We start from the raw sequence: 144,179 nt of genomic DNA, 5'->3' as shown, positions 1-144,179 counted from the left end.
GTGGAGAGTCTGCATCGACTTCCGGGACTTGAACAAGGCATGCCCGAAGGACTTCTACCCCCTGCCTCGGATCGATCAACTGGTGGACTCCACGGCCGGGTGCGAGTTGATATGCATGCTGGATGCATACCAAGGCTACCATCAAGTGCCGCTCGCCCGAGAAGACCAGGAGAAGGTCAGCTTCGTCACGGCGGACGACACCTACTACTACAATGTGATATCGTTCGGACTGAAGAATGCAGGAGCCACCTACCAGCGTCTGATGAACAAGGTCTTCAGGGAGCAGATCGGACGCAACTTGGAAGTGTATGTGGATGACATACTTATCAAGTCCTTTCGGGCGGCCGATCTCTATGCTGATATGGAGGAGACCTTCCAAACATTAAGAAGATACGGAGTTAAGCTTAATCCTCAGAAGTGTCTGTTCGGAGCAAAAGGCAGGCGCTTCCTGGGTTACATCGTGACCGAGCGGGGCATAGAGGCGAACCCCAGCAAGATAAAGGCATTGCAAGATATGCCGCCTCCCAGAAATCTTCGAGAGGTACAGCGTCTCACCGGTCGGATAACGGCGCTGTCAAGGTTTATCTCTAAGACCGCCGACCGGAGCCTGCCGTTCTTCAAGATTCTGCGTAAAGCTACCAAGTTTCAATAGGACGAGGAGTGCGATCGGGCATTCGAGGAACTGAAGACTTACCTGAATTCCTTACCCGTGTTGGCGAAGCCAGCCGTAGGTGAGCCACTCCGCATTTATTTATCTTCAACTGAGCATGCTATGGGCTCAGCATTAGTAAGGTCGAGCGGCGAAGAACAGTCGGTGTACTTTTTAAGCCATATCTTAAAGGATACTGAGTCTCGCTACACCGGTCTCGAAAAGTTGGCATTCGCCTTGGTCCTTGCCGCTCGGAGGTTGCGCCCTTACTTTTTAGCGCACACCATTATTGTGATGACGAACAGCCCGTTGGGAAGGGTACTCCTGAACCCTAAAGCATCCGGACGGCTCATCAAGTGGACGACGGAGCTTAGCAAATTCGACATCCAATATCAACCCCGCTCGACGATCAAGGTACAGTCCTTGGCAGATTTCGTGACTGAGGTACAAAAGCCCGAGCCCGAAGCTACATGGAAAATATATGTGGACGGATCGTCCACTCGGCTCGGAAGCGGAATTGGGATCCTGCTACTTTCACCTCAGGGAGAGCGGATGCATTTGTCTGTCCGGCTGGACTATCGAGCAACAAATAATGAGGCAGAGTACGAAGCCCTCATAGCCAGACTGCAGGCCGCACGGCATGTTGGAGCTAGCCGGGTGGTGATCCACTCGGATTCCCAGCTAGCCACTTAACAACTCATGGGCACCTTTGAGATAAACAATGCAAGACTTAGGTTGTACGCGAAGGCCTTTGAAAAACTCAAGACCAGCTTCACCGAGGTGGTGGTCCAGAAGATACCCCGAGCAGAGAACCAGGCGGCAGATGAATTAGCCAAGCTCGATATCGTCGGTCGTCATCTAGCAACCAATCGAGCAAGTATCCTTGGTAGTGCATGTGGACCGGATGGAAGACCTCACATTCCCAAGCGATTGGAGAATAGCCATCATGGAGTTTCTGCGCTCAGGTGCCACACCGTCCGATCGGGAGGAAGCCCAGCTACTGAGGAGGAGAGCCGGCCGGTTCACGCTCATCGGAGATCAACTTTATAAAAAAGCGTTCTCCCGACCTTTGCTGAAGTGTGTCAGTTCAGAAGACGCCGAGTACATTCTCCAGGAGGTGCACCAAGGATTTTGCGGAGGTCATCCGGGCGGCTGGTCCTTGGCTAGGAAGATCCTGCTGGCCGGATACTTCTGGCCAACTCTACACGAGGACGCCGCTCGGACCGTCGCAACATGTCTTTCTTGTCAGAAGTACCACAGTTTCTCTCATAAGCCGACGGAGGAAATGAAAGCGTACACAGTGTCCTGCCCGTTCGACCAGTGGGGCATGGACATCGTAGGACCCTTCCCTATGGCGACCGGACAACGGAAGTTCCTATTGGTGGCAGTCAATTACTTCTCCAAGTGGGTGGAGGCTGAGCCATTGGCCAAGATAACCGAGCAGATGGTTAAGAAATTCATCTGGCAACACATCATCTGTCGGTTCGGCATCCCGCGTCGGCTCGTATCGAACAACGGGCGACAGTTCGTCGGAAAGCATCTCGAGAAATGGTGCAAGGGATATGGCATTGAGCAGCACTTCACATCTGTGGCGTATCCCCAAAGTAATGGTCAAGCCGAAGTAGCCAACCGGGAGATCCTCCGAATTCTTCGGGCTCGGCTCGACCACATGGGAGGAAGCTGGGTAGACGAGCTGCCGGGAGTTTTATGGGCCATCCGCACAACCCCTAAGGAGGGAACGGGAGTAACACCGTTCCACCTGGTGTATGGAGGCGAGGCGGTCTTCCCAGTCGAAGTCGGCGTAGAGTCCATCCGGATCCAGAACTACGATGAGGCAAATTCTGAGCGGAGGCAACTAGAATTGGACTTGATCGACGAGGAGCGAGCCAAAGCGTCCGTCCGGCTGATGACCTACAGGCAAAGAATGAAGCAGAACTACAATCACTGTGTGATTCCTCGAGCATTCCAGGTGGGAGACTTGGTCTGGAAGAAAGTGAAGCCGGTCGGGGACGTAGGCAAGCTGGAGGCTCCCTGGGCAGGACCCTTCAAAGTCGTCGAGAAGCTCCGATCAGGAGCCTACTACTTGGAGGATGAGGATGGACGGCGGTTGGAGAGACCATGGAGTGCAAACCATCTCCAGCCCTATCAGGTCGGATGAAAGGTGCGCCGGTGTAATATATTTCATGAATATTCCGTTCGACTGTATCCTTTAGTGGCAGGAATGAAAGCTATAAGAACAAAGCAAAGTCATGAGCATTGTGCACTAAGCGGGTAGCTGCATGATGGTGTGACCAAGAGCCCGTCCTGTTTGGCCGATGCGCGAGGACCCCGTGCCGTTCGGCCTGGTGAATATTATCCGAGTCACAAGCTCGATGCATGAGGACCCCGTGCCGTTCGGCCGGGTGTATATTATCCGAGCCACATGCTCGATGTCAAGCACCCCGTGCTGTTCGGCCGAGCGTATATTATCCGAGCCACATGCTCGATGTTGAAGACCCAGTGTCGTTCGGCCGGGCGTATATTATCCGAGCCACATGCTCGATGTCCAAGACCCTGTGTCGTTCGGCCGGGCGTATATTATCCGAGCCACATGCTCGATGGCAAAGACCCCATGTCATTCGGACGGGTGTATATTATCCGAGCTACATGCTCGATATAGAAGACCCCGTGCCATTCGGTCGGGCGTATATTATCCGAGCTATAAGCTCATTGTTGAAGACCGTCGAGCAGCGACGTTAAATCTTAGAGTCGAACCGGCGACTATAAACCCCCCGGCTTGAAGACCGTCGAGCGGCGATGTTAACTCTAGAGTCGGACCGGCGACTATAAACCCGACTTGAAGATCGTCGAGCGGTGACGTTAAACTCTAGAGTCGGACCGGTGGCTTGAAGACCGTCGAGCAGCGACGTTAAATCTTAGAGTCGAACCGGCGACTATAAACTCCCCGGCTTGAAGACCGTCGAGCGGCAACGTTAAACTCTAGAGTCGGACCGGCGACTATAAACCCCCGGCTTGAAGACTGTCGAGCGACGACGTTAAACTCTAGAGTCGAACTGGCGACTATAAACCCCCCGGCTTGAAGACCGTCGAGCGGCGACGTTAAACTCTAGAGTGGCACCAGCGACTATAAACCCTCCGGCTTGAAGACCGTCGAGCGGCGACGTTAAACTCTAGAGTCGGACCGGCGACAATAAACCCCCCGGCTTGAAGACCGTCGAGCGGCGACGTTAAACTCTAGAGTCGGACCGGCGACTATAAACCCTCCGGCCTAAAGACCATCGACCAGCGACGTTAAATCTTAGAGTCGAACCGGCGACTATAAACCCCCCGGCTTGAAGACCGTCGAGCGGCGACGTTAAACTCTAGAGTCGGACCGGCGACTATAAACCCCCCGGCTTGAAGACTGTCGAGCGGCGACATTAAACTCTAGAGTCGGACCGGCGACTATAAACCCCACGGCTTAAAGATCGTTGAGCGGTGACGTTAAACTCTAGAGTCAGACTGGCGACTATAAACCCCCCAGATGAGGCAGCATCGCGTCGAAGCACTTCAGCGAGACATTGGCAGAGAATCCATGAAAAAGAGAGAGTCGTTTGACCGATCGGCGCAGTAAAGGAAAACACTAAGCGAAAAGCTCATAGAAATCCCTAGTGGAAGGTCGTCTGACTGGTCGGCGCAGTAAAGGAAAGCACTAAGCGAAAAGCTCTTAGAAATCCCTAGTGGAAGGACGTCTGACCGATCGGCGCAGTAAATAAAAACACCCCAGCGACAAACTCATAGAGGTCTCAGGCATAGTGGGAGGTCGTTTAACCGATCGGCGAAGTTAAGAAATCCCCTGCGGGAAAAAGGTCTAGCGACCGGTCGGCATAGTCAAAAGGAACACTTAAAAGGAAAGGCTAACGCAGCAAGAGTGGCCATTCATTTAAAATTAGCATTTAAAAGTTACAGACGCCACATGAAAATTAAAGACTCGCCGATCAGAAGCTTTACCGCAAATTCTTCATTCGAGGAAGTCAAAGATATGCTTTGGGATGGTAGTCAGAAGAGCTGCATGCTCCGTCGCAGGGATGACCACGGACTCAGGGAGCTGACCCTTGGTCTTCAGATAATCCGCCGTGGCGGTGATGGCCAACTCGAAGGCGATGACCAGCCGGTCGCACACCTTCTCTACAAACTCCGTCGAGCGGATGTAGTTTTGCCTCAAGGCGGCGACGTGGCCCGGCTTCGCCTCTTGGTACTCCTTGAAGGCAGCACAGGAAGCTTCAAGAGCCTCCTGCAAGTCCTTCAAATCACCCTTGAGCTTAGTCACCTCCTCCAAGCGGCCTTTCTGCTCCCCTTCCAGCAGATCGGCCAGCTCATTCACACACTGCTCCAGAGCTCGGGCTTCTACATTCTTTTTTTCCAGATCAGCGATGGCGGTGTTCTTCCGAGTGGTGGCCAGCTCAATCTTACGGTCATAGGATTTGACCTTTTTGTCTAGCTGGTCCAACATGTAAGCCTGATCGGCCGTCTTCTTTCTCTCGGCCTCTAACAGATCTTTGGTTTTGGCGAGTTCCTTTTGCAGCTCGGCATAAGAAGGGCCTCGGGAAGACGACGGGCCGCCCTGACTCTTCAGCTCGTCCTCCACCATCGCCAAGCGGTTGGAGACAGCAATCTCTTCCACCCATCGCTGGTGTACACAGAAAGATTAAAAGGCTGATCGGGAAGGTTATATAAAGAAAAGGAAATAGGGCTTACCCCTGTGGACTGCTGCATGTGGCTATCAGCCAGCTTGTCGAGTGGTATCATGGCCACACGGGCCCGAGCATCCGCCCACATCTCAGCAAGAGGCCCCTTCATTGTGATCATATGCTCGGGGGTCGTCGGCCGATCGGACTCGGCCATGAAAGCCTCGGTAGGGAGATGCAGAGTAGCCCTAAAGTACGATGCTAACCCGGAGTCGTCTGAGCGGACGCCAAAGGATCGGAGGCTGGGCTGGACAGGGTGGACAAAATGCCTGAGCAGAGGACTCGACGTGGTGCAGGAGGAAGGGAGGCAACCGGAACCGCTTTGATGGGAGTCGCAGGCGCCTCCAGTTGAGAAGGAGTCCGGTCGGAAGATAGCGCCTCAACCGATGGTGCCTGGCCGCGTGGGGAGGCGGTGCCCGTCGCTCGGACGCTTGCACTGCGGAGGTTGCCGAACGGAGGGGCTTCTCAACTCTCCGTCTTTTCCTATTGAGTGGGAGCTCGTCCTCCGGATCGGAGCTTTCCTCCCGAACGGCTGGTTCTTTGCCAGAAGTTGCACCGCCGGCAACATCCATAGGCGAAGCCTAAGCGGCCGACTCGCCTGCCTGCGCTTCACTCTCGTCCTCATGAGAGTCGACTAGAGCAATGCCCAGTTGCACCATTTCCTTGGCCGTTGCCGCTTCGAGCACGGCCGCTTTCTTCTTCAAAATTCCGAACAGCACCGACTCCATTACGATATTCGCTGCAAAGAAAAGAGAAGGAAATCAGTTAGAACTCAAGACAAATGTACAAGTGAAGTTCTTACCGAAGCTGCTCGGGAGGGGGGTCCGGCTCGGACTCAAACCAAATATGTACATCACTCCTTCAGGTAGGAGCTTGTTGACGTCAAGCTTCAGACCGGCTAGCAGATTCACTGCTTGAAGATAGTCCGGTCGGGTCTTATATTTCTTCAGCTCGGGAGAGATGGACGGTCCGACCTGCCATTTTGTACGGAAGGGGAGCCGCCCGGGAACACGAAGGTAGAAAAAGTTCTCCTTCCAGTGTTTGTTGGAAGAGGGCAACTTATCAAAAAAGACTAAGTCGGGCCAAGCTTGAAACAGATAAGTGCCCGGCTCGAACTGCTTAGAGTAATAAAAATAATAGAAGACCTTCGGGCGGAGGGGAATGTTGTGTATCTTAAATAAGACCACAACCCCGCACAAGAGGCGAAAGGTGTTGGTGTAGGACCGTTAGATTCGATAGAGGAGGGGTGAATATCGATTCGAAAATATCGAGTATAAGCGCAGCGGAAAAGTAAAGTAGACACAGGGTTTTTTACTTCGTTCGGAGCCTGTGACGACTCCTACTCGAAGGCCCGTACTCCTTGAGTACTTTCGTTGGGCAATTCACTAGCAATTCGGATAATTACAATTTAAGTACAAAAAGATACTAATGACAAGAAAAACAAAGTTGTACCGACAGACAAGGAATTTAAAAGAGCGGGAACGTGTCGTCGGAGCTTTGTGAGCGTCGTTGGAGCGCAGAGCAGCAGAGCGAGTAATCTCAGAGTTCTCAGATGTGAAAGGTTGATTCTGAAGCTCCTACCCGGGGCTTCTTTTATATGTTGCTCCGGGCGCCTGGATTCCTTCCGGGCGCCTGGAATGTGACGTAGCTGCTCAAACCGAGATGCTCCACATGGCGACGACTTGGCATGGATATGATTTACTTTTCGGGCGCCCGGACCTCCGGGCGCCCGGACCACCTTGTTCCAGAAAACTCCCTTTTCCTGCAAAACAAAGTTAGTCCGAGGCAATATATATCCTGCAAAATAGATTGTTAGCACATTTTATAATAGTATGAATTAGCACAAATAGTATGACTTAGATTCCGTCTTTCCGAGACCGGAATCTAGTCACGATCTCGACTTAGACATCCGAAATGGATCTAAGCCGGATCGACGCCTAATGTTCCCTTCCCGGGAACGCGTCCTCGCAGTCACTCCCCTCTAGTGACTTACCTCACTTACCTGCCAGACGTCCGGTCAGCCCTTCGACCCGTCTGGACTTCTTGCCAGCTATCCGGTCAGCCCGTTGACCCGCTTGGACTTCTCGCCAGCTATCCGGTCAGCCCGTCGACCTAGCTAGGCTTCGTGCCAGACATCCGGTCAGCCCGTCGACCTGTTTGGGCTTCTCCTGCACACTCGATCAGAGTGTTAGACAACAACAGACTAACTTAACCTGATTTGTCATTCATCAAAACCTGGGTTAAATCGTTAGTGCTAACCGCACCAACAATCTCCCCCATTTTGATGGAATGACAACCTGGTTAAGTTAGTGAAAACATATGCAAGAAAAAAAACAAGCATTTAAAGGGTTTTTAAGTTAGTTTGTATTTTCAATTCTGGTTTAGCTAACTTAACCACCTAACCCTCCCCCTTTGGCATTCATCAAAAATAAGCATGGATTAAGTAAGCATAGATTTCAGACAAAGAAAAAATGTTAAGATAATCTGGGGGAGTTTAAACTTTTTGAAAACTTGTTTGAAGCATTAGCTTTTAGCTTTTAGAAAAACAACTTTCAAACATAAGTGTATAAGTTCTAAATTTCAAGATCAAGTTTTAAATTTTCAAGACACGTTTCAACTTTGAAACGCTTTTCAAACATAAGTTTTCAAAATCAAAATTCCAAAACTAAGTTTGAAAAATCCAGTTTTCAAAACTGATTGAAATTAATTTTTCAACACTAAGTTTGTAAAAGATTCAATTTTCAAAATTAAGGAAAATGATTTTGAACTTTACTTTTAGTTTTCAAAAATAATTTTATAGAATTCTTTTTCCAAAATCAAATTTTCAAAGTTCAAAAGTACTAGTTTCAAAACCATGGTTTAAAATACTAGAAAAGTTCAGTTTTCAAGGACTAAGTAAAAAGGATAAAAAGTTTGTGATTTAAAACAGACAATTGTGAGTTGATTTAAGAAATTTTTCACAATTTTAAACAGGTTGATTTTGAAAATTGATTTTTAAACTTTGATTTTCAAAATTAAGTTTAAAATTCGATTTGAAAAACTGAATTAGTTTTATTTCTCCCCCTGAACCTGACATAAAATTTTGAAAATATTTGCTAAATATATTCAAAGTAGAAAAAAAATTGAGGTAGAATTTTATAGAGAGATTTTAAAGAGAAGATTAAAAAATAACACTTAAGGAGATAATTAAAAACCTCCCCTTGAATTCGATACTCCTTTAATTTATTAATCCTCCTTATTTATTACTCCCCCTTAATATAAAATTTTACAACTGTAACATATTTTCGTACCTAAGTGTTTTAGGCGATTGTATAATTATCTTTATAAAATTGTTCATTTAAATTTGACTAAACGTAATTAACGTTAGATTCAGTTGAAATGAGTTAACCTTTAGTGTAATGTTAAGTAAGATAAGTTGTTATTAATTCAATAATTAATCAATATTAATAATTTATTGATTAAATTTTGCTTGATTCAATAATTTAATATAATCTAAATTTTGTATTAATTGATGAAAGTGTTAGTTATAATTTAACTTTTCATTTACTTCCTTTTAAGTTGGATTAACTTAGTTTAAAGTTGGTAGTAATTTGAAGTTAAACTCATTATTAAACAAGGTTAAGTAAGGTTCAATTTAAGTCAAACTTTAATTATGTTTTAATAAAAATAATTAATATTTTAAAGGTTAATAAAAAAATGACTTAGAGTAATTTTAATATTTTTACTAAGGTTAAACCTAGGTTCTAATCAAATCAAGCTTAGTTCTCAAATAAAGTTAAACTTAAATAGTTAAGTTCTACTTATTAATTACATAATTAAGTTTAAAGTTAAAGTTAACGGAATTTAAGTTTTTAAGTTAGGTGTCTAAGTTTTAAATGAATTTAATTTAAAAGAATTATAATTATTATTATTTTTAAGGGATTTCTAACAGGATTTTAAAATGATTTTTATAATTAATTATTGACAATTAATATACGTTCAATTCAGTTTTGATTTTAGATTAAAATTAATATCAGTGATTAATTTAGGTTTAAATTTTAACTTTAAGTTAAATTTTTAAGTTTTAATTTAAGTTTTAATTTTCAGTTAGGTTAAATTAAGTTGAAAAGTAATGTTTAAATTAAGTTTTAATGAGTTTTAATTTAAGATCTAATTTTCAGTTAAGTTAAATTAAAAAATAATTTTAAGGTTAAAATGATGTTTATGATTAAAAATGAGTTTAAAGTCAAAATAATAATTTTTAAAGTGAAAATAGTCTATAGAAATAATTTATTATTATTACTATTTTTTTTAAGTTAAAAGAATTCTATTATAGTGAAAAAATAAGAAGAATTTTTCAAAATGATACATAATTTTTCAAATAGTTTTAAAATGATTTTTAAAAGTTTTCTTTTAAATAATTTTTGAAATAATTTTTAAGTTAAAATAATTTTAAAAATATAATTTTAATATTAAAATAATTTTAAGTTAAAATAATTTTTAAGTTAAAATAATTTTTATGTTAAAATAATTTTTATGTTAAAATAATTTTTAAAAAAGGTTTTAAAAGAATTTTTAAAAGAATTTTTTAAAGTTTTTAAAATGACTTTTAAAAGAGTTTTTAAAATAATTTTTAAAATGTTTTAAAATAATTTTTAAAACAATTTTTTAAAGTTTTTAAAATGATTTTTAAAAGAGTTTTTAAAATAATTTTTAAAATGTTTTAAAATAATTTTTTTAAAAGATTTTTTAAAAGTTTTTAAAATTATTTTTAAAAGAGTTTTTAAAATAAATTTTTAAAAGAATTTTTAAAAGTTTTTAAAATGATTTTTAAAAGAGTTTTTAAAATGTTTTAAAATAATTTTTTAAAGAATTTTTTAAAGTTTTTGAAATGGTTTTTAAAATAGTTTTTTAAAATAATTTTTAAAATGTTTAAAATAATTTTTAAAAGAGTTTTTTAAAGTTTTTAAAATGATTTTTAATAGAGTTTTTAAAATGATTTTTAAAATGTTTTAATATAATTTTTAACAGAATTTTTTAAAGTTTTTAAAATGATTTTTAAAAGAGTTTTTAAAATAATTTTTTAAAAAATTTTTAAAAGTTTTTAAAATGATTTTTAAAAGTGTTTTTAAAATATTTTTTTAAAAGAATTTTTAAAAGTTTTTAAAATGATTTTTAAAAGAGTTTTTAAAATGTTTTAAAAGAATTTTTAAAAGAATTTTTTAAAGTTTTTGAAATGATTTTTAAAATAGTTTTTAAAATGTTTTAAAATAATTTTTAAAAGAATTTTTTAAAGCTTTTGAAATGATTTTTAAAAGAGTTTTTAAAATAATTTTTAAAATGTTTTAAAATAATTTTTTTAAGTTAATTTAATTTTTAAAATAATTTTTAAACTTAATTTAATATTAATTTTTTTTATATTAATTTAGTTTTAATTCGAAATTAAATTTTTAATTAATTCAAAATTTAATTTTAATTTGAAATTCAAAATTTAATTTTAATTTCATTTTAATTTAGTTTGAAAATTAATTTGATCCTTATTCATCTCACCCGATCTAGATTATCAATCAGGGAATCCTATAATTTTGTGAGATGAATTAGATTTAATTATAGAGTTTGATTTAACTTTTGTTAGATTCAGGTTTAGCTTTGGTCTCAACAAATAAGCATTTTTCGGATAAACTTCTAAGCTTGGTGAGTCACTTGGACGTCATTAGAAGTAGCCAACCTTTCGAGGTTTTCCGAATAGTCCTATCCACGGAGCTTAGTATTAAACCTTGGTCTAACTAGTTAGGATCCATTTAAAGGTAGCTTCGGTCAGTTCCACTTGGCCAAATGCACCAGATCGAAGTCATATCTTTCTAGACATGCGATGTCCAAGCTTCCCTAACGTACTATCATCCAAAAACTTCACCAGTACTAGGATTCAAGTTAGACGTGGTCTCTTTTTAACTAATCCTAATCACCCTGCCGGGTTAGTTTGTTTGGGTTACCCTGTCGGGTAAGTTAGTTTTGGAGGTGCCAGTTATTCTGGAGCCTCCCCCTAAATCATTGGTCTTTAATTTAAGATTTTTGTATAATTAGAGTTGGTTTTAGTTAAGTTGTAATGTTTAATTTGTAATTTAAATTTAAGTTTTTAATTTTGAATTAATTAAATTGGTCAAATTATCTTTCTTTAAGAGAGTGTATTTAATATTTGAATGTTCTTTCAATTTCAATTTTATTGGGTTAATTGAATTATCTTTCTTTAATAGCTTATTTTTAAAGTTTAAGTTTGTATTTATTTTTAAATTTGAATTAACTAAACTGTTTGAATTATATTTTCTTAACCGTTTATCTTTTAGCTTTTTATTAATTGTTAATTTTGAAATTTCTAGATTATTTTTGTTTAATATGTTATCTTTAACATTTAATTTTAAGTTTGTTAAATTTCGTTTTGATTTTATCAAAGTGTTTGATTTTATCCTTATATTTTCTTTGCCTTTAAAATTGATATGGTTAATTGAATTTATTAGATTAGTTTTATCTTTAAAGTTTAATTTTTTATTAATTAAATTATCTTAGTTTTGGATAACATTTTCTAGACTGATTTTATCTTGATTACTAAATATTTTATCAATGTATTTATTGATTTTATTCATTTTCTTACTTTTAGCATTTAAATTCAAATTCATTTTAATGTTTGACTTATTTATGTCTAAATGCTCACCTAGTTTTAAATTTTCTGAATTGATTAAATTATTTGAATTGATTTGGTCATTGTTCTGTTTGACCAAGTCAAGGTTGATGCCAAATTGATCAGAGTCTTGATTGACTTGATCAGAGTCTAGATTATTCTGTGATTTTGAATCTAAATCATTTAAATCTAGATTATCATGCACCATACTTGGACTAATTTCATACCTTTCATCATGCTGATTATTTAAACTACTATTAGCAGGGGTATTTTGGTAACTATTACTAACCTTGAGTGCAACCCCTAATTCAGTAGGCTTCTCCATTGGATTTGACTCGAGTCCATATTTGACTTTAACTTGATCTTCTAGCTCCATCGGCGTCTCGTGAAGCTTGATCAACTGGGTCCACAGCTCATATGCATTCTTGTATTTTTCTAATCTGCATAAAATATTATTAGGTAAAACATTACAAATAATGTTACTTACCTTTTTGTTCAGTTCCGAGTTTTGAGAATGTTTCCTCAAAATTAGCATATAATCGATGTCTACGCTTCCTAAGAAGCATTCCATTAATTGCTTCTAGTAGTTGAAGTCTTCATGATCGTAGGGTGGTGGTTCGCAGGGGTTCCGTCCTTCTAAAAGAGTCATAATTTCTTGCACACAGAGAAACAAACAAAAGATCCCAAGACTTGGTCTTGGATTAGCAGTGCTGAAAAAAAAAATAATATTTCACTATTTTCGAAAAAAGTAATAAAATATTATTAAAATATTAATAAAAAATATTATTTCAAATTTTTGAAAATGTAATATCTTGTCAATACTAAGCAATAGTGAAGAGATGGCGATGTATTTTTCAAAAATAGTTTTGGAGGGAAAAAAAACGAAAGGCGTATCTAATTTTAAAGACAAACGATATCTAATTTTTCTTTCAAAAAGTCCCCCCTTTGCCTGATTGGTGGTTGCACCAAATCAGAGCGGTACCTGCTCTGATACCACTTGTAGGACCGTTAGATTCGATAGAGGGGGGGTGAATATCGATTCAAAAATATCGAGTATAAGCGCAGCGGAAAAGTAAAGTAGACACAAGGTTTTTTACTTTGTTCGGAGCCTGTGACGACTCCTACTCGAAGGTCCGTACTCCTTGAGTACTTTCGTTGGGCAATTCACTAGCAATTCGGATAATTACAATTTAAGTACAAAAAGATGCTAATGACAAGAAAAACAAAGCTGTACCGACAGACAAGGAATTTAAAAGAGCGGGAACGTGTCGTCGGAGCTTTGTGAGCGTTGTTGGAGCGCAAAGCAGCAGAGCGAGTAATCTCAGAGTTCTCAGATGTGAAAGGTTGATTCTGAAGCTCCTACCTGGGGCTTCTTTTATATGTTGCTCCGGGCACCTGGATTCCTTCCGGGCGCCTGGAATGTGACGTAGCTGCTCAAACCGAGATGCTCCACATGGCGACGACTTGGCCTGGATATGATTTGCTTTCCGGGCGCCCGGACCTCCGGGCGCCCGGATCCCCTCCGGGCGCCCGGATCCCCTCCGGGCCCCCGGACCACCTTGTTCCAGAAAACTCCCTTTTCCTGCAAAACAAAGTTAGTCCGAGACAATATATATCCTGCAAAATAGATTGTTAGCACATTTTATAATAGTATGAATTAGCACAAATAGTATGACTTAGATTCCGTCTTTCCGAGACCGGAATCTAGTCACGATCTCGACTTAGACATCCGAAATGGATCTAAACCGGATCGACGCCTAATGTTCCCTTCCCGGAAACGCGTCCTCGCAGTCACTCCCCTCTAGTGACTTACCTCACTTACCTGCCAGACGTCCGGTCAGCCCTTCGACCCGTCTGGACTTCTTGCCAGCTATCCGGTCAGCCCGTCGACCTAGCTGGACTTCTCGCCAAGCCTCCGGTCAGCCCGTCGACCCGCTTGGACTTCTCGTCAGCTATCCGGTCAGCCCGTCGACCTAGCTAGGCTTCGTGCCAGACATCCGGTCAGCCCGTCGACCTGTCTGGGCTTCTCCTGCACACTCGATCAGAGTGTTAGACAACAACAGACTAACTTAACCTGATTTGTCATTCATCAAAACCTGGGTTAAATCGTTAGTGCTAACTGCACCAACAGTTGGGAACCAGTTGGGCGAGCGGAATGCCAAAAAAGTTACAAACTTCGACAATGAAGGGGTGGAGGGGAAACCACAGACCGGCTACGAATTGGTCGCGGAAAAGACAAAAGGCGCCGCTCGGCGGTTTGTGAGGCCGAGCGGAAGGTGAAGGTAAAATTAGCTCAAAGTCGAAAGGGATATCAAAAGCGTTAAACAGGCTCTCGACATCGCGCCGATCGAACCGCGACTCCATGGTGGTATACCATGGGCCGAGAGCAGGGTCTGCAGGCTGAGAGGAGCTTGCCATCGCCAAAGCAATGGAGGAAGCAGAAATCGAAAGGGAAAGCAAATGCGCAAGCAAGAAAAGGAGCAAAAGAGTAACCAAAGGACGAAACGCGGCCAAGAACGCGAAGAAAACACAGGAATCAAAGGGAGAAAGGAGGAAGAACCTTACAAAGGAGTTGAGGGTTGAAGGGAGAACGCGGAGAATCGTCGAAGAAGGGAAAATCGGAGTCGCCGGAACGCTGAAGCACCGAAGAAGGCTGTGGGACACGCGAAGGCAAGGGTGCGGCGAAGGAAGAGGGTGAAGGCTTTATAAGGTCAGGCCCGATCGGCCTCGACCGTCGGATGCAGGTCACAGGAACCGAGGCCCACATCGGGCCGTTCATTTCAAACCGCCGATGCCCCCTCGGACACGTCGTAGAGCCGTACGATGACGCCAGCGGAGGCGCCACGTGGCACCGTGCCACAGGGGCGCATTTAATGAGCGCTATTACGACGCGCAGTGCGCGTGCTCGGTCTTAATGGAGAGGATTTGCACGAATTCCGAGGAGATCCGAAGGGTGTCAGCGTTGACTGTCGACACAGTTGCAAAGCCAGCAGCAGTAAGAAGCCGAACGACAGTGAGGAGGAACATTCCAGAAAGTGAGAAAGCAGTGTCACTCCGGCCGACCTGCAGTCCAGTCAGTCGGACTTAGCGCCTCCTTCGACTAGACTTGAAGGGGAGGCATGTGATCCGGTGGTAAGGACGGGGGATCCTCGTTGGCGGAAGGTCAACGTCACGTAGAGGTCAAAGGTCAAGAGATTCAACCCTGATACCCGACCGACCGGACGATCAGGCCGACCGACCGGACGAAGCATGCCGACCGTGAATCCCCCCATCGAATGAAAGACAATCCGACTAGGGGTCGGGTTTCTGATGCTCAAGGTAAAAAGGTTTCATGGCCGAGCGGGCTGTCCGTTCGGCCGACACGAGGCAACAAAGACAGGCAGGAGCAATCTCATCCGAGCATGCGACCGGGAGTCCTCCCGGTCGGACCGATACCTACAACCGGGGCAGAAGGGATATGTCTGCCAAGCAGCCGAACCGCTCGGCCTTGGAATAGACAGGAGGCGCAAGAGGACAAAGGAGACAGGGGATAACATCATCCTCGAGACGTCTGCCGCCGACAAGCAGCAGAGTTGGCGGCTAAGCCGTACACAGAATCATACGGCGGAAGCTTCCACCATCACATTCGGGATATGCTCGGACGATTGCGGAATGGCGTCAAAGGTACTTTTCTTACATGGGCTCGTTAAGGTATGTTTGGGGAAGCGTGTACGCATCGAGAAGCGTGCCCGCGTCTCCCCGGAGTCCTATATAAGGACCCCCAGACGTCGACGAAGGTATGCGCAAATCTTCACTGTAACCACAGTTACGCCGCCTCTCTCATTTCTCGTTGCCTGACTTGAGCGTCGGAGGGTCGTCGCAGGGAAACCCCTCCCTGCTCGGCTTCTTTGCAGGTTCGCCGGAGATCTATGCCACCATCGGATCAGCAGCGGAGCGTGCCACATCCCCAGCGTCCGTCGACTCAGCGCTCGGACATGATCACACACCAACCGCAAAACTAGTAATTTCCTTTAATCAGCAAAAGTAGAATCCAGTGGCCATCGATTAAATTGCGTAAAAATAAGCCCTTGTGATCTTTGTTTTATTTTAGAAAAAAAAAACGGAACAGCGCATAACTTTCTTGAAGCAGCAAAAGTAGGATTTCAAGCAATGTAGCAATGTAGCAACAAAAGGAGAATCCAGTGGCATGTGTTTCATTTTTATAGATCATATATCATCCTCCACCAAGAAAAGCATCATTATGCTCATAAGCATGTCACTAGAACTTTGTGGCCATTTGTTTATTTTAATTTTTAAAGGCAAATTTTACTTTATGTTTAGCTAATCGTATTTTTTCAGAAGCTGTAGAATCCTCTGGCCTCAGTTTCGTTTACTGAAATGAAGAGTTACAAACGTTGATGAGCTTTTTTGTGTGCCCAAGCAGCATGATGAGTTCATTGAAAGGATGCACTCCACTCGATACATCATTGAAGTCTCATGGTGAGACTTACTGTATAAAGGCCATGCCCATCTGACTCTCTCCCACTAAACTTGTCTTAGATTCTCTATTCGTCTTATTTTTCAACTCAGATTTTCTGATCCGTAAAATATGAATAAGAGGATGGGTCATTCTTTATTTTTGATGGAGAATGATGACCCCTACTTATTTTACACGTGAGGTCATCACTCTCCATCCATGATGGAGAGTGGCCCATCCTCCGGTCCACGTGCAGGCCAGAGGATCCGCACTCTTATTTTTTGACCTTTTATCCTGATCATATTTGATGCGGTCCAATTCCATTGTTTGTCCATATCATATCTGATGCAGGCCAACTCGTTTGGACCAGTTGGCAGGTCCGTAAACCATGCAGTCCAAGTAGATCATACCCAGTTGCCTGGTTGACCCGGTTGGCCTGTCAGCTCTGTTGGCTGTGTTCCTATGCGAATAGAGGCAATCTTGAAAAGTGATGAATCTCAACAGGTCTGCATCACTCATTATTGGGGGATTGGTTTCATTGTGTAGTGCAAACGGAAGTCCAGATTTCTCCAAATATGAGCTTGTCTAAAGCTTGGACAAGCCAAGCCTACTTCATTTTGTCGGCAATAGGTGGCAAATTAGTGCCTGCATAAATTCGTTGTCCGCAGCTAATCGAACACAACCTGCATTTTTTTTCTTCATGTAATTGATAGTTTCATGACAATTTAAGGTTATAATGATAGCAAAAGATAATTATATTCATTCCAGATGTCTTTTGATTACGTGAAGAGATGTAAATTATGAAGTCAACTTATAACTGACTAAGGAATAGAAGGAGTTTTTTTTCCGAGGATATACGTCTGCTAAAAATTGATCCCTTAATTCATTATAGTAAATCTGTCATCTTCTAACCAACTAGACATCCATGAGATAATTTTATATTATAAATTTCTATAAGTGGACCTAGTTCAAATTCTTTGATTTAAATCTCCTATAATTTGTTCAATTAGACGGTCAATATTGGTCTAGATGTTCTTATAGTTTAGCTTTCAATTTGTTAATTTTGAGGTTGATCATCGTCTGATTCATGTCTAACTCCTCCCAATGTATTGTTATTTACTTTATTAATTTCTAATTGACTAGATTGTTTTGATTTAGTTGAATCTTCTTCACTAAAAATGACATATGAGGTTTCTTCAATTCTAAAGATTTTCTTATTATATATTCTTAATCCCCTATTACATGTTGCATATCCTACAAAGATTCCTTCATTGACCTTACTTGAGAATTTGGTAGGTTATGTTTAAGATATACGTTTTACATCCAAAGATTTTAAAGAATTTTATTGAGGGGGTTTTATTAAAAATAATTCATATGGTGTTTTTTTGTTGTGTTTTATTAATGCGTATTTTATTTTAAATGTAACATACTATGTTAATTGCTTTTGTTCAAATATAACTTGATAAATTATATTCATTTAGCATTACCCTAACTATTTTAATTAGGGTTCAATTCTTTTTTTCAACTAAACTATTTTATTGTGGGATTCTTAGATATGAAAATTCATGTTTGTAATCATTATAGATAGAAATTTTCAAACATGTGATTATCAAATTCTCTTACATGATCATTTTTAAATTTCTTAATTTTAATATTCATTTCATTTTCTATTTGTTTAATAAATTAAGTTACTTTATTTAAAGTTTCATCTTTATATTTTAAAAAATAAATCCAAATAAATTTTGAAAATTCATCAATGATTACTAAATACTATTAACTTCCATTTAATGATTTAATTTTATTACTTTTAAATAGGTCTATATGAATTCTATCTAAGATATGAATTGTTTGGTTTAAGTTTATTGATTTATGAGTTGATCTCATTTATTTACCATTTTTACATACATCCCAAGTTAAGTCATCCAGTCCCCTCAGGACGGTGTGATGGTTGAGGCATGAAATATTACCACATGAGGTCTTGGGGTCAAAACTCGACGTCTTAGAGCATGTCTTCCCCCATGCCTTGGCCACCTTCACTAATGCCTAGTAATCATTCGTGATTTACCCCATCCGTATGTTGGCTTAGGGACGAATTGGTGGAGGCACTAAATGCAAGCAAATTGTCTTTTGCCTCAAGTTAAGTCATCCAACTTGGTTAATATTGGTAAGCCTCTGACCAAACTATTTCTACTCATTTTCAATAAGTGTCTAATACGATTTTGACCTAGTCTTCTATGTCATAACTTAGTTTCCTCTTGTTATAAAATAAAGGTATGTGAGAAAGAGGGTAGACTAATAGTGCATATGTTAGTTTTTGTAGTTCCTAATAAAGTCAAATTTAGTTCTTTAATAGATTTGACAACACGTTTGTTAGAAAAAAAATATACCCTATATCTAGTGTCACACAATTGACTAATTCCTAGTAAGTTAAAACTTAAATTTTCTACAAATGAAACTCTCTTGATAAATAATTTAGAATTCAATACTATGTTACCTAACCCAAGCACTTTTAGCTTTCTGTTGTTTCCAAAGCAAACAGTTCCCATTTCCTTGAGCTTGAGTGAGGTAAACATCTCCTGGTTCTCAATCATGTGTCTGAAGTATCCGTTGTCCAACATCCATTCGTGTTGGACTTGACTTGGATATGAGTGCAGTGCAACATACTTGTTCTGATTCACCTCTTCATTTTCATCACTTAGCCTCTCCTAAATCTCCTTTTCATCTTTATATGGTTCGACTTTCTCAAGTTGAGATTGAGTCACACCACAAAGAATTATTGTGGTTGCTTTCGCATTTAATTGAGCTTCTTGCTTGACGCTCCTTGTCCATGAGTTCAACTAACATAAATCACCTTTTGTGTCTCTTGGTAAATTGGTTCCATTTTGGATGATTCTATAGCATTCTTGCTCGTTCTTAAGAATATATTCCATTCTTCTCTTCCAATTAGCAAAATTATTATCATTAAAGAGAGGAGGAAGAGTTGTGCTGAATCTTTCCTGCAAAGACATTTTTTAATAGCACAATAATAAAAATAACATACAAATTTGTTTAAGTTGTATTTAAGGTCTGGGTCAGGGTTGTTGTTTGGTTTGGGGTTGGCCTCATTGCAATTAGGATTTGGATTAAGTTTGGGCTAAACTCAGATTGAGTTAATTAATTTTAATTGTTATGATCTAACTTAAAGAACAAAATTCGACCTAGGTTAGCTTCAGGTATTACTTTGGGTTAATTAAGCAAGAGTTATCTAAATTAGCTTCCAAGTAGTGGCAAGGCATAGAGTCCTTCTTGATTGAAACAACTACCACTTCCTAATATAAAGCTAACTTAAGAATCTAAAGATAAACTAACGTTGATATAATCCTTGGTCTAACTGGTTTGAAATGAGGTGAGTTAGCTTCAGCTAATTCCACTTGACTAGATGCACTAGGAGATTCTGATGTATGTTGATGCAGAGTGTATTAGAATCAAACCTGTAAGTACTCCAAGTTAGTTTTAATGTTGATCAATCGAGTCAAGTTAGGTCATGTGTGTATTTGATGTCTTATGCCTAAGTGTATAAAAACTTAGGTGCATAAGAAGTAGAGCAAAAGACGCAACGAGTGAGAAGGACGACACGAGAAGGGAGCTAACAGGCTTAGTGCATTCGAGAGACAAAAAGCTATGAAAGAGTACATCGATGGAGAGACAAGGATGTGCGCAGTGCATTCGAGAGATGAGAAGCCAAGAGGAAGTCTGTTGGAGGAGAAGGTCAGAGTTGGGTTCAAATGAGCTTAACTCTGGATAATTGAAGCATCACCCAAGTGAGCAGAATGAAGAATGGTAAATTCTGAAATTGACCAATCAAGGTGCTTCATATTGGACTATAGGCGCCTCTGATAAATAGTACTTGAGGTACCTTAGTTGGAACTGGAGGCGCCTTTGATGCCTAGGAGCCATTGCAGAGCGGATAAGCAATGGAGTTTACATTAGCATAACCGAGATGCCTCCGATGAACTAAGGTGCCTCCAAGACGACATTCAAGGTGCCTCTAGTTAACCGAGACGCCTCCAATCTGCTAGATCAAAAAATAGACGTTGTGACGAGGATAAAGTTTTATCCAACTGGAGGCGCCTCCAAGTATTTAAGGTGCCTCTGATGTGCCATGTCAACAAACAGTAATTCGATCAGTGGACTAAAAATAGTGCCCCAGAGCTAAGAGTTCATAACACACTTTGTATTAACTTCTATATTTAGTTTTGCGCTTCCAATTGCTATAAGGGGCAACTCCATCTCTGACCTTTATCAAAGAAGGAACTTTCTTAGTGTATGTTCATTGCCTTGGATTAATAACATCCCCAGTTGTAAACCAAGTAAATCCTTAGCCCCTTTTATATTTTATGTTATTTCTTTTTGTTAATTAATGTTTATGTCCTTGCTAAGTTCGTTAGCAAGAGAAATCATAACTTTAATTACAAGTCATCTATTCACCCCTCTAGCCGGTCCACCTGATCCAACAAATCCTATATTTTGATATTGCCAAAGGTTCAAGTTAAGTTATGTTGAGATCTAATCGATTAGTCAAATGTACAGGTTGCTTAACTTGGAAGGCTCTAGTAGGTCAGTTAGACCAGATACTAAGCAATGGAAGTCTCGATGGATCATGGAAATCAATTAGTAAGTCCAGATGGATTAGTGGACCAAACATCTAGCAAGATAGATTCGATAGGTCAACGAGGACTAGATATCGAATTAGGAGAAAACCTTGGCAGGCCGATTAGATGTAAGAAGATAAAGTCCAAATAGATCTAGAAAACCAGATATTTGGCGGGTAAGTTAAGGTAAGTTCCTAGAATGGAGTAGTTCTTCTAAAATAAAGAACAATGAGGTCATGTCACAATCAGGACAAACCTTAGGTGATGATCTGATTAAAGAAACCAACAGAGGTTTCTAAGTCGAGATCAAGATAGTTCTATTTATCGATTCATGCATATTATTATCTATTATCTAACTCTGTTTTATAAGATCATTATTAGTGTTGTTTCTGTCCTAACTTTATTCTTCAAAAAAGCAAAGTTTCATCAACTGAGGGGTTTAGTTGACTAATACAAGTGGATAAGCATAGGCAGATCCAAATCTCCACAAAGAAGGAAAACTTGGTTTAGTTAACTGATCATGGGGATCAATTGACAGAACCCCATATGGAAAGAGATTACGGATATTATTGGATCATCACAGGAAAGGAAACCTTTGGGGATCATTCCACTGAATGGGATTCAGTCAACCGAAAACTTAGATTTCATGGGATTAATCATATCAGATCCGAGTAAGCAAAGAAAGGAGTAGGGAACCGTTGCTTGATAGATGTTTAGTCAATTGATAGGGCTCAGTTGACTGAACAGTTTTCAATCGACTAGAAGAGGCCTATAAAAGAAGTCTCGATGTTCGAGGCTCAAACACAATTCTCTCTACGCTCCATCTCATTCTTGTTGCTTCTTCTCATGCAAGATCAACTACTATAATGCCTTGAGGCTCACTAACAACCTACGTATTTATAATCTCCACGTTGTCAGTATACTCTTTCTTACTTGTATTCAATTAAGGAGATAGTAGTGTTATTACTATTCTCCTCCTTTATTGTACGAGTTTCTTTCTTCTCCAAAAGTTTTTGAAGAGAAGAGCTATAGTGGATTGCCCATCATAAAGTGATCAAGGATAGCTAGCCTTAGAGTAGTAGTTGCTGGACTATGAACTAAGTAAAAAAAAAGAACTTGTGTTTTGTGTTTATATTTACTTATACTGCTGCTACTTTGTTTTATGAAAAGAAAAGAAGAGTTTTAAATGAACAAAATTCACCCCTCTCTTTCATCTATTTCAATCTAACAATTAATATTAGAGAAAGGTTGCTTTGAAAAAACTTACCGATTTTTTTATCCTTTTAAAAATTTTCTCTTTTCTTTAGAAAGTTTCTTTTTATTATTTTTCTCTATAGCATTCTTTTTCTCTTGTTATTTTTTTTTTCCTTTGCTCTACTTACCCCAAGTCTTGGAATATTTCTAGTATATATATATTATTTTGTATATATTTTAAAGTAAATAGGCAGAGACAAAACAGATATTTCTTTAACATGCCTATTGAGAGATAAGAAGAGAAAGTTTTCCTCGAGCCAGGTACTCCAATTCAGGATGGCAAGAGCTAACGAACTAAAATAAGCACTTTTTGAGAGACAACTAATTTTTTTTTCATTTTTACTTTGATTTTTTTTGTCTCTCATTTTAGTTCTTATTTTGATTTATTTTAGGGTTAGAAGCACCCAAGAGCTAGTCGTGGTAGTCACCACGGGCATGGAAGATCCAGCGTGGATGTGTCGTGTGACACAGTCATGCCCACAACTCTGGAGGAGAACATAACTTAGCCGTGTTGTGCAACACGACCATGCTCGATCATGGCCATGCCAAACAAGTTCATCGAGAGGGACACGACCTAGTCATGCTCGACGTTGGGCGCTTTATAGATTCAAACATGGCCTAGTCATGCCACCAGGCACGACAATGCCATGAGACTGTGAGTTTTTTTAGTGTTGAACCCCTTTTTGCTCGTGCTCTCTCCCACACCTCAGTCATGCCCAACATCATATTAGCAACATATACGACTAACATGAATATTTGGGTAACCTTATCATTTTCCTCCTTCCCCGTATTAGATTTCTATATCAATGGGACAATGAAATGTTCAAATCTAGGAGGGTGTTTAGTTAGTTAGTTAGTTGGTTTGTTTTGTTAGTTTTTAGTTTAGTTAGTTTTGTTAGGTTTCTTTTTATATTATTTTTTTATTTTGTTGGATAATCATGGTTAACATGCCATCATTCATTATTTGTTTGTTTTTTATAGCATGATTCTACATGATAGATTTTATGTTCTTATGATAATATGCTAATATGTTGAGCAATTTATTTTCTTCTATTAGTTGTTGCATAACTTGAGCAGTGCATTTACCTTAAGAGTTTTGACATTCACGCACTTGTTTGGGGTCTCTTCACTTTATGCTTGATCTTGAAAGTTAATATATATCTAAGAATAGTTATGATTTATAGAACTAATATTTTTATTTCTAAGTGAGCCCTCACTACATTTTTAGTTACTAGAGAAAACTCAAATTAACATACCCATTAGGAAAAATTAAAATCCCGAATAAAAAAAGAAAGAAGAGAAAAGATTGTGAGAAAAAAAGTCTTTAGAGCATAAAAAAGAAGAAAAGAAAGTATAAGATAAAAAATAATTGTCATAAGCAGAAACGATATGATAATCCTTTGAGATCTAGTTAGGTTACTAGAAAAATATTTATCAATTTTTTATTGATACTGAGTACTCCTTTGAGACCTTGTGTATATAATGTATAGCACTTGGGAGGGGTGGCGAACCTTGCATGTGGCAGGTAAATGTCTATTGCCGAAAGCATTATGAATATGGATAGATGACGACTTGATTAGGATTGGAGGTTAAAACTTGAGAGTTAAGTTACATTTTACACTAAGCACGGAGAACTTTCAGGTAGGATGCATTAGCATAATTTAATTATCTTTGCTCATGAGTGAAACTACATAATAGGACTAGATTGATTCATTAATAGGTCAAGGTTGACCAAGTTGACTAAGCTTGAATTGGCTCAAGCTTGAGTCATAATGTGTGAGTTTCGATGTTTGACAATATATGAAGATTATTTTGATAATGTATGGAGATTACAAGAGTAATCATCTGTTTGGAGAGATTGGTCAAGATTGACCAATTTAATGTGAAGAAGAGTCAAGTAGGTCAAGGTTGATCGAATACTTGACTGGGAAGTTCTAATTGGAGGTCAGGCAATGTGAAAGACCTAGTGAGTGAAATTAGGTAGATGGAAATCTTGGTGAGTGAAGTTAGGTGAAAGTCCTAGTGAATGAAGTTAGGCAGATGGAAATCCTAGTAAGTGAAGTCAGGTGAAAACCCTAGTGAGTGAAGCTAGGTAGTGAGGAAGTCCTGGTGAGTGAAGCCAGGCACGTGAAAATCCAAGTGGGTCCAGGTTGACCGAACACCTGGTGTTTGGAAGTCTAAGTGAGTCATAAAGGACTAGACACATGGCACGAGATAATAAGTCCAAGTGGGTCAAGGTTGATCGAACACTTGGAACAAAAAAAAATCCAAGTGGGTCAAAGGATTGACCGAACACTTGGTGATAAAGTCCTTATAGGTCAAGGTTGACCAGATGCAAGGCACGGGCGAGTCCCAACAAATTACGGTTGACCGAATGTTAGGTATGAGAATCTTAGACTTGAGTTAGTCAAGTTAGGGTTGGTCAATTGATCAGCTGATCGATTGAACCAAAGCCCAATCAATCAGCCGATCAATTGGGGCTATAATAATCGATCAATCGATCGATTGGAGGCTGCTCGCGCGAAGAGCACAGTGTGTTCCCCAATTGATCAGATGATCGATTGGAATACTCCAATCGATTGGTCGATTGATTGGGGCTTGTTTTCTCACGAGATTGTGAAGCAGCCTGAATCGATCGACCTTATCTGCGAGAGCACAAATGCACTCTGAATCTATCGGTCAATCGATCAAAGTCTCCCCAATCGATTGGGATATGACCGTTACGCAGGATGCAGGCTTTGGATGGTTGGGATCGTTGGGATCTGACGTGGCAATCGATTGGGAGGACCAATCAATTGGGAGCCCTAAATCATGGGATATAAAGGCGACAGCGAGTTCAAATAAAGCAGCGCTTACACGAGATCTTCTCCACCGAGCTCACAATTCTTCCACCAGTTCTTGAAGCATCTTAGGGACAAATGTTGCTACACATCCAAGAGTCAAGAGGCATTTACAAGCAACAAGAGATCAAGCAAGAAGATTTTTATTTGTATTATCGTGTATTTACTTTTTGTTTTGAGTTGTATGCTTGTGTGAGTTTGTACGAGGTTTCTCCACCTCCGGATTGTTCCAAGAAAGAGTGTTTTTGTTAGTGGATAGTGCATCGTGTGTGGATCCTTGGATTAGTCACCTCTTCTTGAAGTGGATACCAAGTAAATCTACTTGTTAGCATTGGAGAGTTTGGCTTCGAGTTTATTCCGCTGCACATCATCATCTATGAAGCAAGCGAATGAGCATGATGAGCTATTCACCCCTAGCTCCGAAGTGACCCAACAAGTGGTATCCGAGCAAGGTCGCCTTTTACTGGACTCATCGCCGGAAAGGCAACAAGCTAGAGGAAGAAGAAGTTGAAGCTCAAATTTCATTAAGTCAAAGACTTTATCAAAGGCTCAACTTCAAGATGGAATTTCGAGATGGATTCGGATTCGACACGAGGGTGCCTCCACCATTCACAATGACAAGTTTCGAATCTTGAAAATCAAGAATCGAAAACTTCTTCATGATGGAGATAGAGCAATGGTTTGCTCTAATAGAAGGCTTTGAAGCTCCAAAAGATAACAAAGGTAAAATCATCAAGAAGAACAAATGGAGTAAGGAGCAAGTTCAAAGATGTGAGGCTAATGATAAAGTAACCAAGCTACTAGTCAATTTATTGCCTAACGACATCTTGAGCAAGATAGGGGAATCCAAAGATGCCAAGGAGCTTTGGAGCAAGTTGACGAAGATCCATGAAGAACCCTCCACTACACCAAATCAAGAGGAATCCAAAAATGATAACTCATTGGATCAAGAGAAAGAAGAAGAGGACTCCGAGGTTGAGAAATGCTCAACATCAGAAGAAAGTGAAGAAGAGTCATCCTCAAGAGAGCACAAAGACAAAGGCAAAGGAGTGTACTCCTTGTTTCATGTGCATGAGGATGAAGATGAAGAGGCCTCCACCTCTAGGATTGAGAGGGAGCGCCATTCATTGACACCAAAGCAAGAAGAGGCTTCCACCTCCGGGTCAAATGAAGAAGAAGATGGTGTCATCTCTAAAAATCAAGAAAAATCAAATGGAGAATCATATGTCAACCCTACAAACAAAGAAGGTATAATAATTTCAATTGTTAAAAATAAAAATTATATCATATGCTTTGAGTGTAGGGAAAGAGGACACTACAAAAGTAAGTGTCTCACATTGACTAAGAAGAAGGGTCAAGTGGCACCAAAGGCCAAGAAGAAGCCTACGAAGGACAACTCCATGCTACACAAGAGCAAGGAGCACATTATGTGCTTCTTGTGTAAACAAAATTGACATTACTAGAGCCAATGTCCAAAAGAAAAGAATCCGACCAAAGTCAAAGGAGGAAGCACAAGTCAGGGGGGCTCTTAAGAGCAAACCCAAGGTATTGTTTATTGAACCAACTCCTTTAAGTAATGATAAAAAGCATGCTAGAAATAATTTATATCATTTCAATGTTATTTATCATGAAAATAGAAGTCACGATAGGATTAAAGAAAAATATGTAGCTCTTCATGCCAAGACCACCTCACCAAATGTTAGAAAGGTAAATAACAATCTAGGCAAAAATTCTATGAATTTTAGATATAAGCATAGAAATAGAAATGTTCAAGGACCTAATGAAAAATCAAAATCTAAGGATTTAAGGATGGAAAACCAAGTCTTGAGGTCAAGGTTTGATAAATTAGAAAAGATCCTAAAAGGAATAGAAAATATCTTTAAGGGGCAAAATGAGCATAACCTAGGTTTAGGAATACAAGAGTCATCCTATAGCCGTAGAGGTTTGGGATACAAACCTAAAGCCAAGAAGGATATGCCCTCTTATCATAGAGTTCTATATAGTTATGGAACTAACCCTAGGTCTAGGAGTCAAGCCAAGGTTATAAGGGAGGTCATCCCTAGAACTAACCTTGAGAAGACTAACATGACTAAGGTTTCTAAGAAGCCTAAGAAAGTCACTAAAAAGGTCACAAGGGAAGCTATCCCTAGAGTTGGTCTAGAGGAGAGCAACATGACCAAGGCTTCTAAGAAGCCTAGGAAGGTCATTAGGAAGGTAACTAGGGAAGTTATCCCTAGAGAATACCTAGAACACTTAAGAAGCACCAATAGATTTTGAATTCCTAGGAGTATATTATCTACACCTTAGATAGGTTTAGAGAGTGTCAACTTTAAGAAATGATAGTTAACCTAATCTTGAAAAAGTTGATACTTAGAAGTCATTTTCAAGGTTTTGTTACTCCTTGAAAATGAAAATAATTAATTAATTACTCTTTGTAATAGTAAAATGTGTCAAACTTTGAGAAATTGGACTTAATTTAAATTAGCACAAATAAGAAAAAGTAAAATAAATGTCAAGTTGGGATTTTGACATTTTCTTAGGAAAATGAGGGCAATCTAGGATTAATTCTATGTTAACAAAGATCTAGAGATACTTAGATGAATAATCTAAGTATATTTATTTATGCTAAATTATCATGATTGTTTGCCCATCATATGTCATAATATCATATTTTGCATTCATTTTATTATGAAAAATACAACAAAAATACCATGTCATGTCATACATATATCATGTAGCTAGAGTATATTTTTATTTAAAAAATTACTCATTTTGATGTATGTCATAAGTCATCATGCATTATTTTAAATTCCTTGTAATTAAGGATAATGGCATTTACGAACAAGTGCGGTAAAGGAATTTATCAACAAGTGGCATCCTTGTTGAATGATCAAGATTACAATGCATAGATAGATATGCATAATCCCTTAATTTAGGACAAAACCAAAGTCTACATCTCACAAAGACTATAAGTTGACTTATATGTGTTTTTAGTATACATTAGATATAAGTAAGATATTAGAATGATGAACTAGACTCAAAATGTTGATTTAGTGGATCTATTTGAGTTTTAGCTTCATCAAAACACATAGTTATGCGTTATCCAATCATTGGAAAAGCTAATGTACAGGTCATGTGGATTTAGCCTAAAGGACATGGTTGGAAATTAGTTTTGAAAATCATTTTAAAATATTTTTAGAAAACCTTGGTGTAAATTATCTTTTGGTAGTAATCATCATTGAAAAGTTTGACACAAACTAGAGAAAATCATTGAAGTTTTCAAAAAATTTTAATTTTGTGTCAATCTTTAAAAATATGAATTATTTCCTTAGAAAAAAACTTTTTCCCTTGATAGTATATGTCTTAAATAATATCTACAAGAATTTTCATGATTTTTAGAATTCTGTAGAATTATCGGGGTATTTCTGAATTTTGGTTGAAATTTGATCTTAGGAAATCAGAAACTCAATTGATCAGCTGATCGATTGGGAGAGTTCGATCGATTAGTCGATTGATTGAACTGGATTTTCTCGTGAGCAAAAGCTCACGGAATCGATCAGTCAATCGATTGACCCTGCTTGGATTGATCAGGTGATCGATTCAAGGGCATTTTCTGTGAACATAAGCTCACGGAATCAATCAATGGATCGATTGAAAGGCTCCAATCGATTGGTCAATCGATTGAAAGGTTGATTTTGGTTGAAAGGGTCTGATTTCAGCCCATTAAGCCATTTTTAGTCATATTAACCATCATAAACCCTATAAAATTCATTTTTGAACATTTAAAGTTAGTTTTCTTAATGAAAACAAGAATGGATTGATTAAATAAGACTAAGTTGAAGTTTGGAATGAGGTTAGTTTCATTAGTAGATTTTAGACCTCAAAACTTTAAATTTTGGATTTCCTAAAGTTTTAGGAATTCTAAGTCATTGTTGTACAATAATAAAAGTTTGGAGCATGTTTTGAGGGGGAGCTACTCTTTACAGGCATGAAAATAATTTTTGAAACCATGGAAAATTGTAAAACCTTTATTATGATGAATGCTCAAGGTTGAGCATTGGAAAATAATGGAAGATTGGATATCTTCATTGTTTGAGTGTGAATGCTCTAGGATGAGCATTGTGAAGTGGGTTAATACTCAAGGATGAGCATTGGAGACAATGAAGGATTTGGGACCTTCGTTGTGATGTTGTGATCAACATGTGAGGTTATGAACAATGTATGGATAACTCTTTAGAGAGAGAGTTTTTAATGTGTGCCAAAGAGGGAGAATGTAGAATTTATGTTATGCTTTAATTACCTAAAGGGGGAGTTTGTCCTCTGGGAAAGGGAGAGAATGAAAGAAAATCCTCATTCATGCTTTGGCATGAAGAAGAAGTTGAGGCTATTGGATTAGCCTAACTTAAATATATTATCAAATATTAAAAAGGGGGAGATTGTTGGTGCAATTCTCCTAGGTCAAGGTTGAATAATTTCACTAAGCTTGAATTGGCTCAAGCTTGAGCCGTAATGTGTGAGTTTCGATTTTGACAATATATGAAGATTGTTTTGACAATGTATGAAGATTGCAGGAGCAATCGTCCGTTTAGAGAGATTGGTTAAGGTTAACCAATTTAACGTTGACCGGATACTTGACTGGGAAGTCTTAATTGGAGGTCAGGCAATGTGAAAGACCTAGTAAGTAAAGCTAAGCAGATTGAAATCCTGGTGAGTAAAACTAGGTGAAAGACCTAGTGAGTGAAGCTAGACAGATGGAAATCCTGGTGAGTGAAGTCAGGTGAAAGCCCCAGTGAGTGAAGCTAGGCAGTGAGGATATTCTAGTGAGTGAAGCCAGGCGCGTGGAAATCCAGGTGGGTCCATGGTGACCGGGTGCTTGGTGTTTGGAAGTCCAAGTGGGTCATGGAGGATTGGATACTTGGCACGAGACAGTAAGTCCAAGTGAGTCAAGGTTGATCGGACACTTAGCACGAGGAGAAAAGTCTAAGTGGGTCAAAGGATTGACTGGACACTTGGTGACGAAGTCCTAGCAGGTCAAGGTTGACCAGATGCTAGGCACGGGCGAGTCTCAATAGGTTACAATTGACCAGATGTTGGGTATAGGAACCCTAGATTTGAGTTAGTCAACTTAGGGTTGGTTAATCGATCAGTCGATCGATTGAACCAGAGCTCAATCGATCAGTCGATCGATTGGGGCTATGCTAATCAATCAACCGATCGATTGGAGCTATGACAATCAATCAGCCGATTGATTGGAGCTATGCCAATCAATCAGCTGATCGATTGGAGGCTGCTCGCGTGAAGAGCACAGTGTGCTCCCCAATCGATCAGCAGATCAATTGGAATACTCCAATCAATCGGTCGATTGATTGGGGCTTATTTTCTCGAGAGATTATGAGGTAGCCTGAATCAATCAGTCAATCGATTCAGCGTTTATCTGTAAGAGCACAAAGACACTCTAAATCGATTGGTTGATCGATCAAAGCCTCCCCAATCGATTGGTCAATCGATTGGAATATGACTGTTGTGTAGGATACAAGCTTACGACGGCTGGGATCACTGGGATCTGACTTGGCAATCGATTGGGAGCCCTAGATCATGGGATATAAGGGCGACAGCGAGTTCAAATGAAGTAGCGCTTACACAAGATCTTCTCCACCAAGCTCACAATTCTTCCACTAGTTCTTGAAGCATTTTGGGGACAAGTGTTGCTACACTTCTAAGAGTCAAGAGACATCTACAAGCTACAAGAGATCAAGCAAGAAGGTTTTTATTTGTATTTGTAAGGAACTAGAGCATTAAACACGTAAAAACACAGCAGAAAACATCAAGTACCTTATCAAGAGGATCTATGCGAAGGGAAGAATAAACAAGCATCCTATACTAAGTTTCATTATAGTTATACCTTTGGTGCGTGCACACAATCTCCCGACAGCTAGGATCTCAGTACGATCAAGTGTTCGCACCTCTAACGGTATCCGCACGAACAAGCTTCTTGTTTGTCTCACAAACTCACAAAGTAGAGAAAGAAACAACCTTTGGTTGTGCTAGCAACCACAAGGTTGATATTCGGCCAAGATAAGGAAGAAGAAGAAGAAAAGTTTTCATCTAATAAAATTATCATCCATAAATTTTCATTTATATCCATCTCATGAATACCAAAGGGTTTTGCCCTTTCATCTTCCAATCCAATGGTTCAAAATTGACCATTCAATGTATTCATCTTCCTTGGTGACTATTCATCTTCCGTGGTGAACTCAAGTTCACCCAATGAGTCTAACTCATTGAACCATCACCCAATGAGTCTAACTCATTAAACCATATCAATCCAAATTGGTTCCATGAACATCAATCCAAATTTGCTCCATAAATCTAATTTAAATTAGACTCAATCCAATAATTGAATCTAATTGAGTCTAACTCAATGAGTCTAATTGGGATTAGATTTAATTCAATGATTCATCATATGAATTCATCTCCAAATTAACTTGTTCTTTGTGTGTGACCCAATAGGTTCTCTAATATTGGCAATGTATCCAAATCAACATTTAGATACATAAGCAATGAGTGGCATCTAGCAAGACATCATTGCTACCCAAGTGATGAGAATATCGAGATCTGACTTAACCTTTCTGTGGCTATTATCTTGTATGACTTGGTTCCTCTATTCTTGATATCTAGATTGATCAATGAGGCATAAACCGTATAATCCTCTTATCAACCTTTGTGTTTCTTAATCTCTAAGTAAACACACTCAATCAAATAAGCTCAATATTTCATATTGACTCATTTGTGCATGACCATATTTTCTTGTGTCCTACTAATTAAGGGGCCCACAGATATCGCTTTCGTCATATGAAAGGGATAGATCTCATCTAGATCACTCACATTCCTCTGCATAATTCATTACATACCCAGTGATCGACTTTATTGTCCACCTTGTTACAGGTGACATTTGCTGATATCAAAGTACACAACTCCTTATGTAAGGAACCGTAGTGACTTTAGGTCTAAGGACTATTCATACCAATAATTATATGAGAATGTTTATGACACTCATATAACGATCCATGAAATATTCTCATGGCGAGTCATTCAGTATATATTCTCTAATACATACCCATGTGTCAACCTGATATCTTATATCTATGACTTGTGAGATTAAGTCATCCATTGACCTACATGCTAGTCTCAATGCATTTATATTGTCCTAGTATATTAATGCTTGACTAGGAATAGTTAAGAGTAGTGTTCGATATATATCTATAATTTCACTATCAATTCAACTAATTGATATGTTGTAGATAAGAACTTACTACCCAAGGACATTATTATATTTATTCAATCAGCACTAAACTGAAATAAATATAATAACCAACTTTATCTTTTTTATTAATAATGAAATATAATACAAAAATGAACTTTTTACAAACATCTCATAATTGGTATTAGGGCTACTACTAATAGTATTATCGTGTATTCACTTCTTATTTTAAGTTGTATGCTTGTGTGAGTTTGTGCGAGGTTTCTCTACCTCCGGATTATTCTGAGAATGAGTGTTTTTGTTAGTGGAGAGTGCATCGTGTGTGGATCCTTAGATTAGTCACCTCTTCTTGAGGTGGATACCAAGTAAATCCACTTGTTAGCATTGGAGAGCTTGTCTTCAAGCTTATTCCAGTGCACATCATCATCTACGAAGCAAGCAAGCAAGCACGATGAGCTATTCACCCCCCTCTAGATCCGAAATGACCCAACACATCACTCACACACGTAGATTTAGATTGTAAATTTTGCTTGAGTACAAGCAAAAATTCAATTCTGGGGGTATTTGATGTGTGTTTTCATGCATAGTTTTTAGCATTATTTTACAAGCATTTTGTCTCACATAAGTAGATCTTACATACTGATGTGCGTAGATTATATACATTTTTATGCATGTTTTAATGTACATCTACTTGTATTTCATAAGCATAATTTATGTTTATTGCATTATATTTCATCATAATGTCATATTTCTACTTTTTTTTTTTGTTCGGAGATCTACTCTTTGCATGTTTTGATTGATAGGATGCGATTTGGAGCAAAAACAGAGCTTAAATGGAGTTTAGGGCTTCCAAAGTGTCCGGGCCCTGTGGAACACACACGGGTATGCAAAAACTAAGTTTTCCCCTTGTTATGGCCATATGGAATCCACACGGCCGTGTGGAGATTGTGCGGAGGCATGTGCAATCCACACGGCCATGTGAAGGCCATGTGGAATTTTCAGCACTGCAGATCAAAACTAAAATGGTTATAACTTTGTGCTCGATTGGAGTTACGGGATGTTCTTTATATTAAAATGTAGATAACTTTAAGATCTATAACTACTGAAGACTTCAACTAGAGAAAACCCCATCTTGATGGTCTAAAAGACATTGCAATGAGGCATAGCCATATAGAGTCATACCAAGGGTTATGCAAGGGGTGTGTGAAATCCACACGGTCGTGTCAATTCACACGGGTCGTGTGGAAGTTCCAGAGAAGAAGAAGACTTTGGCCGTGTGGACTACACGGTCGTGCCACCGGACTAGAGCCATGATAGCACATGGTCGTGTGGATTCACACTACCATATCACAACCCGAGCAAGGGGCGTGTCTAGAGCTATAAAGGGGCTTTTTCTCCCCTTTTTCCATGACCTTGGATCTTGGGGAAGGGTTCTCCCCGGGAAGGGTTCTCCCCGGGAAGGGTTCTCCCCCTTGGGGAAGTCCTAGGCTTCATCCTTGCTGATCTCTGTCGATTTGTCCACCTTCAGAGCAAGGGAACACTTCCAAAGACGCAGAACTTCAAGGATAAGCACTCTCCTCTCTCTATTTATATGTTTTGAGTTGTAGTTTACTATTTTCATTATCTTTTGGATTGTAATCCATTGCAATGGAGTAGATCTCTAGATTTAGAATGTAGGAAGTAGTTATAATATGATTGTGATGTATGAACTATGTATTTGGACATTTTTCTATGCAATAAAGTGTTTATATCATGTAGATGTAGGGCTTTGATCACCATGTAGAGGAAGAGCCTTAGATTGTAAGACCATGGGACCTTATGACAGACGGTATCACTTACTTTCTACAGGATTTCCTTGAACGGAGATCTATTCCCTATAAAAAAAACTAATTAGAGTTTAGAGGGTTCTCCTAAATTAATGTTAGGGAGTGATTTGTATAATCTAGGAACGTAAAACTAGGGGGCCTGTGATAGAAGGCAACCCTTTAACCGGACTTCCTAGGTTACCTCTTCTACTTAATTGCATTAATATACCATTAGGAAGTAAATCTGATAACTCTAGGAATGTATGAACGGGGGCCCTATGACAGAGGGTAACCCTTTAACCAAACTTTCTAGAGTTTTTTCTTTACTTAATGGCGTTAGGACTTAGGTAGACTCTTTGGTGTGATTTGTGCGGGGTTGTGCCGGACTCTAGTTAGAATCCCTACACGAGTATAAGCATGGAGTTAGATAGATGAACAATACATAGAGATATTAACTAGCATTATAACAAAACTGAAATCCTAGCATCTATCCATCCCCAAATTCAACTTCACTCTCTTATTTATTCTCTCTCCTTCTCTTTAACCTTTCTCATACTTACTCTCTTTCTCAACCAACCTTTCATTTGTCTAGATAATTCGTCGTGCGAAGTTAACTAGTATTTAATCAACAATCTCTATGGGTTCGATATCTTTTTATTACTGATGATGAAATCGTGCACTTGTGGTTCGTAACACATACTTTCATTATTTTTTTTTAATTATGTTCACTCTTTTAGTTCGGAGAATTGCTATTTGTTCTTTTTGATTGTCAGGATGCGAAACTAAAGCTAAAAGATTTGGAATATTAATTCAATGCAAGGAACACACTCTGGTCATATCTCATGACATAGATATGTTCCTCTAATCGAAACCAAATGTGAAATAGAGAAACCGCGAAGACCATAGAACCTAACACAGGCTGGCCATGCCCATAAGCATGGTTGTGCCCCATCCTATCGCAAACCATTTTAGGTCAAAGCTTGACACACCCAAATTGTACCCCCTGGAATGATCATGTTCATAAGATCAAAGTCAGACATGGTCTAGCCATGCACACTGGTACAACTGTGTCTGGCCCCCGTCTTTTGGTACTTAGAGCAGCACAGTCATGGCTCATGGGTGATGCCCCGCTATTTTTGGAAGAACATAATTGAATGTATTTGGAGGACTATAAAAAGCCCTAGAAGGCTATTGTTTTAGGGATAAAGTTTTTCCCCATGACAAGGACCCCTAAGAGAGCTATTTCCAAGGATCCGTAAAAATTTCCGTCCACCCTAAAGCTTGGAGATTCTTCCAAAGATACTGGCAACATCATGACTAAGATTTCTCTTCTATTTTCTCCTTGATTCGAGCTGTAAAATGTCTTCTTCTATATCTTTTAGTTGTAACTTCATCTCTATGGAGTAGTATTCTTAATTTTAGGATGAGAGAGTAACCCGATTGACTTGTTGATGCTTGTTTATATACTTATTCGTCTATCTTACTATATGATATGTTTATCCATGATCTAGCTTTATTAATGATATATGATTTTGATACTAACTGTGCATCTTCATATACCACAGGACGTACAGAAGGATCAAAAGATAAATCAAAGTCTCTGACTCATAAAGATTGAGACATGAGAGGTTGTTCACAAAAGTACTCTAATCCTCATGAGGGCACTATTGGCTATCACAAAGTCTAATGAGTTTACCTCAATTCGACATCATAATATAGGGAATAACACCTAGAGGACTACGGGATCATGTGATAGGGGCCTCCTTGAGAAAGCGATTGTTTTAGTAAAGTTACCTTGAAAGTAGATATCATATTTGGGTAAGCACTTTGATATAATTCCAAAAGTCTATACCGGTTACCTTTGGATTGGCAACCTACATGCGCATTAACATTGAAGTAAGAGATAGAATAATGTTTAGAGTGTTAACAATCATTGTGGCAAAATTAAAATCATAGAATTGCTCACCAAAATCAAATTTCACCTAAGACTTCTTGTGTTTTCTCGATTTGTTGCTTTTCTTTCTCGACTGTTGCAATTTTTTATTCTCTAAATAACATGTTTTGTGATTTTGACTAGTACTTGGTTTTATAGTCCCTATGGGTTCAAAATCTTTTATTACTTAATGATAGTTGTGCACTTGTGATTTTCGCCCATTAGTAACCCGAATAGGTAATAGAAGGAAGGCATTTTATGTAACCAAGTGTCCAGTTTCCCCTAGCAAAGGAAGGAAAGCAATGTCAATGCTAACATAAGACTAAAAGCTCTATGTCAAATGAAGCAGACATCGTTAGCCAAGTGTATCCTTTGAATCATTCACACTAGCTTGCGTATTAATTTACCAAATTACCTTCCTTCGGTGCGGTCCTCATGATCACAGGATCTTTACAATCCCCAATCGGATGGGGTTCATCCTATACTTGGTAGATGTCGCACGATTATGGGATTGTTGGAATCCATGATCAGGGCGAGACTTGTCTTAGTTGGTATAGTCCTCACGAACACTATCAACTTCCTAGTGCGGGAACGAGCTTCTCTCCCAGTCTAGATGCAAAGGTCATTCTTATTCCTAGCTGCGGGATTGAGCTCCTCTCCCTGATATAGATGCAAAGGTCATTCTTATTCATGGCCACGAGAACAAGCTCCTCTTCCGAGTCTAGATGCAATGTCATTTTTATTCCTGGACATGGGATCGAGCTCTTTTCCCCAATCCAAATGCAAAGGTTATTCTTATTCATGACCGTAGGATTGAGCTTCTCTTCTCGGTCTAGATGCAAAGGTCATTCTCATTCCTAACAGTGAGATCGAGTTCTTCTCTCTGATCTAAATGCAAAGGTCATTCTTATTCTTGGCCATGGGATCAATCTCCTCTCCTTATTTTAGATGTAAAGGTCATTCTTATTCCTAACCGAGGGATCTAATTCCTCTCTCTAATCAAGATGAAATGGATAAGCTGGCATTTATGGCCTGTTATTGGAATCCTAGGTCTTCTCATGGCTGCCCTTACAATTGAGTAATTTGTTGGAATCCCAAGATTATTTTTGGTGTGATCAACCAAGTTAGGTTATGTCCTATTATATTTTTATCACTGTGTCTAAGTGTGCAGGAGCTCAGGAAGTCGATCGGAAGATGCAGTTAACAAGAAGGACGGCACGGGAGAGAGTCGACGGGATCGGTGCATCTAAGGGACGAGGTGCTGCGGAAGAGTACACTGGTGGACGAGAAGGATGCGCGCGGAGGTTTGAGGGACGAGAAGCCAGGGAGGAAGGCTGCTCGAGGAGAATGCCAGAAATTGGGTTCGGATGAGCCCTATTTTGGTTGGTCACAATCACCCAGGTGATCGAAGCAGCAGAAGAGCGAGAGAAGCTAATGAAGATTGCTAGAAGCACCCTCAAAGGAGATTGTAGGTGCCTCTAAGGCGCGCCCGTGCCTCTGCCACCTTCGGGCGGAAGGCACCCTCTATAAGCATGGAGGGCGCCCTCCATAAGCATGGAAGGCACCCTCTGCCAGTGAAAGTAGTCGTTCGCAATGGATAAATTTTATCTACTGCGCCTCGTTGGAGGCACCCTCCAAGCCCTTTAGAGGCACCCTCAAGCTGTGGATAAGTTTTTCCAAGGGCTATAAAAAGACCCTTGGACCTTGGAAAGTAGCAACAACTTGTGTATTCATTTCCTAGCAATAGTATGAGCTATTAACGAGTGTAAGAGGTTTCTCCGCCTTCACCAAAGGAGATTCTTAGTGAGCTTTCATTTGCCTTGGATTAACAAACACGTTGGTTGTAACTAAGTAAATTCCGAGTCTCTTTCTTTTAGTTTCGCATTATTTATTTTTATGTTATTGCTGCTAATCTAAGCCGAAAGACGAGAAATGTGTTATGTTTTAGTATTTCAGGCAACTCAACCCTCTCCAGCCGGCCTACCCGGTCCTACAAGTAGTATCAAAGCCAGGTTTTCCTCAGAAGGACTAACCGTCGACTGAAGCAAACAAGAAATGGCCGGAGCTAGTATCTATCCACCAACGTTCAAGGGGGAGTTCGCATTTTGGAAGCGACGAATGGAGGTATTTCTCAAAATAGATAATATTTTATTAATAATGAAATATGGTTATGAAGCACCGAAGAACACAAACAGAGAAGAAATCAAAAAATACCTCTGGACCAAAAAATAGAGTGACAATTTTATGTCAAATGGTAAGGCTGAATTTCATCTTTTAAGCGTACTACCAGTTGAAGATCTTGACAAAATCGACGACTACCAAAGTGCAAAAGAACTTTGGGAAAGGTTCTTGAAGCTCCATAAAGAACCAAAAGAAGTCGAATCCAACTCTTCGATGGACACCAAGTCATCATCAGAAGAATCTGAAATCGAGGAAATCGCCGGCACAGCTCTAATAGCTGAGTACCTACCAGAAGACGAAGCAAGTGTTGGTCCCTTTGGAGGCCGGCAACAGGGGAGGGGTGAATTTCCCTACAAAATAAAACTCGAACCTTTCTCGGATTTCAACTATATAATGAACACTTGTAATAAATAAATAAAAGAGACTAAGTAAAGAAAAGCAAACACCAGAGTTTTACTTGGTTTACAATCAGGGGATTGCTAATCCAAGGAATGTAAGCATACTATCTGATTCTCCTCTGGGCGGAGTAGCCACTTTACAACGTTGACAGCACAAATGAAAAGAACAGAATTGAAAGCACAGAAAGAATTGATTACAAGTGAGTTGTCTTGAATGTACGGATCAGTACTTTATTTATAGTACTGGTCCGGGCGCCTGGAAGGGGTTCCGGGCGCCCCCGGGGGAATAAATTTTATCCCCCAACGGTCATCTTGCGATCTGGTCAAATATGAACCCCCGGGCGCCCGGAATGGTTCCAGGCGCCCGGAGGTCCAAGCGCCCGGAATTGATCCGGGCGCCCGGACCTGTCAAGTCAACAAAGTTGACTGTGGTCCAGGCTCTCTGCTCCGGTTCAGCTCGTCTCAATTTGGCTCGTCTTGGTCCGGGTCTGTTTGCTTCGACTCTGCTAGCTTAGGTGATCTCGGCCTTCTGGAATAGGGCTCACCCGAACCCATGTTCCGGCCTTCTCCTCGAGCAGCCTTCCTTCCTGATTTCTCGTCCCTCGAGCGCCGCGCACGCTCTTCTCGTCCACCGGTGTACTCTTCCACGGACACCTCGTCCCTCGGACGCACCGAGCCCGTCGGCTCTCTCCCGTGCCGTCCTTCTCGCTAGCCGCGTCTTCCGCTCGACTTCCTGTGTTCCTAAGTTCCTGCACACTTAGACACAGGGGTTAAACACACGCAGGGCCTAACTTAGCCTGTTTGATCACATCAAAACACGTTGGGGTTCCAACAGCAAGCTCGCCCAAAATGAGCATCAAGACCATCGATGATGAAGGGGGAGCATCAATAAAAGAAAGCAACAGTTCTGGGGAAGCTACGGACAACGAAATCGACAAGGTAAGTCAGGTACGATCTCTTCCATTTGATAAGTTGTTTAAATTTATTAAATTATTAAATAAAGATTGTTGCAAACTTAAAAAAGAAAACAAAGAATTAAAAATAATTTTAGCCAAATTTTGTCTGTTAGAAGATTTTGAAAAATTAAAAATTAAAAATGATAAATTGAGGACACAAGTAGAAAACTTAGAAAACCATAAATATTTAACTGTTCAAGCTTAAAATTTTTAAAGACTAAGCTGGTATCTTAGATTTCATAGGGGTCAAATTAGAAAATTTTATAAAAGTTATGTGCCCCCAAAATTTTTAATTAATCCTATAGGAAGGAACCTATACTGGGTTCCAAAAACTTATATAAATTAAAGTAAAATTGGGCTTAAGTCTTTCAAAAAAGTTAAATGTTTAAATTCTTTAAGAGGTTTTGTCTAGAAGTGGTTGATGATCCAATAACCAAGAAGACCTAGTACCTCGCCACAGCTAGGGGTGAGCATTCGGTTAATTCAGCCCATAAATTAACCGAATTAACCGAAAACCGATTTAGTATTGGCTAACCGAATCAAATCAAAATTTTACTAAAACTGAATTAACTAAATCAGTTATTTCAGTTAACACCAAATTAACTAAATTTGTTTAAAATAATAATAAAAAGAATTTATATAAAATTAATATCAAATTAACCGAATGCTCACCCCTAGCCACAGCCTAGAAACCAATTACTGAATTAAATATTTAATTGATAAACTGATAAGCTTAAGATAATGCTTTCAATCATTGTCAATTGTTTGAAAATTTCATAACTTTGAAAATTATTTTTGCAAAACTTAAAGTTTCTAAAAATATTGACATTGCAATTTTTTTAAAAAAAAATTATTTTCAAAGTTTGTCAAAAACTTCAAAATTATTTTCAAAATTTTGTCAAAACTCGAAAAGTATTTTTTTAGAAAATCTGAATAATTTTTTTTTTAAAAAAGTGACCCTTAGATTTTTTTAGTACCCTAATTTTTTTTATGTGATCAAAGAGGGAGAAGGGAAAATTAAGTCTAAGAGAGGTAGTAGTTCAATTCAAATTTTAAATTAAATTTAAATTTGAAAATATTTTTACACTTTATTGCATAATTGTAATTTTATTATCTTTACTTGGTATTATAATTTTATTATCTTTATTTTATGGTTAGCTTACCCTACTTAACTTGGGTTGCTCACATGAAAAAGGGGGAGATTGTTGGAACCCCAAGGTTGTTTTTGGTATGATCAACCAAGTTAGGTTAGGTCCTATTATGTTTTGATCCCTGTGTCTAAGTGTGCAGGAGCTTAGGAGCACAGGAAGTCAAGCGGAAGACGCAGCTAACGAGAAGGACGACACGAGAGAGAGTCAATGGGTTCGGTGCATCTGAGGGATGAGGTGCTGCGAAAGAGTACACCTGTGGATGAGAAGGATGTACGCAACGGTCCGAGGGATGAGAAGCCGGGAAGGAAGGCTGCTCGAGGAGAAGGCCAGAAATTGGGTTCGGGTGAGCCCAATTTTGGTTGGCCGCAATCACCCAGGCGATCGAAGCAGCAGTGGAGTGAGAGAAGCTGATGAAGATTGCTGGAAGCGCCGCCAAAGGAGATTGAAGGCGCCTCTAAGGCATACCCATGCCTTTGCCACCATCGGGCGGAAGGCGCCCTCGATAAGCATGGAAGGCACCTTCCATGAGTATGGAAGGCGCCCTCGGCCAGTCAAAGTAGTCGTTCGCAGTGGATAAAGTCTTATCCACTGCACCTCGCTGGAGGCGCCCTCCAAGCCCTTTGGAGGCGCCCTCAAACTGCGAATAAGTTTTTTCAAGGGCTATAAAAAGACCCCTGGACTTAGGAAAGTAGAAACAACTTGTGTATTCATTTTCTAGTAATAGTCTCAGCTATTAACGAGTGTAAGAGGCTTCTCCTCCTTCACCAAAGGAGATTCTTAGTTAGCTTTCATCTGCCTTGGATTAACAACCACCCTGGTTGTAACTAAGTAAATTCTGAGTCTCTTTCTTTTAGTTTTGTATTATTTATTTTTATGTTATTGCTGCTAATCTAAGCTGAAAGACGAGAAAGGTGTTATGTTTTAGTGTTTTAGGCAACTTAACCCTCACCAGCCAGCCTACCCGGTCCTACATAATTAATCTTCTCTCCCAATGGGGGTAGGACATAATTTATATTATGTATGACATTCTTGGCCTCATTATGATTAACACTCTAGTCAATGCATGACGACATTCTTGGGATATCTGCAATATTGTTCTTAGTTGCGGACAAGGTTGGATTTTCTATATTTTCAAATTCTACTTGGGGATTTTGCATGGTCGGGTTAAACTTAGCATAGTCGGCCGAAAATCGGTCCCTTCCTTCACTTTATAACTTATCAAACTTTATTCAATTTCCCTCTTCACTCTAACTCAGAGAGAGGACATGTGATGTCACCCTAGTAAACCTGGTCAACCCACAAACATATTAGGACTAGATATGCTTGACCAACGCTCCTTCCCAACCAATGAAGCTCAGTTAAATTTTGGTCGAGCGGCTACGTCAGGGGTCAGTTGTAGAGGAGCTTAGCTAAGATGGCTTTTTCAAGTGTCAACTTCTAATCACCCTTGATGTAAAATACTGAAAATAGACGAATATTGATAAGGGAATTTTTTAGAATTTTTGGAAATTTTTCGGGAATTTTTCGGAACTCGTACGGACAAATTAACGAGGATAAAAATGGAGCCTGGAAAAGCCTGTTTAGGCTACCCATTTAAGCGAGGAGAAGTTTGAATTTTCTTTTATTCTTTCCTTTTCTTTTATTTATTTTTCTTTTCTCCTCCGTTTTTCCTTCCCTCGCGCACCCGAGCCGCACCCCCTTCCTCGCCCGACGCCATCTCCACCATGCCCTAACCGCCCTAACCGGCGTTTCCTTCCACTTCTTTTTCTTCTCCTCTGCCCGACGCTAAACCCAATTCTTCTTCCCGAGCCCTCACATTCCTCTACCGACAGTTGCCTCTTCCCGATTCTTTCTGCCCTAGCCCCAACGCCACTGCCGGCACCGATTCCCCAGCGCCGGCCGCCGTCGCCTGTGCCCTAGCACCGCCGGGTGTCGCACCTCAGCCCTAGTTCTCCGGTCGACTCCTCCTCCTTCCCGAGCCGCACCGTGCCCTAGATTTGGGCCACAGCCGACCACCATACAGCGCTATGCCCTAGCTTGAAGCCGACGGCCACGGTTCGATCTCTCCGGCGACCATTTTGTTGCTGTCCTTGCTATTCCCTAGCACCGACAGCCGACCACTGTGCCCTAGACTTCCTTCTCGCCGCGAACCATAGTGTTGAGTGCTCCCCTCTGCTCACTTTTGTGCCCTAACTCAATTGTGGGTCTTCTTTCTTCGCCACCAGTCGCCGGCAGAGAGAAAACAAGAGGAAGAACTTGGCTCCGTTGCAGGTAAGGCATATTTGGTATTAGATTTTGACTGGAATGCTGACACATAGGGAGTAGTAGTCCTTTGCAGTGTAGGCAACAGATCTGTGGCAGCAATAGTTCTGGCAAGCAAATTTTCGACAGCAGCTCTAGTTGGCCGTGGATTAACAGGAGAGATTCCGGATTGAGGGTAAGGAGTTGTTTGTTTCTTGCTATAGCTTAAATCCAATTTGAGGATGTAAATATTGCAAATTTGGTTAATTAGTTTTGGATATTTAATCTAAGGGTTGATTAGGGATTAGAAAACTAACCCTAATTAACCGTTGGATTTGATTTAGGTAGGTTGAGGATTATGGTTTAGGGTTTTGCCCTAAAAGTTCTTAGGAATTTTATTTAGCTATTTATGTAAATTGTAGCTAAATAAAATATATCTATATTAGTGACACAGGACTTTGACGCGAGACGAGTATCTCGATGTCGGATTTGGACATTTCTATTGGAGGCGGGTACTTCTGACTTTATGTCGTTTGATATGCATAGTAGTGAATTTAACAAATTGCAATAATTATGTTTCTTATCTGTTTCAGTTAGTCACTACCCGATACTTGTTACCTGCTTGGTTGATACTTGTTTTGCATATCATGTTATTTCTTACCTGCTTATACATGCTTATAGGAGGTAGTGATATACCATGCTTCACCATGTTCAGGACCTAGGTTTTATACCTTGTTTTATCTGTGTACCTTTGATTTGATTCATTGACCTAAGGTGCACCTTCTATATATATATGGTTTAGCTCAGGATATTTACATGGTTAGTGTCATGCACCATTCGCATGATTGCATGCTGTGCGATAGTCCGTTCCATTATTGTTGAGCACATCGCCAGTTACATGGATCTGCACACACCACCACTCATGGGTTAGTGGTCGATTCAGGCAGAGTGTGTTGCAGCAGGGACTTTGTTTGGCTTCGTTGGTCCGCTCATGGGTAGTGTGACGCAGCGTGGTAGTCGGCAGAGATTCCTCCCCGTCATCGTGTACCGGGAGTTGAGAGCATTGCGCTCCCCCATTTATGATTTGGGGTAGGAGGATAGGTGTACTCTGACAGCATCCCATCCACTCGGTCACTCATCAGAAGCAGTGACGACAGAGTGCACGGTTATCACAGCCCTACCCACTCTGTCTCATTATTGTGTGTGAGATGGTTGACTGGTGTCAGGGGTGACCAAGACGCATCATTGGCATCATACGCATTGATGCATTTATTTCTTGTGATTGTGTTTGCTGCATTTATGTGCTGCATATTGGTTGGATGTCATGCTTGACATGCATACAGGATTTCTATACCTCTCGGACTGTTTATCCTTGTACCAGGTCCTGGTTAGTACAGTTTTCTCCTGTTTACTACAGTTGCATTTTATCCTTCTTATATCGGGAGACTGTACGCATGATTAGTGTTAGATGTTATTTCTCGACTATGTATATCAGTTGTTACCCGCTGAGGAGTTGACTCACCCCGTGGATATTTACTATTTTCAGGTTGATGCTGTCAGGAGAGAGTTCCAGTTACTAGTCCCCTGGAGTCCACAAGGATGTCTATTGTCTTTTGGTGTCTTTTACTAGACTATGTTGGAAACTGTATTGTTTTGATATATTTGGATTTTATATGGAAATTGTCGATGAGTTTTTAATTGGATTTGTTTTACTATACGCCTTCCTAGACGGCAGAAGAGGTAAGTAGATTTTATCGTCGGTTTTGAGCTTCATGAGTGTAGTTGAGTAGGGTAGATTTTGAGTCTTATTATCATTGCTTATTAAACTGCATGGATGTCATTATTTCAGTTTATTTATTATTGTTATTTGTTCCAGCCGCATGTGGCTCAGGTATATGGTGATGTAGTAAATTTTTAGATTGTCCGCCGTACAGGGGAGATGTTGCCGAAATTTCTTCGAACAGGGACTCCTCTGGGGCATGACACTTGATGAAGGATTGGTTCCCAAAGGTTGCCTTCTTTGGAAAGTGGCATCAAACTGACAACCAGACAAAATTGATGGTACAAACCAATGATTGTTGCTTCCAGTATGAAGGTCCACTCGCGTGATTAGCTCATGGACAACACTTCGCTTGTGTGGCCATCCACGTAGCTCGTCTAGGGCTATTGTGGCGATTGACGTGAACCCTTATTCTTCACAACTTTATAAGCCCTCGCAAAGGTAGGTGAAGGTATGATTTTTCCAGACACTCGCAAAGACCACTTATTTAGGTCTTCTCTTTCTAGTTCTTTGTACTCTCAATCTTCTTGGTCCCTTCATTGATTGGATCGTTAGAAGGGTCACAACGGCAACTCTAGCTGCCTATTGATGCTTATTGACTCGCAAGATTCTCAGAGAATTCATTGTGACCGCATCCCTAAAGAAGGAAGGAAAGGAGGAAATCAAGCACGGTCATAGTTAATAAATTTCTCACTACTTTTAAGTTTGCTATTTTAAATTATTCTCTTTTCTGTATACTAATTTTTTTCTTGATTATCCCTTGTGAAATTTGCACATAAGTTGTTTCTAACACATCCAATTTGACAAAAATCAAGTTTGGGGCTTAGTACCTAAACCAAGTGATAAAATCATTGTAGGAACACAATGGGTATTTAGAAACAAACTAAATGAAAAAAATGAAATTTCAAGGAATAAAGCTTGTCTTGTAGCTCAAGAGTTTAGTCAATTAGAAGGGTAAGACTACGATGAAACTTATGCCCCTTAGCCAAACTTGAGTCAAGCATTTGCAACTCATAAAGGTTTTAAGTTATTTCACATGGACATAAAATTAGTCTTTCTAAATGAATTTATTAAAGAAGGGGTATATGTAGCTCAACCACCAAGATTTGAAAACTTAGATGTCCAAATCATGTACTAAAACTTAAAAAAGATACTTTGTGGACTAAAATAAGCTCCTAGAGCCTAGTATGAAAGCTTATCTACTTACTTAATTTCTAAGGGATTTAGATAAGGTAGAGTTGATCCAACCTTATTTGTCAAATTTATGATAAGGACATTTTATTGCCCAAGTTTATGTATATGATATCATTTTTGGATCAACTAATAGTTCATTTCTAAAAGATTTCAAAACCACTATGGAAAGTGAATTTCAAATGAACTTAGTAGGTAAACTCAATTATTTTCTAGGATTACAAGTTAGCAAACCAAGGAAGACATTTAAACTAAGTATGCTAGAGAACTAATTAAAAGAATTGGAATGGAAAATTTTAAAGACTTAGCAACCCCAATGGATTTAAATGTAAAATTAGATAAAGACTCGAGTGAAAAAAGTGTAGATGTCAAGTGCTATAGATGTGTTATAGGTGGACTTTTATACCTAACTGTTAGTGTTGGACCCTTGGCGGTTAGCTAGAGGGGGGAGAATAGCCTTGCAAAGAAAGGCGAACCTTCCTCGAACTTTACAGCTTAATAATAATCAACACTTACATAAAAGAAATAAGAGACTTAAATAAAGAAAGGAAGAGGCACAAACGATTTACTTGATTACAACCAGGGAGGTTGTTAATCCAAAGAAATTGAATGCTCACTAAACTCTCCTTCAGGCGGAGAAGCTCTTTACAATAATTAAAGCACTAGATTACAAAATAGAATTGAATAGAAATCAATTACAAGTGTTATTCTAGCTTTCTGGGATCATGGCTATATTTATAGCCTTGGTCGGAGCGCTTGGAAGGGTTCTAGGCGCCTCTATGGGGATAAAACTTTATCCCCTTCATAACGCAATGCACCATGTCGTGTTTGGCTAATTTTTTCAGTCCCAGTGCCCGGAAGGATTCCGAGCACTTAAAGTCCGAGCGCCTTGGATAGGTCAAGCGCCCCGGACTTGGTCGGGGCACCCCGGACCGAAAAATCAACTTTTTGTTGATTTTCGGTCTCGATCTTCCGCTCCGCTTCCGCTCGTATTGGTTCAGGTCTTCCATTCCGGCTCCACTCACTTGGGTGATCTCGGCCATCCGGATTAGAGCTCACCCGAACCCAACTTCTGGTCTTCTCGAATAATCTTCCGCTCCGGCTTCTCGTCCCTCGGAAATGTCGCGTGCCTCCTTCTCTTCCACAACACCTCATCCCTCAAACGCATCGAGCTTGTGTCATTCTTCTTGCTAGCTGCGTCTTTCGTTCGACTTCTTGTGCTCCTAAGTTCCTGCACACTTAGATACATGGGTAAAAAACTAACAGGACCTAACTTGACTTAGTTGATCATATCAAAACTACCTTTGGGTACTAACAATATCTCTTTTTGATGTGAACAATCCAAGTTAAGTTTAGGTAAACAAACATAAAGAAATAATAATAAGATAATAAATTTACAACTCATAAATGTGCAAAAATTAAATTACCCTCCCTCTAGACTTAATCTTCCCTTCTCCCCCTTTGATCACATTAAATAGGGTACTTTAAATTGATTTTGGAAAATCTAAATTGAAAGTCTAAGGGAAAACAAACAAATATAAAAGGTTAAGCTTCAAAAACTCTAGTTTTATAAAAAAATTTGAAAAAGACTCCTTTAATTGTTGATAAATTTAATAGGGGTTGAACAGGAAAAAAATATTTTCATAAAAAGTTGAAGTAAAAAAAATTACACTTTGATAATTCATAGAAAATTTTTTAACAGAAAAAATTTCAAAAAATGGTTTAAATACAATTTCATAGAAAAATAAGTTTGCTAAAATAATTCTAACAAATATGATTTTTATTAAATAAATTTTAACGATCAAAATTTTTCTAACAGAAATTTTGAAAAAATAATTTAAAGTATTAGTTAAGTGCTTTACAGTAAGTCAATTAAACATTTATTTTAATAATTGGCTTCTAGGCTGTAGCGAGGCACTAGGTCTTCTTGGTTATTGGAACAACAACGACTGTCTAGACAAAGTCTTTTAAAGAAATTAAATATTTAACTTTCTTTCTGAAAGGCCTAAGTCCAAAAAAATAGTTAATCTAAATATGATTTTGGAACCCAATATAGGTTCCTCCCTACTGGATTTATTAAAACGGAGGAATATATTTTCTAGATAATTTTCTCCTTTTAATATCTAAATTGTCAATTTAATCCTTTATAGTTCCTAAAAGTTGAAGCAGACAAATTTAAACATGCAAAAAATTTTAAGTTTTCTATTTGATCCTTTAAATTTGCATTCTCAATTTTTCATTTTTAGTTTTAATCTTGTCTAGATCTTCTAATCAACAAGATATAGTTAAAGTTAATTTTAACTCTTTATTTTCTTTTTCTAATTTACAGTAATTTTTCGATAAGTGCTTATAAACTGAAATGACTTGTCAAGAGGAAGAGACCATACATGACTTACCTTGTCGATCCCGCAATCTGAAGCTCCCCCTGAAGTGTTGCTTTCTTCTCAATGCTCATTTCGGACGAGCTTGCTTCGTCTTCGTCTTCATCTTCTTGGTGACTTGCTACTAGCGCAAGTCCGGCGAGGGCTTCGATCTCTGACTCGGACGACATTACATCCGACGTCACCTTTAGATTCTTGTGCCTTTTATGGGTTGGTCTCTTGTCCGTGCTTGTGTCCTTATTCTTGTCCTTGCTTTTTAGTTTAGGGCAGTTATCTTTTATGTTCCCTTCTTCATTGCAGTGGTAGTATTTTACCTTCTTTTTTTCTTCTCTTACCCTGCACTTGATTAAACTTATTGGATTTAAATAATTTTTTAAATCTCCTTACCATTAACGTTATTTTGTCATCATCAAGTTATGTCTTAGAATCTGGTTCGTCCATCTTAACTTTTAAGGCAATGTTTTGCCTTGATTGCTTCCTTAGACCTGCACATCTTGACTCATGAATTTCAAAAGTTGAAAAAAGTTCTTCTAAAGTACTTACCTCTAAATCCTTAGAGATAAAATACGCATCTACTAAGGTCGACCATTCCGAAGTCCTAGAAAATGCGTTAAGTGCGTACCTTAGTGAATCTTGATTGGTTACCTTTTCTCCTAGATTCATGAGTCCGGTGATGAGCTCCTTGATTCTTGAGTGGAGGTGTGCAACAGTTACCTTCTTCTAATCGGCGGTTGCTAATCTGGTTCCGGAGCAGGTCCCATCTCACTAGTTTTGCCTCCGAGGTTCGTTCGTGTAGTTCTAGAAATTTCTCCCAGAGCTCCTTGGCTGACTCATAGGCTCTGATACGGTTGACATCTTAAAGTGGTAAAACACTAAGAAGATGAAACTCTGCTTTGTCATTTGCCATGAAGTCAACTTGCTCTTTCTTCGTCCATTGATATTTTTCTTTGTCTTTCGGAATTATAAAATCATATTTCATAATTATTAATAAACCAAAATCTATTTTAAAAAATACCTCCATCTTTTTCTTCCAGCTTTCAAATTCCCCCTCGAACTTCAGTGGGTTGATACTCGGTCCGGTCATCTCGTCTGCTTCGTTCAGCGGTTAGTTCTTCTGAAGCAAACCTGGCTCTGATACCACTTATTGAACCCTTGGCAGCTGGCAAGAGGGGAGAGAATAGCCCTGTAAAGAAAAACAAACCTTCCTCAAAACTATACAGCTTAATAATAACTAACACTTGTAAAAAAGAAATAAGAGACTTAAATAAAGAAAGGAAGAGGCACAAACGATTTAGTTGGTTACAACCAACGAGGTTGTTAATCCAAGGAAGTTGAACGCTCATTAAACTCTCCTTTAGGCAGAGAATCCTCTTTACAGCAATTAAAGCACTAGATTACAGAACAGAACTAAATACGAATCAATCACAAGTGTTATTCTAGCCTTCTAGAACCAGGGTTATATTTATAGCTCTGATCAGGGTGCCTGGAAGGGTTCTAGGAGCTTTTAGGAGGATAAAACTTTATCTCTGTCGCAATGCAACGCGCCACATCGCATTTGGCTAATTTTTTCTATTTAGCCCAGAAGGGTTCCAAGAGCCCCAGACCAAAAAATTAACTTTTTGTTGATTTTCGGTCCGATCATCCTCTTCGCTTCTGCTCGCATTAGTCTGGATTTTCGGACCGATCAGGTAATTCACAGAAACACACTGTTTGGTAACTGATCGGTCACCAGATCGATCGATCAACCAGCGTATCACTGGATCGGTCACCAGACCGATCCAGGTTTAAAGCTCCCAGCCCTAAACCCTACCTAGTCCGAAGAACGAGCTACCGAGCCCTCTCCGACTTCGTCCGGTCCAGAGAACGAGCTACCGAGCCCTCTCTGACCTAGTCCGGAGAACGAGCTACCGAGCCATCTCCGACTCCATCCGGTCCAGAGAACGAGCTACCGAGCCCTCTCTGACCTAGTCTGGAAAATGAGCTACCGAGCCCTCTCCGACTTCCACGTCCGGTCCAGAGAACGAGCTACCGAGCCCTCTCTGACCTAGTCCGGAGAACGAGCTACCGAGCCCTCTCTGACCTAGTCCGGAGAACGAGCTACCGAGCCCTCTCCAACTTCGCATGCCAAGCTTCCAACTTGGACTTTTCCCGTGCCAAGCTCCCTGCTTGGACTTTTCCGTGCCAAGTCTCCATACTTGGACTTTACTCGTGCCAAGCTCCCTGCTTGGACTTTTCACCAGATGTCTGGTCAACCTTGACCTATCTGGATTTCCCTTGCCTGGCTTCACTCACCAGGACTTTCCAACTGCCTGGCTTCACTCACCAGGACTTTCCCTTGCCTGGTTTTACTCACCAGGACTTTCCCTTGCCTGGCTTCACTCACCAGGACTTTCCAACTGCCTGGCTTCACTCACCAGGACTTTCCCTTGCCTGGCTTCACTCACCAAGACTTTCACCTGGCTTCACTCACTAGGATTTTCCAACTGCCTGGCTTCACTCACCAGGACTTTCCCTTGCCTGGCTTCACTCACCAGGATTTCCCAAATCAGGTCGACTCACCTCGGGTCAACCAGGTCAACCTTGACCAAAGATTACACCCACAATCTCCCAAGTTTGTATTCTGTCAAACATCATAATACAACTTTTCTACTCTCGTCAAACATCATAATAGAGCTTTTCTATTCTCGTCAAACATCAAAATACAACTCGAGTCAGGTCAACCAGGTCAACCTTGACCTAAGGTTGCACCAACAATCTCCCCCTTTTTGATGTTTGACAAAACCATAAACAAGTTGGTTAACCTAATAACCTAACTTAGGTTTCCCAATATTCTTCCTTGAACATTCTCCCCAAACTCTAATGTTCTTCCTTGAACATTCTTTGGATATTCTCCCATTCTCCCCCTTTTTGACACACATCAAAAAGAGTGAATCAAGGTCAAGAGTTTATTCCTAATGAAAGTCCCATACCTTTCATTGAAACCCTTAATTTCCCCCTTGATACTAAAGTCAACAATCAACGTAGTGATAATCTCATATCACTCAAGTCTTTAGAGTAAAAACTCCCCCTTGACTAATAGGTAAAACTCCCCCTAAAGGTCAACTCCCCCTTGACCATTGCACCAACAATGTCTTGGAGAGTTTCAAACCTTTAGAAATCCAAAACACAAACTGTGTTTTAACTTTCAGCTGAAATTTCAGACAACACAGTCGAAAATCAGCATTTTGGCACGCCCGATCGGTCACCAGACCGATCAGGATCTCCCTGGATTGGTCCAGTGACCGATCCAGCATCCCCTGGACCGATCAGGGAACCTCCTGATCGGTCACACATGTCGATTTCTGATTTCTTAATTTCTTCCTCCCGAAATTCAGAAACCCCGACAAAATTACAAAAAATTCCAAAAATTGTAAAATTTTGATGATACATTCCTCATAACATATACTATCATGGAAAAATAGTTTTCTATGAAAATAACTTCCATTTTCAAATCTTGATACAAAGTTTAAAAACTTTGAAATAGTTCAGGTTTACCTCTACTTTGTATCAACTTGCTCAATGATGAATACTATCACTAGAAAAGCTTCATCAAGGTTTTTCAAATCAATTTTGAAATGATTTTAAACCATTCAATTTAGGACCACAATCTTAGGGCTAAGTGTACATGACTTGTACACAAGCTTTCCCTATGATCCTCCATTTTGAATTAGGCTCATCTAGGTACAAGAACTATGCACCTTGATCTTAACTCATGATCCTAATATCTCACACACATCTAAGGTGTATCAAACACATCCAAGTCAATTTTGATGTGAGATATGGTTTAGATCATCTTAATCTAAGTTCTCATGTATTTTCTAAACAACAATTTGATCTTCATATCAAATTATGTTTTTATCCTTAAATCAAATTAATTGATAAATGCAAGAGATGATGACATGGCATAAAATAATATCATAAGTAAAAACATGTGCCAATGTCATGATGTCATGTCATAAAGTATGAAACTTAAATAAGGCATAACATATAGCTAACCTAAGTATTATCATGACATTTCAAATGATAGTAAATTAGATATGATGTCATGACATGACATATGGCAAACAATATATGGCAAATAACATATAAGGGTATAGAAAATACCTAATTCTATCATTAGTTGCCATTTTTGATAATTTTGATCATTTTGCCATAAATTCTATATTCCTAAGTGTAATAGATCTAAAATCATATGTTAAAGATTTTTAGATCACTATGTGCCAATTAGATTGACCCTAGAAAATTCCTTAAATGTGGTTGGCACATCCTAATCTCCTTAGGAATAATTTTTAATTTCATTTTCAAGGCTTGATTACACCTTGAATATTTCTAAAATGCCACCTTTTGCCATGAGTAGGTTAACTACCTATCCAATTAAGGTTGGCACACCCTAAACCATCTAGCGTGAAGGAATCACGCTCCTAGGAACCCAATACCTATTTGAGCTCATTGGGTTCACTAAATATTCACTAGGGATGACTTCCCTAGCAACCCTCCTAATGACCCTCCTAGGCTTTAAAGCCTTGGTCATTTGGGACTCATCAAGATCAACTCTAGGGGTGACTCCCCTTGTGACCTTGGTGATGGTCTTCCTAGCCCTAGGTCTTGTTCCATAATCGAATGGAACATTATGGTAAGTGGGCTTGACCACTTGAGACTTAGGTTTGTGACTCAAACCTCTCATGTCCTTGGGCTTTTGCTTTTGACCCTTAGACCCTAGAGTTGACTTCTCCAAATTCTTAAGGGTCTTTTCTAAGGTGTCAAGTCTTGACCTCAAGACTTGATTTTCCTTTTCTAATACCTCAAGTTTTAATTTGTCATTTTTCTTTGAGGTATACCTAGGCATATGTCTAGTTGTTTTGGGATTCCTACCTAGGTTTTTCTTAAACTTAGATGAGTTAATTCTAGGGTTGGTTTTCCTAGTATTGTCCTTATCTAGGCTAACATGTTTGGCACCTAAGCACGTGTATCGGTTACTATAGTTATCATGCTTATTATTATTGACAATAGCAATAAGGCTACTGGCATGCATCCTACTAGAATTGCAAGAATGTACCTTAGAGATTACCTTAGGGTTTGCCTTAGCTCCCCCTATCGATGTGCTCGGTCTCTTGTCCTTGTGAGGTTGCCTCCCCCTCGAACACTGGCTCCTATAGTGTCCCCTTTGCTTGCATTGGAAACACACCACGTGCTCCTTGCCCTTGCATTTCGGGACTCCGGCTTCCTTGACCTTTGGTGCCGGTGGAGTCTTCCTAATCCTCTTTGGACATTTACTCTTGTAATGCCCATATTCCCTACACTCAAATCACATTATATGTAATTTACTTGAAATTAAATCGCTTGAGTTACCTAGGGTTGAGGATGGATGTAAGCTCTCTTCTTCATCCCTTCCGGAGGTAGAAGGTTCTTCTTGCACCAATCTTGAAGAAGAACTCTCCTCCTCTTCTTCCATAGATGTTGAGTAGCCCTCAACTTCTAATTCCTTACCTCCATGATGTGAGCTACTTGGCTCACTTGACTCCTCTTCATGACTTGAATTGGAGCTCTCCTCATGGAACTTAGCCAAGTTGTTCCACAACTCCTTGGCATTGTTGTATCCACCTATCTTACACAAGATATCACTAGGTAATGAAAATTCAAGGATTTTCGTTACCTCGTCGTTGATTGTGAATTGGTGGATTTGTTCTTTCGTCCACTTCTTTTTCTTGAGAAGTTCTCCCTTTCTATCCACCGGAGGAATAAAACCTACTTGTACACAATTCCAATTTGCTAGGTTAGTCATAAGAAAATACTTCATTCTTACCTTCCAATACGCGAAGTCATAGCACTCGTAGAAGGGTGGAATCGTGATGTCTTCTCCGAGTCGATCCATTCTCTAGCTTGTGCTCCCCCGGGTGTTAATCCGACGAAGAGAAACCTGGCTCTTATACCTCTTGTTAGGACCTTCGAATGCGGCTAGAGAGGGGGGGTGTGAATAGCCGACCCCAAATTCGCGTTTCTTTCTACAAATCAAGTTAGCGCAGCGGAAAAATAACAACAGAAACGTAAATGGAGAAATCAAACCTCAAGAACGATGATGTAACGAGGTTCGGAGATGATACTCCTACTCCTCGGCGTGTCCGTAAGGTGGACAAAGCCTATCAATCCATCGGTGGATGAGACCCCGGATAACCGGCTAATATGAACTCCTTCTGGGTGGAGAAACCTCGCCACAATCTTTTTTGCAACAGCAATAAAGGAGTACAAGAAATAAAGCAAGAAACAATGGATAATATAAATGTAAATACACTCTACCAAGTTTGCTTGCCTTCTTCTCGTCGACTGGAGTCCGTTAATGAAGCAGCAACTTCACGGATGATGCCAACAGCAGCTGATCAACCAGTCGAGGGAAGCTCACACGAAGCTTCAGCAAAGAGGAGCTCAGCAAAGCTCAAATCGCATTAAGGAGGAAGAGCAAGAATTGTTACTGTAGAGGCCCTTGACCTCGATATATAACCTGCGAAGAAGAAGACACATAAACTAGCCGTTGTGTCGCAACGGCTAGGGCCTGGACCGATCAGGCACACTCATGATCGGTCTAGGAGTTTTCTGATCGGTCTTGGGACCGATCAGGCCTTAGGCTGATCGGTCCCTAGACCGATCAGCCAACTCTCAGTGAGAGTTGGTCTCGTCTATGATCGGTCTATGGACCGATCAGGACTCAGGTGGATCGGTCCACAGACCGATCCCCCCTCTTTCTTCTCCCGATCTTCTTCGCTTCTGATCGGTCACCAGACCGATCAGGTAATTCACAGAAACACACTGTTTGGTTACTGATCGGTCATCAGACCGATCAGTCAACCAGCGTATCACTGGATGGGTCACCAGACCGATCCAGGTTTAGAGCTCCCAGCCCTAAACCCTACCTAGTCCGAAGAACGAGCTACCGAGCCCTCTCCGACTTCGTCCGGTCAAGAGAACGAGCTACCGAGCCCTCTCTGACCTAGTCCGGAGAACGAGCTACCGAGCCCTCTCTGACCTAGTCTGGAGAACGAGCTACCGAGCCCTCTCCAACTTCCACGTCCGGTCCAGACAACGAGCAACCGAGCCCTCTCTGACCTAGTCCGGAGAACGAGCTACCGAGCCCTCTCCGACTTCGCATGCCAAGCTTCCAACTTGGACTTTTCCCGTGCCAAGCTCCCTGCTTGGACTTTTCCGTGCCAAGTCTCCATACTTGGACTTTACTCGTGCCAAGCTCCCTGCTTGGACTTTTCACCAGATGTCTGGTCAACCTTGACCTATCTGGATTTCCCTTGCCTGGCTTCACTCACCAGGACTTTCCAACTGCCTGGCTTCACTCACCAGGACTTTCCCTTGCCTGGCTTCACTCACCAGGACTTTCCAACTGCCTGGCTTCACTCACCAGGACTTTCCCTTGCCTGGCTTCACTCACCAAGACTTTCACCTGGCTTCACTCACCAGGATTTTCCAACTGCCTGGCTTCACTCACCAGGACTTTCCCTTGCCTGGCTTCACTCACCAGGACTTTCACCTGGCTTCACTCACCAGGATTTCCCGAATCAGGTCGACTCACCTCGGGTCAACCAGGTCAACCTTGACCAAAGATTACACCCACAATCTCCCAAGTTTGTATTCTGTCAAACATCATAATACAACTTTTCTACTCTCGTCAAACATCATAATAGAGCTTTTCTATTCTTGTCAAACATCAAAATACAACTCGAGTCAGGTCAACCAGGTCAACCTTGACCTAAGGTTGCACCAACAATCTCCCCCTTTTTGATGTTTGACAAAACCATAAACAAGTTAGGTTAACCCGATAACCTAACTTAGTTTTCCCAATATTCTTCCTTGAACATTCTCCCCAAACTCTAATGTTCTTCCTTGAACATTCTTTGGATATTCTCCCATTCTCCCCCTTTTTGACACACATCAAAAAGAGTGAATCAAGGTCAAGAGTTTATTCCTAATGAAAGTCTCATACCTTTCATTGAAACCCTTAATTTCCCCCTTGATACTAAAGTCAACAATCAACGTAGTGATAATCTCATATCACTCAAGTCTTTAGAGTAAAAACTCCCCCTTGACTAATAGGTAAAACTCCCCCTAAAGGTCAACTCCCCCTTGACCATTGCACCAACAATGTCTTGGAGAGTTTCAAACCTTTAGAAATCCAAAACACAAACTGTGTTTTAACTTTCAGCTGAAATTTCAGACAACACAGTCGAAAATCAGCATTTTGGCACGCCCGATCGGTCACCAGACCGATCAGGATCTCCCTGGATCGGTCCAGTGACCGATCCAGCATCCCCTGGACCGATCAGGGAACCTCCTGATCGGTCACACATGTCGATTTCTGATTTCTTAATTTCTTCCTCCCGAAATTCAGAAACCCCTACAAAATTACAAAAAATTCCAAAAATTGTAAAATTTTGAGGATACATTCCTCATAACATATACTATCATGGAAAAATAGTTTTCTATGAAAATAACTTCCATTTTCAAATCTTGATACAAAGTTTAAAAACTTTGAAATAGTTCAAGTTTACCTCTACTTTGTATCAACTTGCTCAATGATGAATACTATCACTAGAAAAGCTTCATCAAGGTTTTTCAAATCAATTTTGAAATGATTTTAAACCATTCAATTTAGAACCACAATCTTAGGGCTAAGTGTACATGACTTGTACACAAGCTTTCCCTATGATCCTCCATTTTGAATTAGGCTCATCTAGGTACAAGAACTATGCACCTTGATCCTAACTCATGATCATAATATCTCACACACATCTAAGGTGTATCAAACACATCCAAGTCAATTTTGATGTGAGATATGGTTTAGGTCATCTTAATCTAAGTTCTCATGTATTTTCTAAACAACAATTTGATCTCCATATCAAATTATGTTTTTATCCTTAAATCAAATTAATTGATAAATGCAAGAGATGATGACATGGCATAAAATAATATCATAAGTAAAAACATGTGCCAATGTCATGATGTCATGTCATAAAGTATGAAACTTAAATAAGGCATGACATATAGCTAACCTAAGTATTATCATGACATTTCAAATGATAGTAAATTATATATGATGTCATGACATGGCATATGGCAAACAATATTTGGCAAATAACATATAAGGGTATAGAAAATACCTAATTCTAGCTTTAGTTGTCATTTTTGATAATTTTGATCATTTTGCCATAAATTCTATATTCCTAAGTGTAATAGATCTAAAATCATATGTTAAAGATTTTTAGATCACTATGTGCCAATTAGATTGACCCTAGAAAATTCCTTAAATGTGGTTGGCACATCCTAATCACCTTAGGAATAATTTTTAATTTCATTTTCAAGGCTTGATTACACCTTGAATATTCCTAAAATGTCACCTTTTGCCATGAGTAGGTTAACTACCTATCCAATTAAGGTTGGCACACCCTAAACCATCTAGCGTGAAGGAATCACGCTCCTAGGAACCCAATACATATTTGAGCTCATTGGGTTCACTAAATATTCACTAGGGATGACTTCCCTAGCAACCCTCCTAATGACCCTCCTAGGCTTTAAAGCCTTGGTCATTTGGGACTCATCAAGATCAACTCTAGGGGTGACTCCCCTTGTGACCTTGGTGATGGTCTTCCTAGCCCTAGGTCTTGTTCCATAATCGAATGGAACATTATGGTAAGTGGGCTTGACCACTTGAGACTTAGGTTTGTGACTCAAACCTCTCATGTCCTTGGGCTTTTGCTTTTGACCCTTAGACCCTAGAGTTGACTTCTCCAAATTCTTAAGGGTCTTTTCTAAGGTGTCAAGTCTTGACCTCAAGACTTGATTTTCCTTTTCTAATACCTCAAGTTTTAATTTGTCATTTTTCTTTGAGGTATACCTAGGCATATGTCTAGTTGTTTTGGGATTCCTACCTAGGTTTTTCTTAAACTTAGATGAGTTAATTCTAGGGTTGGTTTTCCTAGTATTGTCCTTATCTAGGCTAACATGTTTGGCACCTAAGCACGTGTATCGGTTACTATAGTTATCATGCTTATTATTATTGACAATAGCAATAAGGCTACTGGCATGCATCCTACTAGAATTGCAAGAATGTACCTTAGAGATTACCTTAGGGTTTGCCTTAGCTCCCCCTATCGATGTGCTCGGTCTCTTGTCCTTGTGAGGTTGCCTCCCCCTCGAACACTGGCTCCTATAGTGTCCCCTTTGCTTGCATTGGAAACACACCACGTGCTCCTTGCCCTTGCATTTCAGGACTCCGGCTTCCTTGACCTTTGGTGCCGGTGGAGTCTTCCTAATCCTCTTTGGACATTTACTCTTGTAATGCTCATATTCCCTACACTCAAAGCACAATATATGTAATTTACTTGAAATTAAATCGCTTGAGTTACCTAGGGTTGAGGATGGATGTAAGCTCTCTTCTTCATCCCTTCCGGAGGTAGAAGCTTCTTCTTGCACCAATCTTGAAGAAGAACTCTCCTCCTCTTCTTCCATAGATGTTGAGTAGCCCTCAACTTCTAATTCCTTACCTCCATGATGTGAGCTACTTGGCTCACTTGACTCCTCTTCATGACTTGAATTGGAGCTCTCCTCATGGAACTTATCCAAGTTGTTCCACAACTCCTTGGCATTGTTGTATCCACCTATCTTACACAAGATATCACTAGGTAATGAAAATTCAAGGATTTTCGTTACCTCGTCGTTGATTGTGGATTGGTGGATTTGTTCTTTCGTCCACTTCTTTTTCTTGAGAAGTTCTCCCTTTCTATCCACCGGAGGAATAAAACCTACTTGTACACAATTCCAATTTGCTAGGTTAGTCATAAGAAAATACTTCATTCTTACCTTCCAATACGCGAAGTCGTAGCACTCGTAGAAGGGTGGAATCGTGATGTCTTCTCCGAGTCGATCCATTCTCTAGCTTGTGCTCCCCCGGGTGTTAATCCGACGAAGAGCAACCTGGCTCTGATACCACTTGTTAGGACCTTCGGATGCGGCTAGAGAGGGGAGGTGTGAATAGCCGACCCCAAATTCGCGTTTCTTTCTACAAATCAAGTTAGCGCAGCGGAAAAATAACAACAGAAACGTAAATGGAGAAATCAAACCTCAAGCACGATGATGTAACGAGGTTCGGAGATGATACTCCTACTCCTCGGTGTGTCCGTAAGGTGGACGAAGCCTATCAATCCGTCGGTGGATGAGACCCCGAATAACCGGCTAATATGAACTCCTTCTGGGTGGAGAAACCTCGCCACAATCTTTTTTGCAACAGCAATAAAGGAGTACAAGAAATAAAGCAAGAAACAATGGATAATATGAATGTAAATACACTCTACCAAGTTTGCTTGCCTTCTTTTCGTCGACTGGAGTCCGTTGATGAAGCAGCAACTTCACGGATGATGCCAACAGCAGCTGATCATCCAGTCGAGGGAAGCTCACACGAAGCTTCAGCAAAGAGGAGCTCAGCAAAGCTCAAATCGCAGTAAGGAGGAAGAGCAAGAATTGTTACTGTAGAGGCCCTCGACCTCGATATATAACCTGTGAAAAAGAAGACACATAAACTAGTCGTTGTGTCGCAACGGCTAGGGTCTGGACCTATCAGGCACACTCCTGATCGGTCCAGGAGTGTTCTGATCGGTCTTGGGACCGATCAGGCCTTAGGCTGATCGGTCCCCAGACCGATCAGCCAACTCTCTGTGAGAGTTGGTCTCGTCTCTGATCGGTCTGTGGACCGATCAGGACTCAGGTGGATCAGTCCATAGACCGATCCCCCCTCTTTCTTCTCCCGATCTTCTTCGCTTCTGATCGGTCACCAGACCGATCAGGTAATTCACAGAAACACACTGTTTGGTTACTGATCGGTCACCAAACCGATCAGTCAACCAGCGTATCACTGGATCGGTCACCAGACCGATCCAGGTTTAGAGCTCCCAGCCCTAAACCCTACCTAGTCCGGAGAACGAGCTACCGAGCCCTCTCCGACTTCGTCCGGTTCAGAGAACGAGCTACCGAGCCCTCTCTGACCTAGTCCGGAGAACGAGCTACCGAGCCCTCTCCGACTCCATTCGGTCCAGATTACGAGCTACCGAGCCCTCTCTGACCTAGTCTGGAGAACGAGCTACCGAGCCCTCTCCGACTTCCACGTCTGGTCCAGAGAACGAGCTACCGAGCCCTCTCTGACCTAGTCCGGAGAACGAGCTACCGAGCCCTCTCCGACTTCGCATGCCAAGCTTCCAACTTGGACTTTTCCCGTGCCAAGCTCCCTGCTTGGACTTTTCCGTGCCAAGTCTCCATACTTGGACTTTACTCGTGCCAAGCTCCCTGCTTGGACTTTTCACCAGATGTCTGGTCAACCTTGACCTATCTGAATTTCCCTTGCCTGGCTTCACTCACCAGGACTTTCCAACTGCCTGGCTTCACTCACCAGGACTTTCCCTTGCCTGGCTTTACTCACCAGGACTTTCCAACTACCTGGCTTCACTCACTAGGACTTTCCCTTGCCTGGCTTCACTCACCAGGACTTTCACCTGGCTTCACTCACCAGGATTTTCCAACTACCTGGCTTCACTCACCATGACTTTCCCTTGCCTGGCTTCACTCACCAGGACTTTCACCTGGCTTCACTCACCAGGATTTCCCGAATCAGGTCGACTCACCTCGGGTCAACCAGGTCAACCTTGACCAAAGATTACACCCACAATCTCCCAAGTTTGTATTCTGTCAAACATCATAATACAACTTTTCTACTCTCGTCAAACATCAGAATAGAGCTTTTCTATTCTCGTCAAACATCAAAATACAACTCGAGTCAGGTCAACTCGAGTCAGGTCAACCTTGACCTAAGGTTGCACCAACATTAAAAACTTCCCTTTTTATGAGATATCGAAATCAAATTTTGAAGACAAATTTTCAAAGTAAATTTTGAAATCAAATTTAACAACATTTTGAAAATCAAGGTTAAAAAATTTTGAAATCTAAATTTTAAAACACTTTGAAATCTATTTTTTAAAAAAAAAAATAAAACTAATTTTGTAAATATAAGTTATAAAATAATTTTTGAAAAAAATTGTAAAATAATTTTGAAAAAAAAATTGAAGCTAAAAGCAAATTTAAAACAATAATTTTTCATTTTTATATTAAGAGTAAAAGTAGGTCATTCCTTGAAAAGAATCACTACTCTATTGTCTAAGAGTGTCAAAGAGGATCACCATAAACTTGTGTCTTGCCTTTGAGGGTAGGAGTTGCAAGGAAAGTTTAGAAACTGTAGAACTCGTTCTTCTGAGATATAGATAGTGTGGCAACAATAGCATTCCCTTTCTTATTCCCCCAGAAATGAGAATTAGTAGATATAGTGGTATTTACTTGTACCATCAATAGAGTATTTATTTTATTTTTCAGCCCGTAGAAGATGGAACAATAATACTTTTGTTGCATCTACCCTTAGATGGGATAATGGAATAAGCTTCCTTAAGGAATTTAGGAAACTTCTTTGGTTGAGAATTGGACCACATGCTTCAACATCTGTTTCCTTGGAACGACCACCAAGTTGGGCAAAGTCAATTGGATCTCAGCCGTAAGTTTAGGTGTTTTTCTCTTCATATTTTGAGGGATGCCCATATAAGAAATGACTTTTTGAACCTATAGAGTTAGAAACAAGAGTAGTAGCATTGTTTGTTTTGACCAATGTAGCCTAGGTGAAGTGACACTTTTCACTTTCTTTTTCTGAGCTAACAATGAGAGATCAGAGATCACTCTTCCTAGGGAGCTTATAGAACTTACTCTTCCTATGTACTACTGGGTAATTAATTGCACGAAAATAACACACATTTCTAGTTATACTACATATGCATTCTCTATATGTAGATATATCATTTGTCTAGCTGCATTCATAGTGATAAAACAAGACTGCAGTCTCTATCTCCAATCACAAGTCTATCTCCAATCACAAGTAGATTACTCCCTATCTTCAATGAGAAAATCAGGGTAGATATATATTCTGTCATTGGACAAAAACTCAGACTCCTAATAGATTTACAGATAGATCCTGTAGAACATTGGTAGTCAATTATACTTCTTTTTTTTCTTTCTTTCTTTCTCTAGCGTAATGAGTCAAGATAATCAAAAAATGTTTCATAAGATCTAAAATGGCATTGCAGAGAACACTCAAACAAAAAATATTGTAGAAAATCAACATGTCAAAACACATTTCAGTACTCAACTATCATACAGAGCAAATTGATTCATACATTACCCATCGTGAGCCATATTTACAACAGCTATTTCCACATCATTATTTTCCAAACTGACCCCGATAGAGATTTGAGTGCAGCATGATATCGGACAAAGAAAATGAAATCTCCTCTCAACTAGTTGAATCCTGAACCAATTGTGAAATTGAGCGGCAAAGTCTTAGGATAGATGGATGTCCACCTTGCATATTCTTCAGCGTGTCCATTATTGTATCCTTGAGAGGTGAAGGTATTGTTTGTGTTTCACATATCTTGTACCTGAGTTCAGATGGCTCGGAAGGATAGACTGCACTGTTTCCAAACAGGTAAAATTAAGCCTGAGAGTATATTGAGGCGAATGACAAGTATTAAACCTACCGTTTTAAATCAGATAAGTCAATACTTAGTATCAGCATCCGACCATGCTTGAAATTGATAAAGCATAATTGAAGCTCAAGTTGACCACCTGAAATAGATGTAAGTCTAGCATTTTAGTTGAATTACTAAAATTCAATATATTTGTTATCTCAATTGTTAAACTAAGCCGACTGTTGCAGTTAAATTCTTGTCTGATTATGCACCAATAATGGAAAATTTTAGCAGCTATTACCTCAAATTTAGCCTTTTCTTATGCAAGACTACATTGTAATCTTTCTAAAAATGGTAATATTCCACTTTTCAAGTGATTAATCAGTCAGACCTAGACTTTATGTAACTGGGTGGTAATCTCCTTCCGTAGGTAGCATCTAATATTTTCCTCTCTAACTTGACCATAAAGCAGGTTCTCCTAAGGTTAGTCTTCTTCACAATAAAAGGGAAGTCATAGATTAGATGTGACAGAACAACCTCATCTTGTCCATTAATCTTGTTGTAAAACCCATAATTGTTTGTATGCCTCCCCGCCTAGTATGAGAATATTTGTCTACCTTGTTACATAAACTTGAAAAGCTCACAAAGAAAAATGATAAAATAGACTAAGAGGACAACAATAGAAACCAAGACATGATATACTACAGCATTGAGAAGAAGCAAGGCTCTGTATTGATCTTCAAAGAATTGACAGCTAAATTGTGGTTGTTGAGATCTTCAAGAGATGATAATTGATAAGGATCTTCAAAGAATCTGATCCAAAATTTTCCCCTTGCGTCCCCTCCCCCCTCAAACTGGAGGGATCATAAGACTTTGAAGTCTCTATAGATGGGATGATAATATGCAAGAGATTGCATAGTGAAATAAATAGATTAGGGTTCCAACATTTACTTTTGAAACAATAAATTAACATCAAACAAGATACTCAATATTACTCTGAGAGAAGAGTATGTTAAAGAGAGAATAATTAAAGTTCTAGCATCTCCTCCGGAGCAATTGGATACAGCAACACATAAAGATTACTAATCTATCTTTTTAAGTCAGCGCCAACTTGAAAAAGTTACAAAAATAAGTGAGAATAGGGAAAAGGGGAGAAATATTGAGAAAAGATATAAATCCCCAATGTTAACTCGAATGAGTTGATGTTGGAAATGACAAGCTAAAATTAATTCCACCTTAGATCATGCAAATAAATGAGTGAAAAAAAAAGGAACATAAGATGATCAATGAAATTTGAATTTGAATCCTAACAATACTTGAGACAGAGAAGGAACAAGGGAAGAAAAAACATAACCATCTTTCTTTTGCTTCTCTCTCTCTCTCTCTCTTTTTTTTTCTCAGTCTCCATCTTTCTATTTTTACATACGCTTATCTCTACCCATCATAAATCCTAATTGTCTTCCCTATTTTTTACTTTTCTACCTTAATGCAAATAACCTTATCCCAGATTTTGATTTGATTGGAAATTTTTGATGATGGGAATTTGTCAAATTTGGACATGGCACAATACTGTGGCTTGAATCAAGAAGAAAAGGAGGAAACGACCTGTTTAACATAGAAAAAACAGGGAGGTCATGCTACCTAGCGACATAGATAAGTACAGATGGTCTGGTTTGATATTCTCCTTGCCCAAGATCTTGTTGTGGGAGAAGAAAGACGAAATGTAGGTGAGGATGAGGAGGCTGCACATGATATCAAACTCAATGACCTCAATTAAGCAGATCAAAGAGGAAAACCCTAAACCAAGGAGAATAAATCTATATTTAGACATAAGTCAAGACATCCCTAAGGCTAAGACTAGGCTATATCTAAGATTTTTTGATAGCATGAATTAACAGGAAGCAAAGCCTCTAATTGAATATCATATAAGCACAATAAACAAAGGTGGGGTGCAAACCCATAACCTTGACAACAACTACCTAGATCCATAATTTCCTTATCTACAAATGAACGAGAGTAGAGTTAAATATGGATTAGAAAGAAAGCTAGTTGAGCAGGCATCTTTAGAGTCATCTACTTTAACCAAGAAAACTAGTCCTAATTTGCAAAAAAAAATTCTCAAAATATTTGCATGAAAGATAATATGCATAATATTAGAAAGCTTGCAAGTAATTAACGAACAGTTAAGGTATAGGACGGGGAGGATATCTTACGTGGTGACTTATCAAAAGTTGAGGATGTCAGATTTAAAATCTCCAACCTTGCCATTTTTACCTCATCAAGAACATCTAGTAGGGTTCCGAGAAGCAAACTAGTTTCCTGCACAAAAAGCTAGTAAGACTTCGAATGTGTATATTAAAAAGCAGTGCACAGATACAACAATATAGTAGAGAACACTTTCAAGGGCTCAGAATTTCCTAAAATATGTCACAAATTCAACTGTTTATGAGAATCCTATTAAGGTCAAGATAACTATGATGACAGATAAAAAGATTGTTTCCAAAATTCCAACTAACATCAGAATAGTTCATTTTCTTTTCTTTTTTGTGGTGATTCAAGATGATGTTAAGTCGAAGCTAGTTATGATCTATGACTCCATCAGTAGCTAGTAATGATGAGATTCAGAAACAGCAATACAGGATTAGATAAAAACAGATATGATCATTTGTACTAATGCAAGAGGTGAAAACTAGTGATGATCTATGACTCCACATGATGTTCTGATTACCTTATTATAAGAAGGTTTAAGTTAAAGATAGTAATAGATTCAAAAATATGCAGAATATATTGGAGAAATTGATCCTTTAAGAACGTTGGACTGAGATCATAATCAATTAGCAAATTGAATAAGTTAATTTACCATTTCCTTTTGCTGGTAGCAGTTCAAACTGGTTATTCTTTCACCATCTTTGTTATCAAAAACAAAGTCAAAAGCTACATAAGCATTCATGTTTTGGAAAGTCTGCACAGAATGTCATAAGATTAAACACCAACTTACTGATGAAGCAATGGTACACTTTGATAAAATAGAAACAAATAAAAAAGATATTCAACCTCGACCACTAAATATTCAGACTTTATAGCATTACCTTTGCAATGTTTACTTCATTCAATGAATTAACAACTGTGCTTGAAACTTGTCTAAGATTTGGTGTAAAACTGTAAAATTCCAAGCATAATCATGACAGAAAACTTTAAATTGGTAAGTTACACGGTAAACGGAAGAAAAAGAATTCCATACCTTTGGAAGAGTAAATTGCAATAGTTGAGTATGATATCACATTCATTATCCTTTTTCACTATATTGCTCAATTCCCAAACCTAAAATGCAAAAAAAGAAATCAACTTTTGGCAAATAGTTGGACAAAGTGTGAAATTTTTAGAATCAAAAGAACCATCAAGTTACCCGTAATCTTTGGTGTATGATATTAACACGACAGTTCCTTTCTAAACGTTCATTGGCGACTTTAATAATCTCAGCGATATTCATATTTCCTTTCACCCTACAACAAACCGCAAGTGATTTCAACAAGTGATCCACCTTATCTTCTAGCATTTTTTGGTGTAGTCTCATTGATGCCACATTTTTATGTTCCTCCTGCAAAGCATCATCCAAAAGTAACTGAATACCATAGCAAAAAGAAAACTGAAATACAAACTCCAAATTGCAGACCATCAACAAATAACACAACTGACAACACAGCATGATTATGGTCGATTTCCTGATTTAGCAATACCATAGGACTTGACATGATGCAAGAATAAATCCATGTGCTTCATCCTGCACTCTCATGGGTTTGCTAACCTCAATCAGCAATCTCATGTAAGAGAAGGAAAATTTTCCAAATACAAAACTTCTTTGCATTACTTGGAAAGATTGGTTGCTTAAAATAATAGCAGGAGCCTCTTTGTATAACCGTTACCAAGAATATGTGTATGATGTCCTGGCAAGGTTGAATGATATATTCAATCTAATAAGAATACTATTTGTTAGGCATGATCATTTTCCTTCCTTACAGCAAGTATAAATCTATGAGCAGCAGGAAGAGAGTAAACACAGTGGTTTACTGAATGCGTCACCACGGTTTTTTTATTCAGTTGGTATAAATGGCGCAATGTATGGGTTCTTTAGAGGTAGACGAGGACTCCGACAAGGGGATCCCCTCCTCTCCTATTTGGATTATGCTTGAAGATGTTCTCTAGATCCCTCAAAGTCACCACACTGAAATATGGTTTTTCACTTATATCCCATGTGTGCTAAAACTGAAATTACATACTTGGCGTATGTGGATGATCTCCTTATGTTTACAAGGACCGATGAATCTACTATCAGATTACTTACTGAATGTATTCTGGACTTTGGTGATTCAGCTAAGTTGCAGCCAAACCTCAACAAATCAAATTTGTACCTAGCTGGAGTGGAAGACAAAATCCATGATCAGTTCCCACGGATTATTGGTTTCCAATCTGGTACATTCCCCTTCGGGTACCTTGGGATTCCCCTTGCCACCGTGAAGCTGCATGTTAGTAGCTATGAAGCCTTGACTGAAGCTATCCTACGCAAGTTGGGCTCATGACCATGACACACGCTGTCATATGCTGGGAAACTTGAGCTGATCAAAACTGTCCTACAAAGTATCGAATGTTTTTGGCTTTCCATTTGCCTATTCCAAGTGCAGTCATAGATAAATTGTATAAGATCTGCCAAAACTTTGTTTGGACATCTAAACACCCTCCAATCTCTTAGGCTACAATATGTCTCATTAAAGAAAAAGGTGGTTATTATGTTCATGATCTTAAAGCCTAGAATTCTGCACTTCTGTGCCGGAATTTACAACCCAAAAAGGACTCTTTATGGGTGAAATGGATACATCACAAATATCTCAGCCAAAGTACTATATGGGAATGGCAAGGCAAGGACTCTGATTCAGCACTGATCAAGAGGTTACTCCATATCAGAGATACATTGCAAATCTTGGCACCTGCAAGTCAGTCTGCTTTCGAGCTGCTGATTAGGTGGTTTTCTGGCGATCAAGGCATGGGTACAACTTCAGCATATGAAGCCTTCAAACCAAGAGGCGCCATCAAAGTGTGGGCAAAGGTGGTGTGGAAATCCTACCTCATGCCCAAGCACCGGTTCACTTTATGGTTGATGGCTCATGGACGGTTGGGTACCAAAGATAGGTTGGTCTATGAGATGGACAAGGTTTGTCCTCTTTGTAGGCAAGTAGATGAAACTTTGGATCATCTCTATTTTACCTGCCCGATTAGCAAGATGTTATGTGACAAGATATGGCATTGGCTGTGTATGCGGCAATTGATGTCAACTCACAAGCAACTACTAAGAGTGTTTCATAGGAGCATACGTAGTACTAATGACCTTACAAAAGCAAGATTTTTGGCCATATCTTGTACGGTTTTTCTTCTTTGGCAAGCTAGGAACAAGTGCCAACATGACGGGGTTGTCCCGAATGTAGATAGCGTGTTCCTAAAGGTAAAACCCATGTGTTTCAGTTCTTAGAAGCCCCAAGACATATCCTCTGTAATTTTCTGTTTTAGTAATATATTTACCTTCTCAAAAAAAAAAGATTAATAACATTCATCACTCCTTTGGTTCACTGGCAGACTAAAACGAGAGAGAAATCAAAATTTTTATCCTTCAATATATCCTTCCACTTAATCATCATTCCAACCAAACAACATAAAAAATGGATATATGGAACCATTAATGCACTTATCCTTCGATCTAGTCATTCAATTTTTCAAGCAAACTCTAAATCTCAAACTAATACCAGGACAGAACGATTTGCTATAAAATATTTTAGAGTGGTTAGGGAATCCTTGGCACAACAATAAAGTTACTTCGTTTGACCTAGAGGTCACAAGTTCAAGTCTTAGAAATAACCTCTTACAAAACAGGGTAAAGTTACGTACAATAGACACTTCTCCTGGACCACGCATTAACAGAAGCTTTGTGAACCGAGCCGCCTACTTTTTTTTTTTTTTTAAGGAATTGTATTGTCTCTCAGTTAAATGTGATTAGCAAATTCTTTTTTCTTCATTACTTGTCTTATATCATGAGTGAGGAAACCTAGAGATGGAGATTATAGGCTCCATTGATGTAGATTAAGCAAATTCCCTTATAAGTTTAAAAACCATATCAAATTGTGTACTGGTAAGAGCATATGATATTTAAATAAAAAAAATGCAAACTATGATGACTAGAAAAGGTGGAGACGTAGAATGCAAGGTTATAGCTCTTCCACATAAACAGATTTTTTTTTGCGCTCAAAGCTAACATTAGGAGTAGGGGTATTAGCCCTACTAAATTAATGTAGTTCTTCTGTGATACTTAGGTTGGTATTCATATTGCTCTAGTCCAATCTTTTGTGAGAGGAAAACACAAAAACAAAGTGATGCAACACAAAAGTAAATCAAAACTCATCCAAAATTAAATACCACTCTAATACCATATGATGGAATAGACAGAAAACAATCTCACATAGAGAAAAATGATCTCACACAAAGAATAAAATTTTACAAAAAAAAAAAGTTACTTATACAAAGGGATGTTTTGTCAAAAACTCATAAAATAATTATTTATACATAGAGATGTTCGAGCTTCTAGGTTCAAATCCATATTAAAGAATTCAGCAAAATAAAATTGGAACTAAAATATTCTAGAAAGAAGTATTCTTATACTTAAATGACTTCTAAAAAAATATCCTACACCTAATAAGAGATTCTAAAATAATTTTAGTAGATAGATTAGGAGAAAAATTAGTATTTTGTGTGTGCAAGAGACAAGATAGGTAGGAAAGAAAACAAAGATGATAGAGAAGTTGGGTTTTAAGTTATAATATACAGGAAGGAGCAAAACAAAACATAGAATATGTATTGTTGTAAATAGTTCGTTAAAGGATGAAGTTGTAGATGTAGTTAAAAAGAGAAATAGGATTATAGCTCTTAAGATAGTAGTAGCAAAAAAAAAAAAATTATTAACGTAATTAGCATATATGCACCTCAAGTAAGATTAGATGAAAACACCAAATCTAGGTTTTGGAACAATCTAGACGAGGTATTACAAAACATTGCACCAAACGAAATGATTTTAATAGTAGATCTAAATGGGCATATTTGAGTGAAAAATGAGAAATATGATAGGGTGCAAGGGGTTATGGATTTGAAACAAGGAATGAAGAAGGAAAAACTATATTGAATTTTGTGATAAAATATGACCTTATACTAGCTAATACGTTTTTTAAGAAAAGAGAAACACTTGGTCACGTTCAAAAGTGAGAATATAATACATCGCAAATTGACTTTTTTATTGTTAGGAAAAAAGATAAAAAGTTTTGTAAAGATTGCAAGGTCATTCAATATAAGTTAGTAGTGTTGAATATACACCTCAAGCATAGTATCAATAGAAGAAAAATATGTACAACTCTTAGAATTAAATGGTGAAAGTTAAAGGATGGGTAACAAAATATATTTAAGGAAAAGGTTGCAGTACAAGTATTAGAATAAATATACGACGACTCGAATACAACATAAAATAAGATTGTATCAAAGTTGAAAATAGTTGACAAAGAAATAGAAGAAAATTTCAAAAAAATATTTTCTATCTCATTCACAAAAAGAATTACAATATATAGACATCAATGATTATCAAATCCCTTATCCTAGGGTCTAATAAGGAAGAAATACAACAATAATTACAATAATGAGAGAGATAATCAAGGGATTTCCAACTAGGAATTTACAGCTATAAAAAAACTAAAATAAAGAAATAATATATTGACAATATTGTAGTTGACAATCTTAACAATATTGACATTCCCCTTAAATTGATACGGATAAGTCTATCAGCATCAATTTGTTACTGAGAAACTTGTGTCATTGGCTTTCAAAGTTTTTGTAAAGCCATCAGCTATTTAAAGATCAGTAGTAACACCTCGAATAAAGGCCTCCCTAATGTAATGGCAATCCACCTTGATGTGCTTTGTGCGTGCATAATATACTGAGTTTGCAGCTATTTGAATGACACTAGTAATATCAACATGAAGTGGAGTAGGATCCGATAGGAGAAATCCAAGTTCGGAAAGAATACCACGTAACCATAGAATTTCAGAACAAGCTGCAGACATGGCTCTATACTAGCCTCCGTGGAAGATTTAGAGACACAATTCTTCTTCTCACACTTCTAGGAAATCAAGGCATTTCCAAGAAAATGCACCATCCTGTTAGAGATATCCTAGTATCCGGGCAACCAGCACAATCAGCATCACTGTACGTAGTCAAATGAAGAGCAAATTTTGTAAGAAAATACAACCCACGAGTAGATAGTATCGAATAATGTGACAAACTGCAGCAAGATGAAGATGTCGAGGTGATTGCATAAATTTACTAACTATATGAACAACATATGAGATATAGGACCTTGTGATTGTTAGATAGATAAGACTACCAACAAGCTGCTTATATAAAAAAGATCAGGCAAAAACTCGCCTTCATCTTTTTGGTATTTCACATTCACCTCCATTAGCATATCAACAGCAGTCGCATCTTTTAAACTGGCTAGCTCAATGAGATCTTGGATATATGTATGTTGATTTAAGAATAAACCATGATCTCGAGAGTGAACTTTCCATGCCAAAAAATATGCAAGATGCCCAAGATCTTTCATTTTACATGTACTATGTAACATATTTTAAAACTTAGTGATCAACCTTATTACCAGTGATGATAATATCATCAACATAGACTAAGAGAAAAATCATATGGTTTTCTTGTGAAAGAAAAGTGAAGAATTATATTGACTTTGTGTGAAAGAGAAGGTGAGAAGAGCGCTACGAAACTTCTCAAACCATGCTCTAGGTGTCTGCTTCAACCCATACAAAGAGCTTCTAAGCTTGCAAACTTCATGAGAAGCTGTATTGACATACCGGGCAGAAGTTTCATGTAAACCTCTTCCTTAAGATCCCCATTCAAGAAGACATTTTTTACATCCATCTAATGTAAAGGCTAAGATTTAGAAGATGCAATAGCAAAAATGGTTCTCACCGCGGTCATCTTAGCAATTGGTGTGAATGTTTCTTCGTAGTTGAGGTCATATTCTTGTTTAATGCCAAGAGCAACCAATAGAGCTTGTATCTATCTAAAGACCCATAAGATTTGAGTTTCACAATATAGACCCACTTACTACCAATGGGCTTAACATTTGGAGGACAAGAAACAATGTCCCAAGTATGATTTTCCACAAGTGCTTGAAGCTCTGTGTCCATTGTTTGTTTCCAACACTCATGTTCCCTAACCTATTTATACCAAATGGGAATGAAAATAGAAGACAAAGTAGTAGACATAACCACATGGCTTAAAAAAACCATAGCTTTCAAGAGATTTGTGAGGTCTAGAGCTTCTTCGAAGAGGAGGTGGATCATTGGCAACAAGATCAGAAATCGCAGGAAGATGTGGAGGAACCTCAGTGAGACCGGTAGGAGGATCAGATGTAGGAATGCATCTACGATAACATAACCGGGTTTAAACCTTGGAACTAGTGTTGGTGACTTATAAAAATATGGTAAAGTAGATAGAAAAAGGAATTCTGAGATCTGTTGTTTGCAAAAGAAGGGCTGATTTTAAAAAAAAAAAAAAAATGGCGTTCTTAGAGACACAAGTTCGATGGGCATGAGGATCATAGCAAAGAAATCCTTTTTGGATTTGAGCATATCCTAAGAAAGCACACTTAACAAATTGGGCAGTAAGTTTATTTTTGTCATGTGCCGGAAGATAAACAAAACAAGCACATCCAAAAATATGAAGATTGGAATACTTTAGTGCATGCCCAAACAAACGAAAGTAAGAAGAATCATTGTTCAAGTTGGGAGATGGTAATCTATTAATCAAATAAACAGCAGCAGACAAAGCTTCACACCAAAAATGAGAAGGAACACAAGACTCAATTAGAAGAGTGTGAACAACATCAAGAAGGTAACAACTCTTTCTTTCAGCCATACCATTTTTCTGTGGAGTGAAAGGACAAGAACGTTGTGATATGATCCCATGACTTTAAAGAAAAAATTGAAACTCATTTGATATATATTCATAAACTGAATCGGATTGCAAGATTTTGATTTTAGTAGAAAATTATGTTCCGAGTAAAGCGAGTGAAATCATCAATAAATGTAATAAAGTATTTGTAATGTTCATGAGATATTACAGGAGCAATACCCCATATATCAATATGTATGAATTCAAAAGGTTTAGTGGTGCAGTTTTTATGCATCAAAAAAGGAAGTGTTTTGCTTTTACCAAGTTTGCAAGATGCACAATCAACAATATCATTAGAAGAAGTTGAATTTTTATTTCCAAGTAAACCAGATTTAAACAAGACTCGAAGTACATGAGAATTAGGGTGACATAAACATCTATGCCACATGATTATCACATTGAACAACATAATTTGATTCCAAAGAGGGAGATAAAAACAAAGGAAAGAGACATCCCACTTTAGGTCCCTTCGCGATCTTCACGGACACTTGATCCAGCACAAGACAACCAGAATTTGAAAATTAAACATTACACTAATTGACCAACCGATATAAGATTAGTGGACAACTGAGGAGACACAAAAATAGTATTTAAAGAGGTCGAAATATCACCAACAACGATAATGGGTAAGGAATATACCATTGGCAGTATGAATCTAGAGATCTCCTTAATATTTTTTAACATCATATAAAGGTAAGGCAGTGTTGGTCATGTGCTTGGAAGCACCAAAATCAAAATACCAAGGCTTAGGATTAAAAATTTTATTACTTGAAAGGCCTAAAGCAGAAAGGGCAAAAACTATCATTTATTAGATCATTTCAGGAGTAATAGAGGACTGACCAGGACTAGAGCATTTGAGGAACCAACCGAGACATTATAGACAGTTTCAAATTTCTTTGGAGGCCGAATGGAACAAACTTTGATGATATGCTCGGGTTTCTTACGATAATTACAAAATTTTTAGTACAATTAGTGGCAATGTGCCCGAATAATTGGAGTAGAATGTTGAGCTTTTTGTTCCAGGACAGCTTGTGTAATGAGTCGTTGTTCTTTCCTAATCAAGTTGGACCTGATTGCTTCAAACTACCCCCTTAACTTCATTAAAAGTTGGTCACGCTTGCTAATCTCATGCATACTTTGGATAGCAATGAGTCCTTCAGAAAATACACTTGCATACATAATATCAGTTTACTTGGATTGACATACTCCCTTGACCGAGCTGACTCAACTCGAGTTCCAATTGAAACCTTCATGTTGTATTGCTTTGGTTGTAAATTTCTTCAAGTAATCCCACATTTCTCTAGAGGTCTTATAACGCTTGAGATTAAGAAGTATAGAGAGTTCCACACTTCCAAGGATCCAAGACATAACCTGAGCATCCTTCACCTCCCATTTCACATATTTCTCCTTCTCCTTCTCATTGTTAGGTGCAGGATTTGTCCCATCAATATAACCCCACAATTCCTTTCCCTTAATAAAGATCTGAAATTGGAATGTTCGAGAATAATAGTTCTTTCCATTAAATCGAACAAGAAAATGTTCAGATCGTTCCATAGACATGATTCAACCAGAAACATGTACTAAGAGATCAGATCAAAGAAAACAGACCTAGAAGAACAAGAGAACAAAACAAAACATTAACATCTTGGAGCTAGAAACTAGACACAAGATGAAAATGATCTCAGAGTTTTGGCTCTGATACCATGACAAAGAAAATGACAAAGAAATAGAAGAGAATTTCTGAAAAACGTTTTCTATCTCATTCACCAAGAGAATTACAATATATAGACATCAAGGATTATCAAACCCCTTAATCCTAGGATCTAATATAGGAAAAAATAGTCCCCTCGGATGGGTCTAATGGCTAGCGCATGAGTAGGGGTGTAATCGAACCGAGCCGAGCCGAACTCTTGGATGTTTGAGTTTGGCTCGTTTATAATCGAGCCGAGCTCGAGTTTTATTTAACGAATATATTCATGGCTCACGAGTTTATTCGAGCTTTTATCGAGCCTAAACGAGCTTAATAAATATAAATTATAAATTTAAATATTCATTAAAAACTAAATTATATATTTTTTAAAAATTATAATATTCTTGTTGAAATTTATAATTTTATTCTAATAAATAAATTTAATATATTTGTCTATGTTTTTCATAAGTAGAGTGTAAAATCTATAAATTCAATATCAAAATTATTATTATTTTTGTTTAAAAGTTTATTCATGAGCTTAACGAACATGTTCACGAGCTAACAAGCCGAATATTGTGAAGCTTGAGCTTGGTTTGTTTATCTTAACGAGCCTCATTAAACGAGCTCAAACGAGCTTTTATCGAATCGAGCTTCGAATAGCTCACGAGCGGTTTGGCTCATTTACACCCCTACACATGAGGTGTTGCCACAATGAGGTCTGGGGTTCGAATCTCGACAAAGTCGAGGTAAATACCTCCCTTATGTGCTAGTCACTATTGCAAAGGCTAGTAGCCGCCCGTGATTTACCTCCTCCGTATTGACCCTGGGACGGGTTGGCGGGGGCACTGGGGGCGAGCGTATTCGCCTTTTTGCCACAATATAGGAAAAAATACAACAATTATTACACTAATGAGAGAGATAATCAGGGGATTTACAGCTATAAAAAAACTAACAAGGAAAGAAGAATAAGGAAAGAATATAGTGATAATATTATAGTTGACAATAGTAGCCAAGAGTATACTTGGTGAGTCAAAGGGACGTACATCAAGTAAAGAATCTTGGTGGTGGAATGAGAAAGTATAAGAGAGTGAGAAAAACGAACAGTCTATAAGCATTATATACTTGTAAGAACGAGGAAAACTTTAAAAAATATATATAATAACCAAGAAAGAGACTAAGAAAGCAGTGAATAAAGCAAAAAATAAAATTCAAGCAAAAGAAAGAGAGAAAGACGAGAGCTTATCCAAATAAGATGTATTAAAAATGAATACAATAGGGTACTAGTAAATGATGAGAAAATAACAAAATGGGAAGAGGTATTTTCATCCATTGTTTAATGAAGGTTTCTGTGATTACCTTAACTTAGATAACAAGTAGATCATATGAGTATAGATATTAAAATTTTTATCACAGAATTCAAACTTTAGAAGTAGAACAAACTTTAAATATGATACAAAAAAGGAAAAGTAGTTGGACAAGATGATATTCCAAGAGGTATGGAAATGCTAGGGAAACAAAGTATTGAATGACTTATAAAGTTATTTAACTTGATATTGAAAACAAAAAAAGGTTTGATCGAGTAAGTAGTCTAGTTCCCTTAGATAAAAACAAAGGAGGCGTATAAAATTGTGTAACTATACGGTAATAAACTAATGAGTCATACCATGAAATTTTGAAAAAAAAATAATAAAAAAAAAAAAAGACAATGGTAATCAAAAATCAATTTGGATTCATACCTGGAAGGTCGACAATAGAAATTATACATCTTCTTTAACAACTAATTGAAAAATATCGGGAATAAAAGCAAGATTTACACAAGGTATTTGTTGACCTAGAAAAAATTTATAATCGAGTCCCAAAAGAAATTATACAGAGAATTCTAGAAAAGAGAGATGTTAGCGTAGCATATAATAAAATAATTAAAGATATGTATGAGGATGCAACGACAAGAATGAAGACTTCATGGGGATTAATCTAAATGTTTTTTATAAAGATAGGGTTACATCAAGGATTAGCTATAAATTCCTATCTTTTTGCACTAATTATAAACGAACTCGAGCGCATCCAAGACAAGGTATCATGGTGCATGTTGTTCGTAGGGGTGAGCAAAAGTTTGGTTATACAGAATTAACTGACCAAACCGACCGAATTTAAAAGTTTGGTTCGATTATTTCGGAAATTCATTTTCTAAATAAAAATATATCGATTATTTTGAGTAATTCGGTTTGGTTTGGGTTTTCAAATTCATAATTCAGTTAAATCATATAAATCGATATTATCAATTAGACCAAACCAGAGTTGCATCACAATAGTGCTGATTTTTGAATAAGCACCACTGTGTTATTGGTTTTTGAAAACTAACACCGCAATTTGATTAATTTGGTTTTCGACCGAATTTATCGATGTTTTATCAGTCCAATTTGTTTGATTTTTTATATAAAGATTGGTTAGTTTGAAAAAATTCAATTTGTTTAGTTTCGGTTTAATCGATTCGTTTTTGAACCGATTGTTCAATCCTGGTTGTTTGCAAATGGTATTATTTTGTTAGATGAGACATATGAAGAAGTAAATGTTAAACTCGAATCTTGATGGGGAAACACTCGAAGTAAAAGGTTTTAAAAGTAGTAAAGTAAAGACAAAATAAATAAAATTTAAATTTAATAATATTAGACGTAACGAGACAATTGTTAAGATAGGAAATGACGAGTTGTCTAGACTGAGAGCTTTAAGTATTTAGGATCTTTTTTACAAAAGGATAAAAGGGATTGAGAGAGATATCTTATATAGAATACAAGTACAGGATGATTAAAATTGAGAAGAGCATCGAGTGTTCTATATAATCGTAAAGTAATTCTAAAACTTAAAGGAAAGTTCTACAAAATGACGATTAGACCTGTTATGTTATATAGAGATAAATGTTGGGTATAACTTGAGCAGAAGATGAGAGTTGCAGAAATAAAGATGTTAAGGTGGATGTGTTGGCATACGAGGATGGACAGTATAAGAAATGAAAATATTAGAGAGAAAGTCAGAGTTGAGGGAAAACTATAAGAGTATATTTAAGATGGTAAGAACATTTACTTAGATGACCAATAAATACACTAATATGTGAAATTATGACAAATATGCATATTGAACCGAAGAAGAGGAAGACCAAAAAAAAACTTGACTACCAATAATAAAATAAGATAAAATTTATTTAAATATAGATGAAGATGGGGATATAGTACAATAGCGTAGAAGGATCCATATAGCTGACCCCACCTAGTGGTATAAGACTTGGTTGTTGTTGTTATTCTGTCAAAAATTATTCACTCCTAATAAGAGATTCTAAAAAAAATAATAATTTTAAAACTATTTAAAAATTATATTTCTATTTACATTATTCTCCTCCATCAACTCTAGACAAGTTTTCGACATTGCTAGTATTTTTCTTAGGTCATTGTTTTTTAGTATAAGAACAATTGTAATACCTAGTGTTTTAAATTTCATTTTACGGCAAGAGAAATCCTTATTTTGTTCGCAGGTAGGCATGCGAGTAAGTTTGAAATCCCCAAAACCCGAATGGATCCTTCATTGCGAGCTCATTGTTTAAGCAACAAACTCATCCTTCGTCTGCAAGGAAGCCATGAGCTCATCTTTCGTTCAACCTTCGCGAGCTCATCTTCATCATGAGCTCATCTTTACTTGAACTAATGACAACCTAATCATAGTCCTAGTCCTCATTCCTCATTCCATAGAGGTAAGGGTGAACGACAAAATTGGTCATGTGAGGAGCCCGAAGTCAAGGAAGGACTTTTTGCCACCAAGGGTGAACGACAAAACAATGAAGTTACGAATAACAAAACAATCTAGGCATCAAAATTGTTCTTGTAATCAATCTTTCTTTAACAAATAACATTTAAATCATTTATGAAACCACAAATGTTATAGTTAAATTTTTATGGACAAATCTGTAAATTTTTTAAAACTATTGACTATTTTGCAAAATGTCATTAAAAACTTAATCTTCTACCCCACTCCATGTATGCGCACACACCATTTTTTTTTATTTTCTAACTATTATTTCCTTCCCTCTTCATTGCAAATGTCATTGTTGCCTCTTTCCCTCTTCATCATCGTCGAATAGAGGTAGCCACTGTCACCACTATCCATCGTCAACCAACAACCAATGTCATCCTATGTTGGTTATTTTCCCATCTATGTTGCAAGCGCCATCATAGGTCTCTTTCCCTCCTTCTTATCGCCGAGTAGAGGATGCACCATCACCTCTGTGCTACCGTAGGTGACTAACAATCATCGTCATCCTCTAATGGCAGCAAGTATATGCAAATAATATATTTCATCAAGTTCTACGAAGGCGGAGTATGATACTTAGGTGAGTTTTGATTGATGGCTAATTTGGTGCAGTGTATTTATTGTTGAAGGACAGTATATGATCATTGATAGACTAATTGGTTGGCCCTTGCGTTAGAATCATTTTGGTGATTGGAACAAATCAAATAAATTCTTCTTGTTGTTTTTCTTTCTTGATGTTTGGGCATAAGGTAAATTTCTTATCATAGTTTTGTTTGATATTCTAAAGTCAATCAATGTCCATTTTGATGTATTGTAACGAGTTGTGGATAATATAAGGGGTATCATGCTTTGTACAAGTGTGAAATGGATTTATTTTTTTGGGATGGGTTTTTTTGCTTGTTTCGTTATATTTAGCTTGTAAATGATTTAATTTATGAAAGTAGGCTATATAATTATGTGGTTGTTGAGATTATATTCATAGTCGATCTCTATTTTGTTTGTTTCTCTTTTGAGATTCATGACAAATTAAAATTACATAACTAATTATGCTAAATAACAAGGTAATAAACAAATTACACTGATCTTTGGCGCTCTAAAAAGGGTTGCGTTAATTCTGATATTAAGATAACAACATAATAAATGTAATATTTATAATTAGAGATTCGGCTCTACGCTCTTAAATGAGTTGCATTGCTATTGATATTAATTTAGCATGACACTAAATGTAGTACCTATAGGAGCTTCGTACTCTAAAAGAGTCGTGTGACTTCTTATGCTAAAATAAATAAATAATTACTTATTTTATTGAGCATTGGCTCCTCACTTAAAAGGGTCTTTGGGTTTATTTGCATGTGTATAGGCTTTGACCATTGTATATAAGATGATTTTATCACTAGATAGATTGTGGGTCATCCACCTTTTTGTTTGTGAGGTGCATTTTTAGGTGGATTATATGTCATCCACCCTTTATATATTTATATGATGTATTTTGTATTAGTTTGAATGTAGATTATTCAACCCATGTATATATGGTGGATTGCGGATTATTCACCATATATATTCATTAAAAATTTAAATTTTGTGTTGTGTTGATCGACACAAGCGGAATTTATCGTTTCGCCTGCCAATCGACACAGTACCGACACCGCGACCACAAGGGTCACGGATGGTGTCGCGACCCTTACAGCGGCCTCCGCGGGGAGGAGGGGGCAATGACCCTTTCAGCAGCCTTCGCGGGGGCGGAGGGGTGCAACAACCCTTATAGCGACCTCCACGGGGGCATGGAGGGAGTCGAGACTCTCCCGAACCACGCTACAGGGTACCAACACGATTTTTTTTTTTATTTGAATTTTTTTTTTATTTTTTATTTAGAACTTAAATTTTTTATTTTTTTAAACAACTATTTCTTTTTTCTTATTAAATTTTCCCTACTAATTTTTTTTCTTTTATCCATTAATTTTTTTCTTCCTTATTAATTTTTTTCCCCTTTCACTCATTTATTTTTTTCTCCATCAAAATAAACAAAGACAAAAAATACCTCAAAGGCAAATAAAGGAAAAAACAAAACTTCTTAACCTTTTTAAAGATGATTATCTTTTTCTCTTCTTAGATAAAAAAATATATATAATATAATTTTTAATTTTATAAAATATATTATTACTAACAAACTAAATTATTTTATATATAAATTTAATTTAATTTTAAACTGATCAAAATATATTTAAATTAAATATAGCTTAAATCTTCTTAATGGACTTAAGTTAACCTTCTTAATAATCAAACATTTTACATAATATCAAATGTTAAACTAACATTCAACATCTCAAATATAATTTAATAATAAACATCTATAATAAACAAATATTAATAAAAATATTTTAATTAATTTATATTTTAAAAAGTATCAAAATCATATTAGCACAGCACAGAACCGAAACTATATCATATCGATCGTATACCGAAACTTCGACATTAGTTAAAATTTGAAACCTTGATATTCATATATGTTTATGATATATTTCATTTAGATGAAATCTTTATATATGATGCATGTTTTACTATAGAGATTGTGAGTCATCAACCCTTATATAATATGTACATATATGGATTTTTTTTATAAATTAAATTAAGGATATTTATAAGAAAATAAAAGAGAAAATATGAGAAATGATAAATTCGTCTAAAAACATATTTAAGAGAAATTTATGATAAGAAATTAATATTCTTAAACTGACTAAAATAATGAACTTGACTACTTATTGTTCATTGGATTCTGTTTTGAAAAATGCTATTTTATATCATACACCTTGATCCTGTCCGAATGATTTTTACCGCCGGATCACACCTATCTCTATTACCCGCTTTACATTTTTATGCTCACATTCCGAAGCTTTTGACCTCTAGGTTATAGGTTGAGTTTTAACCATAGTACTACTACTAATGGAGTTTTTTAAAAGGTATGCATTTAGTTTGGTTAGTCGTTGTATATTTTTGATCTGATAATATTGCAGTTCACACATGGCAAACAAAACTAGCTTCATGGTAAGCTACCCTCGTGCGAGGCATGATGACAAAAATAGCTATTCACAACTTGAATGTCGTTCATGGAATGTCATTTTATTAGCGAGGATGATGTTTGCAATTCAATAGTAATCGATGCTCATGGAAATTATATAGTAAAGGATGAAATTATTAGCAATAAAGGTAAAGAAGTATGACTTGTGATAGTCAATATGAGAGGGAAGAGGCTTAAATGCCTCTTGAGAAATTAATATATCCTTTAATTTGAAAGTTGAATTAATACTTAAATAAATTGGCATAAGTTAGATAAGCCTTAGAAAGAATGATGAAATGAATGTTCATAGAAGAGTAATTATGAGATTAATTGGATTAATAAATGCATCTATATGTTACATTTTTAGCCTAGTTGATCTATTAATGTATTCCTTATAATAATCATAATTCAATACAACTTTGTTGTGGCATGTCTCCCATATCAGCTATGTAAAAAATTATAATGGCAAATAAAATATAAAAAATTAACTATTTAAGCTAACACATTTAAAAAATATGTATAACATAAAAAAGGTGCATAACAACAAAAGTCTTAATTTATTTAATTTAGCTAACAAAGAGATTTATTATGCAAAGATGCTCTATCATATGGGTTGAGATCCATTCAAGGATTCCATGAAACTTGAAATAAATTAAATTACAAGGTACAACAGAAAACTAATTAAATTAAACTTCTACTAAGATTATCCAATACTCCTAATAAAATAGTTGCTAATTTAAAGTCACTAAAAATAACTTATGCTTCTAAAGAGGATCTATCAAAATATACTTCTACAAAATTTAAACTTTTAAAATTAATTCTAAATTGCATTACATAGATAGTCATTTGTGACAATCAACAAATATCATTACATCTATCTTTGGCTAGTTGCAACAACCAATTAACACAATTTGTCAACAAAGTATTTGAGAGATTGCAAAATTGAGTATACTTGTAACGAGCTAAGGCTCTATAATATCATTAACCAAAAAGTGTGTGGAAACAAATTCTAATATTGTAAATATACAAGAATATCCTGTAAATTTCCACAATATAATTATTTATCACATTAAAATAATTACTAAATACTGCTCCATTTTATAGATCCACCACAATAATGTTTTTTAATTATATTTTTCTAAGTTAATACAATAAAAATCTGAAGTTTTTTTCACATTTTTCCATTAGTTTCCTTATAGCATAAATATTTATACATGATCACATGAAAATGAAATAGATTTTTCGAAACATTTATCCCTTATTCTACACTTAATATCTCTTTCCCAAAATTTCAAGGTATAGCTTATCAATTTGATTCCTCTATAATTAGAACAACATTACACGGCATTTTTATTCCTATCAGTTGATATTTGAAATATTTTTCTACATTGATGTACATCTTAATTTGCAAACTTTTTTTAATAATTTGGTTCACAAATATATACCTTTATCTACAAACTCTAATAGGAATATCATAATCAAAAAAATATATACCTTGATCTTCCAAACTCGAAAAGCAATGTCATCCAAATTGACTTCTTTACCTACTTACATTTTCTTTAAAGCATTTTTAAGCTCATTTGATCCAGTATAATGGACAAATATAAAAGTCTCAAACTAACCATATTTTTTAGCCTCCAAAATGGAACACAAATATTGAAACCACCACAACAACAACCAAGCTTTATCCCACTAAATGAGTTCGAAATATTGAAACCACAAATATTAAAAATAAAACTAAAAGCGATAAAAGTGATTATCAAATGGTAATGCTCTGACTTCTAAGTTGTATGCTTCTTTTTGCAATTAGCTCTTTATAATATGATTCCAAAAGTAAGATGCTTGATTTTAAAGCTACTATAATGAGAATTTTCAGATACTTGAATTTGCTAATATTTCATATTCTATGGATCTCCAATTGATCATTGCTTCTTAGACCAAAATAAAAGTAAATAAAAGACACAAGGAAATAAGTATGAATAAGAAGAGTAGTTAAAAAGAATTTCCCAAATATTATAGGCAAATGTGATAATGCTATAAATTATATCTAATATAATCCATCCAATAACTGGAAAATGTATTTAAAAAAAAGATGCATAAGATTTAAGCATGGACTAGAGAGCTCAAAGCACCTGATTTTGATAACTATAATTAAATGTATCTGAGCTTTGCACTGCTCTTGTATGCTGAAGACAGAGCTGTGAGAATGCTGCTTTAAGATCTCGACAATCACAAAGTCCTGATTTAGTTGCCTGAGTTCTATTCTGTATTAAGAAAATGCAATAACTTAGTTTTACAATAGCTCTTTTACCCAAATGGAAAAAGAAGGAAAGAGTTCACACATGCAGTTGGTCCAACTTAGCATGTTTTATCTGCAGTTTGGACTGCTCAAGTAAATACTTGTCCTGTAAACCTAGTGCTTCATTTACTCTGAAAAAAAAAATTAATAAACCTATAAGTTGCATATCTAAATGTATCAATGTTGAAAATACCATCTTCAAACAGCTAGAAAATATTGCCTTTGTTTGTGCAAATCACCCAAACCATTAGTATTCCTCTGCAATAACAAAATAATGGTTGAGTATTCATTTCTTTGCGGAACGGGCTATTACATCTTTAAATCATTATTTGCCAAAATGGAACAAAAATAGCAAAATCAATAGATAATAAAAGAGAACAGATATAACCCGATAAGGATGACTAACAGTAAAACTGGAAGAAGAATTGCATTACATACCAAAGAAGTAGATATCCTCAGATATTTTCTAGCCATTTGCACCTCATCTAGAAGATCCTCCAACATATTGAGCTTCAAATTGAAAACCGTGAATACGTTGTGATCTTTTGGACATTATTTATTACAACAAATGCAATGAATCATAAATTTATTTGATTTTCAGTGTCAAACAATTGAAAAATTGGGAAATAAAAACAATTAAAGCAAAGTAGCTAAAATAACTGAAGTCTAAGTGTCAGATACTTGCATACAATTCCCTAACAAATATCATTAGTTATCTACTCATCTCTACCACAGTGCTACATAATTGACTGACTCAATATAACCTTAGATGCTGAAGGAAGCAGAAACAAGGGAGAAAATAGCTCTCTGAAAATTCATCCACTAGTTTAATTTCTAGATAAAAATTGTAAGGAATTTGGAACATATAAAAGCATATGGGATTATATTGAACAAACTACAGATAAACTGTATGATATTCTTAAGCAAAATCATGAGAGAAATCTTATATTGCTCACTGTTTTTTGAACACTTGAAGCAAATGTGGAAATGGATAAAATATACCTCTTGCCCAGAAAGCTTATGAACAGTAGGTGAAAATGCAACTTTTGATCCCTCATAAAAATTAGAAAGCAACTGCAGGATGAATATGGGACTAAATATTAGATACTTCTGGCTTCTTCATCATAACAAATTGCAGAATGAGGAGCAAGAAAACAATACAAAGAGAGAAACATGTATTACATACATCAGACCAGTGCTTTGTTGACTGACAAAGGTTAAGCAGACACGTGTTCATAAGTTTTGAATGATGACCTTGATGAGTTGCAGGCTTGTTAGTCACTAATTCACTTGAGGACTCGGGACTCTTTTCCAATCTGCTAATTTTGTCAATGTGTGTTTCACTTGTGACAAGGCTATGTTCCAGTCTTCTTTTCTTTCCAATTAAATCATTTTCCATCACTACTTGTTCTTGAACAAAACAGTGATCTAGGTCATCCACCTGACATAAATTACGAGACCTACTTGCTTTAACGTCAACAATTTGCTCACTTTGCAAAGCATGTGTTTTGGGGTCAAAGAGACTGTGGGCCAAATTAATAGGCATAAGTGGACTTGGCATCATGCCAGTTTCTGCCTCAGTTTGTGCTGATTCAGTAACAATATCTGGGCATGCATGCCTTAAATCTTCTGTCTCTACAATTTGTGTCTGTCCTTGATTCTTTTCAACAGAAAGAATATTTTCTTGGAATGTGTTAACAGAGCTATCCATGAAATTTGAATTTGGAATATTAGCCTCGTATTCCAGTTTATCATGAAGATCAAGGGGCACATGAAGCATAGGTGATTTTGGATTATTAAGATCTGGTGTTTGAGTAATTTTTAACTTTGACATGTGATTCTTAATAGCTGAAATCCTCTCACCATGTCGTGTGAGTTCCAAATTCAAAGAGGAAGGGGCTTGCTCTTTTGCTCTGCTACTAATTGGCGTACTTTTCAAAGTAACAGAAGCATCAAGGAAAAGCTGCTGTCTCTTAGCACGTACAGAGGAGACAGATCCTGGAAATGGAGCTTGAATTAATTTATGAGCAATTTCAGGAGTAGAAATTCCAGCTTCGGATACCACATTTTTATCATGATCACCTTCTACAACAGATGTGGGAACCACAGAGAGAGGATTTTTAACTGAAGGATATTTGTTTCCACTAAGCTGATCCAACTGCAAAGATGTCTTGGTTCGGGACTGTATATTCAGAGGCGAAAGAAGGCCAGTTTTCTGAGCAGTGATGAGTAGGTCAGACATTGTTGCTGTATAAGGATCGTTACGGTTGTCCTTTCCAATGGCTGCAATTGCACCCTAAAATGTTGTAGAGAATCCATTAACAAAGAATTCAGGTTCAAACAATACTAAAAAGGATGCTATTATATGCTAAATTTGTGGAATCACTAGAATAATGTGATTGTTTCTAGATCAAGACTTACTGTGAAATGGTCACAGAAAAAAAAAAAAAAAAAAACTGTGGCCTAAAATGGTGGGTAGTACCAAACTAAGTTTTTTTAAGGGAAGAAACTATAGGATCAAAGAAATAGTATCATTAAGCAATTGGAGAAATTTGTTGCTCCAATATAGAGATAATCTCAACCAAAATTGAGTACAGTGCTTAATCCAGAGTGCGAGGATTATAGTAGGGGTTTAAGTAGCCAAATAAAGATTATTAAGAGTTAATAATAGTCTAAAATGCTTAACACCAAAACTAGTCCAAGGATACGTGTAACCTTTTCATCTCTGATTTGCCAACTTAATGATGCAATTACTTGTCTATGATACAATCAAGCAAAAGAGAGAGAGATGAAACTAGTCGGAAAACAGAAAGCAAACATAACCCTAAACAAGATGATGCCAACTTTCCTTCAGAACAAAAACAATAAATCAAACAGAGGAAACATTTTTTCATGTGCTTTGAGTATAAAGAGAAATAATGCAATAAGAAGATAATTAAAATAAATTAAAAAGTCTTCCTCACCAGACTCAAATTCTGTGAAGTTTCTTAGATCATAAAAAGGAAGAGCAACTTTAAAATCTGAAAATAATGTCTAGACTTGAGCCTTAGAAATTACAAATTAGCACTTTTAAATTAAAAGATTACATAACACCAAACAATAATTTTGTCTCATTCGAGCAAATCAGAAACTGAAAATGCAAACTTTAGTACAATGCATTCAAGAAATTTGTGGATTGCATACCTCGGCATTTTTAATAATAGGTGTCTCCAACAGAAGACCTTTGTTTGGAGAATCTTGATAAATAATACATTTTCTAGAATCCTCTACAAAGATTTCCGAGAGATGTGAGTCAAAAGGAAATTCACCATTAGTGTTGATAACAGCTACTCTACTTGTATGTGTTTCATGTTTTCCTGATTGTTTTGCTTTGACAATCCCCTTGGAATGATAACCAATGTTTGCAGCATCTGGAGAATTGGGCTGCATACTTCTGTCTACTTCATTAAGAAGCTTTTCTAAAGTTGGTGATAATTTTCCATAGTCATATTTTCTTGATTTTTCTTCAATCAAACTCATGATACTCGAGTCATCAGCATTTCCACCTAAATCTGCAGGAGAAAGCTTGCTGTAAACAAAGGGCTTCTTAGGAACAACGATGCTGTCAGTACCATCAGATACTGCAGCATTAGTGGGTGTCCTTGCACTTCCTACTGAGTTTGTAGTACCATCATCAGCTGGAGCAATATTACGAAAATGCAGAGAAAATGCAGTTGAATCCAAGGTAATATCATGATTGTTGCCGTCTGACATTTCAGTCTCAGATAGACTCACTGATCTAATAAAACTTGTTGATACAGGCCCAAAAAAGTTATCATCTGACAAGGTGATCACAAAATCTCAGTAATGTGCTAAAGATCTTTTATACAATTGAAACATAAGAACTACATAAATTAGCAACAAGTTGAGTAAATGTGGAAAACTAAAATCAAATTAAGAAAATAAGAGCATTCACAATAAATTGCCAAGGCTAAGATACAATTGCTAAAAGCTAAACAATTAGGGAACAAAACATGATATTCTTCTAGAAACCATCAGGGGTCTGGGTAGTGATTGCACCTAGCCTATTCTAACATATGCCAACAACCTTTCTATATCCCTCATTGATCACATATAACCTCCTTCTGCCCCTCCCCCATTTGATCATGCAGATCAAATATAGTTCTATATTCTTTTAGCATTGTCCCCACGGGATACCTAGTTGGCTAGAGAGTGGCAGATTTGCTATAATAGGACAAGAAATCAATTCCCAGTGAGCACATGCCCTTGGGAAAAAAAACTCCTCCCACCCCATAGCTAACTTGGCGGTCGGCTATAAGCTAACCTTGTAACGGACTGTGAAAGACATCTAGGGTGAGCGTAATCACCATTTGCTATAATATATTCTTTTAGCATTAATAATATGAAGTCCAATATTTCACACTTACATGGAGAGTCCTGGATAAGTGGGAGGCCCCAATTTTAACAACGTAAGAAATCTAATTATCCTATGATGCAACAATTTCACAAATTTCAAGTAATTCAATTAATTCTATCATGAATCCTTAGTTTAAGATCATTCCTTCATTCATGGCCATGCAAAAATTGGATTAGTTTAATCAAAATTTCATGCTTCCAATGTTTGCCAACATCAAATTAGCACCGAGGATTAAAAGTTTTCTCCATATTGATCCACACAAATGAAACATTTTATTGCACTCTTCAATTGGCATGCATAGCAGCTCAAGACAAACAAAACCTATGAGTGACACACCTAGATGTTGTAAGTACCCCAAAGTGGTTTTGATGTGATCAACCAAGTCAGGTCAAGTCATGTTGTCATTTAACCCCTGTGTCTAAATGTGCAGGAACTTAGGAGCACAGGAACTTGAGCGAAAGACGCAGCTAGCGAGAAGGACAACACGAAAGAGAGCCAACGGGCTTAGTGTGTCTGAGGGACGAGGTGCTGCAGAAGAGTACGCGAGGGGACGAAAAACATGGCGTTTCCGAGAGACGAGAAGTCGGAGCAGAAGATTGCTCAAAAAGGTCGGAAGTTGGATTCGAGTGAGCCCTATTCCGGATGGCCAAGATCACCCAAGCGAGCGAAGCGGTAGCGGAAGACCCGGACCAATGTGAGCGGAGCTGGAACGGAAGACCTAGACCAAGACGAGCATAAACGGAGCGAAAGATCAGGACCAAAAAATCAACAAAAGCTGATTTTTCAATCTGAAGCGCCCCGAGCTGGTCCGGGGCACCTGGACCTGTCCGGGGTGCCCGAAACCCTTCTGGCCGCCCGGAGTATAAAATTATCCGAAACACGACGTGGCGCATTCCGTTGCGACGGGGATAAAAGTTTATCCCCTCCCAAGCGCCTGGAATCCTTCCAGGCGCCCTGACCAGGGCTATAAATACAGCCCTGGTCCCAATGGTTCAGGACAACACTTGTAAACGCTTTTACTTTGTTCTACTATTTGTTTGTGAGCCATTAACGTTGTAAGAGGCTTCTCCGTCTAAAGGAGACTGTTTACTAAGCTTTCAACTTTTTTGGATTAATAACCTCACCGGTTGTAACCAAGTAACCCCTTCATGCATCTACTCTTAGTTTACTTCTTTTTCAGTCTTTTATTTTGTTTATGCAAGTGTTAATTTAATTAAGCTGCAAAAGTTCGAGGAAGGTTTGTTTTATTTTGCAGGACTATTCACCCCCATTTAGCCGGCCGCCAAGGATCCTACAATTGGTATCAGAGCGAGTTAGCTTCAGGAGGACTAATCGCCAAATAAAACATACGAGATGGTCGAACCGAGCATCTACCCACCAAAATTCAAGGGGAAATTCCCGAGCTAGAAGAAAAAAATGGAGGTATTTTTCAAAACAAATTTTGAATTATTAATAATTATAAAATATGATTTTGCAGCCCCGAAGGATAAAGAAGAATATCAATAGACTAAGTCATTTCATGGTAAACGGCAAAGAAGAGTTTCATTTGCTTAGTGTTTTACCACCTCAATAAGTCAACCGTATCGGAGCCTACGAGTCAACCATGGAACTCTAGGAGAAATTCCTGGAATTACTCGAAGGGACCTCGAAAGCAAAACTAGCGAGACGGGTCCGGTTAGAAGAAGGCGAAATCATCGCACACCTCCACTCAAGAATCAGGAGCTCATCACCGGACTCACGAATCTTGGATAAAAGGTAACCAACCGAGATTCACTAAAGTACGCGCTTAACACATTTCCTAGAACTCCGGAATGGTCACCTTAGTAGATGCGTATTTCATCTCTAAGGATTTAGAGATAAGCACTTTAGAAGAACTTTTTTCAACCTTTGAAATTCATGAGTCAAGATGTGCAGGTATAAAGAAGGAATCAAGGCAAAACATTGCCTTAAAAGCAAAAATAGACGAATCAGATTCCGAGACATCACTTGACGACGACGAAACGTCACTCATGGTAAGAAAATTTAAAAATTATTTAAAACTAAAAAATTTAATCAAGTGCAGTGCACAAAAAGAAAAAAGAACGTAAGATGCTGCCACTGCAATGAAGGGCATGTCAAAGATAATTACCAAAAATTGAAGAACAAGGAAAAGGAGAAGAACAAGAAGGCAGCACAGCCCAAGTATAATCTAAAGGCGACGTAGGATGACACACCATCTGAATCCGAAATCGAAGCCTACGCCGGACTAGCCCTAATGGCAGACCATCAAAAAGAAAAAGATGAAAGCAGCTCAGATATAAGCATCGATGAAGGGGGAGGATCATCAGAGGAAAGCTACGATGAAGGGGAAGCATCAAAATATGAGAAAAGTCAGGTACGTGTCTTATCTCCTGAAAAATTATTTCAATTTATTAAAATTCTTTCCAAAGATTTAGCAAAATTAGAAAAAGAAAATATAGATTTGAAAAGACAATTAGCCAATGCATGCCCCTTAAATTTGTTTGATAGTTTAAAATTAGAAAACGATAAATTAAAAATACAAGTCTAAAGTTTGAAAAATAATCATGCATGTTTGAAACTGAATAACTTTCAAAAACTAAAGTATGGTAGGCTAAACTGGTACATTAGAAAACACGGGCATTTAAAAAGTCCCCAGAAGTTACGTACCTCCCAAATTTTTAATAAATCCAGTAGGTAGAAACCTGTACTGGGTTCCAAAATCATATTTAGGTTAACTGTTTTTCTGGACTTATGGCTTTCATGAAGAAAATTAAGTGTTTAATTTCTTTAAAAGGTTTTGTCGAGAGAGTTGTTGTTGTTCCAATAACCAAGAAGGCCTAGTGTCTCGCCACAGTCTAAAAGTCAATTATTGAAATAAATATTTAATTGACTTACTGTAAAGCATTTAACTAATGCTTTAAATTTTTATTAGAAAAATTTATTTAGGACTGATCATTAAAATTTGTTTAAGTTTTTTTTTTTGAAACTTTAATCTAAACAATCTGTTGAAATTTTTTTCAGTTAGAAAATTTTTATGAACTAATTATCAAAGTGCAAACTTTTTATTTTTGCCTAAAATTTTTTTTGTGAAATTTTGACTTAAACAATATGTTAAAAAATATTCGTTAGAAATTTTTTATGAACTAATTATCAAAATGCAAACTTTTTATTCAGCTTAAAATTCAACAATTAAAGGAGTTTTTTTTTAAATCAAAGTTTTTAAAACTTAACCTTTCGTATTTTTTTTGTTTTTCCCTTAGACTTTAAAGTTAGTCTTTTGATCCAAAGTCATTTTAAAAGTACCCCATTTTTAATGTGAACAAAAGAAATAGTAAAGATTAAGTCTAGGGGGAGGATAGTTAGTACAATTTTTTTTGTACCTGTAAAATTTTTTTTTACTTACAAAAAATATAACTGTTATTTGTTTATGGTTTACCCTAACTTAACTTAAGTTTGCTCACATCAAAAAGGAGGAGATTATAAGTACCCCATGGTGGTTTTGATGTGATCAACCAAGTCAAGTCATGTCAGGTTCTGTTGGTATTTAACCCTGTGTCTAAGTGTGTAGGAACTTAGGAGCACAGGAACTCGAGAGAAAGACGCAGCTAGCAAGAAGGGTGACACGGAAAAGAGCCGACAGGCTCGGTGCGTCTGAGGAATGAGGTGCAGAAGAGTACGCGGGCAGACAAAAAATGTGGCATTTTCGAGGGACGAGAAGCCCGAACAAAAGATTGCTCAAGAAGGTTGGAAGTTGGATTCGGATGAGCCCTATTCCGGATGGCCGAGATCACTCAAGCAAGCGGAGCCGAAGCGAAAGACCCAGACCAATGCGAGCGGAGCCGGAGCGGAAGATCCGGACCAAGACAAGCGGAAACAGAGCGGAAGACTGGGACCGAAAAATCAACAAAAGCTGATTTTTTGATCCGGGGTGCGCCGAGCTGGTCCGAGGTGCCTGGACCTGTCTAGGGAGCCCAGAACCCTTCCGAGTGCCCAGAGCATAAAATTATCCGAAACGCGATGTAGCACGTTCCGTTGCGACGAGGATAAAAGTTTATCCCCTCTTAGGCGCCTGGAACTCTTCCAGGCTCCCTGACCATGACTATAAATACAGCTCTAGTCTCAATGGTTCAGAATAACACTTGTAAACGATTTTAGTTTGTTCTACTATTTGTTTGTGAGCCATCAACGCTGTAAGAAGCTTCTTCGCCTAAAGGAGTTCACCTTGCCTTTCTAGATTTGCAATTCGATCGATTATCTAATTCTTATAAATAATCATACTGAATTGAAGAAAATTATAAGAGTACAACAAAATTCATCTTGACATACATTGAAGTAAGAAAAACAAATAAAATCATTTTTTATCTGATTACTAATTGGCATATTCTTGTTAAAAATAAATTTTTTAAGTGAAATAGAATTGAATAAGCAAAAACCATATAAATTTATCTCGGCATCCATTAGCAATTGTTTAAACAGACTACAAATTTAATTTACATGACTATCTAATTGTTATAATCTTATTTTAAAGTAAATTAACTAAATGAATAACTATTGGAGGAATAAAGTGTACCTCAATTTATCATAACATGCTTAGATGTATGTCAAGGCATGTTGAATGACAACACAACACAATGTCTAAAACATACCATTTGCACTAGGATTGAAACTCTTATTAAACTTTGCCCTCAGGGATGTAGTTGACTTATTTTTTATTCTTCTTTATCTCCTCCGTCATTCCACCTCTAGTTTGGCACAAGCACCATGAATTGCTACGGTAGTACAATACCAAAATCATATTGTTCTAGTTAAACACCAAATCTCTGATATGGCTTGAGAATTCAAACCTTCCTTGCTTGTACCTCTTTCTCATTCCTTCTTTCCTAGTTTCCATATAATATCTTGCAATCTTGCTTATTTTGTTGCTTTTATTGCATGATTGCTATGTTCAGAACCTAAATTCAGAGGATTACATACTAGAAAATTTAAAAATGTAAAATTGTTGATTTTTCATGGTTAAGTTCAGCATTCATGCTTATTTGCCTAGTAGTTTTCTTATATTAGTTGTTTGATACCATCCTTCTTTGCTAAACAAGTATATGTTGAAAAGCCTTAAAAAATTATGTTAATATACAAGACAAGTGGTTGTACATATAAAAGGCATATAAATAGATGTAGAGAGGATTATGTAGGGATTAACTATAATATTTTCCCGATTAAAATATGTTATCAAAATGAGAATATTGTCGTTCCCATCCCTCTTCATCGACCATTCATGTTTAGTTCTGGCTCGCTCTTTTGTTGCACCTCATTATCACACAAAGACCTTCATCTATGTCGACCTTAGCACTGGCATACTTCTTATTGCAAAGCCTCCTTCTTGTTCCACATCGCACAACACCCTTAATCACAACACTAGCATGAAACCTATTATGATCCTTCATCACATCATCATTGGAGGAATACAAAGCCAAATCATTTGTTACTCTTCTTTTGTATCGTTGGTTGCTCTACCAGAGCTTCATCTCAATTCATTTGCATCTAGTGCTTGAATTTATCTCAAGAAGACCATCCATTATTGTCCTTTGCTTTATGCGAGCAGACGAATCAAATTTGCTGTTTGCATATCTGATTTCTTTATTTGGCATTGCAGCTTCTTAGAATTTCTGTTGTCACAATGCCATAAGCTACTTACCGCCCTTCACCCCTAGTCATTCAAAGTTTTTATTGCTCTATGATTATCACTATTGAGAAACTTAACAAGAATAACTGTATGAGCTGCAGTAGTCAAAATTTAGCTCATGATCCATAGGGCTGTAAATGAACCAAGCGTTCGTGAACAAGCTTGGTGTTCGACTTGGTAAAAGCTTGTTTATGTTCGTTCAATATGCACAAGATTAACTAAACAAACAAGCTTGAACAGCTCGTTAAGCTAAACAAACAAGCTTGAACACATATGTGTTCAGCTCGTTTACGTTCGTGAACAACGTTCGTGAACAATGTTCGTGAACAACGTTCATGAACAATGTTCATGAACCATATTCAGTAATAAAATTTTTTTCAATATACTAAATAAATAATAAAATAAAATAAATAAATTTAAATTATCAAGCTCAATAACCAATCAAACAACTGAAAGTTTTAAACAATCAAACAAGCTTGAATTGAGAGCTCGATAACATCTAAACAAACCAAGCTCAAGCCAAGCTCGAACCAAGCTCAAGCCAAGCTCGAACCAAGCTCAAGCCAAGCTTGAATTGAGAGCTCGATAACATCTAAACGAACCAAGCTCAAGCCAAGCTTCAAACAAGCTCAAGCTCATCAAAAATAAACCAAGCCAAGCTTGAACACTCATTTCAAAAGCTTGGTTTATTTTAAGCTCGGCTCGGTTACCTTATCAAACAAGCTTGAACACCCCAAAGCTCGGCTCGGCTCGGCTCGTTTACACCCCTAATGATCCAAGGCAATTGGAGCATCTCATCAAGTGAGTTGCCAATGTTCATGAGCCAAATAGAGTTGTATAGAAGTGAATCAATGCTCAATTATTGGATCTCCTATGGCATGATGTTGTTATATTAATAGAAGAGAAGTCACACGCATGGGATCCGTACGCTAGTGATATCTCTATTGCTCATGAGATGTTGGGAAATCTCCTCCAGTTTCATCATTCTAATAAAGAGGCAACTACTCATTTCAAAAATTTACTTTAGATAAAATATCCAATAATGATATGGGAAACAATGCATTTGTAATTATGTATACTCCTAAAAATGAAGCTGAAATTATTCCATAAATCATGGTTCATGATGCCGTAAATTATGTCCCCTCGGGGCGGTGTGATGGTTAAAACATGGGGTGTTGCCACATGAGGTCTTGGGGTCGAAACTCGGCGTGACCGAGCATAACCTCCCCCATGTCTTGGCCATTTGCACTAATAGCTAGTAGCCACCCGTGATTTACCTCCTCCGTGTTGACTTAGGGACGGGTTGGCGGGGGCGCTGGGGCGAGCGAATCGCCTTTTGCCACATGATGCCGTAAATTATGCGATATAATAGCATAGCTAGTTTTAGTAGAAGATTAAGGTTGTTTAGTTTTTATTAGAAATTTTATTTGAATAATTTAGGAGTTTATTATAAAAACTTTGTTATTTACAAAAAAATAAGTCGTGTAGTCAATCTATAAAAAGGGCTTAGGATCTCATGCATTGGATAAGTTTTCAAGTTAATATAAATTTCATTTTTAACACAATATGAGAGATAAACTAGAAGGGGAGTCTCGGTGCAATGGTAAAGTTGCTTTCTTGTGACCTAGATGTCACGGGTTCAAGTCTCGGAGACAATATCTTGCAAAGTAGGGTAGGACTGCGTACAATAAACCATTTCTCGGGATCCCACATCCCTGGGTTGCCCTTTTTATTAGAGATAAAACTAAGTGATTCAATTTCAATACTAATTATCCTTTCATTTTCCAACATCCTATCATCCTCAAGCTTCACTATTGCTTGTATCCACAAATTGTCTACACTTCAATGCTTGATTTAGTTCCTTATAGCTTTTTTTTATTACCACTTTTTATTGTGATTCCATTCTCTCATCATCGCATATCACTTTCTTCATCACATCCTCTCCACATCTATTGTCATCTCCACTTTCACCCCTTTTACTAGCCTACATAGGTCGATTCCTTTCTCTAGTTTTCATCATTGGCAATTTACCTTTGTAGCTCAACTTTCTTATTGATTTTTCCCTATTTCCTTTTAGCAACCTTCATAACTAGATTTTATTCTCTAGTCCTCATCATTAGTATTGGATCGAAAGTGCGAGGGGGGGAGTAAATAATGTTCGTGACTTTTTCACATTTTCATAAAAACTTATCAAAATAACACAGTGAAATAAAGATAATAGCAAAAGAAAACAAACGACTTGGTTCAGGGCCTATAGTAACTCCTACTCCAAGGCCCACATTGACGATCACATTCATTGGGCAACCCACTAATAGTTCGAATAATTACAAATGAATATAATTGAAAGTACATATGTAAATGAAAAACAATTATACCAACGACCTAAAAGTTTAAGACTTGCGCGTTGTCGTCGAAGTAGCGTTTCAATGTTGTAGAGTGGATTCCGGAGAGCACATGTAACGCCCCGGCTCGGGCGGGCCCCACCCGAACCGAACCAGGAACGCTACCTGAATTGCCCAACGGGTTGACGACTAGCTCCACAGACCACCGGAGGTCCTTTCAGCGTGCTTTGTCCTCACTCGCACGCACCCTGGAAAACTTCCCAGGAGGTCACCCATCCTCAAATTTCTCCAAGTCAAGCACGCTTAACTTTGGAGTTCTTTGAGTTTGGGCTTCCGAAAAGGAAGGTGCACCTTGGTGATATGGATAGTACCATCTAACCTTTTAAGTCATACTTAATCAGAATCTCAGAACCGGGGTATTACAATCACCCCCACTTAAAGACACAACGTCCTCGTTGTGTAACCATAAATCACACCACAAACAAATCCCAGAATCTCTCTCGCTAGGTGGTGCCCTGGGTGCTCCTACCACAGGCGCACTCACGGTCGCAAGGTCGCTCTGATACCATTAAATTGTCACGCCCCAGAAGAATCCCTGTCCGAGAAAATTTCAGCAGCATCTTCCCTGTACGGTGGACAATCTGAAACTTTTCTACATCTCACAAATACCTCAGCCACAGGCGGCTGGAATAATAACAACAAAATAAAACATCACCACGCAGTTATATATAATCTATTCAGTCAATCCATGCCAAGTATGACATCAAACTCGATCATCTCCAATACTAGAAGATCTACCGTAAGTATCATGTTGCCAAAGTCTAACGGGCAACCTCTGATCTCCTGGGTGACGTCTAAAGTATCACCGGACGGTAGGGAGACAGTCAATCGCCGCAATCTAACAGTAGGTAATCTACCAATCTCCCGCAGAAAGGTACGGGATATAAAAGAGTGCGAACTACCAGTATCAATCAAAATATCAACAGTAAATGCATAAATGGAAATCGTACCGCGGAAAACGGATCCACGCCCGCCGAGCATCCTCTCTTGCATGAACACGACCAGTCTCGGGCGGAGGAGGAGGTGGTATGCCGCCGCCGCCGGGCGTAAGCTCGCCATCGAGGCGCCGCTGACTACGCGATAAGATCGAGAGGACGGTGTTCGACATCGCACTGGCCGAATCGAGTCTGACATCGCCTCGAGTGAATAGGTCCCGAGCAAAGCTCGGGTGCTAAGCACCGAGTACTCGCCCAAGCACGCCAACGCCGCGGAGGAGCCGCCTCGCCGACGCCAAGATTGGCCGCCTCCTCGATACGCCTCGATCGACTAGACTGCCCTCTCGACCACCTCCGCAATCGAGCCTTCACCGACACTTCGGCTCAGGTCGTGCAGCAATAATAGCAAACCGACCGCCCCAGAGCAAGCCGAGGTGAGGTGATCTCGATCCACATCTCAAACAATGTATCACCGAAGATGGTCACGGCTCTGAGAAACCGGAACGCCCCAAGAAGACCGCCTCGATTTGAGGCTCACGAGACGCCCTGTAAGTACTCGACCGACTCGCGACTACTCGAGGCCGCCGCCGAGTCCGCTGGACCGCCCGCCCGACCAGACGCTTTTTCCTATCCGGATATGCCGTCGCCGAGCTAACCTATCATCAAAGCTCGATTCAACGATCGAGTAAGATGTAATCCCTAATCCGCAAGTCGTATACGCCGATAACCATCCAACCTCAGATAAATCGTGATTACGCGAAGTTCCCTCCGCAACTAACTCGACAAAATCGAGCCAACCAAGGAATTCAGATATACTTCGAGCGATTATTCCGCCTCGATAAACTCGCCTCAAAAGCCTCTCAACTCGAAACGACGCCACCAATAATAACTGAGTAACCCACCGTGCATTAGCTTCATCTCAGAACGGTAAGGCCACCGCTTTCTCCCACCGAGCAAGCCATATAAGAAAGTTCGCCCATAGTCTCTATCCACGACAGAGCCATACTCGGATCGAGATCTCCGCGAAAAAGAGTGAAACGTCTGGTGCTACATGTGGTACCGCTGAATAAACCGGAGGAGGAACTCCGACGCCATCAGATATACCGAGCATCGGTGGTACCGCCTGGGAACAAAAGTGGTGGCAATCAAGGTACGGTAGAAAAGGTACTGCGGAGTACCGCCATCAGAGGCATCGGGGTACAAAGCACCGTATAGATCACCTCGTATGCTGCACACCAACGATCACGGTACGTAAATGTGGTAGGCGGATACCGGTGGCCAAAATAGTCTGTGAGCTATCGGATTGAGAGCCCACGCCCGCTACATCCTCGAGTCCGCCCCGATCGACAAACTATCAGCCGGGCATCTCCGCATATCCAGAGATCCCGGTCCTGACGCGTCGTCAAAGACCACGCCTCGCAAAGAATACGAGTAGATCGCCTCATATCTGTTAAATTAAATTACGTATATCAATACCAATATAACCAACATAAAATAACAACATACCTATTTCGCTGCCCGAGATGTTCCGTCCCCACTGACCTCAAAATTCAACGCATATCACGGAATCCAAATAAACCAAACGGAACCAAACATAACCATATCGAACTGAAATGACTCGCAAACCGCTAACCCAAATATCCGAATACCAACAACCAGATCCGATAAATCTCCGTAACAAAAGATTATATTCCGCCTCGATACCAAATAAATCGTATCGATAAACTCAAAATCCAAAATACGAAACAAAAGATCGTGAAACCGTGCTCGATACACTATATCGCCCGCAAGGGCCCCACCAACCGAACCAGAACGCCACCGACCGCCCAACGGGTTGACGACTAGCTCCATAGACCACCAGAGGTCCTTTCAGCGTGCTTTATCCTCACTCGCACGCACCCTGGAAAACTTCCCAGGAGGTCACCCATCCTCAAATTTCTCCAAGTCAAGCACGCTTAACTTTGGAGTTCTTTGAGTTTCGGCTTCCGAAAAGGAAGGTGCACCTTGGTGATATGGATAGTACCATCTAACCTTTTAAGTCATACTTAATCAGAATCTCAGAACCGGGGTATTACAGCACACAAGTACAGAAATTGTTTGGAAATGAGGTGTTGGTCGAACCCTCTTTTTATAGCCCTGTCCAAGTACCTGGACCGGTCCCGAGCGCCCCCACAGGGCTGACGTGGCATCACCTCAGCGAACCTCTATCCGATGAACTTTATCCACCTTCGGATGCCTGGACCCGTCCAAGTGCCTAAAGTGTGACGTGTGTTGGTCAATCAGTGAGTGCTACCTCAGCTGTGGCCTAGCTAGGGCGCCTAGATGCCCATTTTTCAGTTAATCTTCCAGCTTCGATTTCTTGCACCACAGAGTTAGCACAACAAGTAAAATATATCATTTTGAATGAATTTAACAATCTCAGGACTGTCTGATTCTAACTTTTGAATTTCAACGACCTAGGTCGAATCGACACCTATTGTTCCCTCAACAGGAAACGCGTCCTCAACTACTCCCCTCAGAAGAGTTTACCTGATGTCAAACCAGTCCTCAACTAGGGATTTCCCTTTGCCTAGTATCCACTAGGACTTTCTTCTTGCCTAAGATCACTTAAGACTTTTCTACACACTTGTTCAACCTTATCAGTACAACAATAAGACTTCATCTTTGGACCCTTTGCCAATATCAAAACTAAAGTTTGATCATGTAATACTCCTTGCACCAACAATTAGTGGTGTATCTTTGTTGCTTGGCCTTTGTTGTTGATTTTAGCCTTTATAACTAGATTCCTTTCTTTAGTCTTCACTATTAGACTATTCTCGACCTTCATTATCAATTTTTTTCAATTTCTCATTAACTTTTTCTATAAGTTTTTACTGACCTTGTAGAAACAACTATCGTAGCACAATCATAAAATGTAAAGAGGCTAAGACCTCTTATTGATAATGTTAACAAGGTTTCAACTACTTGTTCATTGGTGTAGCCTAGATTCAAAAAGCATGATTGGACATGGTTAAGAAACGAACGAGTTCTACTAACATCAATTATTCCTCAACTTCGAAGGGTACAAGTGTTATTATCTTCTATCAAAAAAGTCCTATATGTTGATGGATGTTACTTTCAATAGACAAGTGTTTTATTTCACCAGACCTTAGCTTTTTAGGAGAATTCCATATTAGAAAATAGGAACCAAGATTTCTTACTTGACCTTTCTTGCTCAACCTATAATACCTCCAATATTTAAATTCGAACATGATGTTATGCTAAATCCTGTGGCTAAATTTGTATCGAAATCTATATTTGAATTTGTATCTATGCATGAAAATGTCAACTCTATCATTGAGAATATGAGACTTGACAAGGTGTATTCGAAGAAGAAGACGACTATTCCTGAACTAATGCAAGTCCAAGAATCCAACCTAGATGCTAAGAATGAGAAAAGGAACTAGAGCATGCACAAAGCAACTTTTATATCCACTTGTAAACTTCCTATCTTTTAAAAAAAATGTTAAAATATTGAATTGAAAAAAAAACACTGTCACCGCTATACCTGCCATACGCACACCCATTCCCCCACCCGCCTCTCTTTTCTTTTTCCCTTCTCCTTCTTCCCTATTCCTTCTTCTCTTCTTCATCTTCTCTCCTCCAATGGCAACAAGCACAGCAGCAGCTCCCTCTCCTATTCTTCTTTCTCTCTAACAGAGGCAATGGCTGCAGCCCTTCTCTTCCTCTTCTAAGGCTTTCTTTCCACAACAAGAGCAGTAGCCTCTCCATTTTGCCTCCTTCTCTTCTCTCTTACTGCCCTTGCTGTCTTTGCATCTCGAAAGCAGCCACTGGAGCTCGCTGGAGCTAGCCGAGGCTGCCAGCACAAAGGGGAACGCAGCCCTAATTGTTGCCATTTTCCAGCAACCACAGCAACTCTTAGAAGGTATATTTTGATTTGTTTTTATGATTTATAGTTAGAATGGTTATTTAGATCAGAATGGAGGACTGATGTAGGAATGCTAAATAGTACGAGGAAGCAAGATTAAAAATGATCCTTCGATTTCAAATCATAGATAATGTTCAGATTTGATGTTATTATTCTTATTGGATATCATTTTGAGCATTTAAGGTACTGTCACATGTTTGTAGATACGAGTTCGAGTGGAACACGGTGATATGCTGACATTCGAAATTTTTGTTGTACATAAAGTGGATACATCTATCCTTTGACGCTCAAATAATTATCCTTGTGCATGAATAAATAAAGAAATTGATTACATGTATATGTTTGTATAACTGTTTTAGAAAGAGGATTCAAATGATATTTAAAAGTGAAATAAGAGTTTAAAATAATTAAATCGTAGAAGGGTAAATAATTGTTGTTATTCCTATTCATATGTGGGTTTCATATGGGGATTAAGACGGAGATGGTTGTTTTAAAAATTAAAATGGATACTCTAAATTACTATTCCGTTGATACCTATCTCTATGTTGCTTGACCTTCCATACGGTTGATACTTCATATGATTGATACTTGGAGCTCTCTATTATATAACTCTTACTACCTTATTGATGATACTTAAATGAATTAACATGATGCATGTGAAAAGGTTAACTTAGGTTGGTCGTTCACCGATAAAATATAAATTTAGAATTTAACAATTGTGATAAATAGAGAAAATGAAATACTAAAAGTGAAAATTCTGAGTCTAATCTTATATCAGGCACACATGAGTCGTGGTGGCATGATATAGTCTGCGATCAGTATTTATTTGTGCGATGGCGTTTTATTGTTGTAGTCCACCGATGAGGGCTTTTAGCTCGTATGTTAGATAACTTATGACATTATTATAATATTGACTCAGTTATTTACTTCTTAGTTATTAGTTTTAGACCATTGATATGCATGTTGATACTCACATGGTTTATGATATTTACTCATGTTGATACTCACATGTTAAGTTTAGCAATATTAGAAGTAATAAAACAATTATTAAGATAGGAGAGGACGAGTTGCCCGGAACCGAGAGATTTAAATATTTAGGATCATTTTTGCAAAATGATGGAGGGATTGAGAGAGATGTCTTACATAAAATACAAGCAGGATGGGTGAAATGGAAGGGAGTGTCGAATGTTTTATGTGACCATAAAGTACCTATTAAACTTAAAGGTAAGTTCTATAAAATCGCAGTTAGACCTGCTATGTTATATGAAGCTGAATGTTGGGCTATGACTCGAGCACATGAGCAGAAGATGAGAGTTGCAGAGATGAGGATGTTAAGGTGGATGTGTGGACATATAAGGATGGACAAAATAAGAAATGAGAGCATTAGAGAGAAAGTCGGAGTTGCATCTATTGAGGAAAAACTCCGAGAGACACGTTTAAGATGGTACGGACATGTACTTAGACAACCAATAAATGCTCCAGTTAGACGATGTGAAACTATGATAAACATACATATCAAACAAGGAAGAGGAAGACCAAAAAAGACTTGGTTAGCAACAATAAAATAAGATAAAATTTATTTAAATATAAATGATGATATAATATGAGATAGAGCTCAATGGCGTAAAAGGATTCATAAAGCCGACCTCACCTAGTGAGAAAAGGCTTGGTTGTTGTTGTTGTTGTTGTTGATATTATACCATGGATAACATGAATACCTGTTGATTACATAATAAGACTTGAAAATTTATCTTAATTGATGATAACATATAAAGATAAATTCTAATTCCAACATACAAATGTTAATTGATCATAAATATACATTTATGTATATTATTTGAAACTTAAAGAAGAATCAAAAGTTGTAATAATAAATTGTGCTCCTTTGACCTCTTAAATAAGATTAAAATCATGCACATCTATTCTAATTACTCACTTAGTCATTTGGCTTACTATCTGCTCCCCTTGGCCTCCAGTTTTGTAGGTTGTTAGGCACAGACATACTTTTGATATTATAGTTGATTTCAGCTTATATCTAGAGTTGCTTCCTAGTTTGTTTTATTTTTGTGTCATTGTATTTAAGTTTTATTTCATATGTCGTCTTACCTGTATAGTTTATTATCTATGAAAAATATGAGATATATGATACATAAAGTTGATGAATTTCTTGATTATTCTGTTTAGATAGTTCCTAGGTTCTCTTTTATTATATTGTCACCAAGTGGAGTACCGGGAATTGCACCCTCGAGACGTGACAAAAAATTAGCAACACATAGCCTTCTTGGTATCTTATATACATACCGCCACCTTATCGGATGCATTGTCCGATGAGAAATGAAAAAGAGCTATGAACGAAGAAATTGAGACATTAATGAAGGACAAAACATGAAAGTTGTGAAATTACTAGTAGAAAAGAGAGTTGTAGGATGTAAATGTGTTTATAGAGTGAGTGGATGGATTAATAGAGAAACTATATGGCCAAGTTAGTAGAAAAGGGCTATACTCAAACTAATGGGATTGGATATCAAGAAACTTTTGTTCTAACTTCAGAAATGAATCTTGTTATAATTCTACTGTCATTGGTAGCTAATTATAGTTGGGAATTACAACAATTTTATGTCAAGAATATATTTTTTGTGGAAAATTAGAAGAAATTTATATGGAGGTCACACTAGGATATGAACATAATTTAGATGCTCATATTGTAAATTGGAAAAAAAAAATTTGGTAGATTTGTGAGTCATAATTGTCATGGGTAGAGACAAAGCCAAGTGGATCATACATTGTTTATTAAATAGCGTTCTTCAGGAGGAGTCACAATGCTCTTAGCCTATGTTGGCGGTATAATAATGATAAGCAGAATAACTTCTAACAGAGTTTTAGAGAAAGAGTTTGAAATAAAAGTATTAGAAGGTTGAAATATTTTCATGGAATTGAAGTGGCTCACTCTAAGCAAGCATTTTTATCTCCTAACTTAAAAGAAAAAGAAAAGATAGCATGCAAGCCAGCAAATACTTTAATAGATCCAAATCCCAGACTTGTAATGGCAAAATAAGATGTTGCAGGAGATATGGAAATGTATCAACATCTGACAAAAAAACTTATTTATGACTCAACATAGCATACGTGATTAGTATGATTAGTCAATTCATGCATAACCTAAAAGAAACTCATTTGCAAGTAGCTCACCAAGTAGCATTACAGTATTTCAAAGAAACACGAGGTAAGGAAAGGAAGGGGTATTCTTTTTAAAAGAGATGAAAATTTGATGCTAGAAGCATACATAGATGTTAATTATACTAGGTTGATGATTGACTTTCTTAATAGGAACCTTCTAATGTGAAGAAGCAGAAACATGTGAAGAACCTTCTCCTAATGCAGAGGAACAATTCGAAGCAATGGGCTCAAGGTGTATATGAACAATTTTTGTTAAAGACCGTCTTGTGAGACTTGAAGATCAAGTAGGGTGGCCTAATGAGACTTTATTGTGGATCAACTGTTGGTGCAATCAACCTCTAGAGTTTTGATATTTGTTTGTCAATATATTTAATGGAGTTTGGTCAAGGTTAACCTAGCCAAGGAGAAGTCCCAACGGGAGGTTAGGAAAGTCCTAACTGAAGGTTAGGCAGTGGTGAGTAGTCTACCAAGTGACTAGCAAGTCCAAGTGGTCAAGGCGACTGAAGGTTTGGCAGTGGTGAGTAGTCTACCGAGTGACTAGCAAATCCAAGTGGTCAAGGCGACTGAAGGTTTGGCAGCGGTGAGCAGTCTATTGAGCGACTAGCAAGTCCAAGTGATTAAGATGACTGAAGGCTTGACAATGGTGAGAAGTCCCCTAACTAAAGGTTAGGTAGATAAGAAGTCTTGAAGGAGTAAACTCCAAATAAGTGTGACCTAATAGTTTTCGATCAACCGAACCAGTGAATCATGAATGTTGCTAACACTGCTTTACTTTACGATTTTATATCTATTGTGCTAAATCAGTATTGCAAAAAAGTCTTAGTCAATTAGGTTAATCAGACACTAGACAGGACCAGAGAAAGTCTAAACAGATCTAGAGGATTAGATGTTAGGTGGATAAATTGAGATAAGCTCCTGGAGTGGAGTGGTGAGATCGTGTCCCGATTAGACAAACCTTAGACGGTGATCTAACTGAAGAAACCAACGAAAGTTTCTAAGCCAAGATCAGACAATCCTAATTGTCATATTAATGCATGCATATTTATCTAATTCTAACTCTGTTTTGCAGGATCATTATTATTATATTGTGTTAACTTTGTTTTGCATAAAAACAAAGTTCGGATTGATCAAAAGGTTCGGTCAACCAAACAAAGTGATTCAGACCGATCACCGGTGAAAAGATCAGATCAGATTCGAATTGAGCCGAAGAAGGAAATATTTATTCAGGCGACCGATAGTATGATTCCGATCATATTTGGTAACCAGAGATTAGATAAGATTGAATCACATGAGGGTGGAAATAACAAAGTCCAGTCGACCGAACATGTGATCGATCGACCAAACACATTTGGTAAGAAAAGATCAAATCAGATCGGATAGAGCAACAAAAGGAAGCTCTTGGTGTTAAGTCGACAGAACAAGTACCGATTAAGGCTGATTTCGCTGAAGATACAATTTGGGCAGACCGTGAATTTGGACGTGAAGTCAAAAAATTTTGAAGGTTGGTCGACCAATAAAAAAATTATAAATGAAGTCTCGAGGTCCGAGACTGCACAATCAATTCTTTCATCTTCTCATACTCTTCCTGCTCAGACCGTGCAAGTGTTGTTACTACGACACCGAAAGGCTCTCCGACAATCTACGCTCATCTTCTACTTCTTCGATTGTGGGTATATTCTATATTGCTTGCATTCATTTAAGGTGATAGTAGCTTGTCGTTATTCGCCTCATATTTTGTACGAGTTTTGCTCCTTCTCCGAAAGTTTTTGGAGAGGAAAACTTTAGTGTATTGTCCGCTCAAAAGTGGTGAAGGATCATAAGCCTTAGAGTAATAGTCGTTGGACTACGAACCAAGTAAACCGAATGTGTAGACTTAATTTTTTATTCTGCTGCATGTTTTCATAAAAAGAAAGATTTTTCGCCGAGCGATATTCAACCCCCTTCTATCGCACTTTTCAATTCTACATGAACTACTTTTGTTAAAGATCATTTTAGGAATCTTGAAAATCAAGTGAGCACTGATGAGTCATGGTTCAAACCAATCAATTTATACTACAACGACCGATTCAAATAAAGTCAAAGATGGAAGTTCCAACGGCACAATTAGTCAAAGATGGGTGACAGTTAGTCGGTTGATGGTTGCAAGATTAACAAATGGCAAGATTAGACTTGAAGGCTACAAAAAAGGGCAAGGCTACGAAAGAATAAATCCAAGAAGTGAAAATAAGCCTATATCCTTAAGAGCCTTTAATGTTCCATTTATTCTTACTTTTAATCCTTATGTTCGCCTCCCATGCTTAATTGAAGAGAAGAAAAATAGCAGACTCTGTGTGCATAGATTGTGGACATAGCAACCTAGGGGTTGTAAACCACGTAAATCTTGATGTGCACTAGTTTGCATTTCTCATTCATGTTCTTTGTTTTATTTTATTGTGTATTACTCAAGGATTGAAATATCATGTTGAGCAGGTCGAAATGTCCGAAACATTTCGTTCCACCCGCCGACGTGCACGACCTAGCACTAGGCCCAGCAGCAGCCTCGTAGGCATAATACAACCTCTGTGGTCGCCACAGAAGGCTCGTCATGACCCCGCGGGCGGATCGGATGTCGCAATGTCGAAGGTTTTTTTAACTAAAATTGAAATTAAAAAAATGAACTTAAGTTTATTATCTCAATCAACTCCTAACTATAATAGGGATAATCCAAAAAGATTTAATTAAACCCTAATAAAATGAACTTAAGTTTTTTTTATATATAATAAATTTTATATATTTATATATCTTTTAACTATGTTATTATTATTTTTAATGGATCCAATCAACCTCTAACTTGAATAGATAGCCAAACATATTTCTTAAAATCCTAATCGAATTATTCCATTAAAATATATAAAAAATTATTTAAAATACTAAAAAATTATAATAAAATTTATATATTCCTAAAACTCTCCCTGGGGTCATAGTGTCGCAACGATATCGTCACCGCAACAACAATTTTTTTTTGTTTTTTGGTTTAATTAATTTTTTATTTTTTAAATATGTATTTTTTATAAATAAACTATTATTAATAATAGTTATAAAATATTAAAAATTATTTCAAAATTTTAAAATAATTTTAAAAATTAATAAATACTTTATAAAATAATTTAAAATGTTTAAAATTAAATATAAATTAAAAATAATCTAAAATTTTAAAATATATATATAATTCTTAAATATTTTAAATAATTTTTTAAAATTAAAAATACATTTTAAAAAATAATTTCAAATTATTTTATAATTATTTTTAATGTTTCAAATGATTTTATAATTTTAAATTTAGTTTTGAATTTTGAGAATTACTTATTTTTTAAAATAATTTTTATAAAAATTTAATAGCCATTATCTTATGAGATAATATTGAAATATAAATTCAACATCTCAAAATATAAAGCATATTTAATAATCAAATATTAATAAAATTAATATACATTTATATTTAAAATTTAAAGACATATCGAAACTATATCGGCATGACATGATACAATATCGAAACTGTATTGTTCCGGTCCAGGACCGAAAACTCGGCATGAGTTAAGATTTTAAACCTTGGCATTACTCTTTTATAATATTAATGTTGTAGAACAAGCTATTCACCTTCCTCTAGCAGTCCAAAAAAAATACATTTCATCAAAAAGAAATTAAAAAGGAGTTGATTTGTACTACGTACGAATCTACACATGGACAATTTTCACATATATTTACTAAAGAGTTAAGTAGCTCAGTGTTGTAAAGTATTGTATTGATGCTAGGAATGGTAAATATGTATTTGTCAACTCCATAAAGAGAGTGGAAACACATGATTTTGTAGCTACGTATATCCCTACAAATTAGGCTGAAAATATTTCATAAATTAAGGGATTATAATTTCATAAATTATGGATGTGATCCAGTAACTACCATAAATTATGGGATATGATAGCGTAGCTAGTTTATAAAAGTGTTTTAGTTTTTTTCTTTTGTTAGAATTTTTATTGGGATAAGTAGGAGTTTTATTAGAAAAGCCTATTATATTACAAAGAATAAGTAATATCGTCAATCTATAAAAATGGTTAGGATCCAATGAATAAGTTTTGAGTTAATACAATTTTCAATTTCCAACAAATGTTATTCTTTAATTTAACCAAAAAAACATCCTTTATTGTTAGACAATCTTGGTTCTTCCATTATGATTATAACGATCACCTCATTTTTATGCTTAATAACAATTTCAAATTAATTCAAACTAACAACCTAATCTTGGATTTGTAGGTGCATTGTAGGCCATTCCACAATACTAAGTTTGAGCTAATGAATTGAAGATGAGTGTCAAGCAAGTGAAGTTTAAACTTGTGATTATATCAAGCTTGAAGACTTGAATACTATTTAAAAGAATCTATTTTGAGTTTACATTATATCTTATTCATATAAATAAGATGAGCATTATTTAGGGTGAATCTAATTTTCTTATGTCATTTAAGATTTTAGCAAAATATTTGGGTTAAATTCCTTGTTCATATCATGTACAGGGAACTAATTATATTCAATTTAAGCAACTCTAGATTGTTGATGGAATAATTCTAACGATGATTGTCTAACCCCAATACAACCCTCAACCTTTTTATCATTTCCGCATGGTATCAATGTTAGCGATTTTCTCATTCTATATAAATGTGATAAGTCAATTCCTTCAAGCCTCATGTTATGATTATTAGGAAGAATCTTGCAATGTGTCAAAAATACTCCAAGAACTTTTATGTTGTAATTGGGGTCATCAATAAATTGTAGATATACTAATGCAAACTTGAACATGGTATCCTCCATTAGCAAACAATCTCAGCAAATAATTATATTCTCTTGAGGGCAATATGAGAATGTAGTGAAAGAGCAGAAGTAGATGGTTATGGAAAATTTGAGAGAAAAGGATGAATACATAGTTCCCATGACTCCAGCTACATGTAAGCTAATTAGTAATGCTCTAAGAGGACCAATAAATTATATTATGATAACCAAGTTCTCATGCATTTTTCTTCCAATCTACTATTCCATGAGAGGACAATGTATATAAAGATTTATTGTCATTTTCTTAAGACGAAGTTGCAAGCTAAGGAATTACTACATTTGTTAGTTCTAATGATTGGTTACATTATGAGAGGACCTATGATTGAATACATGTATAAGAAACTAAGGTTTTATAATATCTTTGAACTGGTAAACAAGCTTAAGGGATGTATCAAGGAACAAGTTGTAAACAGTGAAGATTATGTTGGTGAATATACCAAACCATAGGGTTGCATGTGGAAAATGCCAATAAGATAGCATACAAAGTTAGACAAGACTACCTAGGGATTAACTCAATTAATTTCCCAACTGCAACAAATGGATACAGCAACTTCCTTTAATCCGGAGCTAAATTCCTATAATGAATTCTATCAAGTATTTAGGTTTGTAAGGTCTTCCTCTAAAGAACAAGAAAATTTAGTCAAAGATAATTATAGTGTCACAACGTCACAACATGAGAACTATAGTGTCACTTGGTTGAGTATTTTTGGTATTTGGTAGGAGAATTTGAGAGAGCGTGAGGGTTTTGTACATGATTCCATGTAACATGATGCCATTGAATTAAGGTTACAAATACTCCTATATAAAGAGGGAGATCACAAGAATCAATTGGAAAATGGATACTAGTGAAGAGGAGACAACCATCAGAATCACTATTGGTCGATAAGATGATCGACTTCAGCAGTGTGTTCACCCGCTTGATAGAGAAGTTGGTCCTTTGTCTTGCCTAGTGTAGCCTAATTATCACCACTTTAATAGGTAAACCAATTCATATTTTCCTTTTCCCAATTGTCCTTGAGACATATTTTGACTTTATTTCCTCTTAATACTTGGTTAGCTAAATCCACAGACTTTTTAATATACATTTATAAAATTTACATGACTATCAATTTAATAATTAATCCATGAAGAGCACAAGGTTTTTGCAAATACATACTGCAAATCCTCCAAGCTTAGTGAGGGAATTCAAAGTGACAATAAAGACTAGATGGAAAATACATGTATGGTTATTATGTATGGTTATTATTCATTCATATTCACCTAACAGTAGTCAAGCTCAAAGACGAAGTGTAGATTGAAGAGGATGGCATAAGGGATGCAGCATGTGACTATAATGTTGTGTGTTTATGTAGCATCATGATGCTTCAAGTTGTATTTGTTGCATCGTAGAGTTATTGAACTCCTAGTCTTGTCAAGAAATAGAGCCAAATCACATTTGTTAAACACAAGGATAATCTATATTCACCAGAAATGTGATCTTCAATGCAGAGACGTTCATAGGGATCATACAAATTACAAAGTTAGCCCACTTGGACTGCACCATTTACCTACCCACTCACCATATCCACTCTCCAACATGTCATATGAGCCCTGCTTTACCAACTATTTGTTGATCATGTGATGTGAGGCCGCTAATTTTCTAATCCTACAGCAATTCTTCTCCTATCATATGTAGGATGGCTTAACTGGTTCTCTTGTTGGCATAAATACTTGATTTAAGATTTCATTAACTCATAGGTCCATTTTGACCAGTTTCATTAAAATTTCATATCTATTGTCTTTTCCTACATTACCCTTGAATCAAGAACGCTAATTGAAAATGTAAAATAGAGGATTGTGAATCCAAATACCAACAGACACAATCTTTCTGATCTAGGAAGTTGATGATGGAAATAAATATCAAGCCATAATATATGTTGGAAATCTATTGAGGTTGAGCAACTATTTTCATAGGAAATCATTATTCCAAAATCCAAATGCTGCCTCTTTGTCTAAAATCAAGAAAAGGTTAGACATTTAATCCTATCTTCCTTAACGAGATAGTAAAAGTGGGGCACTCCTGTAGCTAGAATTGTGGCATATCAGTTATCCTCTGTCAATGTCCCAGTGAAACTACACCAGTCAACCGGTCTCCAGAGAGTAGCTACAAACCTGATGCTCTTTGCTACTCATCTGGCATACAATCTTTATCAAAAATCGTCCAAGTTCATGTCACACTAGAAAATGACTGGTTGGCTAGCATACACCATCAAAAGATTTTGATGTTAAATTATGACAAAAGTACCTTATGTATCACTGAGTTTGAGACTCTTCTACTGAATTCTATGTTTAAATGGAACTCAACAAAAGCACATTTACAAGACAAAGCATCATCAAGAACTCCATTCGCACCCCATATTTCTCAGAACTGCAGACAGTAGTTCGCCTCTTCACCCACTACAACTTCCACATTATGTTTAGCTAAGCAATTTTACTCACTAACGGCTGGCCTACTTTCTCCTATCTACTACCAGAACAGGATGATTGCTATCGGCTGTAAAACAAAGAAAGGTAAATAAAACTGTCAATTGTCTGTACATGGTGCATGCGGTGCCTTTAAAATCAATTAGTCTTCGATTACAATCCAGGGACGCTAGCAGATTAATAGAATTGAAGCACTCCTACCTAGTGAGATTTTACCATTTCGTTATGGTTTCTAGCTGGCAAGAGTACTCCTCTTTCTACAGCTTCATATGTATTGTCGTCTTTTTGTTTAATCCATTCAGGAAACCATCTACCTATAAATCATTTCTCCCTCCGAGATGAAATACATCTTGGATTCGGCTGTTTGCTGAAGAAAGAAAGTGGAAAACAAAACCTTACGGCAATGGCCTGAGACATTACCATCATTAGAGGTCATGGACCCAACGGCACTTCCAGGCGATGAAGAATCCATGTCCCTCACAAACAGCTCTTGATCTCCCTCCTCTTCCTCGTCGTCATCGCCATTTTGTTCTCCGTCCTCCACGTGCAGGGACCCACTCGAATCACCTCTGTCAGAGAGGCCTGCTGTCTCCTTGTCTGCTCCACCTTTGGAGGATCCCTGTGTCGATTCTGGAGGGGTTTCGTAGTCCTCGTCTCTATCGAAGACATGGACGGCTGTGATATCGGCGAAGCTCACCCGGCGAGACTTCTTTCGCGCGATTGTCTCCTCGTCGAGCTCACCGGCACTGGGAAGCTCCCTCTCTCTCTCTTCCTTCGAATCCATAGGGGGGAGGTTAGGTTAGGGTTGAGGACTGGAAATTCTCTCGGAACTGGGGGAGAACAAGGAGGGAAACCAGCTAACAAAATTATTTTAATTTCATTTTTTAAAAAAAATAGAAAATTAAGAAATATTCTTAAAATCATTCTTTCGCATTTTCTCTGAAATGTTCCATCCGAAGTATTCAAGCTAATCAAACGTCACCTAAGATGGTGTGCCTTGAAAGAAAAGTTTAGACCAATATTTACCGCTGTCCCATGGAAGAGAAAAAATATATATACCGGTATAAATATTTGATATAATAGGCCTCCATGTTAATTCTAAGTGCATGCAAAAAAATCACGATGGATATTTGATTTTTTTCATGTAAAAAATTATTGTATTAGGATAAATATATTCTATAATTTATTCTTTTTTAAAGAATATGGAAAATCATCTTGGAGGGGAGAGCAGATCATTTGATCCGTAAATTACGGATCAAGAGATGGTCCACTACATGTGGACCTTTGATTTAAATGAACTCCACCTATTTAAAGATGGGTCCATCCAAATCAAAGGTCCAGATCAGTAGACCATTTCTTGATCCGTAATTTGTGGACCAGAAGATCCCTGCTGCTTGGAGGGACCGTTAAGATTATACCTTCACTTTTTTGATGCAAAAGAAAAAAAAATTATATCAGTGAACTTCGAGAGCTAATAAAGTTTGGAGATAAGACTGCTTGCGGCACGCAATTGAGATTTTCGAAAGACCATTTGCAAATGCTTTGATATGTAGGTTTTCCATCTCATACATGAATTCTCTTACGTGAGATACTATCTAGGGTTTATGGTTTATTTGCAAAGTATTTTCATTTAATAGAAATGTAAATTTTTCAAAGGTTATTTAGTTGTAGCAAAAAAAAGATAATTACAGTCCCCTCAGACGTCTCTCACTCATCCTTATGTTATGTGAAGGAAAGTAAATCGTAAGATCAGTTTATAGTCGATCGTCAAGTGACTATGGGTGGAAAGAGTTTTTATCCGAGGACATACACTCATCAGGAATCGATCTATATCTCATTATAACAAATCTATTATCCTCTAACCAATTGGGCACCTGCGTGGGGGCATTTTCCAAGGTTATTTAGGCTTATATAAGAAGGAGAGTCTTGATGCAATGATAAAATTATTGTCATATGATATTGAATACGGGTTCAAGTTGTGAAAATAGTCTCTTACAAAATATAACATAAGGTTGTGTAAATAAATTCAATATGGTTCAACTCTTTCCCAATATCTCACACTAGCAGGAGATTTATGTAATAGATGGTCCTTTATTTAGGCTTATAAAAATTTTATACATTTTATCTAAAGTCATTAAATTGTATATCCAGAAGAGAACTAATAACACTCGTATGTCATCGTAATATGGAGGGCAATTCAAATTAATATTGAACCCCCTAACTAGTGTAGTATAGGGCAACTAAGATTATCTCTCAAGGAATGGAATGATGTATAATAATCTCAGGATCGATAGGGTAATTCATGCCTAGGGCATAGCCAAGCCGGTAACCATGTGACAGATTTATAACATTAAGCAAGAGTCGAATCCCGGCGAAGCCTGTGAAAAATACTCTCCCACATGGGGACTTATTCGATACTTGATATACTCTCTTCCAATTTCCAATGGCGTAGAGCAATCATGGGAGGCTCCAAGGTGATGAATTTCACCTTTTTGCAATAACATAATAAGCAATTCAACACTAATAACTTAAGGAACAATATAAGAAAAGACACCCTGGGGTGCTACATCAAAGACTGTCTCAACTTGAGCACTAGTGTTTTTCTCCTGTCTGGAAATCTTTCGAAGCCTGAAAACCTCTTTGCAAAATTTGCAAGGCACAAATAAAATAGTAATAATAGAAATAAAAACAAACAAACCAACTCATTGATCTTGATCTGAAGCCTTAAGTGTCGTGACACTTTTAGTACTTCTCGAGTCATACAAGTAGGACTTGAGCTCTTTTTTGGAACACGAAATGAAGGATCTTGTTTACAGGTGTTACTGAAAGATGCTGCCTTGACTCGCTTTTATAGAGCTTGATGAACACTCTTCTAGTTGACTGAACCTCCATTGACTTAGCTAGAAATTTGATCCTCTTCAGGATAAGTTTTGACATTTCAATCAACTGGAGCACCCTCCGATCGCCTAGAGGTCAGTCAAAACTTATCCGTGGACTGACTTGTGCAAGCCTGATCAGTGATCACATTGACTTTTGGTCGACCAAACTTTTTGAAACGGCCTATACTCCTTACTCGTGACACCACAACTGGACATACCCATAATACTATTGAAGAAGGAAAACTTGCAACTGCATTTACCTCAATTCCGAATATATCCAAATACAAGTAAACAAAATTATGAACTCATGCCAAGGAAACAATCAACCATTCTTCTTCAACTCATACATGACAAATCGAAAGACTGAAGGGTATAACGTGCTCTAGAATTTTCCGGACAATATGCTATGCATTTCATCTCTCCTCCTCAGTTACTCCACCTCCTCGACCCCTACCACATTCTTGGTGCCATTATCCCCACCTGCATCATTTATGTTGTGAGACAATGGCTCAGCAAGTAAATTCCACAAGTAGATATAGAGTTAGGCGTAGCAAAACAAAATCAGTTTGGGAATACGGAGTCTGTGTCTACTTCGAGTCCATTTGAGCAAGACTAAGTAGAGTTATGTACAGATAGCATCAAATATGGTCATGCATAAAAATAAAACTTCAACATAACATACAAGAACTTAACATATTAAAAATATGAAGAGCAGAACCTCCACATAGTAAACAAGTTGCAATTTTCACAACAGAACAATAACATAGCCTATTGGAGAAATCATACGAGGCAATTCATGAGACATAACTTCAACATATTATGCAAGAAGCAGTCTACAACTGAATCTCAACATGGCAAATTGTAAGATTACAAGTGGCAATTTCATAAAAACAGAATCCGAACATCAACCTGGCATACTGGAAAATTTCAAGAGGCAATTTTATAACAGATTTCCACATAGTAACATGTAGCAAATCACAACTGAACATCAACATAATATAATGGGAAATAACATGATGCAATTGTGGCAACCTTTACTAGAGCACATATTTTTTCAGTCCTTATTCATGATCCATTGAGAGGTATCTCTGAGGAGAACATGAATCATTTATCCATAGCCATTTACATTTCTTTATCTTTTATAGTAGGAAAGGTCTTCCACGGAGCTCATCCATCCATCCTGTTACCACTCATGCACATATTTATCTAGTTAACTATTTAGAGAAAATATGATTTAAACATATCTCAACACGTAAAAGATTTATACACTGTTCGTATACTATCATTTACGAAATGATCTAGTTGGAATTGCAAGCAATGCATAATAAATCTGAACAACTTAAGTACATAATGAAAAAGCAATTACTTAAGCATCACAAGTTTCGATTCTATTAAATCTATCCCACACTAAATCAAAGAAAGGTTCAAGCAGAGCAAACAACTCCAATTTTCCCAGCCTGCTGAAACCAACACAAAAACAAAACACCTCACAACCCAAGCATCAAATCTTGTTCGATTCAGCAAACTGAAACCATTCCGAAGACCAGAAAACTTCACAATCAAATCTCAAATCCCACACGATTTCGAAAGCTATAATCCTCAATTCACAGCAAGTTTGAGGAAAAAGATATCTCAACCAATCCGAATCTCTACCTACCAAAACCCGACCAGCAAGCAATGTAAGGGAACTTCACAGTGGCAATGTAGGAATCAACAACACCACGCCTGCAACACCCAAAACCGATTCAATGAAAACAAATCCCATCACAAGGAAGTCATGAAACCATCAAAACCGAAACACCTCACCCAATTTCGCAGCAGAAATAAGAGGAAACGAGATAGAAGATATAAACCGCGGTGCCCTAACAGGAATAGTCCCCGATTCATCTCGCAACCATACCAGAACCACACCCATTCATATCTACTAGAAGGAACTACTTGCCTTTATCCTTTTTGTGCCGTTGATAGGAGTTTTAGCCCACGGGATGACGCGCTGGCGGTGAAGGATAGTCACAGTAACCCACGACCTGTGGCGATGTTCACCGAGGAGATCTCGGGCGTGGCGACACCGGCCGGCCGAGGTTCGAGCACGGTGAAGGGTTTGAGTTGTGCGGCGGAGAGGAGAGGAGAAGAGGAAATCGGGAAGTAGGGGATGGGAGGAAATAAATGGGAATTAGATTCAGGCTTAGCCATCCACAATGCTCCAACGTTATAACACCCACCACCTTCACTACCACATACTCATTATAATAACATTCTTCTTTCATCCACATTGCTTTTAATATTAACACTACTCTAACAATCCACTCAATTATCTTAAAATTATATCATATTAAATAAATATATTTTAAAATATTTAACTTATTATTATTATTAATCTTACCTTTAAAAATATAATTTTATTATTTTTTCAAAAATAATATTAATTTTTTTATTATATTTATTAAATAAAATAGATGTTTGTGAGAAAATGAAATTATAATTTTGGGAAAACGAAATTATAAAGTTAGAAAAATGAAATTACAATTGAGCGACTAAAATTATAAAGTTGGGAAAACGAAATTATAACTGAGCGACTAAAATTACAAAGTTGGGAAAATGAAATTTATTTTAAATTACCATCTAATTATGAAATTGAAATGCAACAATAACTTAAATAAATCATACTATTATGAAATTAAAAATAATATATGAAATAATAATTCATGGATTATTGTTGTATTGTCCCCAGATATGCTCAACTAAGTCGGCACGAAGTTGGTGATGAACTTGAGTGTCACATAGCTCAGAATTTGTTCGAAGATAATCCTGAAATCCTCGGTTTGAGCCATGGATAAGTTGTGTGGGTTCGTCACCTTCATCGTTGTACCGATTTGTCACGTGATCTCCCTCATCCTCAATAATCATATTATGCGAAATAATGCATGCTAACATGATTCGTTTTAACTTTTTTCTATACCAATAATGAGCTGGATCTCTGACAATTGTCCATCGAGATTGGAGCACCCCAAATGCCCGTTCGACATCTTTTCTTGCAAACATGTCTTTCCTTAAACAACTTCCTCTTGGGATCCTCCGGGCAAGGAAAAGCCTTAACAAAAGTAGCTCACTCGGGATATATTCCATCTGTTAGATAATAGCCCTTCGTATATGTAGTATCGTTCACTGTGAAATTAAGTTCCGACATATTTCCTTGCAAGACGTTGTTGAATATGGGAGATTTATATAACACGTTAATATCCTTATGTGAATCGACGACCCTAAAGAATGCATGTCATATCCACAAGTCATGAGACGCGACCGCTTCAAGTACGATTGTTGGTGACCCATGTCCCCTTGTAAATTGACCTTTGCAAGCAACTGAACAATTTTTCTATTTCCAGTGCATACAATCAAGGCTATCTAACATGTCAGGGAAGTCATGCCTCTCATCATGCATTTAAAGAAGACGTTGAATATCATCAGAATTTGGCCTTCTCAAGTACCTATCACCAAATATTTCAACCATGTATTCGTAAAACTTTAAAAGACATCTGATGGCAGTTGATTCACTCATACATAGGTACTCGTCAAGATGATCGGCGGGGACTCCGTAAGCCAGTTACGAATCGCAGCAGTGCATTTTTGTAGTGGTGACAACACTTTTCTTTGCATAGCATCGTCCCTATGTTGAAAAAATGCTAAATGATTCTCTAATGCATTCACTATGCGGAGGAATAACTCTCTTCGCATTCGAAATCGTCTTCGAAATATTTCATCGTGATACACCGGGTTTATAGAGAAATAATCATTGACGAGCCTCTCATGCCTAGCTTCACGATTTCTTTGGACGAACCTTCTTCTACGTGTGTCCCTCCTCTGATATGCTTCCATAAGTTGTTGGTGTTGTTGAAGAACCAATAATATCAGTTCGTCACCCGGATCATAAGTTTGCTCATCGATTTCAACATGGACTTCGTCTTCGCTTGTCGAGCTGAAACTTGAGCTAGAGCTGCTTGTAGAATGAGACATTTTTGGAGGAAACACGTTTTAGTATATGTGTTTGAGAAATTGTATGATAGTCAAATGAAAATCTCGTAGCACAATATGTCTATATATATTATTTTTCTCATGCAACGGCTAGTTTGCAATGACTAGTTTGCAACGTTGCATTGCAACAACTAATTTGCAACGATTAGTTTGCAACGGTTAGTTTGTAATGCCTAGTTTGCAATGGCTAATTTCCAACAGCTAGTTTCCAAGGCTAGTTCATAACGACTATTTTACAAAATTATAATAATTAAAAATCATATTAATCGAAATGAGAAATACAATAATTAAAAATTACAATCACTCGAAAATATAATAATATTGGAAAATGAACGTTGAGTAAATAATTTAGATATTCCATCTCGACCTAATATCCTGGCATAGATATTCATGTATAATAAGCTGCTCCTTTGCCATCTGTGAGGTGTCTTTGTTCAATATTTCGTATTCCTTCAACTTCAAGCGACGATTCTTAGCTTCAGATTTGGACAAGGCAACTTTTGCCTTAATCTCCTCTATTTTGAGTTGTTTTTGTTTCAAATCGACTTCAGACTTCTTCACGCTTGTGTACTCAGTGAATTTTGTGATAATATTATTGTAGTTTACTGCTAGATCCTCCATAGTCGATTTTACTTTGTCTTTTCCTTTTTTTTTTGTTGCCTTTTGTCCCATTAGACGAGTATCTTCATCATCCAGGTCTATACTCACATTTTGGTGGGAGGAGGTGTTGCTTGCTCCTGACTCTGAGGTCCTCATCTTTTTTGTGGCCATAAAGTGATCATCGGACTGTGGAGTAAACATTGGATGGTCTTTGACAATTCTCCATACATGTTCGAGATTGAATGCAACGCTATTGTTTTCGGATCGATATTTTTCGTACGCAAACCTCAATATATCTTCGTCACTGTGACCACTTCGATATGAACTGTAAACATCATTATAATTTGCGTTGAATCGATATACCTTCTTTTGGATTGTATTGTGTTAATGTAACCGTATAACATTTGCACTTCTGGTGTTTGAACCTAGGGGAAGATTCTCATTGTAGTAGCTTGCAACACGTCCCCAAAAAGCATCCACCTTTTGATCATTGTCGATTATTAGATCATCACTGATAGTGACAAAACTTTTCGCTAAGACCTCATCTTCAATCTTTGTCCAACTTGAACACTTTCTTGTATCCTCAGTATTTGAAATTGCTTTTTCTAATTTGACCACCTCAATTGGGGATTCACGGTCGAAAAGTTGAGTCTCTGGGACAAAAGTCGGAGTTGTAGGTTCATTCGACATCGAAGGAGTGAAAGACATACCAGTTGTGTGCGAGTTACCATATCCATGAATAATCGACGACGTGAAATACGGATGACTTATGTTTTGCCAATATTCTGCTGGAAGCGATTGATATGGACCTCGAGGGGCATAATTTAAATGATTAATAGAATTTCTAAAACCTTGGAAATTTTGAAGATTTTGTGGAGGAAACAACATATTTGGAAATGGATGTGGGTATTGATAATTTGGTGAAATTTGTGGATTTGGGGAAGATGAATATTCTTGCGAGTTGTTTGTAGAATTCAAGAAATTTGTAAAAAAAATACCCTATTATTTTCATCCATTTCGGATAGAAAATAAGATGGTATGACCTTAAAAAAATAGATGGGGAGAATATTTAGAGAGTAGAATTGAAAGAGTAGTGAGTTGGAATGAAAATATGTGTACATATTGATGGATATTTATAGATGAAATTTTGAACTAACCGTTAAAAAACTAACCGTTTTATTTAATTTTAAAATTTATATTTTTTTAATAAATAATATATATATATATATATACACACACATGGGGTGGGCCAGCCATGGCCCACCCCATGCATGCTTGAACGCGTTCAAGTGAATGAACGTCGAGGCACACTCCACAACGGTACATTAATTCCACAGTGATGTTATAACGCAATATGAACGCAGTGTTGCAGATGGCCTTATATACTGTGAGTAATTAAAGTCCAATCTTAGATTAATTGAATTTATTCCCTAAAAATTTCTACGAACTCATAATTATTTAATGAATGGTTATTATTTTATATTTTATTTTATTATTATTTATTGCCGCTAAATTATCTTCCTCCTAAAATACATCCAAATTTAAATTCCAAATTTAAACATGTGATACTAGTGGAACCTTACACTTTTGGTCAACTGGAATAACGTTTGGTCGACTAGAATATCTTTTGATCAATCGAAACATGAGTCCGGCGACCTAGACCAATTCTTAACTGATCCAGCCTAAACCTTCGTCCAGTTGTTATTTTTGTAAAACAAAAAGCAAATAACAAGTAAAACATGCAAAATCTAGTATTTGATTTACTTAACCTATTAGGTTCATTTACTTGGAGCTTACTATTCCAAGACTTCTCTCTTTACCAAATGTTCAGCTCCTAACTAACCCACCTTGGACTTAACCTAATTCCTAACTAGGTTTACCTAGTTTCCAACCAGATCTTCCGCCGCCAACCTCATTAGAACTTCCATTATTTAGTTCTCAACTAGGACTTTCATTATCTACTTTCCCAACTAGAACTTCCACTGTGTAACCCCGCTAGAATGTCTACTATCTAATGCCCAACCAAGTCTTCACTTTGCCTAGTCCCACCACCTAATCCTACTATGTATTTTCACCAACCTACTAAGTATTTGGTTCTACTTGGACTTCTCACTCACTCCTAAGATTTAAGTCAACATTGACTTTATTTGGACTCTACACTTAATTTGATCAATCTTGATGATCAAATTATTTGGCTACCCTTGACTAAATTCCCTTAAACATATTGTTTAAACAAACATTTAAAATCTTGAAGGTCGATTACACTAACAATCTTTCTCTTTTGATATTTAACCATATGTTTAAGTCTTATGCCAAATTAGAGAATTTAGGTTAACATCATTTTTCTTCCCTTTAGCATACATCAAATAGATTTAAACTCCTAAGGACCTCCTTAGGTGTTTCACAAATAATAAGATTTTCCATAGTCAAAAACTAACTCTTCCCCCTGCTTGAAAGATCATTTCTTTTTAAAAGTCATTTTGAAAATTTCAAAAATTATTTTCACAAGTATCTATTTCAAAATGAATTGATAAATATTTAGCAAAAATATTTGAAAATTTTGTAAGGCAAGATTTTTGAAGCGTAGTTTCAAATTCTCTTGGAAAAGAAATATTGAAAAGTATTTTTCAAAATTTTCACGTATTTTTTTTCAAAAAGAGAGACATTTTTAAATGTGAGTGTAGCTTAGAAGATTTTAAAAGAGAAGGATATTTTGAAAGGGAAGAAAACAAATATGTCGAAAGCATCTTTTTAAAATTGTTTTCAAAATTATTTTTTCAAAATTTTCCAAATAATTTTTATAAATTCATTTCAACACTTAATTTTGAAAAATTCATTTAAAAACTTGGTCTTTCAAGAGAGTCCCCCTCTTAACTTGACAACCCCCTTAGGATATCCATGTTAACCGAAAGGAAGGCATACGTAAGTGTTTAAGGATTTAAGAGATTATGTTGACCTATGGATTTAGAATCTAAGTGATGATTATTTTTAATTTAAGTTTTTCTAATATCTCACTCATTCTATGTGTCACAATATACAAACACAGTAATCCTATATATTTTGTGACATGAGTTTTTTAATTTTGATTTGATTAAGTTATTTGTCTAAGGAAGTTTGATTTAGTATTAGATTCAAATTTAATTTTGAGTCCACTAAATAATATTTTTAGAATAAGCTTCCAATTGTGGTGAATCAAAATAAACATCATTAAAGTAACAACGTACCTAAAATAAAACTTTTCCAAAACATCCAACCCAAGGAATTCAATACTAAGTCTTGATCTAACTAGTTCAGATTAGATTGAGGTTGCTCTAGTTAAATTCACAAAATCAATTGCACCAGATAGAATGCTCATTATTTAGCCTAGACATGCATCAACAGAGCTTCCTTAATTAACTATCATCTTAACCCTCTCTAATATTGTTGTTTAAGATTTAACTCATTTGTCCTATATTTGCCCTATCTATCCGTTCTAAAATAGCAATTAAAAGAATGGATAGAATGCATGGTATGTGAAACATGACACATTACCACTACTTAAGTATACATGAGCATAACAAGTTGAACATGTATAACACATCAAGCAAGTCATAACAATCAAACATTTAAAATATTGATGTCTATTGATGTATTAAATTTTTAATTTGATACATTTCATGTTAACTTCGAATGTCTCAATTCATTTTTTCACATTTTAATTATTAATGTTTGTGGGATTTTATTGATTATTGCATAATTAAATAATACTTAATTGTAACTTGGTTTATGAATTTTAAGTTCTAGATTTATTTTAGACTTGTAATAAGTCTAAACTTTGAATTTTAGATAGATTACAAATAACCTTTTCTACTTTATCAATATTATTTTGTAAAATATTATTTTGTTTTTAAAATTTTCTAAAACTTGTATTTTTTTAGTTTAAAAACTTATCTTTTGAAATTTAAACCTTTAAAAATTGATTTTTTGAACTTATAATTTTTTAAAACTGATTTTTATAATTTTTTAAATTTAAATCCGAATTTTTTTTATTTTTAAAAGTTAAAAATTGATTTTTTTTTAATTTTAAAAATTAAAATTTTTATTTTTAATATTAAAATTATTGTTTTTAAAATTTGTAAACATCTTTTCTGATTTTTAAAAATTCTTATTTTTGTAAGTTGATTTTTTTTTAAAAAAAAATTGAATTCGTATTTTTGAAATTTGATTCTTAAAGTTCTTAGATTTTGAAAACTTTTTTTTCTAGATTTTTAAATTTTTTAAATTGTTTTTTATGATTTAAATTTTGAAGAATATTTTTCTACAGATTTGAAAAAATTCTTATCATCTTGATTAAATTTGAATTAATTAAATTTGAATTCACGATTCAAAATTATATTGATTAATTAAATTTGAATGATTCAATTTAAGATTATTTTAATTAATTAAATTTGAATTAATTGGTTTATCTTTCAGATTAATCTTTTGATTAGTTAGATCAATATTTTGATTAAATCTGACAAAGGTTTGTGTCAACTTCATTAAAGTCATAGTTAACTTGATTAAAGTCTTGATTAATTGTTTTATCTTATTATTTAAATTATTCAAATTAATTTTATCTTTTTAATTAATTTCAAATTAATTATTTTTTAAACTAAATTTGAATTAATTAAATTATTATCATGCATATCTAAATGTGTCAAAAAGATCTAAACTAAAAGAACAATAAGGCTACGTTTGGTTGGGTGTAATGTAACTTGTAATGTAATCAAATTTGTAATGTAATGTAATATTAATTACATTACTACATTTGATAATGTAATATATGTAATCTTTGATTACAAGGATGATTACATTCTTTTGTTTGATATCTATTATTTTTTATAAGCAATGTAATTCGTAATATTATTAAATGACAAAAATATCTTGCGACTTCTACCGACGACCGCCGCACCTCTACCGGAGTTTGCAGCAACCAATGGCCGTCGCCGTTAGCCTCCTCCGCCGACCGCCGCCATCGGCAACCAATGACCGTCGCCGTTAGCCTCCGACGACGACCGGCGACGATCAGCGGTCGCTGACAACCGGCGACAACGACAACCGTCGTCGGCGGCGGCGATGATGGGCACGGTGGTCGTCGGCGGCCGGCAGGGGTGGGCGGCGGTGGTCGTAGGCGGCGGGGGTGGCCGGCGGTGGTCGCCGGCGACGGCCGGCGGTGGTCGGCGGCGGCGGCCGGTGGTGGTCGCCGACGGTGGTCTCCGGCGACGGTCGGCGGTGGTCGTCGGCGACAACCGGCAGTGGTCGCCGGCGGCAGGTGGCGGCGAGCGACGGCCGCGGTGGACTAGGGGTATATTTGACATTTAAATTTTGGTTAAATGGTGATCTCATGTAATCGGATTACATAGTATTTGTTTTGTAATCCAGATTACAAAACTTCACTACCTTTTGTAATCCAGATTACATTACATTACATTACAAGTTTAAAATTAAACCAAACAAAATAATCAACTTTATAATGTAATCCTGATTACATTACAAGACAGATTACACCCTACCAAATGTAGCCTAAGTAGCCTGCATCGTAAATATTGGATAAGCTTACTAACTTCCATCGTTCATCCTAGATTCTTGAATTTTCTTCGTGGGCATCGATTCCTATCCTTTTGCACTTGAAGCATACCACACGATCCTTGCTTTTCTGAGTTCCTTGTATTGATTCCTTTTTTATCGCTGATTGTACAGAGTCTCATAATTAAGACATTTATTTTTATAGTGTTATCTTACCTTACATTTAAAACATGTTATGTGAAATTTAAATTTTAGAATTAAATTTATACCTTTCGAATCCTGGTTAGGATTATGTTCCTTGCCCTTGATGGTTTAGACTCGGGCTCAACTTGATCATCCAACTTCGATAAATCCTCGTGAAGCTTGATCAACCAGTTCCATAACTCTTATGCTTTTTCAAATTTACCAAATCTGTACAAAATTCTACTAGGTAAAAGTTATAAAATTACTTGGGTTACCTTTCGATCTGGTTTGATATTTGGGTGGACAATTTCATTAGAGTGACCCAACCGTTGAAATCTCACATTAGCACAAAGTTCTGAGCACTAGTGTTTTTCTCTTTTCTAGAAATCTTTTGGAAGTGGAAAACTAGTGTTTTAAATCGCGTAACATTGGTTTATAGTGTTTTTGTCTTGTCATCCAGCATGAATAGCGACGCGCATAGCACAAGCTTTTCGTGCACGTTAATTTTTAAATTAAAAAAAACAAAATATACTTATATTGTCACGCCGCAAAACCTAGGCGTACTGAAACTGGCGTTGCTTGCAAGTATAAATATTCGAAAACAACAAGCCACATATAATGAATACTAAACCAGTAATAATATAATAGAAATATTGTCTTTACAAAGTGAAAATCCAAAAGTGATAAGCGGAAGCGTACAAGTAAAGATAACATGAACTAAAAGGAAGAATTGTTTGAATAGGGCTCCATTACCAATCCCAAAACATCTCTTGCTCCTCTTTATCGACTTGTTCCTCATCTTTATCTGAGGATGAGAGTAAGGGGGGTGAGTGCTCCGGAAAACACTCAGTAAGTGGGGGTCAATTGAATATAGAATGACAGAATACAAAATATAACAAGATATTCAGAATTCATGACAAGAACATAATTCATAAAACATAGCATAAACATAACTTAATCAAAAACATATACTTATAGCACTGTTAATCATCTTATTTTCCATGGTATTACTGATCAGACCCCTATATATAATTCCTTTAAGGGGTGAGGCTATCACCATGTCCCTAACATCTGTGTAACTACATGTACCTCCCTCCATATCCGTGGGGGCCGCACTAGGGGATCGTTAATGTAGCGGATCTATATTTTTTAAGGGGTGATGTCATATATCGGTTATTATTACCCACCACATTAGGGTCATAACTTGCCACATCTTAGCATATCTTCAAAAATTTCCTTTTACCATATCTAACTTGAGTCATAAGAGTGCATCTTGAAATTTAGAAAGTGCATCTTGGAATTCAGAAAAATAAAATGAGCAGTATAAAATGATCAATAATGAAAAGAAAACATAGATCGTACAAAGCTATAATCGAAAACGAAAAGCTCACTTACTTGGTCAGAAGCTTCTTCAATTTTAGACAAAAACGTTACGATACTTGAACTTACACGTGTTGATCAAAACTTAGGCAGAAACTTGCACAAAATATAGTTGAGGTTTGGACGAATTTCACAATGTGTTGATCAAAGGATTTGAGTGTGCCTTTGGAAGACAATGCATTGTCTATTTATAGTCATGAAAGGGGTGGTCAAGGCATATGAAGAGATGGCTAGATGGAAGGTCATCCATTAAAAGACTAGGTGAAGGGTCATGGCTAGATGAAAGGTCATGGCTAGGTGAAGGATCATGGTTAGATGAAAGGCCATGGCTAGGTGAAGGGTCATCCATTAAGAGGCTAGGTGAAGGGTCATGGCTAGATGAAAGACCATAGCTAGATGAATGGTAACCATACCATTACAACATAGTATAGTATCCACTAGTGTCCATCTCCATGACCAAAATCGGGTCTTCACATATATAAGTAAAATAAAAATAACATAACCTTAAATTAATCATAATAATTCATTACATGTCAAAATATCTAAGAACAATAATTTAAAAAATCTTATAATTAAAATAACATAACCTAAAAATAATCAGTATCATCCAACTCTATATCACTATCATCATCAATAGCGTCTATGGTTGGAAAATTTTTACTATCAAAAGTTGTTGGAATTACTCCACCATAATTTTCAGTATCAAGATGATTATCTTCCACATCAACAAGACTCAACCTTGCTTATTTGTCTTTCCTTCCACCTATTATATAAGAGATACTACATGTAAGAATCAATTATAGGTGAAGTAGATATAAGAAAATAATTTGCATATGCTTACTTGAATTTTCAACAACTCTTTTTTTTCAATTCGTAGGAGGAACTTCAACTATATCCTCAACATCTTTGACTCGGTTATCTGAGTCAAAAAGACTTTTAACGATAGTCGATGACACACTCACAATAAGATCACTTTTAAATAATTCATCATCTTGAAGCCATTTTGTAGTTACGGGGAGGACGGGACCTTCTTTCTCAGTTATCCATTTATCATCTGAATCAATTTCATCATCTACAATGAGATCAATTTTGTCTCTCCTCCTAATGTTTCTCTCCCTAAGCTTTAAGTTATATTTCACAAACACCAACGCATTCAACTTTGCATGTTCAAGTCTATTTCTCTTTTTCGTATGAATCTAATATTACAAAGAAGAAAATATATGTAAAAAATTAAACAATGATATGAAAATTATAAACAATTAAAATTCAAGTAGAGTTAGAAACTTAGAATATTCACTGATTCAAAAGTGCTCCAATTCCTTAAACATCTCAAAGCACTACAAGTGAGACCAAACACTTGAATTGCAAACGTAGTAAGTTCGGATGTCTTACTTCCAAAATGTTTCTACTACAAAACTAATACGTAATAACATAAAGAAAATTACAAGAATGTACATAATTTTAAAATATGAATGTTAGTATAATTTTTACAAGAAAGGTTACAAGAAGAAAATTTAATCCGAAGTCTACAACATTCTTGTTCGTTTTGCTATTGAAGTTCCAAATTCTTCTTCAACTTTGTTATACAAGTCCAATTCGATGCCTGCTTTAAGACGATCATCAGAAGATAACATTCTATCCATGCAAGCATACAATCCATTTCTAACTTCATCACAATCAGAAAATTTTTCTTCATAATGCAATTGCAGGTTTAAATAGTACCTTATTGCGTGTAGAGGATGATGAAATTGTGGATTCCATCGTGAATTAATTTTTTTCCAAATGGGCTTCTATTTTCTGTCAATTCCCCCATAATTAAATATTATTGTCTCTTTTACCTTATCCATAAATTCATAAATATATCCCATGGTCGATCTCTCCTCCAAATCAACTTCCCTTAACACACTCACAAGAGGAACAACACTCTTAACACAAAATACAACATGTGGTCAAAAGTTGGGATCATTAACAACAATTCTCCTCATGACCTTCTCCTGAGTTGTTTGAGATAGTGGTGAACTTACCCAATCTTTGAAAGCAAACAGTTGTTCAAGTGGTCTTTTTAACCTTATACATACTCTGAGTGAGAAATGATGTAGCAAAGTGAGTAACAGTGAAATAAAGAATTTCTTTACCGTTTGTATACTTTCTCATAAAAGAAAGTATAGTCTCATGACCATAAAGGAACTTCACAACCATCTTAGCATGCTCAATTGTGTCAAAAAAATCTTCAACTTTGTAATATCCTCCAACATTAGATCAATACAATGCGTCGCACAAGATGTCTATAAAATTCTGTGTTTAGTCTCCATAATTTTTTCCCCGCCTTAATGCAGTTTGAAGCATTATCCATGATAATTTGAATCACATTTTCCTCTCCCACCTCATCAACAACATCATCAAGATATTTAAAGATCAATTTCCCATTTTTAATAGAAGTTGATGCATTAATAGATTTCAAAAAGAAAGTGTCGATGAGACTATTCACCAAAAACTTGATCAAACTTCTATTCTTCCCATCCATCCAACCATCGGACATAATAGTGCATCCATATTTTTTCCATGTCTTTTTATGCCCCTCATATATTAGGTCGATGCCATCAACTTCAGCTTTAAGTATTCAAGTTCTTAACTCTTGCATTGAAGGAGGCTTGAATCCTCTTCCATATTCCGCAATACCCTCAACCGTAGGCAACGAATAAGGATCATTCATGACATTAAACGAAAGTGCCGCAGAGTAAATAAAATAATCAACTTTACGCTTCACATCAACCAACAAATCTTTTTTGTATGCCGAATTTAGGGTTGTTTGTCTAAGTTTCGAACTAACAAACTTATGAAGAGTACCTTTACCTTTTGATTCATCACTACCAGAACATCCAATTAAATTTTCCCCTACACTTCCAACTTTTGATGATTGCGTACTCATACTCTGGGGACCCTCACCAATCTCTCATAACAATTCGGTTTGTTTGCTTTTAGATGCTCTAATTTTGTCAAGTGATTATCTAATTTCTTACTTAATATCATCTGGAACACTAACACAAGGTGCAACCCCTTTATGAGTTTAAACTAAATGTTCCTTTAAGCGAGTAATCCCTCCATTCAATATATGATGATAAAATTTGCACCAAATAAATTTTCCCCCTCCTTTTGATAACAATACTTCCAACCAATATTTTTTTATCTTTTTTTTTTTTGACAAATTCATAGACATTGCAAATTCCAAATATATAATCAAAATCCTAGAAAAACAAAAGAAAAAATTAGAACAAATAATTAATTAATTAGAAACAAATACGAAAAAATGAAATCGATCCACGACATCTCGATCGATCATTGGATCGATCCAGGGCATCTAGATCAATCTCGTAATTGATCCAGATCCTTTCTATTTGTAGAAAAATTTATGAACAGAAGGGATTTGCATCGATCACTGGATTGATCCAGATGCTCGACTTCTAGAAATTGCAAAATTATGATTGCTTTTGCTTCTTCGAGAAATGAAAAATGAAAAGGAAAAAACCAAACGAAGAAAACTGAAAAGGAAGGAGAAAACTTGACCTCCAATCGTCGCCCCTCACCGTCGCTTGCGGCTCATAGGTCGCCGGTCGCCGGTCGCTAGTCGCCTCTGCCTTACCTTCTCGAAGGAAATGATTCCGCTCGCCTCTGCACTAGCTTTTGAAAGTAACTATAGCACCCGCTATGGGCCGCTAGGTCATGATAGCGCACGCTATGTGCACTATCGACGCTATTGTTCCGAATAGTGTGGGCTTTTCGGGACAATTGCTAATCAGTGAACATTCTGCATCATTCGTTGATTGTAATGCATAATAGCGCGTTATTCACTACTATTGAAAACACTGGAAAAAACATCTTACAAAATTTGCAAGTCAATCAAAATAGTAATAATAGAAATAATAACAATCAAACCAACTCATTGATCTTGATCTTAAGAACTAAGTGTCATGATACTCTTCCTAGTGCTTCCCAAACCACACAAACAGGACTTTCATTGTCTAGTCTTGTTAGATCTTTCATTTCCTAGTTCCCAACTAGGTCTTCTATTGTCTAGTCCTACTAGGACTTTCATTGCCTAGTTTTCAAACCAGAACTTTCATTGCCTAGCCCTCGATAGGACTTCCACTATTTAGTCTCACTAGGTCTTTCCGCCAACCTACCAAGTATTTGATCCTAATTGAACTTCTCACTCACTTCCAAGCTTAAGTCAACCTTGACTTTGCTTGGATTCTACACTCAACTCGATCAGCCTTGATTAAGTTATTTGACCACCCTTGATCAAATTTCCTTAAATATATTATTCAAATAAACATTCAAAACCTAGAAGTTGATTACACTAACAGAAGGGAAAAGTGTTGTTGGCATTGGAGATGGGTGAAACTCTAGTGATGGAGAGATAGTAGGAGGTGATGAGATGGAGGTGGTGGCGTTCAATTAGGAAGGGAATCCCCTTTCTTCTCAATAGATGGAGGTACGCCTATGAATAGCCGAAGGTGGAAGGAAAAAACTCTGGTGGATGAATGAGGGAAACATTATCTTCAGATCTAGATGATATGCGGAAGATGACATTGGTTTTGTGGAGACGGATGGATTGGATGGAGATGGATTTTGAAGTCGTGCTAATGAAGTTGGGAATCCCCTTACCTCTCCATGGAGTAGAGCTCTTGTGGATTGCAGATGGCATTAGGTTAAGGAAGGAGATGGAATGCGTCCTTGGAACAATATGTGGAAGATGCGGCAAATGAAAATGGATGAGGAAGGGAATCCCTTTTCCTTTTCGATGGAGGCTTGTGATGTGGAGGAGTGGCCTTCGGTGGAGGAGGAAGGTTGCGATCAGAAAGAGATACATGAGGGAGAAGGAGATTGCGATTATTTTCTCTTCATGAGGATGGCATCCGTCTCCAATTGGGAGAGGGTGAGCCGACCTCCAATCCTAGTGAACCAATCTCCAAGTCAACTAAGCTTCCAATTGAACTAGGCCAAAGTTGAACCAACTTCGATTGAGCCAACCTTCTCAAGTTGTGAATCACACTTGGATGATGAACCAAATGTCTTTCTTGATTTACCTCTTTCAACACTTAAACCAATCTCCAATTGAACCATGTTATGAACCAAACTCTAAATTGAACCATGCCAAGATAAACCGACTTCTCCTTAAGCCTAGCCTTGGGTTTAATTGGTTCGATTTGTGTGAATCACACTTGGATGATGAACCAAATGTCTTTCTTGATTAACCTCTTTCAACACTTAGACCAATCTCCAATTGAACCATGTTATGAAACAAATTCTAAATTGAACCATGCCAAGATAAATCGACTTCTCCTTAAGCCTAGCCTTGGGTTTAATTGGTTTGATTTGAGTCCGTCCTAGGCTCATCTCTAATTCCTTATAAAACAAGATTCATATTTTTAGATATAGTGCTCTAAATGTAAGAAGAATTGCATCAAAGCTCAAAATAGATCCAAACTTATAAAATATGATATGAATCAACATTTAACCATACGAGAGGATATAAATGTCAAGTATAAGAGCTAAAATAATATGTCAAAATATTGGTTAGTAAGAACATTTGAAGGTATCTTTGTTAATGTGCATCCCAACATTTGAGGTTTATTGAATCTCCATTTGTGGCATTTATTCTCCGCAACCATTTATCATGTAGGTTTTCTTGCTCTTTGATATGTGTAGATTATATAGGTTTTTAAGCATATTTTAATGCACATCTATTTATATTTTATGAGCATAATATATATTTATTGCACCCTATTTCATTATTATCCATATTTCCATTCTATTTGTTCGGAGATATGCTCTTTGCTTATTTTTATTGATAGGACGTAAATTGGAGTGAAAATAGAGCAAAAGAAGTATATTGGAGCGAATATAGAGAAGACCATAACCTGGCCATGCCCCCTGACACGATCGTGTACCAGCCTAAGGGCAGGCCATGCCCTATAGGCATGGCCGTGCCTTAGCAACGAAGCAGGCTCTGACCTTGCCTCTACCAGCAACCAACAAGGGCAGACCGTGTGGATTCACACGGTCGTGTCCTTCATCTAGAGCACAATCAAGGGCTGGCCATGTGGTTTCACATAGCTGTATCAATTTTCCAGAGTTGATTCAAGGCTTGGCAGTGCCCCCTTGCCCGTGGCAATTTACACTTAGGTTGTGGCAAAAGGCACGATCGTGGTGGAGAACACGAGGAGGTCGTGCCTAGTGTTATAAAAGAAGTTTTTCTCCCCTTTTCACACATCTTTAACTTGGGGCTTCGCTATTCCTTGAAGTAGGGTTCTCCGCCCTTGGGGGAACCCTAGAAGCTTCATCTTCATCGATTCGTCCACCTCCGGAGCAAGAAGTCCAACCAAGACGACCGACGACACATCAATAAGCACTCTCTTCTCTCTCAATCCATGTTTCGAGTTGTAGATGATATATTTATCATCTCTTGGTTGTATCTTCCTTGTAATGGATAGATTTTCTAAATCTAGGATGTAGAAAGTAACTATGATGTGATGTAATGTAGCCTTGAGGACAATTTAGTCTTTTATCTTTTTAATTTAGGGTTTAGATTTTTCTTGTAATTAACTAGACAAGGCCTTATACTCTTTATTTCTTAATCACTTTTGGGATTTATCCAAATTAAGATGACTACTTTTTCTTTTGCATCAATTTCTACATATATAACTTATTTTGCGACATCTCTAGTGCTTAATCAATTGTCCCTATGAATTTGACAATATTTTATATTACTGACGAAGTTTCTGTGTACTTGCAAATTCGTAACACCTAGTGTTAGCCGATCTTGATTCATCAAGATTTTCATGTGTCCCGTCTTGATCCATCTTAAATCGCTAGAAATTCCACTTGCTAGTTTTAGGTTCAATTTGACCCATCAAAACTTTCACTTACCTTGTTTTAGGTTCACCGTGTCTTTTACTTGCCTAATGTTACATGTTGGGCTACATCTGGATTTTTTTTTCACTCTCAATACCTATTGAACTTCATCCATTGCCAACACCAATTTCAATTTCTCTATTCCCATCGTTTATTGAACTTTTCAACTACAAAAGTGGTGTAGTCAGGTTTGATCAATCTGAACTTCATCTAATGTTAAGTATGCTATCAATTTTATTAGATAACTTAATCAATTTATATTAAAAATAAATAAGCATAATAAAGATACATAAAACGCTAACAAACTAAAGAAGTTGCATAAATAAATTATCTTAAAATATAATGATAATATTATCTATATTTTTGAACCAATTTATTTTATTTTCACAGATGAACGTTATATAAAAAGATCATATGCAAAATGTTAATTCAGTGAGTTCATTAATCATATTATAATTGTGCAAATTTTATACGAAACATACATAATAAAAAAGTGCTCATACTGAGTAGGCATACATTTTATTTGTTTGGCTCAATATATGTTGTACGGCTTAAAAATGATACAATGAGAATGTATACTGAGAATTGGACTGCCCATTTTCAAGATTAGTCAGATCGTAATAAAGTTTTGGATTAACAAAAAAAACAGAGTAAATACGATTATTAGATTGTTATGAGCCATAGCAAAAGTGAACCACGATAATTCAATTGCATAGATATTGTAACTCATAGCACAAGATTATCTCAGATCCAACAATAAATTAGTTTGTTCTTGAGCATAAAACCAAATAGCTAAAGAAGGACCACACAAAATGCTTGCGGATAGGATTCTCTCCCCTCTCCTCTCCTCCTCTCCTCCTCTCCCCTTCCGTTCCAATTGCTACAGAGAAAGAGGACACTCCAACTCTACACCCTCAACTCCAATTCGGAATCAGAACCTCCCCACAAAGTTTCCATACCCGCTTCGGCCAGCTAGCAGTGGAGAAGCCTCCTAGCTAGATCAACAGATCTTCACCATCATGGCTTGCCAGTCATTTAACATGCAGAACACTTTGGCAAGGCAGGTGATAGATGCCAAGTTCTCGGTCCTCTCTAAAGCCGCGACGATCAGTTATCGTCGACAGGGATGGGGAAAAATCATTCTTAGTCGAGGAGGTGTAGCGTGTTCAGCGATACAAGAGTCTTCCACTGCATCAGCAGGTAACTGTGTACTTGTCAGAAATAATTTGTAGAGATGGTATGTATTAAGTGGATGAATTGTTGGATGCTGAATTGTTGTCCATAGTTACTGAAGTGAAGAAGGAAGACGAAGTTGCAAAAGCAGCAGCTACACCAACACCAGCAGAAAAGGCGACTCCTCAGAAAGCCCAGAAACCCAATGCAAAGCCATTGCCTGAGATGATGGAAGAGGAAGTGATTCCTGCACTAAAAGAGACTCTTGAAGCTCAAGAAGATATAACAGATATTGAAATCTCATTTCAGGATAATAGGGTCTGTGACTCTTGAAACTATCAATTTTATTTATCTTGAACAACTTGGTTTAATTTACATTGTTACAAGCAAGATTAGTGCATCAACCATGAACCACAATCTGAATATTAACCCTGTTTTACATTCTTTGTGACAATAAAAATAACAGTTGGAGGGATCCTTCCTGAAGAATGACATCCCATATTCCTTCTGGGCCTTCTTTCCTAACGGAATTTTAACAGGTGCCAATGCTAGCTCTCTTTGCATATGCATGTAGAGTAGTAGTTCATCAATGCAAATGGAAGCTCACTGGTTTTGCTAATTTTGCAGGCCCCAAAGGGTTTTCTTTGTCGTCATATGGATCAGGAGTAAGCACAGTTGAGCCCTTCCTCATCGATGAAAAGAGAATTACTGGTAAGCAAGTAGTGTTTTGGGTAAGCAAGAGATTGGCAGCTCAAGGAATTATCCCTGTTTGGAGTGAATGAAGAAGATGAAGATTTAACTTTCAGGAACATAGATAACAAAAGCTGACATACGTCAGTAATACTGTAAAAACTCATTTGTATGACTTGCTAGCAATTTTAAATTTGTGTTGTTTCCTCCGATTCTGATTGATGTTGTAACTAGAAATTCAAGGTCGTTGTACCCTATGTAATGGTTTTTTTTTCCAGCTTAGTAATTTATAACAAAATAATTATTAGTCATTATACTTTTAGGTGTTATTAAATAAACTTTAATTTATTTTCCACCTTTCGATAATTTTGGATTTCTAAACCAGCAGATGTTGATTTCTAAGTCCGGATGAAAAAGGATCAGGACGGCCTTAGGTTGTCAGCCATTGAATTCCAACAAATGTTCAATGCATCAAAGTTATTGTGTTAATATTAAGTTGTTCTTGCCCCAGACTACGGTGCAGTGGAAGGGTGTCAAGTTGTCACCCAGATATCCGCGATTTGATCTCAGTTACGGCGTATTTGTAGGGATTTTTTTTTCAAATGCGGTGCTAATTAACCATGAGATGCTGGGTTTCTTAGCTGTCCGTTGTTAGTGCTTCTTGATTTACTCTAGCGGTCGGTGGAAAACTTTCGTGGGACCGGGCCAGTCATCCTAGATTTGGTGTTACCTAATTCATCATTTAATGTTAGATTGTTGTCTAGAAGGAACACGTTGCAGAGTTTGATCGCAATATTTTAGCAAAGATCGCTACATTTCTATGAGAATTTGAGTATAATATTAAAAATATAAGAGTTCTTACATCATAAATTGAATAAGAATAAATATTATAGAAAAACTAATTTTCTAAGTTTTGAAATATGGAATAAAGAACGTTCTAATGAAGATAACATATATGGTGATTAGAAGAAAAATTAATATTTTATATATACAAGAGATAAAATGGATGGGAAAGAAGATAAAGATGATAGAGAACTTAAGTTTTAAATTAAAGTACATAGGAATTAGTAAAATAAGAAATGAAGTAGGTATTATTGTAGATAGTTAGTTCATTAAAGAAAAAAATAGTTGGAGTAGTTAGAAAGAGGGACCAAGAGAGTGGCGGTGAATCAAGAGAGTAGCCCCGAATCAAGAGAGTGGCGGTGAAAGAAATTATCAATATAATTAGTATATATGTACCTCAATTAGGATTAGATAAAGACACCAAATCTATATTTTAGGACAACCTAGATGAGGTGTTATAAAATATTCTACCAAATGAAATAATTTTTATAAGAGGTGATCTAAATGAATGTAGGAGTAAGAAATGGGGAAGATGATATGGTGCATGAGGGTTATGAGTTTGGAATAAGAAAGAAAGAATGAAAAATTATATTAGATTTTGTGATAACATATGAACTACTAACTAAATATGTTTTTCAAGAAATATTTCATTAGGTTCAAAAGTGATAATAATAAGTCACAAATTGACTTTCTTATGGTTAGAAAGAAGGATAAAAAGATTTATAAATATTATAAAGTCATTCATAGAGAAAACCCAACATAAGTTAATAGTGTTGGATATACACCTTAATCATAATATTATTAGAAAAAAATATATACAACTCCTAGAATTAAGTGGTAGAATTTAAAAGATAGGGAGCAAAATATATTTAAGGAGATGGTAAAAATACAAATATGAGAAGAAATACATGATGACTCAAATATGACATGGGATAACTTGACATTAAAGTTAAAATGGTAGTTAAGAGTATATTTGGTGAGTCAAAAGAATATGAACAATCAAATAAAAAATTTTGATGGTGGAATGAGAAAGTTTAAGAAAAAGTGAAAAAAAAATAATAGTCTATAAGGTATTATACACATGTAAGAAAGAGAAAAAAATTAAAAAATATATAAATTAGTCCAGAAAAATGTCACTTAAGCCGTTAATAAAGCCAATAATATAGAATGAAGGAAAAAAAATATATTTATAGAATAGCTGAAATGATAGAGAAGAAGACAAGAGATCTTATTCGAATAAGATGCATTAAAAATGGATGTAATATGGTGCAATTAAATGATGACGAAATAAAAAAGCGAAAGAAGAGGTATTTTTTTATCATTTTTTTAATAATATTTTAGGTAACTGACTTAACTTAGACAATTTAAGTAGGTCAAAAGAATATAGAAATTTAAACTTTTATCATAAAATTCAAACTTACAAAGTAGATGACTTTAAATGAAATGTAAAATAAAAAAGTAGTTAGACCAAATCATATTCTAATAGAGATATGTGCCTAGAGAAATAATGTATTGAATAACTTACAAAGTTATTCAACCTGATATTTAAAATGAAAATGACTGATTAGTGGAGGATGAGTACTATAATTTCCATATATAAGAACAAAGAAGACATAAAATTATGTAAACTATGAAAGTATTAAACTAATGAGTTATACCATGAAATTTTAAGAAAGAGTAATGGAAATAGACTAACGAAATACACTATGGTGATTGAAAACTAATTTGAATTTATACCTGAAAGGTCGACAATAGAAGTTATATATCTTCTTAGGTAAATAATTGAAAAACATTGGGAACAAAAGCAAAACTTACATATGATATTCGTCGATCTAGAAAAAATTTATGATAGAATTTAAGAGAAATTATATATATATTTTTTTAAAAAAAGATGTGCTAGCGCATCATATATTGAAATAATTAAGAATATGTATGAGGTTATAATGATAAGAGTGAAGACTTCAGACGGATTAACTGAAGTGTTTCTCATAAAAATAGGGTCGATCAAATATCAACTCTAAATCCCAATTTTTTTATACTAATGATGTGTGTGAATCAACATATATTAAAAAAAGTGAAGAATTGTAAAAAGGAGAGAAATCTAAATTAACCAAATCATGATCTAATTAATATCGATCTTGATATAGTTGTCGACTACAACGCCAAAAAAATTGATGGACAAAAACTGTAAGTGAACAACTATCGTTAAGTAAAAAAAAGATCAATCACACATGGACTGTAAAATCGAGTACCAATCGAATTCACAAAATAGGTTATCTAGAAAATCACAATCCACAAGAGTTTGGTAAAGAAATAAATCGAGATGAGAATGTATGAGAAGTCGAAGAAGAAATCTGATTTTGGCGGAATGATTCTAGGATTTTGATTTCGCTACAATCACTATTGACACCCCTAGTACTATTTACTTTCCTACCTCAATGTTTGTTCATATGAAGGTAGTCTATCCTGAGATACCGATATAGACATTTGAAATTATACCAGCGTGCTTACACAAACTTGATGTTACTTTTAAGGCAACCTTAATAAAATGACCACTTTCTTAGGGAGGCTTCTATCATGATATCCCATGGTCCTCTAGGTACTATCCCCAACTTCATGACGTTGAGTCTGGGAAAACCCATTAAGCTCCGTGATAGCTAATGGTGTCCTCATGAGATTTTGGACTACTTTCATGATCAATCCCTTTTTTTGGTCCTTCCTTGTGTCCTGTGAGATATGAAGGTGCATGGTTAGTGTAATAATTGTGTATGCATAATAAAGTCGGATCATACGAAACAAACACATATCATGCAATAGAGAAATGTAAATAGACTTATAAAAAATATGTCAATAATACATCGGACTATTCCTTCATCCTAGAATCTAAAAAACTACTTCATGGATATGAAGGTACAACTGAAAGACATTAAAGAAAGTATCTTGCAACTCAAAATAAAGAGAGAAGAGAAGAGGAATCTTAGTTGTGATGGTTGTTGGTGTCTTTGGAAGAACTCCAAGCTCTTGTGAGATATGAAGGTGCACGGTTAGTGTCACAATCGTGTATGCACAATAAAGTCAGATCATACAAACATATATCATGTAATAGAGAAATGTAAATAGACTTATAAAAAACATGTCAATAATACATCAGACTATTCCTTCATTCTAGAATCTAGAAAATTACTTCATGGATATGAAGGTACAACCGAAAGACATTAAGAAAGTATTCTGCAACTCAAAATAAAGAGAGAAGAGAAGAGGAATCTTAGTCGTGATGGTTGCACTGTCTTTGGAAGAACTCCAAGCTCCTAGGGTGGACGACAATTTTGATGACTCTTGGAATGATGCTCATAGGGTTTTCTATCACAGGGAAAACCCTCCTTCTCGTTTCTGGAGCTCTCTTGAGCTTTTTATAACCTTTTTAACTGACCAAAATGGTTGAAAAGACCATAATTGTCGGGGTTATGCTGTTACACCACGACTGTGCTACGCCAGTTGCTGAAGTCGGTGGTCGAACACAATAGTGCCACGGGACATGACTAGACCGTGTTTGATGTTGTGAAGAGGAGCACGACTATGCTAGGAGGCATAGCTCGGGAATGTCGAGCGTTGTGAAGAAGGGTGCGGTCGTGCTAGGGGGCGCCACCAGATCATGTCGCACGTTGTGGAGAACAACATGGTCATGCCTGGGAGCATGACTTGGGCATGTCAATCCCGGTTGCGGTTGGATAAGACACGATCATGCTTAGGATATGGCTAGCTCGTGTCAAGGTCTAATAGCCTTGTTTTCACTTTGTTCGTCGTTTTACTTCGGCTTGAGGAACATGCCCATATGATGGGACACAACTCATCTCCGAAAAACAGAGTAACAACAATAAAAGAGGATGAGTGCACAAAATCATGAGATAACCCTTAATGCATGTAAAACAATGCTAAAAACCACGCATAAAATACACATCAGCTTCCGATGGTCTTGTAGGGTCGATCACCTCTCGCTAGGGTTGAGTCAGTTACACTCTCTCCATGGACTCTATGGCTATGGGGATCAAGCTTTTTCCCTTATCCCACGGCTCTAGGGTTGACTTTTGGTTATTTCTTTCCTAGGCTCACAATCTCTAGATTGACTCATTGTTCTCCCTTTGTGGGATAAACTTGTTGCTCTCCGTCATCAAAATCCAATCGTTGCTCTCCCTCTACAGGTTTGAGCCTGGTCTTCTATTATCCTCTCCCCAACTTCGTCGATCTATCTAAGTCATGAGATCGAGCCTCACCTTCTATCATTCTAATCTTCTATTATTCTCTCCCGTGCTTCGTCTATCTATCAAAGTCACGTGATTAAATTATTATTCTTCCCCGACATCGTTGGTTTGTTCAGGTTGCAAGATCAATTTGTTCATATATTCTACTATTATTCTCTGTCTAACTTTAATGGGTTGTCTGAGTTGAGGGATTGAATTACATGACATTTTCTCTTATATTATTCTCTCCCCGATGTCATTGATTTGGATCGACTCACAGGGATTAAGTTGTTAGAGTATTCTACTATAATTTTCTCCCTGCTCCATTGGGTTGTTCGAGTCGAGAGATCAAACTATAAGAGTCTTTACATTCTATATTCTTTTCTCTTAGCCCTATGACTGTAAGAGTGTGTTTGGTTCAGGGTTATTCTTGATAATTTTGATTATCCATCCAAGATTACAATAAAAATCCTGTTTGATTTATGTAATCGATGATTCCCGAGTAATATTTCATGCTCGACACGTCAGCAAAAGGGCAACCAGGAATCGAAAAACTTTGGAAAACTGAAATTTTTCTTGATTCCGGAATTAACAAATTTTTTTTACACAAAATATCCTTGGATAAGAGAAAAATGTGACAAAAAGAAAAACGTAAAGAAAAAAATAAAAAATAAAATTTAAAATAAAAAAAACACATAATTTTTTTTAAAAAAATAAAAAATTGTAAAAAACTTTTAAAAAAATAAAAAATATAAAAAACATAAAAAAATGAGGAAAAAATAATAAAAAATAGGAAAAACTTTAAAAAATTAAAAAAGTAAAAAATAATTTAAAAAACGTTAAAAACATAAAAAAAAACAAAAAAAAACGTAAAAAAATAATTAAAATAAATAATAATAATAACAATAAATAAAAAATAAAAAAATTAAAAAACTTAAAAAACTAAAAAAAAATAAAAAAATAAAAAACATCAAAATAAAAACAAAATAAAAATAAATAAATAATATATAAAAATAAAGAAAAATGTGAACAAGAAAAAGTAAAAAAATAAATGTAGAGTTTAAATAATAATAATAATAATAATAATAATATTAATATTATTATTATTATTATTATTATTATGTATAGTTGGTTTTGTAACTAAGGGTAATATAGTAAAATATTAAACTAGGTTATTCATTAAAACCTTCAAACAAATAAATTTTTGTTGCATTACCTAAATTGAATCAAATAATATTTGGTTATGTTTTGTTCCCCATAACCTTGTGTTGAAAATGGGGATAGTGGGGAATGTGGTCATGTTCCCCACTACTCATAATGGAAAAGTCCATTATGCCCCTAGTGTATTTCCCTATATAAAGGGGGTCCGTCCAAGGCTCAGGGTGTGTGAAAATTGCGAGTGTGCGACGAGAGTAAGAGGAGAACATCCAAGGCGGCGGGATTTGGTTTGTGGAATTGCGGAGGGCTTTCCGATCCTGTGATCGCTCTTCCGACAGGGAGTTTCGTCATTGCCAATTGCGAATCTGTGGAAGTTCGCTGTAAGTTTTTACCGCATTTAATTAATTCGTCTATCATGCATTTAGAACATATTTTCTACATTGGTATCAGAGCGCGTAGTTATTTCTAAATGCTTAGAGACGAATTATGAAATCGTCGTTCGGATGTTTTTTCTCATGTCGTCGCTATTTTCCACGACTAATGTGTCGTAGCATACAACGTTGCTCACTGGTGACGGGGTCGCTGGTAAGAGTCACCATCTCAAAAGAAGGGATGTGGAACGGAGTTTGTCTCCGATGGTTGCCGACAATAAGGTCACAGGAAGACTTGCAACTGGGTTGCAATTTCAGCGATTGAGTCGTTTTGCCAACGTTAGCACTGCTGTTGCCAAGATAGAAAATCGTGATGATTTCGTGATTTTTACTGGAGCCGGCAAAGGTCAGCGAAGGTATTCTGGCTGGTCGACGATGTGTCAGTGGCCTTCGTGGCCGGCGACCGTGTCCGTCGCGGTGCGTGGCGTGCGTGGCTTGAGCAGCGTGCGAACGTGGGAGAATAAGGCGTAGAAAACGGCGATAACGAAGCACAGTGCTTCGTGTGAGAAAAAGTTTGATTTAAAAAAAAAATGATAATGTTTCATTATGAATTATTGCATGCATGTTAATTAAAGTATAATTTTTTGTTTATCAAATAATGCATCATTGAAATATGCTAATGCATGCCTACTGTACCGTAGCATTATTTTCAATTTGGGTGCATACAGTAATTAATTGAAAATAAGTTCAATTAATTTGTCATTTATGATAAATGATCAAGTGTAATTTTGATCCACTTAGATCCGGTTCAGGTTTAAATCATTAGTTGGTTTAACCGAACCAATTTGATCCAAACCCAAATTGATCAAATAATTAATTGGACTTGGACCAAATATGATCAAATGACCAGATTTGTTCTAATGGATCAGATTTGATCAAAATAATTAGATTTGTTCTAATTGGTCGGACTTAAACCAATGGGCATTGGTTTGATCAAACGGACCTGAGTTTGATCAATAAGTCTGAAATTGATAGGAATAGACCTAGAGAAAAAGTAACAGAACATAGGTACAAAAATCTCTGTCCAATTAAATTAGTTCTAATTATGGACAATGGACCAAGCTTAGGATCTGGATCCCTAATCAACCAATCCAATGGGTCTGACCAATTAGATTAGTTCTAATTGTCAACTTAAACTCCTGAAAATCGAGAAGATTTGTTTTCTTGATTTATTATGTTGGTTCTATGCCTGTATAAATTGAAATAAGCCGGTTTTGTACTGGTTAGTTGATTTTGTACTGACTTATTTATTTTCAATTTTTTAGATGGCACAGACGATTACCACATTGACTCGTCGCGAAGTGCGACGAAATCAGCTCAGGGAGGAGATTCAGGAGATAGAGTATAACTCAGCTTATGGAGTCGACGGACACATTGGACGGCTTGATGATCTGTTTTGGAAACTTGAGCAAGAAGAGTTTCCAGTCCTGGACAGTTATAGGATTTGGGCTTTAATGCAATCATTGCCAGAAAATCCTAGGATGATAGCGGACTATATTTGGGGGCGTCATCAAGGACGCGTCACATATTCTGTACTATGTGAGGAGTTGCTTTATCATATGACTGAAGAGGATCCGGAAGAGTTTGAAGAGGACCCGGAAATGATCGAGGAGGAATCGGAAGAGGATCCAATTGTGGATCCAATAGAGAGCCTTGAAGCTGTCCTGCCTGTGATTACCCCAAATGAGTCAAGGCTGAGAGGGATTATATTAGTCACTGCACTAGTGTCTGTCCTAGTGAGAGTGGTAGTTGCCTATCTAGTTTATTAGAGTTCTGTTATTTTTATTGTCATTTTGTATGAACAATAGTTAGTCCATTTTATTCATGTCAGTTAGTTATATGTTAACAATTTGCAGCATAATTTTATATTAATGATATGTTCATTTAGTTATGCTATTTTCTTGACATGATGCATGATTAGTTCATGATGTATTAAATGATTAGTTCATTTAATTTAAAAAAAATATGATATATTAAATGATTAATTCATTTAATTAATGAATTCATGATATTATAAATGATTAGTTCATTTGTTGGGATGTATGTAATAGAATTGATTAATATTAATTTGATTGATCATACGGATGATGAGTGAAAACATAGTTGTCACTTGATTTTGTAAACCAACTCAAAGTAATATTAAGTCAATCATAAATTGCATACATATGAAATACATTGAATACTAAAAATTTGTTTATTTATGATAGATTATGACAATCAAAAACATAATAGCTGAACTCAACAAAGGTGAAAAACTTAATGGGGATAACTACAAGATCTGGCA

The 144,179-nt window shown here is 37.1% G+C and overlaps 3 protein-coding genes and 1 long non-coding RNA gene across 6 annotated transcripts; 1 reads left to right on the top strand and 3 right to left on the bottom strand.

The window, feature by feature from the left end:
• Positions 1-62,718: 62,718 nt before the first annotated feature.
• LOC121984826 lies at positions 62,719-112,671 on the bottom strand. Of its 3 annotated transcripts, XM_042537978.1 has the most exons (16): positions 112,253-112,671; positions 87,154-87,788; positions 86,053-86,266; positions 85,157-85,968; positions 84,973-85,044; positions 84,409-84,480; positions 84,191-84,228; positions 84,014-84,101; positions 83,804-83,935; positions 66,485-66,676; positions 66,320-66,399; positions 66,168-66,237; positions 65,939-66,040; positions 65,292-65,397; positions 63,148-63,235; positions 62,719-63,081 (listed from the first exon to the last, which is right to left on the bottom strand). In XM_042537978.1, exons 1-16 carry the CDS (start codon positions 112,614-112,616, stop codon positions 62,904-62,906), a joined length of 3,243 nt encoding a protein of 1,080 aa, XP_042393912.1. In that variant the 5' UTR covers positions 112,617-112,671; the 3' UTR covers positions 62,719-62,903. The 3 variants fall into 3 exon arrangements, with proteins under 3 accessions (XP_042393912.1, XP_042393904.1, XP_042393920.1); XM_042537970.1 differs by having other exon boundaries at positions 85,157-86,266; XM_042537986.1 differs by having other exon boundaries at positions 62,907-63,076; positions 85,157-86,266.
• A 2,269-nt stretch (positions 112,672-114,940) lies between these two features.
• Positions 114,941-116,647, bottom strand: LOC121984817. Its single transcript, XR_006113002.1, has 3 exons — positions 116,518-116,647; positions 116,369-116,436; positions 114,941-115,191 (listed from the first exon to the last, which is right to left on the bottom strand). It is a non-coding gene; the product is annotated as an uncharacterized LOC121984817 (long non-coding RNA).
• Positions 116,648-119,088: 2,441 nt separating this feature from the next.
• Positions 119,089-120,030, bottom strand: LOC122043317 (glutathione S-transferase T3-like). The gene is made up of 2 exons (XM_042603890.1): positions 119,735-120,030; positions 119,089-119,665 (listed from the first exon to the last, which is right to left on the bottom strand). Exons 1-2 carry the CDS (start codon positions 120,028-120,030, stop codon positions 119,089-119,091), a joined length of 873 nt encoding a protein of 290 aa, XP_042459824.1.
• A 14,138-nt stretch (positions 120,031-134,168) lies between these two features.
• On the top strand, positions 134,169-135,434 carry LOC122009440. The gene is made up of 4 exons (XM_042565634.1): positions 134,169-134,562; positions 134,648-134,853; positions 135,002-135,074; positions 135,163-135,434. The coding sequence occupies exons 1-4, from the start codon at positions 134,382-134,384 to the stop codon at positions 135,315-135,317; spliced, it is 615 nt and encodes a 204-aa protein (XP_042421568.1). The 5' UTR covers positions 134,169-134,381; the 3' UTR covers positions 135,318-135,434.
• The last annotated feature ends 8,745 nt before the right edge of the window (positions 135,435-144,179 follow it).

This window comes from Zingiber officinale, chromosome 1B (assembly GCF_018446385.1).
Source record: "Zingiber officinale cultivar Zhangliang chromosome 1B, Zo_v1.1, whole genome shotgun sequence".
Classification (NCBI taxonomy): domain Eukaryota; kingdom Viridiplantae; phylum Streptophyta; class Magnoliopsida; order Zingiberales; family Zingiberaceae; genus Zingiber; species Zingiber officinale.
This window is presented reverse-complemented; position numbering and strand designations above follow the sequence as displayed.

Excerpts from the sequence above, each read along its gene's own strand:
- LOC122043317 (XM_042603890.1), bottom strand. The coding sequence starts at position 120,030 with ATGTCGAATGAACCTACAACTCCGACTTTTGTCCCAGAGACTCAACTT. Across the intron at positions 119,666-119,734 it reads AGAAGTGCAAATGTTATACG|TTCATATCGAAGTGGTCACA; the intron begins GTTACATTAACA and ends TGATGTTTACAG.
- LOC121984826 (XM_042537970.1), bottom strand. The coding sequence starts at position 112,616 with ATGGATTCGAAGGAAGAGAGAGAGAGGGAGCTTCCCAGTGCCGGTGAG. Across the intron at positions 87,789-112,252 it reads GTCCATGACCTCTAATGATG|ATGATAACTTTTTTGGGCCT; the intron begins GTAATGTCTCAG and ends TCACCTTGTCAG. Across the intron at positions 66,238-66,319 it reads TGCAATTTACTCTTCCAAAG|TTTTACACCAAATCTTAGAC; the intron begins GTATGGAATTCT and ends GGAATTTTACAG.
- LOC122009440 (XM_042565634.1), top strand. The coding sequence starts at position 134,382 with ATGGCTTGCCAGTCATTTAACATGCAGAACACTTTGGCAAGGCAGGTG. Across the intron at positions 134,854-135,001 it reads TCTCATTTCAGGATAATAGG|TTGGAGGGATCCTTCCTGAA; the intron begins GTCTGTGACTCT and ends TAAAAATAACAG. Across the intron at positions 135,075-135,162 it reads TCCTAACGGAATTTTAACAG|GCCCCAAAGGGTTTTCTTTG; the intron begins GTGCCAATGCTA and ends CTAATTTTGCAG.